Raw genomic sequence first — 144,179 nt, 5'->3', positions numbered from 1 at the left:
ACTGCGCAGCGGCTGCCGAAGCAGTGAAGGACTAGGTGGAGGCCCTATTGAAGAAGTTCCTTTCCGCTGACCCCGCACCTCCAGCTGATGGCGCCGCCGATCCTAAGACCAAGGCCAATGACACGGGTGATGGCAGCGCTGCCGACGAGCGGGCAATTCCTGGTTACGGCGCCCGAGACTGAAAAGGAGGCCAGCTGGCGGGCGATAGTTCTCCTTCCTGCTTTTGCTTTACTGCGAGCAGCCCTGGAACATGCGACGTGCCTCGTGGAGGCGTTAAAAATTTCATTTGGTGTTAAGGAACACTATGTTGTGTAATGATTTCTTTAGGTTCCATGATTTCCTTCCCATTTGCTTGATGTTCTACTTCGGCAGGGCCCGACCCCGCGAATACATCAGCCGCTGTTGGGCCGTCTGGATCACCAAGACAGGACCAAGGGTTGAGGGGCTACGTGGCCAATTAGGCTCCTGAGTCACGATGCTCAGGAGTCCCCAATGACGCGCAAACGGCTTGCGGGAAGGAGATGCAGAAATAGGCCTTAGGGTTGTACGTCGATAGGGCCCGACCCCGAGCATACCTCAGTCGCCGTTGGGTTGTGCAGATCACTAGGACGGGACCAAGGCGTGAGGGGCTACGTGGCCAGTTAGGCTCCTGAGTCGCGATGCTCAGGAGTCCCCCTTGACGCTCAAACAGACCTTCATACCTTCCCTCGCCGAGCTCCTCGCTCGGGATGGGTGCGCGATGACCAGGTCCGAGGGACCTGGCAGGGCGCCGTACGCTAGGCGAGGCCTGAGCGTAGCCCTGTTCCCAGCCCCCTCACGCGACTCTCCCGAGGGGGACACATTGCGGTGAGGCTAGACACCGAGCCAGGTAGCTTCCTAAGGTTGGTACGGCCATGGGGCCACCCTAAGTTGTTTATCACCAGCGCAGAGAGTAGCGCTTCCGCACTTGCATGGGCATAGTCGCTCCTCCACCGTGTTGACTTCCAGCGCGGAGCATGGTGCTTCCACTAGTGCGTGGGTGAGGGCTCCATATAAGTGGAGCCCCCGGGGCGTGTACAGCCCCACCCTGACACATGGCTTGCACGACAGGGCTAGACGAGGTGTGTCTGGGCACCTGTGAGCCAGCGTGGGACTCATGAGGCCCTACCTCAAGGCAGGTTCCTATATGTTAGCACAGTATATTTACACAATATAATGTTCTCAATTTATAGGACAAACGAACAAACGAAACAACGCAAAAAATAGTACTACAAAACGGACGAACTGGACCTTTCTAGCATCCAGATCCGAGCGTGGGCGACGATCTCGAGGCAGCAAATGGTGGTCTTCCGATGGAGTTGACAATGGCGCCATGGAGCCCCTAGATCGGGAGGTGGTGTGGGGTCACGGACGTGGAGGAGGATCCCTCCGCGGCCTCCGACTTTGGGAGCAGCGAGGAGGGGTCGACCAGGCGGGAGGTTGTGCTGCAGAGGAGCTCTAGCGAGCTCTTGACAAAGCAACGGTGTCGCCGTGTTGAAGGGCGGCGGCGGTTGACGAGCAGGGGAGGAGGCTCGGCGTCGCGGGCGGGAAGGAGGAGTATCCCGCGCCCGCGAGGCAGGGTCGACCAACGGTGGTTGACGAGCAAGGGGGGAGGAGGAGGCGCCGGGTTGCGGGCGGGGAGGATGAGGAGGATCCCGCGGTGGCCTCTGGCTTAGGCGACGGCGAAGCGGGGTTGAGCGGCGACGGTTGACGACCAGTGGAGGAAGAGAAGGATCCCACGCCGGTGAGGAGGGATCGACCGGCTGCGGTTGACGAGGAGGAGGCCTGGACCGGGGGGTGTGCGGAAGAAAAGGGATCAAGGGAGAGATGGGGTTGGCGTGGGAGAGAGGGCGTGGTGGGGCCTTGGGGATATGAAAGAGAGAATGTGTGTGGTGGGATGGGTGGGTGGGGCGTACGTGGTGAGAGACGGAGACGGGTGTGGGCGGCCCAGATCTTGCCACCTCATTGATCCGTGGGATTAATCCGTGTAGTGTGCTTTCTATTTGTCATCTGTGATTTTCTTTTACAGATGACAAAGAGCTATCTTTGCCGTCTATAAAAGAAATCGCAGACGGCAAAGACTTTGCCGTCTGCGATTACTTCTATAGACGGCGAAAAGAGCTCTTTGCCATTTGTAAAAAAATATCTCAGAGGGCAAAGAACAGTACCAGGCCGCAAAGTATGTATTTGTCGTCAGTTGTTCTTTGCTGTCAGCCGCTATCGACGAAATTTGTCTTTGTCGTCTGGCCTGACGAGATGCTGACGGCAAAGAATAGTACTGATGGAAAATCTCCTGTTTCCCATAGTGACATGAAAAGGTCAGACACCAATGACCCAAGGAAGTGACATGAACGGGGCCGGCCTGCCAGACAAAGCTCAGTTGTTGGGTTTGTCAACGCTAAAGGGACAGACCCGAGCAAAGACGTCGTGCCTAGCCTACTCATGCGAGGAATCCTGAAGAAAGACAACCGGCACGTGGCTCCCGTGGTAACGATGGCGGTCGCAGGTGGGGAATCGAAGTACCAGATATGCAGGTGATAATCATAGAACGACTCAAGCAAAGAGGCAGGTTATCATAGATAGATGTAAGAACGATACATGCCATAGGGACGGACCCATGCGGCCTAGGGATGATGCAGCCTGAGAGGCACCCCCGTCAAGGTAAGTTAGAGATGCAAAAGGATACATGTCACAGGGACAGGCCCGTGCGACTTGAGGATGATGCTGCCCGAGGGGCGCCCCCAACTGAATGAACTGGAAAGATTCACCTGATACCGTAGCTGGAGCGGTGTTGGAGTAGCTGAAGATGCACGCTGAAGGGTTGTCCCTCATGAGCCGCCAGGGTACTGGGCCTTAGGAGGACCCACAGGCCTAGGTGGCTCCTGAAGAACCATCGCGATTTCTTCCTGGACAGCGCGATGCCTGGCCTCCTGAGCCGCCAGGATGCTCCGCAGATGGTGCTGGAAGGTGACAGTCGTGCTCGGCAAGCCGAACGGCATGCGAACGTAGCTGTGAGGTGGACCCTCACACCGTAAAACGCACGCAGGCCAGAAACATCCCTGAGATGCGACCCTGTTGAGCCCTGGAATGTCGATGCAGACGCGCAGCCGGCCATCCTCGCCAGGATGGGGAGCTGCGTCGGGTGGTGGGTGGCGGTCGCCGCGTATGGCCCTTGCCTCTTGAAGCTCCTGGATGGCTTTGGTGATGAACCACTGAGCACTAGGCACTCCGTGCCTTGTGTCATCTTGAGGGAAACGTGCAGCGAAGCACACCTCCATGTGGTGCCCGAGCGCCTCCCTCATGACGTTGGCTAGGTCTAAGGCCGTCCAAAAGAGAGCCCGCGAGCCCAGCCTGAGGAGGGCGCCGGGCGCGCCTTCCTATGGGAGGGAGGGAGGCACCCCATCTACTGGCACAGGTCCTGAGGTGGTACCACTGGAAACGCCGCTCTCTTGAGGCCCTGGGTGGAGTAGCTTCTTCTTCTTCTTGGGGAAGGCTTCAAGAGGGTATAGGGTGCCTTCGTTGTCTGGGTTTTCTACTGCTGCAGCCTGGTAGGCGCGCTCAAGGGAGCACATCGCATCTCTTTCTTCACACGGAACCGTGATGACGCCGTCGTGCCCTGGCATCTTGAGGACATTGTAGCCATGGTGGGTCATTGCCATAAATTTAGCCAAGGCTGGATACCCAAGGATGGCATTGTACGGCAGGCGGATGTGGGCGACATCGAAGTCAATGAGCTCGATGCGGTAGTTGTCATGCTGGCTGAAGGTGACATGGACGCGAACTTGCCCTATCGGGGTGGTGGTGCCGTCGGTCACTCTTGAGAAAGGCTTGGTAGGATGTAGCTGATCGTATGGCATCTGAAGGTTTTTGAACGTCTCGACGGACAAGATGTTGAGCCCTGTGCCACCATCGATGACGGTCTTGGTGACTTAAAGTTGCAGATGACGGGTGAGCAGAGCATCGTAAGGATGCCGGCGGTCGCCGCGCACTTGAACCGGTCCACCGAGCTGAAGGTGATGGCGCACTTGGACCACCTGAGTGGGCATGTGGCCTCGAGCCTGGGAAGGGCTGCGTTCACCTCATGAGCAAACTGCTTGAAGATACGCTGAGAGGCTGGGGCTTGAGCGCCACCCAAGATGCAGGCGATGGCACGAGGCTCTTGGAAGCCCCCAGCCCTCGTCTTGATGATGGTCGTCGTTCCTCCTTGGCGGTGGTGGCAGTGGAGGGAGGCCAGCGTTAACCTGAGGGTGGTCCTCACGAGGCTGCTCCCTCCAGGCACCCTCGCAAGGCGGGTCCTGCCAGAGGTCCTCACAAGGACGGTCGCGCCACTCCTAGTAGGGGCCATAGTCGTCCCAGCATCCTCCAGTTCGTCATCCTCCTCGGCCGTAGCCTCGGTCGTTGCACTCGAGGCGTCGACCGAAGTGCCCATCGGGGATGGCCCTGAGCTCCTGACAGTCACTCGTGTTGTGGCTATGAACGTTGTGGAAGGTGCGGCACGGGCGGCTGGCCATGGATGACTCGGGATGGTCATGGCCGCGTTTATTGTCCGTCTCTGCTGCAAGCACAGCAGCCCGCCTTGTGCTTCACGTCCTTGCTCTTGGCCTTCTTGTCCTCCTGATCGGTAGCTGGGAGCTCGAGGAGGGAAAGGCGCCCTTCCTCGGCTCTCATGCACTTGGTTGCCATGTCGAACATTTCTAGGGCCATGCAAAACTCCTCATGGATGGCGAGCTCCTCCTTCACCTTAATGTCGCGGAGGCCATCGGAGAACACGGAGATGATCGCTTTGTCCATCACCGTGGGGATGTTGAGGCGAACGCTATTGAAGCGATGGATGTACTTCTGCAGAGTTTCCCCCGGCTACTACTTGATGCGCCGCACGTCGCCAGCGGCCGGCGGGTGGTCGCGAGTGCCCTGGAAGTTGGCGATGAAATGCTCGTGCATCTTGCCCCAGGAGGAGATCGAGCCCGTGGGCAGGTTCAGGAGCCATGAGCGCGCGTCGTCTTTGAGGACCATAGGGAAGCAATTCTCCATATCTTTCTCATCGTCGTTGGCTGCCTCGATTCTTAGATCATGGAGCTGCAGGAATTTCGCGGGGTCGGGGGTGCCGTTGTAGCGCAGAGGCAGGTCTGGCTTGAACTTGCTGGTCTAGACAACGCTACGCAACTCGGGAATGAAGGCGCAGCAGCCTGCTGTGGTCACCGGAGCTCGCCGTGGTGTCGGGGCCTGACCTTGATATCCACGCGCCGCCGATGCAAGCGGCGTGCGGTCTTGACGCAGCGGTGCCGGGAGCGTAGGAGCGTTTTCTTGTGGCCCCGTGTCGGATTTCGGGTTCCGGCAGACCCTTGAGGTTCGAACACTGGGGTGCGCGCAGAGATTTCGCCTCCTACCTACCTGCACCCCTCCGCCTTGCTAGGATCTAAACTATGGCCAGAACAACACAAGAGACACAGGGTTTAGACTAGTTCGGGCCACCGTTGTGGTGTAATACCCTACTCAAGTGTGTGGTGTGGTGGATTGCCTCCTGGGCTGATGATGATGAACAATACAAGGAAGAACAGCCTCGCGAGGGTCTGTTCTTGGCTGGGGCGATGAACTGCTGGGAGGAGCTTAGTCACCTTTCTCTCTCTCTCTTTCTAATCAGAACCCCTCTCTCAAGAGCCTCCTTCTCCGAACTCCTCCGCTCTCTCTGTCCCTCTCTTTGTCTGTCTCTTCCTTTTCTTTCCTCTTCTTCCCTCTAGCGGGTGGCTGATCCTATTTATAGAGGCCCTGGTCCTCTTCCCAAATATCGAGCGGGAAGGGAGCCAACAATGGCGGGCTAATTTGAAGGGGGACAGCTAGTACTAGCTACCCTGACAAAAGTAGTCTTCGCCTGCGCAAAGCTCTGGTGATGACGCCGTCTTGGGCTCCGCGGTGACCTCCGTCTCGTAGTCCTCCAGGTCTTGGTCTCGTTGCACCGAAATGGCAACCTTTGCCTGATGCCTCGGTACTCCGCAGCTGCGCTTGCCCCCTTTGCACCAAAGTGGAAAGGAGGACACTGCACGGGCTGGCACCCGCCTGGCGCCCTCGGTCGTCATGGCTCGCGTCACGGGCACCTCGTGAGGTACCCCGCCTTGATCTCTCCGACTCGGTTGAGCCCTGGTATGTCGATGCGGACGCGCAGCCCACCATGCTCGCCTGGATGGGGAGCCACTACTGGTAGGGGGCGGCTGCCTTTCATGACTCTTGACTCCTGTAGCTCCTGAATGGCCTTGCTGACGAACTCCTGGGGGTCTGGATCTCCTTGCCTTGCTCCTTCTTGAGGGAAACGTGCTTCGAAACACGCCTCCATGTGGTGCCCAAGCGCCTCCCTCGTGACCCTAGTTAGGTCAGTGACCCTCCAGGGGAGAGCCCCCGAGCCCTGCCTGAGGAGGGCATCGGGCGCGCTTTCCTATGTGATGGAAGGAGGTTCCCCCTGGGCTGGCGCGGGCCTAGAGGGGCCTGTCTCCTGAGTGGTTGGGCCGGACGATGTCTTCTTCTTCTTAGGGGCAGTCTCGGGAGGCCTCCTGCTTCTACGATCCGGGTCTTCCAGTGATGCGGCCTGAAAGGCTCGTCCATGGAACACACCGCGTCCCTCTCTTCACAGGGCACCGTGATGACTCCGCCGCTTCCTGGCATCTTGAGGGCATTGTAGCCGTGGTGAGTTACGGCCATGAACTTGCCCTGCGCTGGGTACCCAAGGATGGCGTTGTACGGCAGGCGAATGTGAGCGACGTCGAAGTCGATGAGCTCGGTGCGGTAGTTGTCACGTGCCCCGAAGGTGACAGGGAGGCGGACCTGCCCAATCGGGACCGTGGAGCCGTCGGTGATACCAGAGAAAGGCTTGGTTGGCTGAAGCTGGTTGTAGGGCACTTGGAGGTTGTTGAATGTTTCCACGGACAGGACGTTGATCCCTGCCCTGCCATCGATGAGGGTCTTGGTGACCACCACGTTGCTGATGATTGGGGAACAAAGCATCGGGAGGACTCCGGCTGTAGCCGCACACTTGAGCTGATCTGCTGAGCTGAACGTGATGGCGCATGCCGACCACCTGAGACGGCGCGTGGCTTCGAGCCTGGGGAGAACTGCGTTCACTTCGCGGGCGAGCTGCTTGAAGATGCGCTGAGAGGCTGGGGCTTGTGCCCCGCCCAGGATGCAGGCGATCACGCGCGGCTCCTGGAAGCCCCCAGCCCCCTCGTCCTGGTGGCGGTCCTCGTTTCTCCTTGGCTGTGGCGGCAGCAGTGAAAGGCCTGCGTTGCCTTGCGGGCGATCCTCGCGAGGCTGATCCCTCCAGTCTCCCTCGCGAGGTTGATCCCTCCAGCCTCCCTCGCAAGGCGGGTCTTGCCAGCGATCCTCGCGAGGTTGATCGCGGCACCCTTGGCGCGGGCCACAGTCTTCCCAGCGTCATGCGTTCCTTCCTCCTCCTCGGCCGTAGCCCCGGTCACTGCGGTCAGGGCGACGGCCGATCCTTCCTTCTCGCACGGCTCGGAACTCTTGGCATTCATTGGTGTTGTGGGTGTGGAGGTCGTGGTACACACAGTACCGCCTGCCCTTGGAAGGTTCGGGCTGATCGCTGCCTCGCTTGGTGTTTGGTTCTGCTGCGAGCACGGCGGCCCCCTTACGCTTCACATCCTTGGCCTTGGGCTTCTTCTCTTCTGGGTCTGCGGCAGGCAGCTCGAGGAGGGAGAGTCGCCCTTGCTCGTCCCGGCGCACTTGGTTGCCAGGTTGAATAGCTCCAAGGAAGTGCACAGGTCTTCATGCATCGCCAGGTCCTCCTTCATCTTGACGTTGCGCACGTCGTCGGAGAAGGCCGAGATGATGGCCTCCTCGGTCACCTTGGGAATCTTGAGGCGCACTTTGTTGAAGCGCTGGATGTACTTCTGCAGGGTCTCCCCGGGCTGTTGCTTGATGCGGCGCATGTCGCTCACGGCGGGTGGTCGGTCGCGAGTGCCTTGGAAGTTGGCGATGAAGCGGGTGCGCATCTCGTCCTAGGAGGAGATTGTGCCTGGAGCCAGGTTCAGGAGCCAGGTGCGGGCCGTCCTTGAGCGCCATGGGGAACCAGTTTGCCATGACCTTCTCGTCTCCGTTGGCAGCTTCGATGCCCAGCTCGTAGAGCTGGAGGAACGCCGCAGGGTTAGCCGTGCCGTCGTAGTGAGGAGGCAAGTCTGGCTTGAACTTGCTGGGCCACGCGACGCTGCGTAGCTCGGCGGTGAAGGCACGGCACCCTGCTGTGGCCACGGGATGCCTTGGATGACGGGGAGCTTGGTCTTGCATGTCCCCACGTGCTACAGCTGGGAGCAGCGCGGGGTCTTGATGCGCGGGAGCAGGAGCATGGTCGTGACGTGCTGGAGAAGGGAGCGCCCGGGCAACTTCTTGCGGGCGAGGGACTTCTTGACAGCTTTGCTCTTGCCGCGCTGGCACCTGACAGAGCGGGTTCCGTGCAGGGGCCACACACCTTGGAGCCATGGCGCCTTCCTGAGGAGGAGGCGGCCGGGGCGCCGCCGGAGCTTCATCGCCCGCGCGGGGCGGGGTGCGGTGCAGCGGAACGGACGGCGCAGGAGAGCCCCCTGCGGTGTGGACGAGCTCGGCGACGCGGTCGAGCCATTCTTCGTAGACGTCGTCAATGGGACGGTAGCGCAGGAGCTCGTTTGCCGCGATGAGTGCAGCCCGAGCCTCCATGGGCGCGCGGAGTGCGCGGGACGAAGAACCAGCTGGGGTGAGCGAGGGAGTTGCGGTGCGGCCGTCTTGCCGCACGGACGGATGCTGGGACGATGCTTGCTGCTCGTCCCCCGCCGGGCCGGTGGCGGCGTTGACGGCGGGTGATGGGGAACAGCAAGGACGCCCGCCGACAGGGGCCGTCTGGGCGACGCGGGAAGCGAGTGTGGCCCGGCGCTCGGCGCGGGCCCGACGAGCGTCAGACATGGGCGTGATGGTCGGAGGAGAACGGGGCGGTGGAAGACGAATCCCGGCGCACCCCTACCTGGCGCGCCAAATGTCGGATTTCGGGTTCCGGCAGACCCTTGAGGTTCGAACACTGGGGTGCGCACGGAGATTTTGCCTCCTACCTACCAGCACCCCTCCGCCTTGCTAGGATCTAAACTATGGCCAGAACAACACAAGAGACACAGGGTTTATACTGGTTCGGGCCACCGTTGTGGTGTAATACCCTACTCCGGTGTGTGGTGTGGTGGATTGCCTGCTAGGCTGATGATGATGAACAATACAAGGAAGAATAGCCTCGCGAGGGTCTGTTGTTAGCTGGGGCAATGAACTGCTGGGAGGAGCTTAGTCACCTTTCTCTCTCTCTCTCTTTTTGATCGGAAACCCTCTCTCAAGAGCCTCCTTCTCCGAACTCCTCCGCTCTCTCTGTCTCTCTCTGTCTGTCTCTGCCTTTTCTTTCCTCTTCTTCCCTCTAGCGGGTGGCTGATCCTATTTATAGAGGCCCTGGTCCTCTTCCCAAATATCGAGCGGGAAGGGAGCCAACAATGGCGGGCTAACTTGAAGGGGAACAGCTAGTACTAGCTACCCTGACAAAAGTAGTCTTCGCCTGCACAAAGCTCTGGTGATGACGCCGTCTTGGGCGCCACGGTGACCTCCTTCTCGTAGTCCTCCTGTTCTTGGTCTCGTTGCATCGAAATGGCAACCTTTGCCTGATGCGTCGGTACTCCGCGGCTGCACTTGCCCCCTTTGCACCTAAGAGGAAAGGAGGGCACTGCGCGGGCTGGCACCCGCCTGGCGCCCTCGGTCGTCATGGCTTGCATCACGGGCACCTCGTGAGGTACGCCACCTTGATCTCTCCGCCTCCTCGTGAGCCAGCCTGACGAGGCCGTGCCTGAGGAAGCTCCGCATCGTCCGCCCCGCGAGGCTTGGCCCCTCGCGAGGGTCTCGGGTTTGTGTTGGCGAAGATGGGCCGCGCTGGGCCCCCCTTTGAGCCACGCCGCAGGCCACAGGCAAGCAAGTCTGGGGACCCCCATTCCCAGAACGCCGACACACCGGGACTTCTTGGCAGCTTCCTTTTTCATGCGCGGGCACCGGGCGTCTTGGTGCGAGGGTGTTGTCTTGGTGTGGAGGTGGCGGAGGCGCTCCGTGGGCGACGTCGCCCGCTGCTGGAGCTGGTCGAGGTAATGAAAGGGGCAGTGCAAGAGAGGCCCCAGCGGCACTGACGAGCTCGGCGATGCGGTCGAGCCAGTCGTCGAGTGGAGGGTAGTGTTGGAGCTCGCGCGCCATGAGCAGCGCAGCCTGTGCATCCGTGGGCGTGCGACGAGCGTGGAACAACGAGCCGGCCGGAGTCAGTGACGGGGTGGTGGTGCGTCTGTCCCGCTGCATGAAGGGGTGCAGTGATGAGGCCTGCTGCTCGTTCGCTGTTGGGCCAATGGCGGCATTGGCAGCCGGGTGATGGAAAATGGCGGGGAGGTCCACCAACGGGCGCCGTTTGAGCGACACGGGCGGCGAGGGTGGCGCGGCGCTCAGTACGGGCTCGGCGAGCGTCAGACATGGATGCGATGGAGCAGTGGAACACGGATCGATGGAAGAAAAGGATTCAGCGCACCCCTACCTGGTTGGCTAATGTGGGATTATGGGTTTCGGCAAACCATTGAGGATCGAACACTGGGATGCGCACGAAGATCTCTCTCCCCCGCGAGCCCACTCTCGCAACAATCTCTAAGCCTAGCTCACCGAACCCGAAGAACAAGGGACACGAGGGTTTATATTGGTTTGAGCCACCGTCGTGGTGTAATACCCTACTCCAGTGTGGTGTGGTGGATTGCCTTGTAGGCTGAGGTTGAACAAGTAAAAGGGATGAACAGCCTCCTGAGGCAAGGTGTTCTTGAGCTTGATGAGCTTGTGTGTGTGTGGATAGATTGGTGATCCTCCCCCCCCCCTCTATGGTGGTAGCTAGTCCTATTTATAGAGAGCCTTGGTCCTCTTCCTATATATTAGGCGGGAAGGGATCCCACAACGGCCAATTTGAAGGGGGACAACTAGTACAGGCTATCCTAACAAAAGGTGGTCTTCCCCTAGCAAAGGCACTGGTGGTGACGCTATCGTGGGATCCGCGGTGACCTTCGTCCTACCGTCCTGCTGCCCTTAGTCTCGTTGCACCAATATGGAAACATTTTCCTGATGCCTCGGGCCTCCTCGCCTGCACTTGTCCCTTTAGCACCAAAGATGCAACGAGTACTCTGCACCCACTGGCACCCTCCTTCCTAGGTCGTCATGGCTCATGTCACGCGCTCCTCGAGAGGTGCCCCTTGCATAGACATCTCCGCCCCTCGGGAGCCAGCCTAGGGAGGCTGCCCTTGAGGAGCTCTTAGCGTCGTTCACCTATCGAGGCTTGGCCAATTGTGAGGGTCTTGAATGGTTGCTGATGAAGAAGGGTCGTACCAGGCCGCTGGTGGAGCCATGCCCTGGGCCATAGGTAGGCAAATCCGGGTACCCCCGTTCCCAGGAGACCAACAGTTGTGCCTTGATGTTTGCCTCCTTTGTGGCCAGGCCAACTCCGGTGGCGAAGAAGAAGAAGTAGGGGGCCAGAACCACCGAGGCCAAGCAGCTTGCCGCGGCCGCGCCTCCTCCGGCGCAGAAGGATGGGACCTGCCCATGTGCCCCTATGATTGGCTCGTCCTCCCATGACTCGGAGCTTCGTCAGGAGGAGGCGGCCTCTGCGGCCAAGCCGGCTCCGGAGGCACTCGTCTTCAGCTCGCCTACTCAGATCACAAAGGCTTCGGAGCCCCCGACTCTCTCTACCGCTACTTCTTCGCCGGTCCTGGCGCTAGCGCCATCTCCTCCCCTGTCTATCTCGCTACTGAACCTTGGTCCTTCTGCCACGCCCGGTGCTCTGGAGGAGGCTCGTTCCACATTGGACCAGCTTCGGGATGATCTTCAAGGCCCTGACCGGCGCATGGCGTCGAGACGCCTGGAGCTGATCTCAGGGTGGCTCCGAGCCGAGGCATCCCTTATGGCGGCCTGGGCCAGGCCATGGCGGCCTCAGAGTATGGCGAGCATGTGGCTGGCCTGGCCTCGGCCACTCAGGACGCGGCGTTGAAAGACGCCAAGGCTGCCGTGGAGCGCTACCTAGCAGTGGAGGCTGAGCTGAAGACCCTCCGTTGCAGGCAGGCCACCAAGGCCCGTTGCGAGGAGGAGTTGTATGTCCGAGAAACTGCAGTCGCCGACCACGACACCTAGCTGGAGTAGGCGGACGAAAGGTAGGCCGCGAAGCGCGGCCGCCTGGAGAAGCTGAAGAAAGAGGTGGAGGCGGAGAAGGCACAGCTGGAGGCCAAAGCAAAACTTCTTGCCGAGGGGCGTGCCACCTTTGACTCCCTTGAACAAAGGTCCCACAAGGCACTGCAAGATCTGTACGGGAGGGGGTTGAAGGAGCCGTTGGTGACTGCGGAGGAAGGTCCCGCCGAGCTGCTTCCCCAGCTTGTCACGACGCTAGAGGGCATTGTCATTGGGGTTGGCCCCATGGTGGAAGGAGAAGCCCGTGCGCTTTCCACCTCGGCCGTGACGCGTGTCTTCAGCCACCTCCATCTTCGCTCGCCATCTTCAAATTCGGCGCCTTGTTTGAGCCCATGGACCTGGAGCGCTGCACCACCGCAGCCGCAGCCGTGGAGGACCATGTGGAGGCCCTGCCGCGGAAGTTCCCTGCCGTCGACCCGCGACCATGGCTGATGGCGCCACCGACCCCATGACCACGGCTATCGGCGGGGGCGATGGCGACGTTGTCGATGACAAGGCTTCCAATGCCCGCGATGGCTAGCTGATGGCGATTCCCCTGTTTGACTCCTGCAATATGTATCGTGCCTTGTGGCGTCAAAACTTATGCTTGGTACTTTTAAGAGACAGTATGCTTTGTAATAATCCCCTGATTTCCTTCCGATTTGCTTTGATGTTCTACATCAGCAGGGCCCGGCCCCGCACATACCTCAATCGCCATTGGGTCGTTTGGATCACCAAGACGGTGTCGGCATTCTGGGAACGGGGTCCCCAGACTTGCCTGCCTGCACCCCGCGGCGTGGCTAAGCGAGCAGGCCATACGGTCCATCTTCGTCAACAAGGCATCCAAGACCCTCGTGAGGGGCCAAGCGTCGCGAGGCGGACGACACAAGACCTCCTCTGTAGTGGCCTAGTCAGTCAGGAGGCTGGTCTTCCCCTTGTATTGTTCGTCATCAGCCCAAGAGGCAATCCACCACCACCACACTGGAGTAGGGTATTACACCACAATGGTGGCCCGAACTAGTATAAATCTTGTGTATTTCTGTGTTTCGAGTTCGTCGACTTCGTCCGCGAGATCTTAGCGAGCTAGGGCATAGATCGGTGATGTCTACTACACAACCTTCTTCTTGTAGATGTTGTTGGGCGTCCAAGTGCAGAGGTTTGTAGGATAGTAGCAAATTTCCCACAAGTGGATGACATAAGCTTTATCAATACGTAGGAGGCGTAGGATGAAGATGGTCTCTCTCAAGCAACCCTCCAAGCAAATAACAAAGAGTCTCTTATGTCCCCAACACACCCAATACAATGGTAAATTGTATAGGTGCACTAGTTCGGCGAAGAGCTGGTGATACAAGTGGTATATGGATAGTAGATAAAGGTTTTCATAATCTGAAATATAAAAACATCAAGGTAACTAATGGTAAAAGTGAGCATAAATGGTATTGCAATGCGTTGAAACAAGGCCTAGGGTTCATACTTTCGCTAGTGCATGTTCCCTCAGCAATAATAACATAATTGGATCATATAACTATCCCTCAACATGCAGCAAAGAGTCACTCCAAAGTCACTAATAGCGGAGAACGAACGAAGAGATTATGGTAGGGTACGAAACCACCTCAAAGTTATTCTTTCCAATCAATCCGTTGGGCTATTCCTATATAAGCGTCACAAACAGCCCTAGAGTTCGTACTAGAATAACACCTTAAGACACAAATCAACCAAAACCCTAATGTCACCTAGATACTCCAATGTCACCTCAAGTATCCGTGGGTATGATTATACGATATGCATCACACAATCTCAGATTCATCTATTCAGCCAACACATAGAACCTCAAACAGTGCCCAAAAGTTTCTACTGGAGAATCACGACGAAAATGTGTGCCAACTCCTATGCATAGGTTCATGGGCGAAACCCGCAAGTTGATCACCAAAACAAACATCAAGTGAATCACGTGATATCCCATTGTCACCATAGATACGCATGGCAAGACATACATCAAGTGTTCTCAAATCTTTAAAGACTCAATCTGATAAGATAACTTCAAAGGGGAAACTCAATCCATTACAAGAGAGTAGAGGGGGAGGAGAAACATAAGATCCAACTATAATAGCAAAGCTCGCGATACATCAAGATCGTACCACCTCAAGAACATGAGAGAGAGAGAGAGATCAAACACATAGCTACTGGTACATACCCTCAGCCCCAAGAGAGAACTACTCCCTCCTCGTCATGGAGAGCACCAGGATGATGAAGATGGCCACCGGAGAGGGATTGCCCCCTCCGGCAGGGTGCCGGAACGGGTCTAGATTGGTTTTCGGTGGCTACGGAGGCTTCTGGCGGCGGAACTCCCGATCTATTATGCTCCCCGGTCGTTTTAGGGTATATGGAGATATATAGGTAGAAGATATACGTCAGGGGGCCACGAGGGGCCCATGAGGGTGGAGGGCGCGCCCAGGGGGTGGGCGCGCCCCCTGCCTCGTGGCCTCCTCGTAGATCCCCTGACGTGCACTCCAAGTCTTCTGGGCTTCTTCTGATCCAAAAATAAGTTTTGCGAAGTTTCAGGTCAATTGGACTCCGTTTGGTTTTCCTTTTCTGCGATATTCTAAAACAAGGTAAAAACAGAAACTGGCACTGGGCTCTGGGTTAATAGGTTAGTCCCAAAAATAATATAAAAGTGTCTAATAAAGCCCATAAACATCCAAAACAGATAATATAATAGCAAGGAACAATCAAAAATTATAGATACGTTGGAGACGTATCAGCATCCCCAACCTGAATTCCTGCTCGTCCTCGAGTAGGTAAATGGTAAAAACAGAATTTTTGATGTGGAATTCTACCTAACATATTTCTCTAAGTAATTCTCTTTATTGTGGCATGAATGTTCAGATCCATAAGATTCAAGACAAAGTTTAATATTGACATAAAAATAATAATACCTCTAGCATACTAACCAAGTAATCATGTCTTCTCAAATTATGATGGCCAAAGAAAGTTATCCCTACAAAATCATACGAAATATTTAAATCATGCACAACCCCGATGACAAGCCAAGCAATTGTTTCATACTTTTGATGTTCTCAAACTTTTTCAATCTTCACACAATACATGAGCATGAGCCATGGACATAGCACTACAGGTGGAGTAGAATGGTGGTTGTGGAGAAGACAAAAAGGAGAAGATAGTCTCACAACAACTAGGCGTATCAACGGGCTATGGAGATGCCCATCAATAGATATCAATGTAAGTGAGTAGGGATTGCCATGCAACGGATGCACTAGAGCTATAAGTGTATGAAAGCTCAACAAAAGAAACTAGTGGGTGTGCATCCAACTTGCTTGCTGACGAAGACCTAGGGCATTTTGAGGAAGCCCATCATTGGAATATACAAGCCAAGTTCTATAATGAAAGATTCCCACTAGTATATGAAAGTGACAACATAGGAGACTCTCTATCATGAAGATCATGGTGGCACTTTGAAGCACAAGTGTGGTAAAAGGATAGTAGCATTGCCCCTTCTCTCTTTTTCTCTCAGTTTTTTTATTTTTTATTTTTTTATTTGGGCCTTTCTCTTCTTTTTTATGGCCTCTTTTTTTGGGCTTCTTTGGCCTCTTTTATTTATTTATTTTCGCCCGGAGTCTCATCCCGATTTATGGGGGAATCGTAGTCTCCATCATCATTTCCTCGCTGGGACAATGCTCAAATAATGATGATCCTCACACTTTTACTTACTTACAACTCAAGAATTACAACTCGATACTTAGAACAAGATATGACTCTATATGAATGACTCCGGCGGTGTACCGGGATGTGCAATTATGCATGAGTGACATGTATGAAAGAATTATGAACGGTGGCTTTGCCACAAATACGATGTCAACTACATGATCATGCAAAGCAATATGACAATGATGAAGCGTGTCATAATAACGGAACGGTGGAAAGTTGCATGGCAATATATCTCGGAGTGGCTATGGAAATGCCATGATAGGTAGGTATGGTGGCTGTTTTGAGGAAGGTATATGGTGGGTTTGAGGTACCGGCGAAAGTTGCGCTGTACTACAGAGGCTAGCAATGGTGGAAGGGTGAGAGTGCGTATAATCCATGGACTCAACATTAGTCATAAAGAACTCACATAATTATTGCAAAAATTTATTAGTTATCGAAACAAAGTACTACACGCATGCTCCTAGGGGGATAGATTGGTAGGAAAAGACCATCGCTCGTCCCCGATCGCCACTCATAAGGAAGACGTTCAATAAATAAATCATGCTCCGACTTCATCACATAACGGTTCACCATACGTGTAGGCTACGGGAATCACAAACTTGAACACAAGTATTTCTCAAATTCACAACTACTCAACTAGCATGACTCTAATATCACCATCTCCATATCTCAAAACAATTATCAAGTATCAAACTTCTCTTAATATTCAATGCACTCTATATGAAAGTTTTTATTATACCCCTCTTGGATGCCCATCATAATAGGACTAGATTCATAACTAAAGAAAATTACCATGCTGTTCTAAAGACTCTCAAAATAATATGAATGAAGCATGACAGTTCATCCATTTCTATAAAATAAAATCACCACCGTGCTCTAAAAGATATAAGTGAAGCACTAGAGCAACAACAAACTACTCCGAAGGATATAAGTGAAGACCAATGAGTAGTCGAATAATTATGCAACTATGTGAAGACTCTCTAACATTTAATAATTTCAGATCTTGATACTTTATTCAAACAGCAAGCAAAACAAAATAAAATGATATCTAAGAATAGCAAACATCATGTGAAGAAGCAAAAACTTAGAATCAACCGAACTAACCGATAGTTGATGAAGAAGAAAGGTGGGATGCCAACCGGGGCATCCCCAAGCTTAGACGCTTGAGACCTATTGAAATATTATCTTGGGATGCCTTGGGAATCCCCAAGCTTGAGCTTTTGTGTCTCCTTAATTCCTCTCATATCACGGTCTCCCTAAATCTCAAAAGCTTCATCCACACAAATCTCAACAAGGACTCGTGAGATAAGTTAGTATAAACCATTCCAAAAACCTTATCATACTGTACTGTAGCAAATAACTAAGATTATTATTCAACATTGCATACTAAATGCCTCTGCATATTTAATAGTCCTATCCTCAAATAGAATCATTAAAGAAGCAAACATATGCAAACAATGCAAACATAACAGCAATCTGCCTAAACAGGATAGTCTGTAAAGAGTGCAGCAAGATCCATACTTCCCTAACTTCAAAAATTATGAAAGAAAATTCCCACTGTAGTAAAGTTATCATATCTTAATATTCAAAAGGTTTCAACATTTTATCACATTCTGACTTTTCTAAGGAATTATTGCAACAGTGGTAAACTTTCTGTTTTCAAATAGCAACATGAAGACTTGTAACATAGGCATAGTAAAGACTATCAATGCCACTTTTATTGAAATAAAAGATGCAAAACATTTTTCTAAATAACAGAAATCAAATCCTAACAATATAAATTGATGCTCCAAGAAAAACACATATCATATGGCGAATAAAAATATAGCTCCAAGTAAAGTTACCGATGAACGAAGAGGAAAGAGGGGATGCCTTCCGGGGCATCCCCAAGCTTAGGCTCTTGGATATCCTTGAATATTACCTTGGGGTGCCTTGGAAACCCCAAGCTTAGGATCTTGCCACTCCTTATTCCATAGTCCATCGTATCCTTACCCAAAACATGAAAACTTCACAACACAAAACTTAACAGAAAACTCGTAAGCTCCGTTAGTATAAGAAAATAAATCACCACTTCAAGGTACTGTAATGAACTCATTCTTTAATTATATTGTAGTTAAACCTACTGTATTCCAACTTCTCTATAGTTTATAAACCCTTTTACTAGCCATAGATTCATCAAAATAAGTAAACAACACATGAAAAACATAATCTGTCAAAAACAGAACAGTCTCTAGTAATCTGGATCAAACGTATACTTATGGAACTCATAAAATTCTCAAATAAATTGCTGGACCTGAGGAATTTCTCTATTAATCATCTTAAAAAAGAATTAACTAAATAGCACTTTCCCAATAAAAATGGCAGCAATTCTCGTGAGCGCTAAAGTTTCTGTTTTTTACAGCAAGATCAACAAGACTTTCCCCAAGTCTTCCCAATGGTTCTACTTGGCACAAACACTAATTAAAAGCATAAAACTACATCTAAACAGAGGCTATATGAATTATTTATGACTAAACAGGAGAAAAAATCAAGGAACAAAAATAAAATTGGGTTGCCTCCCAATAAGCGCTATCGTTTAACGCCTCTAGCTAGGCATGATGATTTCAATGATGCTCACATAAAGGATAAGAATTGGAACATAAAGAGAGCATCATGAACAATATGACTAACACATTTAACTCTAACCCACTTACTATGCATAGGGATTTTGTGAGCAAACAACTTATGGTAACAATAATCAACTTGCATAGGAAGGTAAAACAAGGGTAACTTAAAAACTTTAAGCACATAGAGAGGAAACTTGATATTATTTCAATTCCTACAAGCATATATTCCTCCCTCATAATAATTTTCAGTAGCATTATGAATGAATTCAACAATATAATGAGCACCTAAAGCATTCTTTTCATGATCTACAAGCATAGAAATTTTATTACTCTCCACATAAGCAAAATTCTTCTCATTCGGAATAGTGGGAGCAAACACAACAAAATAATTATCATGTGAGGCATAATCCAATTGAAAATTAAAATCATGATGACGAGTTTCATGGATATAATTATTCTTTATAGCATACAAGTCATCACAATAATCATCATAGATAGCAATTTTTTTCTCATAATCAATTGGAACCTCTTCCGTAATAGTGGTTTCATCACAAAATAAAGTCATGACCTCTCCAAATATACTTTCATCAATATAATTATCATAAATAGGAGCCATGCTTTCATCATAATAAATTTGCTCATCAAAACATGGGGTACAAAAAATATCCTCTTCACCAAACATAGCATCCCCAAGCTTGTGGCTTTGCATATCATTAGCAAGATAGATATTCAAGGAATTCATACTAACAACATTGCAATCATGCTCATCATTCAAAGATTTAGTGCCAAACATTTTAATGCATTCTTCTTCTATCATTTGAGCACAATTTTCCTTTCCATCATACTCACGAAAGATATTAAAAAGATGAAGCGTATGAGGCAAACTTAATTCCATATTTTTTGTAGTTTTCTTTTATAAACTAAACTAGTGGAAAAACAAGAAACTAAAAGACTCGATTGCAAGATCTAAAGATATACCTTCAAGCACTAACATCCCCAGCAACGGCGCCAGAAAAGAGCTTGATGTCTACTACACAACCTTCTTCTTGTAGACGTTGTTGGGCCTCCAAGTGCAGAGGTTTGTAGGACAGTAGCAAATTTCCCTCAAGTGGATGACCTAAGGTTTATCAATCCGTAGGAGGCGTAGGATGAAGATGGTTTCTGTCGAGCAAACCTGCAACCAAATAACAAAGAGTCTCTTGTGTCCCCAACACACCCAATACAATGTTAAATTGTATAGGTGCACTAGGTGATACAAGTGGTATATGGATAGTAGATAAAGGTTTTTGTAATCTGAAATTATAAAAACAGCAAGGTAACTAATGGTAAAAGTGAGCGTAAATGGTATTGCAATGCGTTGAAACAAGGCCTAGGGTTCATACTTTCGCTAGTGCAAGTTCCCTCAACAATAATAACATAATTGGATCATATGACTATCCCTCAACATGCAACAAAGAGTCACTCCAAAGTCACTAATAGTGGAGAACGAACGAAGAGATTATGGTAGGGTACGAAACCACCTCAAAGTTATTCTTTCTAATCAATCCATTGGGCTATTCCTATATAAGCGTCACAAACAGCCCTAGAGTTCATACTAGAATAACACCTTAAGACACAAATCAACCAAAACCCTAATGTCACCTAGATACTCCAATGTCACCTCAAGTATCCGTGGGTATGATTATACGATATGCATCACACAATCTCAGATTCATCTATTCAACCAACACATAGAACCTCAAACAGTGCCCAAAAGTTTCTACCGGAGAATCACGACAAAAACGTGTGCTAACTCCTATGCATAGGTTCATGGGCGAAACCCGCAAGTTGATCACCGAAACAAACATCAAGTGAATCACGTGATATCCCATTGTCACCATAGATACGCATGGCAAGACATACATCAAGTGTTCTCAAATATTTAAAGACTCAATCTGATAAGATAACTTCAAAGGGGAAACTCAATCCATTACCAGAGAGTAGAGGGGGAGGAGAAACATAAGATCCAACTATAATAGCAAAGCTCGCGATACATCAAGATCGTATCACCTCAAGAACACGAGAGAGAGAGAGATCAAACACATAGCTACTGGTACATACCCTCAGCCCCGAGGGAGAACTAGTCCCTCTTCTTCATGGAGAGCACCGGGATGATGAAGATGGCCACCGGAGAGGGATTGCCCCCTCCGGCAGGGTGCCGGAACGGGTTTAGATTGGTTTTCGGTGGCTACGGAGGCTTTTGGTGGCTGAACTCCCGATCTATTATGCTCCCCGATCGTTTTAGGGTATATGGAAATATATAGGCGGAAGAAATACGTCAGGGGGGCCACAAGGGGCCCACGGGGGTGGAGGGCGCGCCCCCCTGCCTCGTGGCCTCCTCGTAGTTCCCCTAACATGCACTCTAAGTCTTCTCGGCTTCATATGATCCAAAAATAAGTTCCGTGAAGTTTCACGTCAATTGGACTCCGTTTGGTTTTCCTTTTCCGCGATATTCTAAAACAAGGTAAAAACAAAAACTGGCACTGGGCTCTGGGTTAATAGGTTAGTCCCAAAAATAATATAAAAGTGTCTAATAAAGCCCATAAACATCCAAAACAGATAATATAATAGCATGGAACAATAAAGAATTGTAGATACGTTGGAGACGTATCAATCGGTTGGAGGAAAGGACTTCGCGTGCACCCAAGTGTTTGAACCTTAAGGGTTTGCCGGAACCCGACATCCGACAGACGGGACCAAGGGGTGAGGGGCTACGCAACCAGTTAGGCTCCTAAGTCACGATGCTCAGGAGTCCCCCTTGACGTGCAAACAGTCCTTCGAAGGAGATGCGAGAGTAGGCATTAGCTTTATGCGTCGGCTGGGCCCGGCCCCGCGCATACCTCAACCGCTGTTGGGTCGTCCGAATCACCTAGAGGAAACCAAGGGGTGAGGGGCTACGCGACCAGTTAGGCTCCTGAGTCACGATGCTCAAGGGTCCCCCTTGATGTACGAACAGACCTCCATACCTTTCCTCGCTGACGTCCCACTCAGGAGGGGCGCGTGAAGACAAGGTCCGAGGGACCTGGCAGGGTGGCGTACGCTAGGCGTGACCTGAGCGTAGCCCCCCATGCTCAGCGCCCTCGCGCGACTCTCTAGGAGGAAAAGCGTTGCGGTGAGGCTGAGCCTCGGGCTCCTTGCAGTTATTGCAGCCATTGGGCCGCCCTTAGTTGTTGCAGAGCATGGCGCTTCCGCACTTGCACGGGCATATCCGCTCCTCGACCGTGTCGACTGCCAGTGCAGAGCATGGTGCTTCCACTGGTGCATGGGTGGGGGCTCCCTCTAAGTGGAGCCACCGGGGCGTGTATAGCCCCGCCCTGACACGTGGCTCGCACGGCAGGGCTGGAGGAGGTGTGTCTGGGCACTCGTGACCCATCGGGGGACTCACGAGGCCCTACCTCTAGGCGGGTTGCGCCTAAATTTGATTTGGAACACTTGTGTCGGTCCTGCGAGATGGTTAGGCTGCCTACGCCGAGTGAATCTCCTGAAGTTATCACATGAGAAGGCTAAACACCAACAACCCCAAGAGGTGATGTGAATGGGGCCGGCGTACCAGACAGAGCTCAGTCGTTGGGTTTATCGACGCTCCAGGGACGGACCCAAGCACACACGTCGTGCCCACTCTTCTCATGCGGAGGTCCTGAAGAAAGAAACCGGCGGGCGGCTCCCTTGGTGACGAAGTAGTGGATCACGCGCCCTGGCTCGCCTGCCCGCGATTAGCTCATGTAAGAGCTGTCAGATTTCGGGTTCCAGCAAAACCCTTGAGGTTCGAACACTGGGGTCCGCACGAATATCTCTCCCCCTCTAGCTCTCGCCCTCACCACAATCTCAAGGCTTAGCGTGTCGAACCCGCAGAACAAAGGGACATAAGATTTATACTTGTTCGGGCCACCGATGTGGTGTAATACCCTACTCCACTATGGTGTGGTGGATTGCCTCTGGGGCTGAGGATGAACAGTTACAAGGGAAGAACAACCTCCTGAGGAGAGGTGTTCTTGTGCTTGGTGAGCTTGTCTGGTGGCCTTGGTGGAATGGATCCAATCCAAGATGAGATGCCTCCCTACGGTGGTGGCTAGTCCTATTTATATGGGACCGGGTCCTGTTCCCAAATATTAGGCGGGAAGGGATCCCACAACGGCCATTTTGAATGGGGATAGCTAGTACAAGCTATCTTGACAAAAGATGGTCTTCGGCTGCCAAAGGCTCTAGTGGTGACGCCCATCCTGGGCTCCACGGTGACCTCTGTCCTGCCGTCCTGCTGACCTTGGTCTCATTGCACCGATATGGAAACCTTTGCTTGACACTCAAGACTCCGGTCCTATGATTTCTTCTTTAGCACCAAAGGGAAAAAGAGGACACTGCACACTGGCGCCCGCCTGGCCTCGGTCGTCATGGCTTGCGTCACAGGAACCTCGTGAGGTGCTCCTTGCCTTGATCTCTCTGCTCCGTGCGAGCCATCCTGGTGAGGCCGCCCTCGAGGAGGTCTTGCATCGTCCGCCTCGCGAGTCTTGGCCCCTCGCGAGGGTCTTGAGTGTTTGCTAGTGAAGATGGGCCATACAAGGCCGCTGGTGGAGCCACACCGTGGGCCGCAGTAAGGCAAGTCTGGGGACCCCATTCCCAGGACACTGACAGTAGCCCCCGGGCCTAAGGTGCGCTTGGGCTTGGCTTCGAGGCGAAGCCATGGGGCAAGTGCGGAGCGCCGCGGGCCCTAACAGCCTGCGACCTCGGTTGACACGTGGCGGTTGATTGGTCGTTGGCGTCTCCACTTCCCCATGCAGCCTTGATATTCGCCTGGCTAGGCGGCCACCAGGGCTCACACAATTATCCCCCCATTGCTGGTGACGTGCCCCTCCAACACTCTTGCCTTTCCAAAACAATAACTTCCTCTTCCAATCTGTCCATAGCTCGGCCTTCCTCGCTGCCATGGCGCCCGGACGAATGGAGATGGAAAAGAAGAAGCCACAGTCTTCAGCAGGGCCACCCCCGGCCGTTGAACCCGCCGTTGGCCGGTCACTGGTGCTCAACCAGGAAGCCGTGGACAAGGTCCGCCCTGCTCTCGCTGCTGACTTCAAAGAATGGGGAGGACGGCGGCCTAGCCCGCATCGCACGCCTCCATGGACAGGACAACCACCGATGATCCATTCCTCATCGACGCCCTGTGGGCTGGCCTGGTTCGTCCTTTCTCTGTGTTCCTCAACGTCGTGCTCTCCCACTATCAGATCCATATGTTGCACCTAGATCCCCAATCAGTCTCCCTTCTTGCCGTCTTCGCTTTCATCTGCGAGGCCATGGTGGGCATTCCCCCTTCCGTGGCCCTACTACGCCATTTCTTCTCGCTGCAGCTCACTAGCCCTCGGCAGTGCTCGGGATGCTTGAGTTTCCAGGCCGTGGCTGCGATGGCTGGCTCGGGGATTTATTTTGACCTTCCATCATCCTCAAGCGAGTTTCAGGGACGGTGGGTGTATGTGGACGTCAGTGTGCTGAGCCCCTTGCTCTCGCCCCCCTCGGCGCTCACCGTTCCCAGCTTCGGCTGGGGCAATGAGAAGCTCAATGACCCCCACCTTACCTTCGTCTGGCTCCGGTTGAAGAGGTTGAAAGATCTTGGCATGACCGTGGCCATGGTGATGAAGGAGTTCCTCCGACGCCGCATCGCGCCACTCCAGCACCATTCGAGGTGCGAAGAACAATGCTCGAGATCTTTATGGGCGACCCCTCGCTAGCTGACATGCCGCAGGAGGGCTGTCTCTTGTACTGCTGCTCAAACAGGGTGCAGTTCGTGGGGCAGATGCCCCCTTCGATGAATGGGGGCTGCGTCCAGTTGGGCTTGGAGGGCCCCGCCAGAACACTGTCTCCGTGGTTCCCCTCCCTGCCGCCAGCGCCGACCTTGCCCAAGAGTGGATGCACGGGGGCGAGCACCACTGGAGGCTAGAGGCGCGGGTGCTGAGGCGTTGACGCCACTGGAGGCTCCCGAGGTGCCACCCCGGGAGCCCGTGACTCTTGCCTGGGGGTGACAGCTGAGGAGGCGATGCAATCCGCTGCTCCTGAGGTTGAAGCTTTCGAGGTCACGGTGGGCCATCATGAGGCGGTGCACGAGGGATCTCCTCAACCTAGCACTCCCGAGGCCATCTCCTCAGGAGGCTCACCAACTGTGCCCCGCGCTGGTTGCCATATCCAACGCTTCGGCTGGCTCTGTCTGGACTTCGATGCGCTCCGCTAGAGGACAGGGTCCCCAAGCTGCAGCAGTGATGCCTTCCGGCCGCTGAAGCAGAGGAAGTATATCGCCATAGACGAGTAAGTACCTTATCTTTGTAATTTCTTGAGTGCTGCTTCTTCTCCTGACTGTGGCTCCTCAGGGTCACTTCTGCTAAGGCGGCGAAGTCTCCCAGGAAGCAACCATCTCCTGCCTCGAATTCCCTGCTAGCCTTGAGCGCCCAGCATGCCGCACCCGGTGCGAGGTTGACTGGAGAGGCAAACAAGTTAGCTTGGCACCTTGAGCCCGCGCCTTTGCCGTCTCTCCTTCGTGGCCTCTCTTGGAGCGCGGCAAGTGTGCCAAGGGCTCCTCCTCTGGTCATGGACGGTGGCTTGATGACTTCGATCCTAGCTTCTTATTCAAACAGCGGGCCTCAAGCCATCCGGACCCGTGCTGAAGCCCGGATGGAGACCCAGGAGGCGCCAGCCCCCAGCCCCCTGCTGGAGGGGGGCGAGCCGCTTCGGATCCCGTCGGCCACCCCCGCTGCAGGGGACAGACCTGGTTGCGCACTTACGCTTGCGGACGGGCGGAGTGTCGTCCGCCACGAGATCTTTTAGAAGGCAATAGGCGCGATGAGAGGACTCGGTGGAGAACTCGCGGATGTCGAATTTCCCCTTGGAGCCGAAGGCCTCCGGCTGGTGGAGGAGTGGCATCGCCTGAAGGTGGCTATCGACCTCGGGCGCCTCCAGCAAGAGTATGCCGATGCGTAGGCCAAGGCATCCCTGGCCACCTCGTGAGAGGCCAGCGCCCGGGCCTTGGAGGAGTCCAGGGAGGCGGACAATCACCGCGCGGCCGCCGAGGAGCGCAGGTGGGAGATCCAGGCCTTGAACGCCTCCCTGGAGCAGTAGGTGGAGGTGCGCAGAGTTGCCCTGGCGTCGATGAAGGGCGCCCCATCCGACTAGGAGGATATCTTGAGGCGCGAAGAAGCACTGTTGCTGGAGGCCACGGAGCGCAGCCTCGAGGTCGAGTGGTTGGACACGAGGGAGCGCCAAGTTGCCCAAGCAGAGGATGTTGTCAACGCGCGCGAGGCCAGGGCCCAGGAGGAGGTTGACCGCATGGTGGCCGAGGCCCGCGCGGATCTCGTCGGCCGGTACGACCTGAAGTTGAAGCTCGTGGAGGCCGAAGGTGTGGGTAGGACCGCTGCCCTCAGGTCAGGGTTGGTTGAGGCGGCACAGCGCGAGAACGCTGCCACAGCTGCCCTTGTCTCGGTGCAGGCCGAGCTGGCTTCCGCCGTGCCGGGCTGCTCTCTCTTCAGCAGCGAGTTGTCAGCATCGAGTCCTTCGTGCAGCAGAGCAGGGAGGAGGCACTCTGCTGGCAGACGCTGCTGCGCAAGCACGCTCCCATGCTTCGGGACCTCCGGATGAAGGCCAACCGGGCGCTTGGTGCCATCTGCGATGAGCACGCCCCTGATCCCCATGAGGAGGATTACGCCAGCCATCTTCACTGATGTGGTGACACGCCTGGAGAGCCGTCCTGAGAGGGCTCGCGACCTCATGGACGAAAAGAGCTGAGGCCTTCTGAGGCGCGCATTCTCCCGCGTCTTCAGCCATCTCCTAAACACCAATCCTGACTTTGAATTTGCGGCCGCCATTGCCCCAGTGCCCACGGTCGTCTGAGGCCACCTCACACACAGGGTGGACGACAATGTGGACGCTCTGGTTAGGGCCTTTGCTTCTGATGACGACACGGTGGTGGTCGCGGTGGTCGAGGGCGACGTAGTCAATGGCGGCGTGGTTGATGGCGATGTAGACAGCAACAGCGACATCGCCAGCAGCCTATCCGGAAGCGATTCGGGGGGTGAGGCGAGCGATATATCCGGCTGAGCCCTCGCTCGTTTACTTTGAACCTGCACGTGAAAGCTTGGGTACGACCCCTCACGATGTAATAGCATTTTGGAGAATGGAAGCCCCTCATGTAAATAGACTACTACTTCATTCCTTATGATAAGCTTAAAGCATGCTCTTGCATGCTCACAACTCCCCTTGCGGACTTGATGCCGTAACTTACATTAGTTTGGCCGAGCTTCAAACTGGTTTGGCTGTTGCGGACGTACATTCCTTCCAAGAGGAACCCCTCACGAGCTTGCGAGGTTTTGGTTTCCTGAGGGATCCGCCGGTCCACCCGAGGAGGCCTCGCGAGAAGCGAGCACCAGTAATGGCGAGATGCGCGCGCAGTGCGCATGCGCCGCTGCCAGCCCCCGCTCACGATGTTTCCGAAAAGGGGGGAAGATAGCGGATGTAAATCTCAAACAAAACACGAATCCAGAAACTCACAAAATCAATGCCAACAAGAAAGGACACACCCCCCCTCGCGATTGCCAACGGAAATGCAACTTCAAATTCAAGATCAAAAGCTGCGAGTCTGAGCTACAGAAAAGAGGTCAAAACAAATGGCCGTGTCCGACACCTAGCTAGTCTTCTTGTCTTCGAGTCTTCGAGTATTCTCACCAGCGCAGAGCTAAGTGCTTTCATAGGCCGTGAGCATAGTCATTGGGGGATAGTGTCGACAGCCAGCGCGGAGCATGGTGCTTCCACTAGGACGTGGGCGGGAGCCCCTAAGGCCCGAGGGCGGCACTCCGGAGACTCCTGGGCATGTACACCCCGACTCATTATTACGTGAGAGTGTCACGAGCGAAGACCTTCACAGGCGTGAGCCTTACTTCATATTGCTAGGCGAGGGGCCCGCCTTGCGCCGCCCTCAACAACTGTTGGGGCGTCTGGAAACTAGGACGACACCAAGGGGCAAAGGGGATGCCAGCGGCGCCCTCAGCGACCACGGGCCCTCTGCCGGTGGGAAGGCTCGCCGGTGCCTCCCCGACACAGGACCTACCTCCGGGTGATGCCTTGCTCCAGACGTTGCGGGGAGGGGCCTTGCTCCCGGCTCCTCCCCTGCAGCCCCCAATGCGCTTCCCCTAGCGAGATATGGGATGCCGTGCGGGGGGGGGGGGGGGGGGGGGCGTCGTCCACCGTTATGACCTGATTCTCTTGCGACCCATGGTTAGCGTAAGCCTGCTCCTGAACGATTAGTGGTACCCTGTAGCTGCTGTCGCCGGCATGGTCGGCGAGGCTCCTAGGCGGCTCCTGGAGGGCCTCAGCTTCCGGCGTCTCCCCTTCCCAACTTGGCTCGAGGAACGAACCGGGGTTGTCTTCCGGTGTGTACTCCTGGTCCATCATGTGGGGCACATAGGCCTCCGGAGCCGTCACCCCGCAAACCTCATTGAGGTGCCCCACGCTCCATGCCGCCTGGTTGCGCTGGTGTTGACGAAACCTCCTGGTGCGGCTGGGAGTGCGCGGGCGTGACGAGGCCCACCGTGCGATCCAGCCGCAGCCTGAGGCGGAAGCAAGGAGCAGAAAGGTGGCGCACACCTGGCTACAGCATCCAACAACTCGGCAACACGCTCCAGCAATACATCCCGGCCGCTCTCCATCAGTCGGCATCACAGCAGCTCCCGCGCCACTGTGAGCGCGACCCTCATGTTCGCTTGTTCCAGTCGGGAGTGCGGCATCGTTGCCGCAGCGTACTTTGAGGCCCTTGCGGTGGCCCGCGCACGCCGCGGGGTAATGGTGGAAGACGCCGAACCACGCCGCTCGCACCCCTCGGTGCTTGGCGGTGCGCGCACTACCTGGAGCATAGAGTTGAGGACTTCTTGGGCCGACAGCGCCGCCTGAGCTGGCCAGGTTGCCCAGCGATCGGCGTCAGACCTCGGGTCACCGGACAACGGCGCTGTAGAGTGTTGGCGGGGCTACCGATGGAAGAGAGGCTTGGGTGCACCCCTACCTGGCGTGCCAAATGTCGGGTTCCGGCAAAACCCTTGAGGTTCGAACACTAGGGTGCGCAAAAAGATCTCTCCCCCTCTAGCTCTCGCCCTCACCGCAATCTCAAGGCTTAGCGTGTCGAACTCGCATAACAAAGGGATAAAAGATTTATACTGGTTCGGGCCACCGATGTGGTGTAATACCCTACTCCAGTGTGGTATGGTGGATTGCCTCTGGGGCTGGGGATGAACAATTACAAGGGAAGAACAGCCTCCTGAGGAGAGGTGTTCTTGTGCTTGGTGAGCTTGTCTGGTGGCATTGGTGGAATGGATCCAGTCCAAGATGAGATGCCTCCCTACGATGGTGGCTAGTCCTATTTATAGAGTCCCGGGTCCTCTTCCCAAATATTAGGCGGGAAGGGATCCCACAACGGCCAGTTTGAAGGGGTACAGCTAGTACAATCTATCCAGAGAAAAGATGGTCTTCGCCTACCAAAGGCTCTGGTGGTGACGCCGTCCTGGGCTCCACAGTGACCTTCGTCCTGCCGTCCTGCTGGCCTTGGTTTCGTTGCACCGATATGGAAACCTTTGCTTGACACCTCGGGACTCTGCGCCTGCACTTGCTTCTTTAGCACCAAAGGCGAAACGAGGACACTTCATGCGCTGGCGCCTGCCTGGTGCCCGCCTGGCCTTCGTCGTCATGGGTTGCGTCACAGGAACCTCATGAGGTGCTCCTTTCCTTGATCTCTCCGCCCCTCGCGAGCTAGCCTGGTGAGGCCGCCCATGAGGAGGTCTTGCATCGTCCGCCTCATGAGGCTTGGTCCCTCGCGAGGGTCTTCAGTGTTTGCTGGTGAAGATGGGCCGCACAGGGCCACTGGTGGAGCCACGTCGTGGGCCGCAGGCAGGCAAGTCTTGGGACCCCGTTCCCAGGACGCCGACAAGAGCAAGGCACCAAGGACCATGGGAGGTGACATGCACGAGAGCTGGCCTGCGAGCCAAAGCTTAGCCACTTGGGTTTAGCGACGCTGCAGGGATGGACCCGAGCACAGACGCCGTGCCCGCCCTTAATCATGGGGCAGGAGTGGGTGGGTTCGCAAGGGTGTATGGCATTCATGGCAATAAAGTGCTGGACAAGCAAATGATAATCATAAGGTAACTCATGGGGAGAGGTAAGCCAACTCTAATAGATGCGGAAAATGATACATGCCACAGGGACAGACCCATGCAGCCTGGGGATGATGTAGCTCATGGGGCACCCAACTGAATGACTAGAAGATGCAAGAAAGATACATGACGCAGGGACAGACCCATGGGACGTGGGGATAAAGTAGCCCGAGGGGCACCCCCAACTGAATAAACCGGAAAATGTCACCTGGCATCGTTGCTGAAGAGATGTTGAAGCAGCTGAAGACGTGTGCTGAAGAAGTCGCTCCTCATGAGCCACCTAGGCCCTGAACCTCAGGAGGCTCTGGAGACCCGGTAGGCTCGTGAAGGATCGTCACCCTCTCGGTCAAGACCGCCTGGTTCCTGGCCTCCTGAGCCGCTAGGGCGCTCCACATGTGTTGCTGGGATGTAACAACCGCATTCGGCAGGCCAAAAGGCATGTGAATGTAGCTGTGAGGGGGACCCTCGCACCGGCTAGCGTGCGATCGCCAGAAGCATTCCTGAGATGTGACTCTGTTGATCCCAGTATTGTTGAGGCAGGCGCGCAGCTCACTGTCCTCTCCAGGAAAAGGATCCATGCCATGTGGTGGATAGCGGTCGCCGCGCATGGCTCTCGCTTCTTGAAGCTCCTCGGTTGCATTGGTGATGAACTCCTAACCACCTGGCTCCCTGTGCCTTGTACCCTCCTGGCAGAGACGCGCGCTGAAGCATGCCTCCACGTGGTGCCCGAGCTCCTCCCTCGTGACGTTGGCCAGGTTAGAGGTCCTCTAGAGGAGAGCCCCCAAGCCCAACCTGAGAGAGGCGTCGGCGTGCCTTGGGCGGCGCCCCATCCGTGGGCGCAGCTCCTGAGGTGGTGCCGCTGGACACACCGCTCCCCTGAGGCCCTTGGTGGAGTAGCTGCTTCTTCTTCTTGGGGGCACCCTCAGGAGGGTAGACGACGCCTTCATCGTCTAGATTCTCGACTAACGCAACCTGGTATGCACGCTCCAAAGAGCACACCGCGTCCTTTTCCTCAGGAGGGTAGATGACGTCGCGACTTCCTGGCATCTTGAGGATGTTGTAATCGGGATGAGTCACTGCCATGAACTAGGCCAGGGTCAGATACCCAAGGATGGAGTTGTAAGGAAAACGGATGTGGGTAGCGTCGAAGTCAATGAGCTCTGTGCGGTAGTTGTCGTGGGTCCCGAAAGTGATAGGGAGGCAGATCTGCCCCATCGGGGTGGTGGAGCTGTCGGTGACTCCTGACAAGGGCCTGGTGGGTTGCAGCTGCTCGTAGGGCAGCTGGAGTCGGTCAAAATTCTCGATGGACAGAACATTGAGCCCTGCACCACCATCGATGAGGGTCTTGGTGACAAGGACATTGCCGATGACAGGCAAGCAAAGCATCGGGAGGGCGCCGGCAGTCGCCACGCACTTGAGCTGGTCTGACGAGCTGAAGGTGATAGTGCACTTGGACCATCTGAGCGGGCGGGTGGTCTCGATCTTGGGAAGGGCCGCGTTCACCTCACGGGCAAACTGCTTGAAGATGCGATGAGAGGCAGGGTCTTGTGCGCCGCCCAAGATGCAGGTGATGGCACGAGACTCCTGGAAGCCCCTAGCCCCCTCACCCTGGTGGTGGTCGTCGTTCCTCCTTGGTGGTGGTGGTAGTGGAGGGAGGCTAGTGTTGCCCTGAGGACGGTCCTCACAAGGCTGGTCCCTCTAGGGCCCTCGTGAGGCTGGCCCTGCCAGCATTCCTCACGTGGATGATCGCGCCACTCCTGGCAGGGGCCATTATCATCCCAAGGTCCTCCACTTCGGCCCCCTCCGCGGCCATTGCCTCGACCATTGCACATAGGGCGACGGCCGAGGCACCCGTCGTGGATGGCCCTGAGCTCCTGACAGTCGTTGGTGTTGTGGCCGTGCATGTTGTGGAAGACGCATAAGGGGTGACTGCCCTTGGATGACTCCGGGTGGTCGCAATCGCGCTTCATTTCTGCCTCGGCCGTGAGCACGGCTGCCCCTTGTGCTTCACGTCCTTGGCCTTGGCTTTCTTGTCCTCTGGATCAGCTTCATGGAGCTCAAGGAGGGAGAGGCGTCCTTCCTCATCTCTTGCACCCTTGGTCGCCATGTTGAACATCTCCAGTGCCGTGCACAGGTCCTCGTGTATGGAGAGCCCCTCCTTCATCTTGACGTCACAGACACCATCAGTGAACGCAGAGATGATGGCCTTGCCCGACACCTTGGGGATCTTGAGGCGAACGCTGTTGAAGCATTGGATGTACTTCTGCATCATAGGTCACCAGCAGCCGGCGGGCGGTCGTGCGTGCCCTGGAAGTTGGCGACAAAACTCTCGTGCATCTCACCCCAGGAGGAGATCGATCCTACAAGCAGATTCAGGAGCCACGACCGCGCGCCGTCCTTGAGGGCCATGGGGAACCAGTTCATGGTAACCTTCTCGTCGCTGTTGGCCGCCTCGATGCTCAGCTCATAGAGTTGGAGGAACTCAGCAGGGTCGGGGATGTCGTCATAGCGTGGCGACAGGTCGGGCTTGAACTTCCCCTACCAGACGACGCTGCACAGCTCTGGAGTGAAGGCGCGGAAGCCAGCTATGGTCACGCGGGGCCGTCCTGGAGGTGGAGCTTCATCTTGGCGCTCATGCGCCGCAGCAGCAGGCAGCGCACGGTCTTGACGCGGTGGTGCTGGTAGTGCATGTGCCTCCCCTTGTGGCTCCTGAGTAGTTTACGGAGGGCTTCTACATCAACACCATAGCCCCTCTGATGATTTGTGAGTAGTTTACCTCAGACCTCCGGGTCCATAGTTATTAGCTAGATGGCTTCTTCTCTCTCTTTGGATATCAATACAAAGTTCTCCTCGATCTTCTAGGATAACTATTCGATGTAATCTTCTTCTGCGGTGTGTTTGTCGAGATCCGATGAATTGTGGGTTTATGATCAAGACTATCTATGAACAATATTTGAAACTTGTCTGAATTATTTTATGCATGATTGGTTATATTTGCAAGTCTCTTCGAATTATCAGTTTGGTTTGGCCTACTAGATTGATCTTTCTTGCAATGGGAGAAGTGCTTAGCTTTGGGTTCAATCTTGCGGTGCTCGATCCCAGTGACAGTAGGGGAAACGACACGTATTGTATTGTTGCCATCGAGGATAAAAAGATGGGGTTTATATCATATTGCATGAGTTTATCCCTCTAGATCATGTCATCTTGCTTAAAGCGTTACTCCGTTCGTATGAACTTAATACTCTAGATGCATGCTGGATAGCGGTCGATGTGTGGAGTAATATTAGTAGATGCAGGCACGAGTCAGTCTACTTGTCACGGATGTGATGCTATATACATGATCATACCTAGATATTCTCATAATTATTCGCTTTTCTATCAATTGCTCGACAGTAATTTGTTCACCCACCATAATACTTATGCTATCTTGAGAGAATCCACTTGTGAAACCTATGCCCCCCGGGTCTATTCTCCATCATACAAGTTTCCAATCTATTTTATTTTGCAATCTTTACTTTCAATCTGTATCATAAAAATACCAAAAATATTTATCTTATTATTATTATCATCTCTATCAGATCTCACTCTTGCAAGTGGTCGTGAAGGGATTGACAACCCCTTTATCGCGTTGGTTGCGAGGTTCTTATTTGTTTGTGTAGGTACGAGGTGACTCGCGCATGGTCTCCTACTGGATTGATACCTTGGTTCTCAAAAACTGAGCGGAATACTTACGCTGCTTTGCTGCATCACCCTTTCCTCTTCAAGGGAAAACCAACGCATGCTCAAGAGGTAGGAAGAAGGATTTTTGGCGCCGTTTCCGGGGAGACCTATGCCAAGTCAAGACATACCAAGTACCCATCACAACTCTTACCCTTGGCATTACATTCTTTGCCATTTTCCTCTCGTTTTCCTCTCCACCACTTCACCCTTGCTGTTTCATTCGCCCTCCTTTCTTTCGCCCTCTATTTATGTTTCCTTTTCCTCGCTTGTTTTCTTGTGTGTTGGATTGCTTGGTTGTCACGATGGCTCAAGATAATACTCAATTGTGTGACTTTGCCAATACCAACAATAATGATTTTATTAGCACTCTGATTGCTCCTCTTACCAATGCTGAATCTTGTGAGATTAATACTGCTTTGCTGAATCTTGTCATGAAAGATCTGTTTTCTGGCCTTCCTAGTGAAGATGCCGCTACCCATCTAAACAACTTTGTTGATTTGTGTGATATGCAAAAGGAGAAAGATGTGGATAATGAAACTTAAGCTATTTTCGTTTTTGCTTAGAGATCGTGCTAAAGCTGGGTTTTCGTCTTTGCCTAAAAATAGTATTGATTCATGGAATAAGTGCAAAGACGCTTTTATCTCTAAGTATTTTCCTCCCTCTAAGATTATCTCTCTTAGAAACGATATTATGAATTTTAAGCAACTTGATCATGAGAATGTTGCACAATCTTGGGAGAGGATGAAATTGATGATATGTAATTGCCCTACACCTGGATTAAATTTATGGATGATTATACAAAAACAATTATGCCGGATTGAATTTTGCTTCTAGAAATCTTTTAGATTCGGCCGCGGGAGGCACTTTTATGGAATCACTTTAGGAGAAGCTACTAAACTCGTAGATAATATTGTGGTTAATTATTCTCAATGGCACACTGAAAGATCTACTAGTAAAAAGGTCCATGCAATTGAAGAGATTAATGTTTTGAGTGGAAAGATGGATGAACTTGTGAAATTGTTTGCTAATAATAGTGCTCCTACTGATCTCAATGATATGCCTTTGTCTACATTGATTGAGAATAATAATGAATCTATGGATGTGAATGTTGTTGGTAGGAACAATTTTGGTAACAACGTGTATAGAGGTAATTTTAATCCTAGGCCGTTTCTTAGTAATTTCTCTAATAATTATGGTAATTTCTCTAATAATGAATCTAGTTTTCATGATAACAAAGATGAAGATCTAAAAGTGATTGATGTGTCCCCTATTAAATCTAGGGGTAGAAATGGATCGGATGCGGATCGGATAGTGCTCTTACCACTTCCATTTTCATATTTTCAAAACCAATACGAATCCGAATACGGATATTATCGGATACTGATGCGGCTCGGATATTATTCGAATACGGATATGTATCGGATATTTTCTTGATTCAGAACGGATACGAATAATATCAACATATTGCTCAAGTAAATTAGTCGATAGCTAGGTGACCTAAAATAATCAACCTGTGACATACTTATTTGGCTTTATGTTGGATAATTGGAATGTTGGGCCTAGAATTTTAAAATTACCTCGCATAATCTTATTCGGATACGGATATATCCACTTCCATATCCATATTTGTGTCAAAATCTCCTACCATATTTTATTTTTTATTTGTTTAATAAATTCGGATACGGATAATTTCCATTTCCATTTTGGTTCGGATGCCGATGTTTCGGATACGAATAGGCATTTTCTCGAATACGAATATCAGATATTTCGGATTATCCGCTACCACTTTCCACCCCTAATTAAATACTTGTTTTTCAATATGAATCTTGATAATTATGGGACTGGATATGAGTCAACTTTAGTTAGAAGGAGTCCCAAAAATTCAGAGTTTTTAGATCTTGATGCAAAAATTGGTAAAAGTGGGATTGAAGAGGTTAAAACTTTAAATAGCAATGAACCCACTATCTTGGATTTCAAGGAATTTAATTATGATAATTGCTCTTTGATAGATTGTATTTCCTTGTTGCAATCCGTGCTAAATTGTCCTCATGCTTATAGTCAAAATAAAGCTTTTACTAAACATATTGTTCATACTTTAATGCAATCTTATGAAGAAAAACTTGAGTTGGAAGTTTCTATCCCTACAAAACTTTATGATGAGTGGGAACCTATAATTAAAATTAAAATTAAAGATCATGAATGCTATGCTTTGTGTGATTTGGGTGCTAGTGTTTCCATGATCCCAAAAACTTTGTGTGATTTGCTAGGTTTTTGTGAATTTGATGATTGTTCTTTAAACTTGCACCTTGCGGATTCCAATATTAAGAAACCTATGGGAAAAATTAATGATGTTCTTATTGTTGCAAGTAGGAATTATGTGCCCGTAGATTTCATTGTTCTTGATATAGATTGCAATCCTTCATGTCCTATTATTCTTGGTAGACCTTTCCTTGGAACGATTGGTGCAATTATTGATATGAAGGAAGGGAATATTAGATTCCAATTTCCGTTAAGGAAAGGCATGGAACACTTCCCTAGAAAGAAAATTAAATTACCATATGAATCTATTATGAGAGCCACTTATGGATTGCCTACCGAAGATGGCAATACCTAGATCTACCTCGCTTTTATTCCTAGCTAGGGGCCTTAGACGATAGCGCTTGTTGTGAGACAATCCAATTTTATTTTTATTACTTGATTTTTGTTCCTGTTTAGTAATAAATAATTTATCTAGACTCTGTTTTGGTTGTATTTTTTGTGTTTAATTAGTGTTTGTGCCAAGTAGAACCGTTGGAAAGACTTGGGGAAAGTCTTTTCGATCTTGCTGTAAAAAAACAGAAACTTTAGCGCTCACGAGAATTGTTTCCATTTTTTATTGGTGAGTGATATTTTGTTAATTATTTTTGCATATGATTAATATATAAATTCCTCCGGTCCAGAAATTTATTTTAGAATTTTTGGGGTTCCAGAAGTTTGCGTTAGTTACAGATTACTACAGACTGTTCTGTTTTTGACAGATTTTGTTTTTCGTGTGTTGTTTGCTTATTTTGATGAATCTATGGCTAGTAATGGAGTTTATAAACGATATAAAAGATGGAACACAGTAGGTTTAACACCAATATAAATAAATAATGAGTTCATTACAGTACCTTGAAGTGGTGTTTTGTTTTCTTTCGCTTACGGAGCTCACGAGATTTTCTTGTTAAGTTTTGCGTTGTGAAGTTTTCAAGTTTTGGGTAAAGATTTGATGGATTATGGAACAAGGAGTTGCAAGAGCCTATTCTTGGGGATTCCCAAGGCACCCCAAGGTAAATCCAAGGACACCAAAAATCCTAAGCTTGCGTATGCCCTGGAAGGCATGCCCTCTTTTGTCTTCGTTCATCGGTAACTTTACTTGGAGCTATATTTTTATTCACCACATGATATGTGTTTTGCTTGGAGCGTCTTGTATGATTTGAGTCTTTGATTCTTAGTTTACCACAATCATCCTTGTTGTACACAGCTTTTGAGAGAGGCACACATGAATCGGAATTTATTAGAATAGTCTATGTGCTTCACTTATATCTTTTGAGCTATATAGTTTTTGCTCTAGTGCTTCACTTATTTCTTTTAGAGCACGGTGGTGGTTTTATTTTATAGAAATTATTGATCTGTCATGCTTCACTTATATTATTTCGAGAGTCCTTTAGAACAGCGTGGTAATTTGCTTTTAGGAATAATAAAAACTTTTATATAAGTGCATTGAATACTATGAGAAGTTTGATACTTGATAATTGTTTTGAGATATAGAGATGGTAATATTAGAGTCATGCTAGTTGAGTAGTTGTGAATTTGAGAAATACTTGTGTTAAAGTTTGTGACTCCCGTAGCATGCAAAGTATGGTGAACTGCTATGTGATGAAGTCGGAGCATGATTTATTTATTGATTGCCTTCCTTATGAGTGGCGGTCGCGGACGACCGATGGTCTTTCCCTACCAATCTATCCACCTAGGAGAATGCGTGTAGTACTTTGTTTCGATAACTAATAGATTTTTGCAATAAGTATGTGAGTTATTTATGACTAATGTTGAGTCCATGGATTATACGCACCCTCACCCTTCTACATTTGCCAGCCTCTTTATTACCGCGCACTTTTCGCCGGTATCATACACCCACCATATACCTTCCTCAAAACAGCCACCATACCTACCTACTATGGCATTTCCATATCCATTCCGAGATATATTGCCATGCAACTTTCCACCGTTTTCTTTGTTATGATACGCTTCATCATTGTCATATTGCCATGCATGATAATGTAGTTGACATCATATTTTTGGCAAAGCCACCTTTCATAATTTTTTCATACATGTCACTCTTGATTCATTGCATATCCTGGTACACCGCCAGAGGCATTCACATAGAGTCATATTTTGTTCGAAGTATTGAGTTGTAATTCTTGAGTTGTAAGTAAAAAGAAGTGTGATGATCATCATTATTAGAGCATTGTCCCAGTGAGGAAAGGATGATGGAGACTATGATTCCCTACAAGTCAGGATGAGACTCCATACGAAAAATAAAGAGAAAAGTGAAAAGAGGCCAAAAGAAAAAAAGGGAAAGAAGGCCCAAATAAAAAAATTAGAGAAAAATATAGAAGTGACAATGTTACTATCCTTTTTCCACACTTGTGCTTCAAAGTAGCACCATGATCTTCATGATAGAGAGTCTCCTATGTAGTCACTTTCATAAATGAGTGGGAATTTTACATTATAGAACCTGGCTTGTATACTCCCATGATGGGCTTCCTCAAATTGCCCTAGTTCTTCATGAGCAAGCAAGTTGGATGCACACCCACTTATTTTCTTTTCTTGAGCTTTCATACACTTATAGCTCTAGTGCATCCGTTGCATGGCAATCCCTACTCACTCACATTGATATCTATTGATGGGCATCTCCATAGCCCGTTGATAAGCCTAGTTGATGTGAGACTATCTTCTCCTTTTTGTCTTCTCCACAACCACCATTCTATTCCACCCATAGTGCTATGTCCATGGCTCACGCTCATGTATTGCGTGAAAGTTGAAAATGTTGGAGAACATCAAAAGCATGAAACAATTGCTTGGCTTGTCATCGGGGTTGTGCATGATTTAATATTTTGTGTGATGAAGATAGAGCATAGCCAGACTATATGATTTTGTAGGGATAACTTTCTTTGGCCATGTTATTTTGAGAAGACATGATTGCTTAGTTAGTATGCTTGAAGTATTATTATTTTTATGTCAATATTAAACTTTTATCTTGAATCTTTCGGATCTGAACATTCATGCCACAATAAAGAAAAATTATATTGAAAAATATGTCAGGAAGCAATCCACATCAAAAATTCTGTTTTTATCATTTACATACTCGAGGACGAGCAGGAATTAAGCTTGGGGATGCTTGATATGTCTCCAACGTATCTATAATTTTTGATTGTTCCATGCTATTATATATTCTGTTTTGGATGTTTAATGGGCTTATTTATAAACTTTTATATTATTTTTGGGACTAACCTATTAACCGGAGGCCCAGCCCAAATTGCTATTTTTTTGCCTATTTCAGTGTTTTGTAGAAAAAGAATATCAAACGGAGTCCAAACGGAATGAAACCTTCGGGGGCGTGATTTTTGGAACAAACGTGATCCAGAGGACCTGGAGTGGACGCCAAGCAATCAACGAGGAGGCCACGAGGCACGGGGCGCGCCTACCCCCCTGGGCGTGCCCTCCACCCTCGTAGGCCCCTCGTGGCTCCACCGACCTACTTCTTCCTCCTATATATACCTACGTACCCTGAAAACATTAGAGGGCACCACAAAAACCTAATTCCACCGCCGCAACCTTCTGTAACCGTGAGATCCCATCTTCGGGCCTTTTCCGGCGCTTCGTCGGAGGGGGCATTGATCACCGAGGGCTTCTACATCAACCCCATAGCCCCTCTGATGATGTGTGAGTAGTTTACCTCAGACCTTCGATTCCATAGTTATTAGCTAGATGTCTTCTCTCTCTTTGGATCTCAATACAAAGTTCTCCTCGATCTTCTTGGAGATCTATTCGGTGTAATCTTCTTTTGCGGTGTGTTTGTCGAGATCCGATGAATTTTGGGTTTATGATCAAGACTTTCTATGAACAATATTTCAATCTTCTCTGAATTCTTTTATGCATGATTGGTTATCTTTGCAAGTCTCTTCAAGTTATCAGTTCGGTTTGGCCTACTAGATTGATCTTTCTTGCAATGGGAGAAGTGCTTAGCTTTGGGTTCAATCTTGCGGTGCTCGATCCCAGTGACAGTAGGGGAAACGACACGTATTGTATTGTTGCCATCGAGGATAAAAATATGGGGTTTATATCATATTGCATGATTTTATCCCTCTACATCATGTCATCTTGCTTAAAGCGTTACTCCGTTCTTATGAACTTAATACTCTAGATGCATGCTGGATAGAGGTCGATGTGTGTAGTAATAGTAGTAGATGCAGGCAGGAGTCGGTCTACTTGTCACGGACGTGATGCCTATATACATGATCATACCTAGATATTCTCATAATTATTTGCTTTTCTATCATTTGCTCAACAGTAATTTGTTCACCCACTGTAATACTTATGCTATCTTGAGAGAAGCCACAAGTGAAACCTATGGCCCCCGGGTCTATTCTCCATCATACAAGTTTCCAATCTATTTTGTTTTGCAATCTTTACTTTCAATCTATATCATAAAAATACCAAAAATATTTATCTTATTATTATTATCTCTATCAGATCTCACTCTTGCATGTGGCCATGAATGGATTTACAACCCCTTTATCGCGTTGGTTGCGAGGTTCTTATTTGTTTGTGTAGGTACGAGGTGACTCGCACGTGGTCTCCTACTGGATTGATATCTTGGTGCTCAAAAACTGAGGGAAATACTTACGCTGCTTTGCTGCATCACCCTTTCCTCTTCAAGGGAAAACCAACACATGCTCAAGAGGTAGCACGCGTCCGCTGGGCCGCAACAAGCATGGGACGATTAACCGGCCGGAGTCAGCGACTGGATGGCGGTGCATCCATCACGCCACACGGAGGGGTGCAGTGACGAAGCTTGTTGCTCGTGCCCTGCCGGGCAGGTGGCGGCGTTGGCAGCGGGCGACAGAGAACGGCGAGGAGGCCCGCCTTCGGGCGTCGTTTAGGCAACATGAGTGGCCAGGGTAGCCCAACGCTCAGCGCGGGCTCGACGGGCGTCAGCCATGGAAGCAGTGGAGTGGTGGCTGATCGGCTGGAAGAGGAGAGGCTCCGACGCACCCCTACCTGGCGAGCCAAATGTCGGATTTATGGTTTCGCAAACCCTTGAGAGGTTTGAACTCTAGGGTGCGTGACAAGAACTCGTCGTCCCCATTCTGCCTGCTCGCTAATCTCACAGCTTAGCTCGACGAACCGAATGAATAAGAGACACAACAGTTTACCTAGGTTCGGGCCACCTTGCGCTGTAAAACCCTACTACTGCTTTGTGGTGGATTGGCCTCGGGGGGCTGAGGATGAACTAGTATAGTGGAGAACAAACTCTACAGGAGAGGTGTCCTTCAGCTCGATGAGATGGTGGGTGTGTGGATGATGCGAATTCGTCCCCCTCTATGGTGGTGGCTCGGTCCTATTTATAGTGGCCTTGGTCCTCTTCCCAAATGAAGGCGGCAAGGGATCCCACAATGGCCAAAATTGAAGGGAGACAACTAGTACATGCTATCTTGACAAAAGTAGTCTTCGCCTGCAAAAGCCTCTAGTTGTGACACCACGGTGGGCTCGGCGATGACCTCCATTCTGCCATCCTAGCAGCCTTGGTCTTGTTGCACTGGAATGGAAACCTTTGCTTGATTCCTTGGGACTTCATGCTTGCGCTTGCCTCCTTAGCACTAAAGAGGAAACTGGTACGCTGCGCCCGCTGGCGCCCGCGTGGCCTTGGTCGTCATGGCTGACGTCATCTGAACCTCGTGAGGTGCACCTTGCATAGATATCTCTCCTCCATTGGAGCCAGCTTGGGGAGGCCGCCCCACGAGGAGGTCTTGGTGTCATCCACCTCGCGAGGCTTGGCCCCTCGCGGGGGTCTTGAGCTATCGATGTTGAAGCCGGCTCATACCAGGCCGTTGATGGAGCCACGCCATGGGCCGTAGGCAGGAAAGTATGGGTACCCCCATTCCCTGAACGCTGACACGGGCCGCCGTGAGGCGTAAAACCCTAATCCTGCTTTGGTGGATTGATGGTGGAAAGGTGGTGGTGAAGCGTAGTACACTTGCCTGGCAGGGGTTGCCTTAGGGCAGCAGCGACTACACGCGTATGGGTGTGTGGGTTATCCAACCTTCTAACCCTTTCTACGGTTGCCATGCACCTCCTTTTGTAGATCAAGGGGTTACCACAGTGGCAAAGTAGTCATTATACGCTGATAAGATAGCAAACAGTGCTATCATACCTAACTTTGCGGGCTGACATAGCGCATTAAATGCAGCGCCCAACCTCACATCGTTGGTCGCCCGGCAAGGCTTGTCGGGCTATCTTGCCAGTTGCACACCTACTTGCTTGACACATCATAGGACGGGTGTCATTTGTGGGTTTCTCCTGTAGAAAAATGGCTGCCAATTAATCACTTCGTGGCTTCACACCGCACTGATCGACGACGTGGGTCGTGGTGGAGTGGCTAGTGAGGTGGTTTTGCCTTCGTGAGCCCTGGCAGGCCCTGCCAGGATGCCTTGGCTGTCCACTTCTAAGTGTGGTCTCGCCCCTTGCTGGGCTCCCCTACCCGTCAAGGGAGGACTTTCCTCAGATCATTTCTTGCTTCTCCGACTTGATCTTGGTCTCTCTGATCTGCATGTTGATCCTTCGATGCTCTTGGTTCCTCATACTCTGGCTTGGGCTGGTGCTTGAATCTTGTTCCTGTGCCTGTGCACAGTTAGGGCAAAATACCTAGGTTTTTTTTGCACCGACAAAAGACCCTAGGCCTGCCCTGAACGCGCTGCTGAGCATCGTCAGGGTCGGGCCTAATAAGTGCACATGCGGGGCTGCTGAAGAGGCTGGTATTTTAAAGTCTTCTTTGCTTCTTCATTACTCTTGATTTCAGGACAGTTTCCGGTATCTCTGCGTGTCGTGTAAATCCAATAGTGGTGGGGCCGCTCAAGTAATGGCTCGCGATTGACTTTAATGCACGGGGTAGAAACTGCCAATTCACTCTTCCCACCACGCCCTTATCCTTGGCCATGTATGCTGCATGCATCGTGCGGGGTAGGTAACTGGGGCGCGTGGGGCGGGAGAGCATCAAGGCGAGGGCCCGGTCGTCTTGAATTGGCGGAGGAGGATGAAGGACGCCTGTTGAGGGAGTGACTCCCCTCCCCAGCCCGCCTATAAAAAGGGGGCGGAGGAGGGCGGAGTCACTCATCCTCGCATTCTTCTTCTTCTTCTGTCTTCTGCTGGTCATGTTGAGAGAAAGAACTTGGGGCCGCGCCCTGGGCCCCATCTTGGAGCCGTCCCTTGATCTGAAAAGGGAACTCGGGCGGTGCGGCGACAATGCCGGGGGTGGCAACCCCGGCGTGCCTGCCTTCGGGCCGCCTGCGGCCATGGCTTTAGTGGGAGGGGATGCGAACGACACCATGTCGAGCTTGAGGAGGGCATGGCGTGCGACATTCGATCGCTCCCCATTCTTCTTCTCTTCGCGACGCTGGGGAGGAGTCACGGAGGAGATTCGCCATTAGTGGAGGCGAACCTAACTCCTCCTGGGCGCCATCCTCTCACCATGTAGGATGGTTCTTTGCTCCTATTCATGTCTTGTGGGCGCATGGTGGCTTCTGATATCACGGCCGCTGGGGGACAACCGTGCTCTTTGTGGGAAGTCCCTCGGAGAGCATGGTGTCCGGTATGGCTGCCGCGACGGGATTGTCGAACGGCAGTGGTGCAGGAGGTAGGAGCAACCCATGACACGCCAAGAGTGGGGGTAGCCACTCTGACAGCTTACGTTTGTCGGTGACTCCGCTACCCCTGCCTGGGCTCCCTTCAGCACCACCGTCCCTCCTGCTCTCTAGTTCCTCCATCCCAACCAGAGGACGGCGTCGTCCTGGTCCTTGAGAGGCGCCGAATCCAAGCCGAGTCCGCCTCTGACTTCTTTAGTCCCTCCCTGTAATACACTTATCTTTTTTTCAATCTTAAACATGTCGGCACATCCCAAATTTCCTTTGCATTCTCAAGACGGATGATTTTATTGAATTCTTCGGGGCACAATCCGTTGAAGAGGATATCACAAATCTTGAGCATTGTATTGCAGCATCTTCAATCCTTCTACGGTAGCTTCACGATTCGGTTCTCTCCCATCAAAGAATTCACCTTGCAAGCCAATACACACAATAGCCCAAATGGCGGGGTTATGTCCAAGAATATGCATTTTCATATTATGCTTCCAACTAGCAAAATTAGTACGATGAAAGTGAGGACCTCTACGGTGGTAGTTTCCCTCGCTAGACGCCATACTCCCCCAGGTTGTGAAACCAAGGCTATGATCACCAGAGCTATGGAAATCAAGGCAAATGGAGACCAAAGCTCTAATACCACTTGTAGGATTGAAAGTATGTCTAGAGGGGGGATTAGATCACTTGACCAAATAAAAATCTACCCTTTTCCCAATTTTAAGTCTTGGTATATTGTAGCAACTTATCACAAGTCAAGCAATCAACCTACACATGCAATTCCAAGAGTATAGCAGCAGAATGTAAATAATTTCAATTCAAGGTAAAGGGGAGGAGTTTAGATGGAGCAAATGCAATGTAGACATGGAGATTTTGGCTTGGTTCCGATAGGTGGTGCTATCGTACATCCACATTGATGGAGACATCAACCCATGAAGGGATTCCATGGAGGGATCCACCCATGAAGGGTCCACGAAGAAGCAACCTTGTCTATCCCACCATGGCCATCGCCCATGAAGGACTTGACTCACTAGGGTAGATCTTCTTGAAGTAGGCGATCTCCTTGCCTATACAAACTCCTTGGTTCAACTCCACAATCTTGACGGAGGCTCCCAAGTGACACCTAACCAATCTAGGTGACACCACTCTCCAAAAGGTATTAGATGGTGTGTTGATGATGAACTCCTTGCTCTTGTGATTCAAATGATAGTCTCCCCAACACTCAACTCTCTCTCACAGATTTGGATATGGTGGAAAGAGGATTTGAGTGGAAAACAACTTGCGGAAGGCTAGAGATCAAGATTCTTGTGGTTGGATTGGAATATCTTGGTCTCAACACATGAGTAGGTGGTTCTCTCTCAGAAAATGAGTAGTGGAAGTGTAGGCACGTTCTGATGGCTCTCCTCACGAATGGAGGATTGGTGGAGGGGTATATATAGCCTCCACACAAAATCTAACTCTTACACACAACTTACCAAACTCGGTGGGAGCGAATACTGAAACTCGGTCAGACCGATTTAGTTCAAAATGTGAATGTTAGGCTTTTCGGTGGGACCGACATGTCAACTTAGTGGGACCGATTTTGTTAGTGTTAGGGCATAACGTAATCTCGGTGAGACCGATCACATGAACTCGGTGAGACCGACTTCTATAATAGGCAAACAGAGAGTTGGTCAGGAAAACTTGGTTGGACCGATCGCTCATTTTGGTGAGAATGAAATGTTATGAAAAGGAAACAAAGAGTCTGCATTGCAAACTCGGTGGGACCAATCGCTCATCTCGGTTAGACCGAAACATTACGAAGGGAAACAAAGAGTTTGCAATGCCATCTCGGTGAGACCGAGGTCCCCACATCTGTGTCATCTTGGCTTGGCATACACATCTGTGTCATACTCATGCTCTTTGGGAGCATTGATTAGCTTGGCCCACTTTGCAACAGTTGACTGATATCTTGTTCCTTCAGACATCCAAACAGTTCTGCCATCTGGGTAGAAATGAGCTACTAAATAGAACTGCATAATGAGCTCATCATTCCACTTGGTCAATTTCTGACCCACAAAGGCATCAACTCCATTCATCCTGAAGCTCTCATGAACTCTAGGGAAGTGTTCTTCATTGTTGTTGATGTACTTCCAGTCAACCCACTTCATGTCACATACAATGGGCTTCTTGTCCACGAGCACGGTCTCATAGGAAGTCCTGCTGTTCCTTAGAGTGGAACCTGTAATCTACAATAGTTCTTCTTCTTGAGGCATAAGGATCTGACTGTCTCCACAGTCTTAGACCTGCATCTTTCCTTATCTTCATGTTTTCAGCCACTGGATGTGTATCATCGTGATCAGGGATCTTGGGCTTTAAATTTCTGAGTCCATCTTCCTCTTCTTCTTCTTCAATTTCAAGCACTAGGGCCTTGTTCTTCTCAGCAGCAGGAATATTTCTGGTGATCCTCTTTGGTGCAAACTTGGTGGCTAGACAAGTAGCTTTGGGGTTAGTCCTGGGCTTTGAAGGAACAACCCCAGACTTGATGGCATACCCCAGTAGCTTATGAGTCTTTGATGCTGGTGCAGCATCCTCTTCTTCCTCATCAGATTGAATCATCATTAAGGGTTTGCCAATAGCTCTGGCCATGGTTTTCTTGTCTCTTTCCTTCCTCATCTTGCCTTCACTAGCAGCCTCTTCAACAGTTGATTTGGAGGCTTCAAGAGTTGAGGCTCTGGCCTTTGACATGGGCACTCTCTTGGCAGGAGCCTTCTTGTTCAAACCAGGCTTTGTTGAAGCAGCTGTGCCAAATTCCTTCTTAACCACTTTCTTCTTGGAGCTGACCTCCTCCTTAGCAGCAACATAATCCTCATCTTCAGAGTCTTAGTTGCTCTTCTTCCTCTGCCTAGTAGCAGCCTTAGGTTGCTAGGAGTACTTATGCTACCCTCATCATAGCTGTCAGAGGGACTAGTGCCCTCACTCATGTTAACTTGCTCCTCGGACTTGTTCTGGTTGTCACTCTGATCAGACATTTCTGACACTACAAACTGAAAGCTGACCCTATGAATAGATGTAGATGAGGTAGAGTGGATGAGCATCACAAAGTGCAGAGATTTCGCAAAACAATTGATTCAAAAACTTAGTTTTAGTTTTCTACAGAAAGCATTTCAGAGACACGGATTTGTTAAAATCGGTGCCACCGAAGCAATATTGGAGTCTGAACTAGTCACATCGGTCAGATCGAGACACAGTTCAGTGAGTCCGAGATTTCTATGGTTTCACTGAGAATTGAACTTGGTCACACTGATTTGCAAGTCTTCGTCAGACCAAAAGTTACAAGTGCAATGGCCTAAGCCAAATTGGTGAGACCGATTTCTACAATTCGGTCAGTCCAAGATGAGTTTGGCAGAAACCTAACCCTAAATTTTCGAATCAAAACTAATCTAAAGGGAGTTTTTGCTGGATAGGATAATCTCATACGTGGTAAGAATCATGGCATTGACTTTGTGCTATGAATCGGAGGTAAAGATTGCACAAAGGATCGAACTCATACCCTAACTTGGCGATGAGCTCGCTACGGCGGCAACGGTGATGAAGATTCCCATTGACGGCGGCGGAGACCGGTGGCGGAGACCAGCGGCGGGAGGTCGCTGGCGATGAGGAGATGATCCGGAGAGACAAGTCGCAGAGCAGGACACGCACGGGAGAAAAGGTTTTGGAGGAATTTCCAAAATTTTACCTGTGGGTATGTATATCCTGGCGCTGTCGGTGAGACCGAGTGGAACAACTCAGTGGCAACGACATGCAGAATCACAATCGGTTGTTGCGCCTCGGTGTGACCGAATGATTCTAATCGGTTGCACCGAGATTGAAAACCTAGATCAACTCAATGAACTCGGTATGATATAAAGGGATGAATCGGTCTGACCAAAATACACAGAGAGGTTTTGGAAGTTTAAGTCTATGTCGAATCGGTGACTCCGATTACTCATCACCCAGAGGGTTCGAATCTGACTTGATCAAACATTGTGATGTGGGATGAATAGAGTTTGAGACGAGAAGAGCATAGACAGCTAAAGGAAGTTCTTAGGCATTATTGTCCATCCGTTTGTCAAAAAATACCAAACAATCCAAACAACAAATTGATGTCCTTGAATGAGAAAAACATGCAATCAACATGCTCACACAATAAGATGGCAAATGAAATATGTGGCAAAGCATGCACAAACACTCTAGCATCTATCAAGCAATTGGTGATGACAAGGCCATCTATATATGAGTATATTGACTAAGGAATCAAATGAGAACATTTGATTGTAGGTCATACTCATCATTTAAGCACAAGTGGGGTTACCACTTTTACATAAAGCATTGTTGTGTTCACACCATTAGAGTTGCTTTAGCTCAATTCTTAGAGTAAAGCTCCCCCTAGATGTGATAACCCCCTTAAGAGGGATGAACTAACCTTGGGTTTTGTTGATGATGACTTTACACTAGTGCGCGTCGGTGCTAAAGAAACGGTTTTTAACCCCTTTCCACGATGGCATTTGGAACCGTCGCCAAGTGAGTGTGGGCGATAAGGGGGTCCTTCCCACATGACCCAAATATCGTCGAGGATAGGCCCTCCTCGGACACAGGTTGGGGCCATGTGCGATCGGGCAAGGCATCGAAACCCAATCATTTCCGTAGGTATGTACATCCCACATGATAATCCGAGAAAATCATTTCCGTAGGTATGTACATCCCACACGGTGAATCCCAGAGAAACATTTCCATTCGTATGTATATCACACACAGTAAATCCAAGGATTACGTTTCCGTTCTTATGTACATGCCACAAAGTCAATCCAAGGAAAATGTTTCCATTCGTACGTACATCCCACACAGTTTTATGTGTTGGCTCATGTGTGAAAGGTGTAACTATCACACACGGTCTGCCTTGGTTAACTGTTTGCTTTTATCAACTATATCACCCACGATTTGATGAATAAAACTATGTGGCATTGGGCTATGTTGCTTTTATCAACTATATCACCATCGCAAGCGCTTTTACTACTAGACCCATTTGCAAAGGTCCATGACACATTTAGTAGGTTTATTAGTTTACAATTAATAATTCTAGTATTACGCAAATTCACATTTTATATCGAATAGCTGTTTTCCAATTTCATATCAGACACATAAATATATTATAACATCACAGTACGGTAGCTACATGAAAACAGCACGGTACAACATATAGCTAATTCAACTTCATTAGAACAATATATTCATTTCCCTAATCGAGATCATCCAGGCTCGTCTTATCCACCTCTGCTTTCAGTTCAGTAAGAACCTGTTTTGCACGGGTCAACTGGGAAAGTGCCTCCTCCTTCGCCAACACCATCTTAGCGAAGTTTGATTTAAAAATCTGACCTCATTCTCCACCTTCAACTTTTTATCCCGCATCTTCAAATATTCTTCAGTGTTGACGACAATTTCTCTAAGCCTACGTCTGTTCTCTTCCTCATACATGCTCCAAAGCTTCGCTAGGCACATCTTCAAAGACTGTGGCCACTCTTGATCAACCCACTCCATGTAAGAACACTTCCGTTCATCCTATAATATTTTAAACTAGATCAATAACAATTGTAGGGGAAATGGGTTTATAGCAACATAGAAAATCACCAATGCTTATTTTGAAAAACTAAAGAAACATTTAATTTTGACATATCTTCTCAAAAAGATCAATGTGCAAATGAAATAATTGGTAGTGAGACAACAACCAAATTCTGGAACATCAGAAGCTATAATTAACTACAACGACGCTAAAAGTTCTTACTCATGTACAATAAATAACAAATTGAACATTTTACGAGGAAGGTAAATACAACTGCAACAGCATAGTGATAGTGTTTAGATGACATCAAATTGATTCTAATAGGTGTGTACATGCACAAATTTAGTAACATAGAACTAATAGCACAAAGGTTGTCCACTATGTATGCCAAAACTGGGGTAAAGAAAACTGTTGCTACATCTCGCACCGGTGCCCTGCACTGGCGAGCCAATGCAGCGGAACAAAATCAGGGACCCGGACTCCGGAGCACGTAGTTGCTCTGATGCCCAGTTCCTTCGTGCCATAAAGATTTTGTATTTTACTTCATGGCTGCTCAGATGTGTGGACCAAAGTTGGCTGCACAAACTGCTGAAGCGGTGCCAAATAATTTTCTAATGGCACCGCTGATGACATGGCAACAATTTAAGATACTAGGTAGAAACTGTGACACTTCCTTAGGATGAGTTTGGTTGAAGGTGTGGTATGAATGGGTTGGGACCGTGACAGTGTCTGAATCACATCTAACAAATGATTTCTAACAACGAAAGAGGGTCTAACCTTCTCTGCACATGCCAGAAATTTCCTCCCACTGTCCACAGAATCAAATGCAACTAGCTTCATGCATGGACATTGATGGTGAAAATGAGCAGATAGATCTTCAGCCATCCCGCTCCATTCGTAGCCACTGATGGTCCTAGGGAGCTACAAGAGGAATAAATGACTCAAATTGATCGCGGGTAAAAATCCTTTATTCCAAGTCATAGCCCGAGAGAGAGAAGAGAGGCATACCCGGGTGGTGAAGGAGTCGTCGCCGGAGGAGTGTCAGGACCCTGATTCCAAGTCACATCGATCTAGCCGGTAACACCTCATATCACTTTGCGGCCTCACGCACGGTATTCCACGGGTGTCGCCTTACCATGGCCCGGGACCGTTTGCGCCTTTTGGCTCACGTATATGATAGTGTCGCTAGCATCCATATGACAGAGAACCCGGGCCGACATGGCTAGTCGTGAACCCAAAGCGGCACTAACCTATGGGGACAGGCATACATGAATCACATCGAGCATGTCGGTCAGCAGTGTGTGAATCCGGCTGTAGCACTGGGCTAACAGGACTCCGGGAACCCGGGCTGTAGCAGGCTAGGCAGGACGCCGGATGACACCGCATGACATTTCCCCGAAGGGACAGACACAGGAACGAAGTGAAACACATGCTGGCCAGTCAAGTGTCCTGAGCAGTAGTGCTGGGCTAGCAGGACTCCGGTGAACCGGGCTGTAGCGGACTACTATGGCTCGTGGAAGCACAAGACTACATTTCCCCATAAGAGAGGCTGCCAAGGATAAACAACTAGATTGTCGGATCCCACACATACCAAGCATTTCAATCATATACACAATATGCTCGATATGTGTAAATACAACATGGCATCACAACATAACTCTACAACTCAAGTATTTATACATTAGGCTCCGAGGAGCGAGATATTACAAACATGGTTCTCATGACCCAACAATCATAGCATACAAATCAAAGCACATGCAGAAGCTTAACATGTCTGAGTACAGACATCTACAAATGGGAAAGGCTAAGAAGCCGGCTATCTACCAGATCCTGCCGAGGATACAAGATCATAGCTGAGGTAACAAGCTAAACATCGAAGTCCCCGTGGAACTACTAGCGAGAGTGAAGTCTCTCTGCAAAAACATAAATTAAGCAAACGTGAGTACAAATGTACTCAGCAAGACTTACATCAGAACTAACTACATATGCATCGGTATCAACAAGGGGGGTGGTGGAGTTTAACTGCAGCAAGCCAGCTTTGACACGGTGGCTAACCTGAACTACGACTACAAGCAACTCTCTTGAGGTGGCGCACACGAGTCCACATATTCACCATATCAATACACCACTATGGATCCGCTCCCGTCTCCCTACGAGAACGCCATCCATAGCACTCACGCTTATCTTGCGCATTTTAGAGTATCCACTTTGACTTGTCTATGAACTATGCAAGGGGTCCAAGTTTCCATATCTGAGGAATCCGGCTATTCGAATAGATAATGATAACCTTGCAGGGGTGAACTTCCACTTGTCTATGAACTGTTATAGGTAACCCAAAAGTCCTTTACCGTGGACAGGCTATTCGAATAGATCATTTATAACCCTGCAGGGGTGTACTTCTTCACACACGCTCTCGCCACTTACCACCATGTACACGTCGTGTATCTCGGCAACCTTCAAGCAGAAGCCTGGCGAGGGAGTCGGCCATGACCTGACAAACCACACAAGCCTATAGTCCAGGTTTATCGCCTATTCGGGTTCCATCCGCGAGGAGATCCGGCCGGAGTTTCGCTCACAGCCCCAAACGATGTGTGCAGGGTTCCCGAGACACCAAACGGGCACCCGGTACACCGTGCCATGGTGTATCTACCACATCATAGCCCACCCCTAGGGTCAGCGCTACGCACGGCCGCCAACACATATCCTACAAACACCAGAAACTAGTTGCAACTCCTGGACAGAGGACAAGGGCAGTTAATAAGTCGAGAGGGTCCATTGCTTTCGGGCCTAATGCGTGGTAGTAGCTGTTCATGGATCACAAACATAGAACCCAGTTCCTAAGAACAGTTTCAATGAGACAACCCACCATGTACTCCTACATGGCCTCTCACCGCTACCTTTACCAAATCGTGTTCACACACTTAGCTCACACACAGTAGGGCATGTTCATCATTGTTACAATTCATCCCCGACGAATCAGACCTGACACAACTCTAAGCAATAGCAGGCATGACAAACAAGCATGAATGAGTAGGCACATCAGGGCTCAAACAACTCCTACTCATGCTAGTGGGTTTCATCTATTTACTGTGGCAATGACAGGTCATGCAGAGGATAAGGGGTTCAACTACCGCAGCAAGTAACAGATGAAATGTTGTTGTCCTAATGCAGTAAAAGAGAGCAGGAGCGAGAGAGTGGGATTGTATCAGAATGAACAAGGGGGTTTTGCTTGCCTGGCACTTCTAAAGATATTATAGCTCTTCATCGGTGTCATCAAACTCATCGTCGAAACCACATCTATCAAGAGGGGACAAATACCGGCAACAGAGAAAGAAACACAATCAATGCAATGCACAATATGATGCATGATCATGACATGGTAATATGAGTGTGTTGGGCTAATGCAACTACAACCAGATGGGTTTGAGCTATTTTGGACCGAAGATTCAAAGTTCAAACTCATTTGTGATCTTAAATAGTGCTTATCATGTTTTTGCACTAAACAGCAAGTTAACTTGTTTAAACATGCATGAAACCAGTACAGATGGATAGATTGGATTTTTCTGATCATTTTTCATATATAAATCTTTGCATTTGGAGTTACGGTTTAATTTTTATGAATTTTAGAAGTTTTGGGCATTTTCTAGAATTTCCTGAATTAAATTAAATCCAGAAAATAGATTATTGCGTTGGCATGACATCAGTGTGACATCAACAGGTCAACACGCCAGGTCCAGGTCAAACCTGACCAGTGGGTCCCACTGGTCAGTCTCACAGTGATGGCTAGGCTCACAGACATGTGGGCCCGGTCAAAGGCCACGTCAGCACGGTCAATGCTGACGCGTGGGTCCACTGATTTTATTAGTTAATATAATTATTTTTTTTATCCAGTAAACTAACAAGGCGGGTCCCACTGGTCAGTGTCTTGTGTTAAATTAACAGGGTTAGTTAGCCCCTAAACTAATGACGGCCACGTCTGCTAACCGGCGATTAGCCGCCGGCGCTAAGCAGGACACGGCGGAGGTCCTCGTTCGGCCGTTTCCGGCGATGAGAGGTCGTGCGGATGGGCTCGTTGGAGAGCCCTTGCCGGCGCGCGTCGGATGGTGGTTGTGGCCGGGCCTGTGGTGGCCGGAGTCATTGCCGGCGACGACTTTGGCGGCAGCCGGAGCTCGGGTGAGCTCAGGGCCGAGGCTACGGCGAGCGAGGCGGCGCGTGCGAGGCATCAACAGGCTCTACGCGGAGCGGGGATCAAGCGGGGCACGACGGCCGGGCCATTGAGTGGCCGAGGGCACGTCGGCGGCGAGCACAGGCAGCGGCGCATTCGGTCATAGGCGAGATGCCGGCTACGGCACGCAAACGAAGCAAATGAGAGGGGGGTTAGGGGGAGGAGCCCACGGTGGATGCGAGGAGAGGCTCAGCGGGCTCGGGGAGGTGTCGGAGAGGGCGCAAGGTCGTCGGCGATCTCGGCGGCCGAAGGAAGAAGACAAGGGCGATGCAGGCGCTGTGGTGCGTCCCCGGTTGCGTGGGGCATCGAGGAGGAAGACGGAGCCGAGGCGGTTCTCTTGGACACGCTGGATGGACTAGGGAGGGCCGGTGGCCGCTGTTTCACGGCGACACGGACGCGACAGGGTCGGCCATGGCGAGCAGGGGCGAGGGAGAGAGTGAGGGAGAGGAAAGAACATCCAGGCGGGTTCGGGTCGTCGTCGAGGGGGTTCAGCCACGCGTCCAACCACTCGGCGGCAAGCAGGAGGTGGCCAGCGCGTCGTCGGCGCGCTCCAGCGAGCTGCTTCGTGCGCTGGCGCGGGGAAGAAGACGCCCGTGCCCCTGGTGGGCTGGCTGGGCCAGCTGGGCCGCCAGGTGGGAGCCAGGTAAGGAAACTCTCTCTCTCTCTGTCCTTCTATTAGTTTTCTGTTTTCTATTTATTTGATATGTTTGGAATTAGTAATAATACTAACTCATTTCCATAAATCCTGGGATATATTTTGGGCTCTATTTGAAATATTTACGACTGCCCAAAATTGTTTCCAGGATTATTCGAGCATTTAAAATATTTATATTGATTAAATGCCCAAATTCAAATACCTAGGGATTTAATTCAAAGCCCAAATGTGTCCAGCAAAAATGCAAATGATCTTGGGTAGATGCTTCCACCTTAAACCAGAGATGATGAACATTTTTAAAAGGCATTTTGAGTTCATTGAAAGTATTTTTATTTGGAACTATTTGAATTGCATTTGTCCTAGGGCTTGATCATCCCCATTTCAGAGTTTCATAAAACTTAAACATGATGACATGATGATCATGCAAGGTCAAGCAAAGGCTAAGGCTAGGGCTGTGACAACTCACCCCCACTAAACAAGAATCTCGTCCCGAGATTCAAGACGTGAGGTAAGCGGAAAGGAGGTCACAAACTATCACAGTCTTCTCGATCCAAGCTGTACCTCATAAGGTTGTTGGTTCGTTGCATACATTGATCTTGATATCCTCGCTTTAGAGATCTTCATCCATGCGATGACGACGGAGCGAAACTTTACTAGGATTGATCTTCTCGAAGATCGAGCTATACAAGATCAACTCGCGGAATGAGATGTTGAAACATCTCGAGTTGAGACACAAAACACATCGAGAGGGATGGAAGAACAAACGACGAGGTTTGATTTGTGGGAAACAATTCCACGCTTAGAAATATGGTGGATGGTGTCAAGGTGGCGAGGAAATAATTGCCATGAGCCCGTAACAGGGCACCTTGGGAAAGGTGACTCATTGGATTGTTCCCTTAAGTGGAAAAATGAATTACTTTTGATCCATAGATCATTGAAACTCTTCATACCAACTTAAAGCAATTTTCAATTGATCGTTTGAAAGAGCTCAAAGAAATGGCATACTCGGACTAGGATGAATGATCTGGACTACCTTGTTGGAGACAACGCAATGGATGATTTGCTTATCATCAGAGACGGATGGGACCCATGGTAAGTCCACTTTTGAAGATGATCCTGGACAACTACTACTGAGGTGCAAGTTGGGAACAAAATGCAAATGCTGGGAATGATTCTGGTAACTGGGGAAAAACTCAACAATCGAGAGTGTTTCCAATGTTTCAATGGTTATAGAATCATCGAAGAAACTGAGAGCACAAGGATCTCTAAGGAACAATTTCTATAATAAGTCACACGAAATCCTCATGGAAAGATGGGCAAATATACTATAATGACAGATCTTCCGGCTAGGTGTGTCAGCCAGAACATCAACCCTGTCGGGACCTACATCATAGATCCTGGAAAAGTTCCAACCATCATATCTGCCTGAGATTCAGATCTGGTTGGTAATAGGATATTTCAGACAACATGTCTGGAAAAGAAAGTTTGCAACACAAACCGATGAGATGACGTTGCGAGATTCTCAGAAAATGAACTACGATAGTAAGCTCCAAAACATGAGCCGGTTTTGCTACAAACATGTGAACACGCTGTCCCAGACAAGCATGACCACATAGTAGTCTTATAATAAAACACTACCGAGTCCATATGGGAAACCATCATCGAGGATATTGAAGTCCTTGCGTAAGTCTAGCTCTTAAGAAGAAACTTCTTCTCCTTGAACAAATCAATCAGTGGCTTGGTGTGCTAGGGATTCATATAGAATGAAGGTTGCAAGTCTCCAGACCATAGAATACTTCGCATGTATGCATGACTGACTTGGGATGATTCTAGAGAAAGCGAGACAAACTTTCCCAAATTCATGGCGGCAACTTGCTTCAAATGCACATGAACTAGAGGAAGTCACTTCTTATACCAAACATATGCTTCATGAGCTAGCATGAAGAAATGCTTTCAAAGTTTCCAACACTAGCTTAATGTTCAACATGAATCATGGATAAGATGAAAATATTGTCGATGGGCTCAACTACAGGTCATCCAGATTTCTGTGAAGATGGAATTCCATAATTATGTGAACAAGGTGATAGCATTGGTCAGACCCAAAAGATATAACGGTGTATGCTCGAGGAAACAACCACGAGTAAGACAACATTATGAACATCGTTGGTTCTCATTTGACTTGACGTAGCCCACACTCAAATCAAGTTTGGACAAGACGATTGATTCAACAACCGATCCCGAGGAACAATCGATGAAAATATCATCTTTCTTCAACACACACACACAAGGATATACCTTTGCAATGAACTGAGCCGGACAAGATTTCATCTTCCGACTCTCCAAGTTGTTGTTCAGCTTAACCAACTAGCTCAGGGTATCCAACACAGATTCTTGGAGAAGGGGTGGTTTACAAGAAACCAACTTGATCACGAGCTCAACATAATAGTCAGGGGGCAACCTGGTGATACTTCTGAGGAAATATTTAGAAAATCACGAACCACCGATATGTTTCTAAGCTCGGGAAGAATCTTGCTTTTCAGAGCAAGACGATATGATCAAGAGAGCGAGGAACTGACACAATCCTAACTCATTGATCGAAGAGTGCACCAGGAAAAATGGACTAGGTAGCACGATCAATCTTAGGATGATGATTCAATAACCAACACGCTAAGAAAGAAATTATTATCCATTAGTTACCTAGCAACTAGTTGCTAGGAGTATTAATTTCACACATCATGGTTCACTTGCCGGCATTCCAGTTGCAACAACACGGGACCGAGGAATGAAAAATGATGGTAAGAAGTATCACTGCGTCAAGAATTCATGAGAGAGGGTGCAATTCTCATGACAATCCTGACATAAAAGGGATAAATACTCCAGGGTAGAACAGAGCAAATGCTGCATTGGCATTTGATCTGCAGAACACAACTACTTTGACCCAATCCTGGATATGGATGAGGTACTAGAGTTTGTTTCTCCTACTCATTCTGAAATAGAATGGCTTAACGGACCACGAGAATAATAAACATCGATAACACGGATGCACAATTACTCCTGACTATCAATTGATAGACGATGGTCGGAATATAAATGAAGAGGGACAACTCAATAGGACATATATCTTTCAGAGTTGTGGATGCATAGATTAATATGTCGAACCAAGTTCAACAAGTTTGTTCTAGATAACCCATGCAGAAAGGTAGAACTGGCAGAATCACAATTATGAATGGAGAACTCCTCAAGAGTACTCTGATTGTGATATTTTGGTTCAAAGAACTTCTGCCTTAATGGTTCATGGTATTTGGAAGAAGGAAATACCACGGACCTCGAGGACTGTCGCAAGGTTACTAATATCCTAAAGGAACGAGCAAACACTATCAACAGGAGGTGACTAGAGTGAATCTTGGTTTCAAACCTAGGAATAGAATACCTACTAACTAAATGGCATCACGGAATGCTTTCGAGAATGATGGCCAGAATCATCACACTGGGAACACAAGACATGCCTAGATTTACTAGGTGATCCTCTAAGACAACTAGGGTCATAATACTAGCTCCAACCTATATGTCGAGGCAACAGAGTGCCTCAACTCACCGATTAGTATGGTTCATCTGGCCCAAAAGGATATCAGGAACGGGAAGAAAGGATTTGTAAATGCATCAGACTATTTAGAGACCTAGGATGACTCGGACAGCATAACGGCTGTAAATGCTCAAAATTATTTGAGACATCCTGCAAAATGGTGGCATAACCACTTAACATCACAATATCAAGGTTCCAAGACCAACTATGAACACACAGAAGTAGTAGAGACTGAACTAGGCTTAAATCCAACAATCTTATAAGTCTATGGATTAGTAACATGTCATCCTAATAGATAGATGAGAAGACCTAGTTTCTTAACCCCATAGAAAAGAAGAGGTTGACTCAGATCAGAAGGGCATAAGGTATAAGGAGTAAAAAGAGCCTTACGTTCCCTTCCACAATCAATTCCCCTACATAACTAAAGCATTTCAAGACACAACTTCGACCGGTTTGGCTTGGCAATCCTATAGGCAGTCAGGCTCTGATACCAACGCTATCAGGACCCCGATTCCAAGTAACATCGATCTAGCCGGTAACACGTCATATCACTTTGCGGCCTCACGCACGGTATTCCATGGGTGTCGCCTTACCATGGCCCGGGACCGTTTGTGCCTTTTGGCTCATGTATATGATAGTGTCGCTAGCATCCATATGACAGAGAACCCGGGCCGACATGGCTAGTCGTGAACCCAAAGCGGCACTAACCTATGGGGACAGGGATACATGAATCACATCGAGCATGTTGGTCAGCAGCGTGTGAATCCGGGCTGTAGCACTGGGCTAACAGGACTCCGGGAACCCGGGCTGTAGCAGGCTAGGCAGGACTCCGGATGTCACCACGTGACATTTCCCTGAGGGGACAGACACATGAACGAAGTGAAACACATGCCGGCCAGTCAAGTGTCCTGAGCAGTAGTGCTGGGCTAGGAGGACTCCGGTGAACCGGGCTATAGCGGACTACTATGGCTCGTGGAAGCACCAGACTACATTTCCCCATAAGAGAGGCTTCCAAGGATAAACAACTAGATTGTCGGATCCCACACATACCAAGCATTTCAATCATATACACAATATGCTTGATATGTGTAAATACAACATGGCATCACAACATAATTCTACAACTCAAGTATTTATTCATTAGGCTCCGAGGAGCAAGATATTACAAACATGGTTCTCATGACCCAACAATCATAGCATACAAATCAAAGCACATGCGGAAGCTTAACATGTCTGAGTACAGACATCTACAAATGGGAAAGTCTAAGAAGCCTGACTATCTACTAGATCCTGCCGAGGGCACAATATCGTAGCTGAGGTAACAAGCTAAGCGTCGAAGTCCACGTGGCACTACTAGCGAGACTGAAGTCTCTCTGCAAAAACATAAATTAAGAAAACGTGAGTACAAATGTACTTAGCAAGACATACATCAGAACTAACTAAATATGCATCGGTACCAACAAGGGGGGTGGTGGAGTTTAACTGCATCAAGCCAGCTTTGACTCAGTGGCTAACCTGAACTACGACTACAAGCAACTCTCTTGAGGTGGCGCACACGAGTCCACATATTCACCATATCAATACACCACTATCGATCCGCTCCCGTCTCCCTACGAGAACGCCATCCATAGCACTCACGCTTATCTTGCGCATTTTAGAGTATCCACTTCCACTTGTCTATGAACTGTTATAGGCAACCCAGAAGTCCTTTACCGCAGACACGGCTGTTCGAATAGATCATTTATAACCCTGCAGGGGTGTACTTCTTCACACACGCTCTCGCCACTTACCACCATGTACTCATCGTGTATCTCGGCAACCTTCAAGCGGAAGCCTGGCGAGGGAGTCGGCCACGCCCTGACTAACCACACAAGCCTCTAGTCCAGGTTTATCGCCTATTCGGGTTCCATCCGCGAGGAGATCCGGCCGGAGTTTCGCTCACAGCCCCAAACGATGTGTGCAGGGTTCCCGAGACACCAAACGGGCGCCCGGTACACTGTGCCACGGTGTATCTACCGCATCATAGCCCACCCCTAGGGTCAACGCTACGCACGGCTGCCAACACTTATCCTACAAACACCGGAATCTAGTTGCATCTCCTGGACAGAGGACAAGGGCAGTTAATAAGTCGAGAGGGTCCATTGGTTTCGGGCCCAATGCATGGTAGTAGCTGTTCATGGATCACAAACATAGAACTCAGTTCCTAAGAACGGTTTCAATGAGACAACCCACCATGTACTCCTACATGGCCTCTCACCGCTACCTTTACCAAATTGTGTTCACACACTTAGCTCACACACAGTAGGGCATGTTCATCACTGTTCCAATTCATCCCCGATGAATCAGACCTGGCACAACTCTAAGCAATAGCAGGCATGACAAACAAGCATGAATGAGTAGGCACATCAGGGCTCAAACAACTCCTACTCATGCTAGTGGGTTTCATCTATTTACTGTGGCAATGACAGGTCATGCAGAGGATAAGGGGTTCAACTACCGCAGCAAGTAACAGATGAAACGTTGTTGTCCTAATGTAGTAAAAGAGAGCAGGAGCGAGAGAGTGGGATTGTATCAGAATGAACAAGGGGTTTTTGCTTGCCTCACACTTCTGAAGATATTATAGCTCTTCATCGGTGTCATCGAACCCATCGTCGAAACCACATCTATCGAGAGGGGACAAATACCGGCAACAGAGAAAGAAACACAATCAATGCAATGCACAATATGATGCATTATCATGACATGGTAAAATGAGTGTGTTGGGCTAATGCAAAGTTCCACCGCGACCCAGGGCTGTGTTGCCTGCGTTGGAGACTTCCACCGCGACCCATGAAGCCCTGCTGCAACACCCGTCCACCTGCAGCTAGAGACCGCCTTGTCCCGTGGCCGGCAGTTCACCGACGAAGAAGCGCGGGAGCTTAAGCCAGGTGCCAGCCGGGTTCTCCGACCACACGATGAACTCTGGCATCACCTCCGCCAAATGGAAGCGCGACCGAGGAGTCCATGCAACCATCGCGCGTCTTACTTCATCAACGAGACTTCCACGACCAGGGCGACTCCCGCTGCACGGGGAGGCCCCGCCCCTATAGTGGGGGGGTCCGGTGGGGGTCACAGCGTGCTTGCGCGGGCGACCATGCCCCCTCTTTGGTGGCGGCGAGCCGGGCCCCTCCTGGGGGACCTTGCCCTTTTCCGCGACTCAAAACCTCCTTGCCAGTTCCTCCTGGCAGGCCTTCCCCTTCTCTGCGACCGAGAACCTCTTCGCCGGTGCCATGAGTGTCGCTGCTAGCAAGGAAGCAAGGAAGAAGAAGTAGCAGGAGGAGCGGCGGAAAGAGATGGGTGACGGGGGCTCTGCTCGCCCTTCCCATTTATATCCAAGAGGAGGCCAACCGTCGGCCCCATGATCTAAGGTAATAATGATATTTCTCTGCATGCAGCAAGGACTCGTCAAGTCGGGCAGTTGCTGAGGCAGCGTGGGGAAGAGGAGACGCCCACGACCAATCAACCGCCACACGTTAACAGAGGCCGCAGGCTGTTGGGGCCCGCGACGCTCCGCACTTGCTCCTTGGCTTCGCCTAGAAACCAATCCCGAGCATGCCTTTGGCCTGGGGGCTACTGTCGGTGTCCTGGGAACATGGGTCACTAGACTTGCCTGCCCCGGCCCACGGCGTGGCTCTGCCAGCGGCCCTCTACGGCCCATCTTAACCAGCAAACACTCAAGACCCTCATGAGGGGCCAAGCTTCGCGAGGCGGATGATGCAAGACCTCCTCGGGGGCGGCCTCACCAGGCTGGCTCACTAGGGGCGGAGAGATCAGGGCAAGGAGCATCTCGCGAGGTTCCTGTGACACAAGCCATGACGACCAAGGCCAGGCGGGCACCAGCTGGGCGCCAGCGCGCAGTGTCCTCGTTTCTGCTTTGGTGCTAAAGAAGCAAGCGTAGGCGCGGAGCCCCAAGGTGATAAGAAAAGGTTTCCATATCGGTGCAGCGAGACCAAGGCCAGCAGGATGGCATGACGGAGGTCACCGTGGAGCCCAGGACGACATCACCACCAGAGCCTTTGGTAGGCGAAGACCATCTTTTGTCAGGATAGCGTGTACTAGCTGCCCCCCTTCAAACTGCTCATTGTGGGATCCCTTCCCGCCTAATATTTGGGAAGAGGACCTGGACCTCTATAAATAGGACTAGCCACCACCGTAGGGAGGCATCTCATCTTGGACTGGATCCATTCCACCAAGTCCACCAGATAAGTTCACCAAGCAAAAGAACACCTCTCCTTAGGAGGTTGTTCTTCCCTTGTTACTGTTCATCCTCAGCCCAGAGGCAATCCACCATACCACACTGGAGTAGGGTATTACACCACATCGGTGGCCCGAACCAGTATAAATCTTGTGTCCCTTTGTTCTGCAGGTTCGACGCACTAAGCCTTGAGATTGCGGTGAGGGCGAGAGCTAGAGGGGGAGAGATCTTCATGCACACCCTACTGTTCGAACCTCAAGGGTTTTGCCGGAACCCAAAATCGGATAAACACCTACCCAAAATGGTTTGAAAAATCATATTTGTGTACTTGTGTGCGAGTTAAATCCATGTGTAGTAAACTACAAGGAATTTTCAAACATATTTTTCTCATGACATGGACACGTGCATACGTATGCATGGAGTGACATGGCATTTTAATTCCAAAAAATTAGAAACACATGAAACCTTGGTTGATTTAATGTCATGCCACCAAGATGATGTGGTAAAGAAATTAGCATGTTTTACGAAATTTTGGACACACACCCCTCACAAACCGGAGCAACTCACTAGATGGTTCGTGGTTCCGAGAGGGAATAATGCATGTTTGATGACGAACGGGACATAACTTCCTCTTACGGCGTTCAATTTTTTTCTACATTTAACATGAACTAATATAACTATCATGTGAAAATTTGGGAAATTTCAGGGGTCATTTTTCCTTTTAAACACATTTAAGTGATTTTCTAACCATTTAATGACCGTAATTCAAATTTGAACTACAGCTACGTGCAACGCCTAACTAGAACGATTTGAAAAATCATATTTTTGTGTACTTGTGTGCGAGTTAATTCCATGTGCAGTTAATTATAAGGAATTTTCAAACATATTGGTCTTAAGGCATGGGCACATGCATGGCGTGCCATGGCATTTTAATTCCAAAAAATTAAAAAATGACCAGAAAAACATGAAACCTTGCTTGATTTAATGTCATGCCACCAAGATGATGTTGTAAAAAAATTGGCCTGTTTGACGAAAGTTTGGACACACACCCCTCACAAACCGGAGCAACTCACTAGAAGGTTCGTTGTTCCGAGAGGGAACAATGCATGTTTGATGACGAATGGGAGATAGCTTCCTCTTACGGCCTTCAATTTTTTTTCTATGTTTAACGTGCACTAATACAACTGTCATATGAAAATTTGGAAAATTTCAGGGGTCATTTGACCTTTTAAAGACATTTAAGTGATTTTCTAACCGTTTAATGATCATAATTCAAATTTGAATTACATCTACATGCAATGCCTAACCATAATGGTTTGAAAAATCATATTTTTGTGTACTTGTGTGCGAGTTAAAAAATCATCAGACGATGTAAATATCTGGTGTTCAAAAAAGAAAATGTAAAGATCTGGCAAGATAACCGCCCCCCACACGATTGGCACTCTATCTCGTGGCTCGAGGTTTGGTAGGTGAGTGGAGGGGATCATTAGTCAAACACGGTTCTGCATTGGAAACCGCCAGCTACTAGGTTCACTCATGGATTTTGGCTATTATGTTCACACACGGATTTTGCTGTGGGAATCGTGTGTAATTAAAACTACAGTACTCGTAAATTCCGGCGACCAGCGTGTGTACTGCCCCCGTCGATCTAGATTCTGGCCGCCAATAAATTCTACCTTGCTCACGTCGTCCCGCCTGCATTCTCATCTACATCCTCCCCTCGCTCGACCTCTCTCTCTCTCTCAAATCACTGCCATGGCGCCGCCGGTCTGCCCACGCGCCGACAAGGAGTCGCCCCCCCCCCCGAGGACACGCACTCGATTAGCAATGACGAGGACCCCTATGCACCGCCTAACGAGGTTATGCCGAACTCCCCAACTTTGGATTGGTTTTGGGGCCAGTACAATCTTTTTGTCTGTGGAAGTCGCTGCCGCCGGCTGAGAAAGCCAGGCAAGTGGCATTCAAGAAGGAGATGGCGGAGGAGGAAGCTAGGTACCAGGCGGCCTGTGAAGCCCGTGATGCCGCCTGGAAATAGGATGTGGCAGAGCTTTGGGGGCGGGCGCGTCGTCATGACAAGGAGGTGTACGAAGACGGGTACTTCGCGAGGAAGGTCATAAGCTCTGGGCGCCTCGTCGCTGCGTGGAGGTGGGCCAATAAGCTCCAGTGTGCCATCGACGAGGAGCTCCGGTGGGCTCCCAATGAAATGGTAAGAATGGACGCGCGCGTCCGCCAGCAAAAGGCAGATCGATACGTCAAGCACTGCGATGCTGAGGAGGCGGAGTACTTCCTCCGCACTGGGAAGACGCCGCGCACCAGGGAGCTGCTGGCGAGGGGCTGCCGAAATACTGGCCCAAGGAGGCATTATTAGTTTTAGTATTCTTCGTTTTCAATTTTATGCATTGTACCTAGTAGTTAAGTATAATCACATATATTCTGTGATGAACTAATGAACAATTAATATATATGTATATATTATGAATTCCATTTTCTATGGGCGCACACTTTACCCAGACCATGGAACCCATGGCCTCGCGCTCCCATTCGGGTCGACCAACGGTGTTCCGATAAAACCGTCCTACTGCCATGACACTCTCCCACCCAGTCCGACTCACTCCCCACTAGGCTAAGTTCTGGGTGGCCCTGTGCCTACCAAAGGCACCAATGGCCACCATCGTCGCAAAACAAAAACGGTCCCAAATGGGGACAAGCCGGCTACAACAACTACAGGCACAGAAGGCTTATGTCCGCCTACCAGATCAGGGTAGCGCGCACCCATAACCTTCCCTCGTGGGAGGCACCAGCGAGAGGCACAACAATAGACCAAGTTAGGACCCTCCGAAAAAGGTAAGTGTGGTTGCACTGGTCAGCTCGATATGGTGGCACCATGACTCAGCAAATAGCTGTTCAAGTTCAATTTAATCTAGTTAAACTTGAATGCAAATATGTTGAGTCATATTAAAATAACATGATGCAACAACAATGCATCAACATGAATCAACATAAGCATGGAGGTACAACATATTCGTCGAGCATAACCATAATGAAACATTAACCAAGTGAGCATGGTAAGCTGACGGGCATAACATAACACATGAGCATATCATGACCACTTGCATCATAAATAAATAACATGCAAGAAATCATCCAGACTACTACCAAGTAAGCATATAACCGGCAGAATACAAAGTAACATGCATAGCAACAACACTAGATAACAGCTCATAAACATGCATCCCAAAGAACAAACTGCTACTACTACCAAGCATGACATATAACAATAATATTAGTAATAAGTGCAAGATAACTAGATGCAGAAGAGCATAGCATGAAAGTGAACACAGATCTCTAACCATTACCGAAACAACAATAACTGTATCCAGACAAGCAAACATTTATTAAACATTCAAGTTGAAAACGATGGCTACTGCATGACTATCCTGCAAGTGGTTGTTGAGGTTTGCCTGGGGTGGAAGAAATCACTAGGAAGAAGTACAAGAAGCTCGTGGAAAAATTCACCGGAAAACGTTCTCTCTCGGAGGGGGCTGATTTACTACAAGGGCAAAATGGTCATTTTCAGACTGCTAAAACATGGTGAAAATGATACAAACAGAACGGGCTCGTTGAAATGAAGAAGTGGGCTTTGCAATCACCTTATTTGGAGTTCGAACCAAAAAGATATAGAGGTTTTCTACTAGGGACCTATCTGTAAAGAAATCATCACAAATAGGACCCCGGCTGGAAAAACACAAAGCACACTTTGCGGAAATACGCCTTCTCCTCTGGAAAATGTATTCCTCGCTGCAACAGAGAGAAAATACGCTTTCAGTAAAGGAAAAAGCGTACTTGGGCTGAAGGACAGGCAAAATACGCTTTTAGAAGAAGAAAGCAAAGTGGCTGGGAGTTTGTCTCCACTTATCTGACGTGGCGAGGCGGGTTAACGGCTGAGGGCCTGGCCAGTGGGGATAGGGTAATGTGGGGCCCACTGGCAGGTCCTTCCTCTTCCTCGCGTGCCTGCCCGCGCTGGTCGAGGGAAGGACCACCCCGACGAGGCTCGCCGGCGACTCCGGCCACCGTAAGCGCCGCCCCACCTACCAGAGTGCTCAAAGGATGGAGCCGCAGCACCTGGTGGGTGTCTTCTCCGCCGGGGAGCTCTTAAACGGGGACGAACACAGCCGTGACAGAGGAGAGCTTCGGCCGCCGGTGATCTTGGCGCTCCAGGCCATCCGAGGAGAAGGGGAAGGTGCGGGGAGGCTCTGGATGCTCCAGGCCGTCCACTGGAGGTGGAAAGAGGGAGAGGGAGGCTCGGACTCGAGCTAATTTAGGAGGGAGGCAGCAACGGCCATGGCGGCCAACCGAGGGGATGAGAGGCTCTAGAGTCAAACGGATGGGCTGGGGAGGAGTAGTGGAGTTAGGGGGAGCGGTAGGTGAGCTCGGGAGCGATCGGGGACGGCAATATATAACCAGACGAGGGAGGTCGTGGCCGAGTGCTGCCACTCGAGCTCGGCTAAAGCTCTGGCGAGGCTGAACAAGCACGGGCGAGCATGTGAACATGACAAGGGGGAGTGTGGACGAGCTACAGAGGTGCACAGGGCACGAGGGGCCGAGGGTGCACGGGAGAAAGAAACCAAACGCCTTGAATGCTCAGTTGGCCATAGTGCGCCTGTGGGCGCGCGGCGATGAGCGCTGACGAAGGGGGATATGGCTCTAGGAGGACGGCGACGATGCAAGCTAGCTACCGGACATGTTCACGCGTGCGAAGATGATGAGAGGGGGAGGGGCCTGAGCAAGAAGCCATCCAGCTTGCCTACATGGCATGACAAAGAGGTGGTCACCGCGTGAGCTAGAGAGGAGAAGGTGCCAAAAGCTGGCAAAGGTTGTCTAGGGTGTAGTCCATCCAAGGAAGGTTGCAACTGCAGTGGTATGTCAATGAAAAACTCTATGGTTAATTGGTAAGCAACCTCTGAAGTTTACTGTAGCAAACTTGAACGTGCACTGGAGATCAACAGGAACTTGATTGGGGCCAAAGAGTTTCTCTGGGTTGATTAGCTTAGGAAGGACTACAATCCTGGAGAGTTTGAGGATAATTGGACCATAAAACACATGGTTGCTTTGCAACTGACCAAAATGGTCCAGAATCAAGATCATGACAGTTCCTCCCATGGAGTATCAACTTGACCTAAAATTTCGCAAGACTTGATGATTTTGACATATAGAGGAGCTGTAAAAAATTCATACCAATTGGATTGACCAAAATGGTACTTCCTTCACAACTACTCTCTTTGTCCAGAAACTTGCAAAAATTCTAGAGGAATATTTGCTTGATGATTTGATCCCAAATTTGGTGGAGAGAAGTTATTTGGGTATGAGAATGCTTTGGGAAATTTTCAGGCAAAACGAAGCAATATAAAATGTACTTGCGTCACAATCTGAAAATATTAACAGAAGCAAAAAATTTGATCCTGCGCTCACATATGTCAAAGGATGGAGCTGAAATTTGGAGGGGTGTTCTAATAAGATCACTTGAAGGAGTGTGCAAAATTTCAACACATTTGGGTACTCCTAGCTAGCACTTCCTGCACACTGCCTTCTGTATGAAAAAAAAATTGAAAATTCACTGAGGAAAATTGGCTAGGCAAATAATGTTGAATTTGGCATGAGGCAATTATTTGTACATAAGAAAATTCCCAAAAGGTTTGGGAGCAAACAAGATAGGGTAGGTGGAACTTCCTTCACAGAAAGCCACACTGGAGAGAAATGAAGAATAATTATTGGAGAATTATTCATGGGCTAGGAAAGGAAAGTTTGGGCATATTTGAGCAATATATGACCCAAAGAAATTATGAGAATTATTTGGGGATTTTTGGATGGACAGAAATTATAGGTTGCTTCACAACCTAGGGCAGATAGGGTTATTCCTTTAATAGAAAAAGGAATATTCCCTAGAAAAAGATTTTAGGGTTTGGTCAAGGATTGAAGTGACATGATGTTGGCAAGGTTTTGAGAATGATGAGCCACTTGGGAGGGGGAATGAGGATGATTTCCCAGGTGGCAAGGCCACAGAACCACTCCAAAAAAAATAGAGCAAAAACCAAATAAATCAAAAGAAAAAGAAAAGGGCCAAAAGCCAGGCTGTTACAAATCTTACCCCCTTAAAGAAATCTCGTCCTCGAGATTTGGTTGCTAAGGGAAAAAGTATGACTTGAGGACACTGTTTCCAACTCGGGTATCCTTTTTCCTTTATTTATTGTTCCCCCCAAAATTTCAGATGATCAACTTACCTTGCTCTGGGGTGGCTTGCTTCACCTTTCCCCAAATTCTGACGGGTCTTTGCTCATATACCAACTCTTTTTTCTACTGACGCTGATTCTCCATACCTGTGGTGATATCCATTGGATCTGAGCAAAAAATTGCTTTTGGTAATGAAAACCATTTTACTCCTGTCAGGGGGTTGCTTCAAAGAAATACATGCCTTCTGGTTTCAATAAATGCTGAGAATTAATCATGGCCATCTTCTGACGGGATCTGACTGCTCATAAGTGGTACTGATTCATTTTGAATTATTCCTTTGGCTCAAGCATGATATATGTACCAAGGATTCGACTGCCTTTTGTCAATATAACGGTGTATCGAGTTATAGTTGTGCCATACCTCAAATATTTACACCTTGAGGCTGGCCTAACACGGGGTTGACGGACAAATGCTTTGCCTGACAGACTCGCCATGTACTTGATTCCGTCGGTGAGTATACCGGGTCCAGGCTGATTGTTCGGATTTTAATTCTGTCATTTTGTCGGTATACCCATTTGGATTTTTCCACACTAACCATTCCAAGCGGGCCAGCGGGATATGAAATCCTTCTAAAATAGAGTAGGCCTCTGAGAGTATGCCTTTGTGGATCCATATGGAATTACGGCCTCCAACTGATTTGGGTATCCGGATCCTGATGGTCGTGCAAAAATCATCATACCTTTGCTGTCAATCTCACCATTTAATGGTCATGATTTTCTTTGTTAGCATACCTTAGTGGAATAACATGGCCACACCTGTCCTTCATTCTTCGTATGACTAGGGACGTGATTAGTGCAATATTTTTTACATTATTCCTTGTGCCTGCTTTCTGTCCTAGGTTCGCACACACATGACATATACCGGGGTTTGTCGCTGTACGGAGCTCATTGTTGATGCCAATCATACAAGAAGGTGACAAGGTGTTAGGACATCTCCTTGTCAGTTGCGGGTATAATGACCTTGATGACCATTTTCAAGACTGCTGATCCGGTGATGTCATCCCCAAATCTTGTCGATTCTTTTAATCCATGAGATGTATCTCTGCTTATCTTCCTTTGCCTGACTCGTGAGGTTGTGGGATCCTTACTTTCCTTAGGTATATCTGCTGGATCCTTGCCACAATCTTGTATGAGTGACTAATATGACTGGGGATACCTGCTCACCATATATAACAATCATATGCAACCAAACACTGGCTCTCAGAAGACACATGCCCTGAAGGATTTGTGCTTTCGACAAAATGTTGCGAGTCTAATTCTTGAGCGGTACTGCCATTCATTGGCAACTTATCATATAACCTCTGTGGATGGTGTATTATTATGATACTGACGCAGACTGAATGGCTTACGGGACAAGCCATCTGAATAGCTTGCTGAGGAAGACTTATTAACTTCTGCTCAAATCTTTTGTTTGGGTATCGTGCAGAAGAAGGCTCTATAGCTTACACATGAAGCTTGGTCTTATTATTGTGCTGGAGAAGCCTGAGTTCCGTACTTGAGAGGCTTCTCCCAGGGTTTGCTTGTTGAGAAAAATTCATTTTTGTCTGTTAGAAGTTTTTACCGAGGTATCTTGCTGACGAAGACCGGGTATCTTGGACAGGAAATTGTTCACATATCATGGTGAGGAAAATTGAGGAGACTTGCATGATAAATTTCTTCCGATAACATGTGGAAGAAGGCTGAGTCTCTTACATCCAAAGCTTCATACCAATATGCAGACTGAAATCTACACACACACCCATAATATTCTGTGGCTGATTATTTGCATGAGAAAATTTGTTTGACTTTCCTTGAGGATATCACATTCTGACTTTATTTCGGCCGATAACATATTTCAAGCATCATGCATTGTTGAGCCAAAATTTTGTATATGATCCATACCTTTGACTGGAAATATACCGTTGATGTTGTACCTAACTTGTCTTGCTGCTGACTTGATCGTTACTGTGGTGAGGATTTTGTACTGATCTAGACTTGAGTTATCAGTACTGTTGTGAGGAGTGCACACTAATGCAAAATTTTATTATCATCCTCAAGATCAGATATTGCCCATTTCACTACAGTTGGATGAGAATTCCATTCTGTTTAGCTGAGTTTCCCAATATTTGAACTACTTGCTGATTCTTCGGGGCCGGTGGCGGTTGATGAGCAACTCTTTATAGGGGAAAAAATAATGTAACACCGGGGCCCAAAGGAAAGAAACAAAAGAAAACTCAACTAAACAAAAGTACACAACAACAATCAATTCACACACAATCAATGGCACATATTACTGCTAGTCACACAATTTGCATGCTTACTTAAGCACACAAATCTCGCGGGATCTCCGGTTCTACGATCTAGCATGTTGTGACAGTGTGCACGAGGACGACTAAATGTGTGGAAGGATTGGTGCAAACATCGCTACACCAAGTGCTAGCTTAGCCAGGTAGCAACCTGGACTAGCTCGGAGGCGAGGACGTAATTGGTAACCATGTAGCAAGACACGAATGTCGCAACCACATTATTGCCAAGCGGACGGAAAAGATCTGTACTCGTCCAAGAAATAGGATAGCAGGGAAAAATTGAGGCTACTGACATTGCCCTTTCTTGATATATAAGATCATCAAGGGTGGCCAACACAACAAAATGAAAGAGCGATTCGGAAGCATGTCCATCACCGAAACGATAGGCGGGGATGAAAGGAGGACATCTGCGTGATACCTGAGCACCATTTCTGCAAACAGTGTCAGGATCACATGGCATCACTCTGCTGGAACAGAAATGACACCAAACACCGAAAAACGAGCAAGAAAAGAAAAGTGGAGAAATGCAACGGTTGTGCTATAGTGGATCCAAACCGATGCCAGCTACACTCACGAGATAAACCATTAGCAACAAATACTAATGCTATATGCATGCTATGCAACAAACAAATGTAGCAACGAAATGCAATAAACAGGCTAGGCTTTAAACTACTGATTTCTATCGATTTCTATCGCTCGCGCTGACTAGGGCATCCTACAGCCAAACTTGGCTCTCATACCAAGCCTGTGGCACCCCGGATAAGATAAATCGGAACGCCCCGTATTCCAGCCTAGAGATCGAGGACAAATCTTCTGGAATACGACACTGCTTAGCATAGAATAATTCAGCTCTTTATTACAAGCTATAATGATACAAGGGAATTACATCGGCATGGCGACACTACGCCTGCCACGGTTTCTCTATACAAGCAGCAGAACAACTCAAAGCAGCGGAATAACTCTACCAGCGGAACAACGATGATGGTGACGAACTCCACTCTGCAGGACTCTAGCTGGAACACTTATCCTAGGTCACAAACAAGGAATCCACGGCAAAGAAGCAATCAAATCTGGCAGGACCTGCAAACTGGCATGACACGCCAGGTCAGTACACTGAATGTACTTGCAAGCTCACAATAACCAGAAGCATTCAAGACAAACAACAGCATGGCAATTACAGGTTAAACAGGAATTATCATGGGACCATCAGGATAACATGGCATGAACAACATGAACCTGATACAACTATAACAATATGAACATGGTATGAACATATAAATCTAACGATACTAGCATGCAACATGATGACACTATATGCACCACTTATTCTGCTCGGGTTACCTCGTAACCATCACATGCATTACTTACCAACCTCGAACATCACATGATCATCTCAGGATCAAATCAAGCTTGGTATAAATAATACCGTAATAATCACTAAATGACCACAAGGATCTTGATCTTTACCCACGATTCTCGCACAACATCACGAATATCCAACAATTCGGTATCCTCGATACCACGGGTGATCATTCACGAATCACAAATGGAACCACTCTGGGCCCAACGGGTTACCTCGTAACCAAACGGTGATCATTCACGGATCACATAACCAACTTATCTCATCATCGAACTGGGGTTGTTATTAAGCACATCATTATTATTACTATTGACCCATAGTGTGACCAACTACGAACTGGGCCCTTATTCGCGGGCACGGCTATCGATAGATTTAATACACACACTCTGTAGAGGTAGCAAACTTTACCCACACAACGGAACCCATGGCTTCGCGCTCCCATTTGGCTGGACCAACGGCGTTCCGACAAAAACCGTCCTACTGCCATGACACTCTCCCGGCCAGTCTGACTCACTCCCCACTGGGCTAAGTCCTAGGTGGCCCCATGCCTACCAAAAGCACCAAAGGCCAGCGTCGTGGCAAAACTAAAATGGTCCCAAACGGGGACAAGCCGGCTACAACAACTACGGGCACACAAGGCTTATGTCCGCTTACCTGATCAGGGTAGCGCGCGCCCATAACCTTCCCTCATGGGAGGCATCGGCGAGAGGCACAAAAATAGACCTAGTTAGGACCCTCCCATAAAGGTAAGTGTGGTTGCACTGGTCAGCTCGATATGGTGGCACCATGACTCATCCAACAGTTGTTCAAGTTCAATTTAATCCGGTTAAACTTGAATGCAAATATGCTGAGTCATTTTAAAATAACATGATGCAACAACAATGCATGAACATGAATCAACATAAGCATGGAGGTACAACATATTCATCGAGTATAACCATAATGAAACATTAACCAAGTGAGCATGGTAAGCTGACGGCATAACATTACACATGAGCATATCATGACCACTAGCATCATAAATAAATAACATGCAAGAACTCATCCAGACTACTAGAAAGTAAGCATATAACCAGCAGGATACAAAGTAACATGCATAGCAACGGCACTAGATAACAACTCATAAACATGCATCCGAAAGAACACACTGCTACTACTACCAAGGATGACATATAACAATAATTCTAGTAATAAGTGCAAGATAACCAGATGTAGAAGAGCATAGCATGAAAGTGAACACATATCTCTAAGCATTACCGAAACAATGATAACTCTATCCAGACCAGCAAACATTTATTAAACATTCAAGTTGAAAACGATAGCTACTGCATGACTATCCTGCAAGTAGTTGTTGTGGCTTGCCTGGGGTGGAAGAAATCACCGGGAAGAAGTACGATAAGCTCGCGGAAAGAACTGCCGGAAAACGTTCTCTCTAGGAGGGGGATGATTTAGTGCAAGGGCAAAATGGTCATTTTTAGAATGTTAAAACATGGTGAAAATGATACCAACAGAATGGGCTCTCGACTGGAAAGCAAGAAAGCAAACTTTGCGGAAATACGCCTTCTCCTCTGGAAAACGTATTCCTTGCTGCAATAGAGAGAAAATACACTTTCAGAAAAGGAAAGCGTACTTGGGCTAAAGGAGAGGCAAAATATGCTTCTAGAAGAAGAAAGCAAAATGGCTGGGAGTTCGTCTCCACTTATCTGACGTGGTGAGGCGGGTCAATAGCTGAGGGGCTGGCCAATGGGGACGGGGTGACATGGGGCCCGCTGGCAGGACCTTCCTCTTCCTCGTGTGCCTGCCCGATGAGGCTCGCCGGCGACTCCGGCCACCGTAGGCGGTGCCCGACCTACCAAAGCGCTCAGGGGACGGAGCCGCAGCGCCCGGTGGGGGTCTTCTTTGTCGGGGACCTCTTAAACAGGGACGAACACGGCCATGATGGAGGAGAGATTCGGCCGCCAGTGATCTTGGCGCTCCAGGCCATCCGAGCAGAAGCGGAAGGTGCGGGGAGGCTCTGGATGCTCCGGGCCGTCTACCGGAGGTGGAAAGAGGGAGAGGGAGGCTCGGACTCGAGCTAATTTAGGAGGGATGCCGCGATGGCCATGGCGGCCAACCGAGGCGACGAGAGGCTCTAGAGTCGAACGGATGGGCTGGGGAGGAGTAGTGGAGTGAGGGGGAGCAGTTGGTGAGCTCGAGAGCGATCGGGGATGGCTACATATAGCCGGACGAGGGAGGCCGTGGGCGAGTGCCGCTGCTCGATCTCGGCCAAAGCTCTAGCGAGGCTCAGCGAACACGACGAGGGGGAGAGCGGACAAGCTATAGAGGTGCACGGGGCAGGAGGGCCTGAGGGCGCACGGGAGAAAGAAACCAAACGCCTTGAATGCTGGGTCAGCAGGAATGCACCCGTGGATGCGCGGCGACGAGCGCTGACGGAGGGGCTTACGGAAGGGGCGATGGCTCCAGGAGGACGGCGATGATGCGAGCTAGCTGTCGGACATGCTCACGCATGTGAAGACGACGAGAGGGGGAGGGGCCCGAGCAACAAGACATCTAGTTCGCGTCCATGGCATGCCATAAAGGTGGTCACCACGTGAGCTGGAGAGGAGAAGGGGCCAAAGGGTGGCAAAGGTTGTCTAGGGTGTAGTCCATCCAGGGGAGGTTGCAACTGCGGTGGTAGATCGCTGAAAAACTTAGTGGTTAAATGGTAAGCGACCTCTGAAGTTTATTGCAGTAAACTTCAACGTGCACTGGTGATCAACAGGAACTTGATTGGGGCCGAAGAGTTTGTTTGGGTTGATTAGCTTAGGAAGGACTACAATCTTGGACAGTTGGAGGATAATTGGAGCACAAAACAACATGGTTGCTTTGCAACTGACCAAAATGGTCTAGACTCAAGATCATGATAGTTCACTCACATGGAGTATCAAATTGATCTGAAATTTGGCAAGTATTAATTATTTGGACATATAGAGGTGCTGTAAAAATTTGATACCAATTGGGTTCACCAAAATGGTACTTCTTTCACAACTATTCTCTCTGTCCAGAAATTTGCAAACATTCTAGAGGAATATTTGTTTAATGAATTGATCCCAAATTTGGTGGAGAGAAGTTACTTGGGTATGAGAATGATTTGATAAATTTTCAGGAAAAATGAAGCAACATAAAATGTACTTGTTTCACAATCTAAAAATATTAACAGAAGCAAAAATTTGATCCTGGGCTCACATAGGTCAAAGGATGGAGCTGACATTTGTAGGGGTGTTCTAATATGATCACATGAAGGAGTGTGCAAAATTTCAACTAATTTGGGTACTCCTAGCTAGCACTTCCTTCACAATGCCTTCTGTCTGACAGAAACTTCGAAAATTCACTGAGGGAGATTGGCTAGGCAAATAAAGTTGAATTTTGGCATGAGGCAATTATTTGGACATAAGAAAATGCCCAAATGGTTTGGGAGTAAACAAGATAGGGTACGTGGCACTTCCTTCATAGAAATCCACACTGGCCAGAAATTAAGAGTAATTATTGGAGAATTATTCTTGGGCAAGGAGAGGAAAGTTTGGGCATATTTGAGCAATATATGGCCCAAAGAAACTATGAGAATTATTTGTGGATTTTTGGATGGACAGAAATATAGGTTGCTTCAAAACCTAGGGCGGATAGGGTTATTCCTTTAATAGAAAAAGGAATATTCCCTAGAAAAAGATTTTAGGTTTTGGTCAAGGATTGAAGTGACATGATCTTGGCAAGGTTTTGAGAATGATGAGCCACTTGGGAGGGGGAATGAGGATAATTTCCCATGTGGCAAGGCCACAGAGCCACTCCAAAAAGAAAAATAGAGCAGAAACCAAATAAAATCAAAAGAAAAAGAAAAGGGCCAAAAGCCAGGGTGTTACAAAGCATCTTCCAATTGCTTCATTTGGTGAGTCAAAAATGGCATAGGAGTTGGTTGACACAAGTGCTAGACCGGCAACACCTTCATCTTGGGTATATTGAGAGTCAGAGTGATGGTCGGACTCGGATCCAAATACACATTCACCAACATGAGCTTGATGTCTTCGTTTTGTATAGCTCCTTGATGACTTGTCCTTCCTTCCCGATCCTTGCTTCTGCGAGAGGTTCTTCATTCATAACGATCATCTCTACTCCTTTCTCTTGGAGGTGATTCTTCTCTTCTACTTCTCCTATTAGGCGAGTCTTCTCTTCTTTTGTAGAGAGCCGTACACTCATTGGAGTAGTGTCCGGGTCTTCCACAATTGTAGTAATTACGCTCACGACTAGAAGATCTTTTGTCATTGTAGGACCTTGACTTGGAACTTCTTTCCTTGCTTCTACTCTTATAGAACTTGTTGAAGTTCTTCACCATTAGGCTCAATTCCTCATTGAAGACTTGTTTCTCACTTGATGATGTAGGAGCATCACATGAGGCTTTGTAAGCACCACTAGACTTGTTGTGAAGCCATTCTTTATCCTTGAGTAACATCTCATGAGCAACAATCCTTCCAATGACTTCGGTTGGCTTGAGATCTTTGTAATTGGGCATCATTTGGATCAATGTGCACACGGTATCATATTTTCCATCCAAGGCTCTTAGGATCTTCTTGATGATGTATCTGTCGGTCATATCTTCACTTCCTAAGCTGGCAATCTCATTGGTGATGAGAGCAAGCCTAGAGTACATTTCAGTGACACCTTCACCATCCTTCATTTTGAACTTGTCAAGCTGACATTGAAGCACATCCAATTTGGATTCCTTCACGGAGTCGGTACCTTCATGCATATCAATCAAAGTATCCCAAATTTCCTTTGCATTCTCAAGACGGCGGATTTTGTTGAATTCTTAGGGGCACAATCCGTTGAAGAGGATATCACAAAGCTCGAGCATTGTATTGCAGCATCTTAAATTATTCCGCAGTAGCTTCACGATTCGGTTCTCTCCCATCGAAGAATTCACCTTGCAAGCCAATACACACAATAGCCCAAATGGCGGGGTTATGTCCAAGAATATGCATTTTCATCTTATACTTCCAACTAGCAAAATTAGTACCATATAAGTAAGGACCTCTACGGTGGTAATTTCCCTCGCTAGACGCCATACTCCCCCAGGTTGTGAAACCAAGGCTATGATCACCAGAGCTATGGAAATCAAGGCAAATGGAGACCAAAGCTCTGATACCACTTGTAGGATTAGACTACTTGACCAAATAAAAATCTAGCCTTTCCCAATTTTAAGTCTTGGCAGATTTTAGCAACTTATCACAAGTCAAGCAATCAACCTACACACGCAATTCTAATAGTATAGCATCGAAATGTAAATCATTTCATATGATGGTAAAGGGGAGTAGTTTAGAGGGAGAAAACAAAATGTAGACATGGAGATTTTGGCGTGGTTCCGATAGGTGGTGCTATCGTACATCCTCGTTGATGGAGACTTGAACCCACGAAGGGTAACGGCTGCGCGAGTCCACGGAGGGCTCCACCCACGAAGGGTCCATGAAGAAGCAACCTTGTTTATCCCACCATGGTCATCGCCCACGAAGGACTTGCCTGACGAAGTAGGCGATCTCCTTGCCCATACAAACTCCTTGGTTCAACTCCACAATCTTGATGGAGGCTCCCAAGTGTCACCTAACCAATCTAGGAGACACCACTCTCCAAAAGGTAATAGATGGTGTGTTGATGATGAACTCCTTGCTCTTGTGCTTCAAATGATAGACTCCCCAACACTCAACTCTCTCTCATAGATTTGGATATGGTGGAAAGATGATTTGCGTGGAAAGCAACTCGGGGAAGGCTAGAGATCAAGATTGTTGTGGTTGGATTGGAATATCTTGGTCTCAACACATGAGTAGGTGGTTCTCTCTCCGAATGTGAGTAGTGGAAGTGTAGGCACGTTATGATGGCTCTCCTCACGAATGGAGGATGGGTGGAGGGGTATATATAGCCTCCACACAAAATCTAACCGTTACACACAATTTACCAAACTCGGTGGGACCGAATACTAAAACTCGATCAGACCGATTTAGTTCAAAATGTGAATATTAGGCTTTTCGGTGGGACCGAGATGTCCACTCGGTGGGACCGATTGTGTTAGGGTTAGGGCATAACGTAATCTCGATGAGACCGATCACATGAACTCGCTGAGACTAATTTTTGTAATAGGCAAACAAAGAGTTGGTCAGGCAAACTCGGTGGCACCGATCGCTCATTTCAATGAGACCAAAATGTTACAAAAATGAAATAGAGAGTTTGCAGTGTGAACTCGGTGGGACCGATTGCTCATCTCGGTTATACCGGAACGTTATGAAGGGAAACAGAAAGTTTACAATCCCATCTCGGTGAGACCGAGATCCCTATCGGTGAGACCAAACTGATTAGGGTTTCTGGCTATGGCTATGTCAAATGAACTCGGTGGCGCCAAATAGATCAAATCGGTGGGACCGAGTTTTGCTTTTGGTTTGGGACATATGTGGATATGAGAAAGTGGTTGAGGGCTTTTGGAGCATATCACTAGGCATTTTGAGCAAGCAAGCCATTGAGCAACATCTCATCCCCTTTTAATAGTATCGACTATTCCTATGGACTCAATGTGATCTTGGATCACTAAAATGAAAATGTAGAGTCTGGAGCTTAAACCAATATGTGTCCATAGCATTTTGAGGGGTCCACATCTCTAGTCCATGGCATGCCAATCATTGAACTTTCTGAGAAGATTATCTTGAATGGATATTAGTTCAATGAGCTATATGTTGTTAATAATTACCAAAACCACCCAGGGATTAGTTGCACTTTCACTTGTCGGGAATCGATGTGCCGGGCAATCTCCTCATCTCCTTGTCGAAGCAAAGTTCATGGCAGGAACATGTAGCTTCATGCAGATGAGAATGAAAGCAGGATGCGATCCTATCTAGATGTATATGTAGATGCTCATGAAATGCTTATGTAGTGGTCTTGGAATGCTCATGCATGCATGAAAATCTTGGTCGGGGGCCCCCACAGCGCTTCTTTATTTTCTCTTGAAAAGGGTCATCGCATTGGCTTTGTACAAGGGGTTACATGCAGTTGAGGCAAGGCATGTACAAAAGGGTGTCTCCCAGGCAGGGCCTGACAGCCGCGCCTTACATGTAGAACTTGCGGAGATGCTGAATATTCCATTTGTTTTGCAACTGAGTGACATCTCCAGTCTCCAGACGGACTGCACCATGTCTGGTGACTCGTACTACACGGTAAGGGCCTTCCCACTTTGGTGACAACTTGTTTGTACCCTTGGCGGAGTGAACGCACCTAAGGACAAGGTCACCTTCCTCAAAACACCGGGCATGAACCCTGTGACTGATAGCGACGCGGGGCTTGCTGATAGTGTGCAGCACACGTACCAGCCCGGAGACGGTTCTCCTCGAGTAGCACAACGTCGTCACGCCGGTGCTAATATTGCGCTACTTCATCGTAGGCAAGCACTCGAGGCGACCCATAAATGAGTTCTGTGGGGATAACTGCTTCTGCCCCGTAGACCAGGGAGAAGGGAGTCTGCCTGGTAGCTCGGTTTGGTGTCATTCTGAGGGACCACAGAACTACCGGCAGCTCCTCGATCCATTGTCTGCCGTGCTTCTGCAGCATATAAAAGGTTTTTGTCTTGAGAACGTGCAAGACTTCAGCTTTCGCCCTCTCTTCTTGTCCATAGCTCTGTGGGTGTGCCATAGAGGCAAACAAGATCTTGCATCTGAGGGCATGAACAAATTGCATGAAGGCACGACTCGTGAACTGGGTGCCATTGTCGGTAATGAAACTTGCCGGAACCCCAAAATGACACACCAGATCTTTCAAGAACTTGATAGCTGACTGAGAAGTCACCTTTCTCACGGCAGTCACTTCCGACCACTTTGTAAACTTGTCGATAGCAACGAACAAGAATTTAAATCCCCCGATCGCTCGAGCGATGGGGCCGAGGATATCGAGCCATCAGACTGAAAATGGACATGATAGAGGGATTGTTTGAAGATCTTGGGCAGGAAGGTGTGTTTTCTTGGAATGGAACTAGCAGGCTTCACATTTCGTGACTATCTTGACCACATCTTGGAGGGCTGTGGGCCAATAGAATCCTTGCGGGAATGCTTTCCCAACTAATGCCCTTGATCCAATGTGGGAGCCGCGCATTCCTTTGTGAATATCAGCCAGCAGTTCCTTTCCTTCTTCCCAGCAGACACACTTCAATTTCACACCGTTGGGCCTCCTTCTGTACAGTGTGTCGTCGACAAACTGGTACATACTAGCCCTCCAGGCTACTTTTTCAGCTATATCTTGGTCGCCGGGAAGCTCTCCGGTCTGGAGGAAGTGGATAATGTGCCTTGCCCAAGTTGGAGCCTGGGGCTTGGCAATGAGGACTAGAGGCACCTCCTCTACTGCGAGAGCACAGGCCTCGTTCGCGGGGTTCGTGGACCCGGCTAGAGGGGTGGTCTGGCAGGCTGTGAGGAGTCGTTTCTGGTAGGTTCTCTACCAGGAGAGGACAGCTCTACCGGGAGAGGCTTACTGGTGTCCAACTTTCTCCTTTTCCAGGCCATTGTTGGCGGGGATATGGAGGGTGAGTGAGATGGAGAACAAAAGTTCCTGGTTCCACAGGAAGCTTCTGCGCAGCACACTTTGACAAATGATCAGCAATGTTGTTTTCCGCACGGTGTATGTGCTATGTTAGCAATCCGTCAAAGTGCTCCTCCAGTGTCCTCGCTTCCTCTACGTATGCCTCCATCAATGGACTTTGATAATATTTGTTGACTTGTCTCACCACAAGCTGTGAATCTCCTCGAATGATCAACTTCTTAATTCCCAATTCAGCTGCAATTCCGAGCCCGGCAAGGAGCCCTTCATACTCTGTTGTATTGTTGGTTGCTTCTTTCTGGGCAAAATGCATTTGGACGACGTACTTCAAGTGCTCCCCGGAGCGGGCAACAAGAAGCATGCCAGCTCCGACACCTTGTAGGGAAAAAGCACCATCAAAATACATAATCCATTCTTGGGGTGATTCCTTGCCAGGAATAACTGTCTCTGTCACTTCCTCATCAGGGGTTGGCATCCATTCAGCAATAAAATCTGCTAATGCGCTGCTCTGAATAGTTGATGTGCTCTCAAACTTCAAACCAAAACTAGATAACTCCAAAGCCCACTCCACTATCCTACCAGTAGCCCCAGCATTTCGGAGTATACTCTACAACAGGAAATGAGCGACAACCGTGATCTCATGGGCTTGGAAGTAGTGCCGCAGTTTCCTTGAGGCCATGATTAGACCAAAGATCAATTTTTGCACGCCAGAGTACCTCGATCAAGTACACTAGGCGCTACACCACTTTCTTCCCTACCGCGTCCTTGGGGTTGCTCTTATTGCTGTGCTCATTGTTGTCCTGATCCATCTTTGACTCTGCCGGTCTCTGCTAACTCTCTGTCTCATCCACTTCTCGCTGTGCTACAAAGGCTGCACTAGCCACTTGGTTAGTTGCCGCTAAGTACAGCAGCAATGGCTCCTAGAGCTTGGGAGCAACCAAAGTAGGCACAGAGGACAAGTAGGCCTTCCACTCTCGCAAAGCTCCACCTGCTTCCGGGGTCCACTTCATAGGCCCTGCCTTTTTCAAAATTTTGAAGAATGGCAGGGTCCGCTCGGTGGACTTGGAGATGAATCTGCTTAGCGCAACAATGCATCCTGTCAGACGCCTCACATCCTTAACTATCCTTGGCGCTTGGATCTGCTTGATAGCCTTGATCTTGTCGAGGTTGGCTTCGATGCCGCAATGGTATACGAAGTACCCAAGCAACTTGCCGGAGGGAACAACAAATACACAGTTCTCTGGGTTGAGGTTCAAATTGATCTTCCGCAGATTATCAAATGTCTCCTCCAAATCCTGGATAAGGGTGGCTCTATCTTTTGTCCTGACCACAATCACATCCATATAAGCTTCTATGTTTTTGTGCAGCTGTGGCTCAAAAGCAATCTAGACTACCCTTGCAAAAGTGGACTCAGCACTCTTTAATCCGATTGGCATGCGGACAAAGCAGTACATACCACATGGAGTAATGAACGATGTCTTCTCCTCATCTTCCTTGGACATGAACATTTGGTGATACCTAGAATATGCATCCAGAAAGGAGAGTAGATCACAACCTGAAGTGGAATCCCCAATCTTGTCAATACGCGGCAAGGGAAATGGGTCCTTCAGGCAAGCTTTGTTCAGATCCGTAAAATCTATGCAAAGCCTCCACTTCCCGTTAGCCTTCCGGACTACCACTGGATTTGCCAACCATGTCGGATGCAACACTCCTTTGACCAAACCAGCTGCTTCAAGCTTCTTGATCTCTTCTGCAATGAACTGCTGCCTCTCCAAGGCCTGCTTCCAGACTTTCTACTTGATAGGTCGGGCATGTGGGCAGACAGCAAGGTGGTGCTCGATTACTTCCCTGGGAACTCTAGGGATATCAGATGGTTGCCAGGCAAACACATCGATATTCACCCGTTGGAAGGCAAAGGGCACGCTTTCCTATTTGTCATCGAGGGTGGAGCTGATAGTAAAGTTACCATGAATGCCAGCAAGCCCTGCTAGTACCTTCTTCACTTGGGATGCAGCAACCTTGGATCTCTTGCTGTTGGAATACTCCGGCATGTCATCAACTGGTGCCGTGCACTCAGTGGGGGCACGCTTCCCAGAATCTTTGTAGGAGGTCCTACAATCCCTCTTTCTTCCTTTGTTTTCCTTGGTGGGAACTACTGCTGCCGCTGCATCTGCCGCAATTGTGTCCCGGACTCCCGGTACATCTTGTCCACACAAATGATTGCATCCTTCTCATCTGATGGGATGATGAGGACTCCTAGTGGCCTGATGTCTCCAATGTATCTATAATTTATGAAGTATTCATGCTACTATTTTATTATTCTTGGGTGTTCAACAATCATTTTATAGCAACTTTATATCATTTTTTGGACTAACCTATTGATCCAGTGCCCAGTGCCAGTTGCTATTTTTCGCTTGTTTTTTACATCGCAGGAAATCAATATCAAACGGAGTCCAAACACCGTGAAATTTACGGAGGTTTTTTTGGACCAGAAGGAACCCAATGGGCCAGAGCTGCTCCTAGGGGGTGCCCCGAGGGGGGCACAACCCACCAGGGTGCGCCAGGGCCCGCTGGCGCACCCAGGTGGGTTGTGCCCACCTCAGTGGCCTCCCTTACCCCTTCTTTGCACTATAAATTCCGAAATATTCCGAAACCATTCGGGGTTAACCTAGATCAGAAGTTCATCTTCCGCAAGGGCTCTGTAGTCACCGAAAACTAATCTAGACTGGTTCCGGCACCCTGCCGAAGGGGGGAATCATCTCTGGTGGCCATCTTCATCATCCCGGCGGCCACCACGATGAGTAGGGAGTAGTCCACCCTCTGGGCTGAGGGTTTGTACTAGTAGCTATGTGTTTAATCTATTTGTCTCTCGTGATCTATATCATGGGCTTTGTTAATATAGTTGGATCATATGATGTTTCTCCCCTCTATACTCTTGTTGTGATGAATTAAATCTTTACCCTTTGAAGTTTTGTCTTGTCGGATTGAATATTCAGAGATGAGAACACATGCTATATGTCTTGCGGTATGAATACTTGAGGTGACAATTAGGGTATCTTATTGATACACTTGATATATGTTAGGGCATTCAACTAGCGGATTCCCATGGTGATATTGGGCTAATCTATGCATAGAGGTTGATGCACGTTTTTTCTTCGATGAAAATTTTGCGGTCTCTTTATAGTTCTTTGTGTGGATTGAGTATTATGAATATGAACTTGCTTTGGTGTTATCTTAATATGGACTCTAGGATAGATCGAACGGAAAAAATAGCTTTCCGTTATTTTAGTACGGACTATTGAATAGATTGAGCGGAAAGAATAGCTTTGAGGTGGTGTAGTACCCTACAAACAATCCTATCTTTTGTTCCCCGCTAATATCGTGAGTGATTCTTCGTTACAATTTGAGGGATAATCATATGATCCAACTATGCTAGCGCTGTTGAGAGATTGCACTAGTGAAAGTACGGACCCTAGGCCTTGTTTTTAAGCATTGAATGAAGGAAATGTGCCCTAGAGGCAATAATAAAGTTATCATTCATGCTAGAATTGTATTAACCGGAAACTTAGTACATGTGTGAATACATAGACAAATAGAGTGTCACTAGTATGCCTCTGCTTGACTAGGTCGTTGAATCAAAGATGGTTAAGATTCCAAACCATAGACATGAGTTGTCATTTGATTAACGGGATCACATAATTAGAGAATGACATGATTGACTTGACCCATTCTGTTAGTTTACCACTTGATCGTTTTAGTTTACTGCTATTGCTTTCTTCATGACTTATACATTTTCCTATGACTATGAGATTATGCAACTCCCGATTACCGGAGGAACACTTTGTGTGCTACCAAACGTCACAACGTAACTGGGTGATTATAAAGGTGCTCTACAGGTGTCTCCAATGGTACTTGTTGAGTTGGCATAGATCAAGATTTTGATTTGTCACTCCGATTTGTCACTCAGATTGTATTACTATATCTTTGGGCCCTCTCGGTAATGCACATCACTATAAGCCTTGCAAGCAATGCAACTAATGATTTGGTTGCGGGATGATGTATTACGGAACGAGTAAAGAGACTTGCCGGTCACGAGATTGAGCTAGGTATTGAGATACCGACGATTGAATCTCGGGCAAGTAACATACCGATGACAAAGGGAATAGCGTATGTTGTTATGTGGTTTGACCGATAAAGATCTTCATAGAATATGTAGGAGCCAATATGAGCATCCAGGTTCCGCTATTGGTTATTGACCAGAGACGTGTCTCAGTCATGTCTACATAGTTCTCGACCCGTAGGGTCCGCACGCTTAACGTTCGGTGACGATTGGTAATATGAGTTTATGTGTTTTGATGTACCAAAATTAGTTCGGAGTCCCAGATGAGATCAGGGACATGACGAGGAGTCTCGAAATGGTCGAGACGTAAAGATCGATATATTGGACGACTATATTCGGACATCGGAAAGGTTCCGAGTGATTCGGGTATTTTTCGGAGTACCGGAGAGTTACGGGAATTCGCCGGGGAGTATATGGGCCTTATTGGGCTTTAGGGGAAAGAGAGAGGGGAGGCTGCACCCCCCCAAGGCTTAGTCCGAATTGGACTATGGGGAGGGGCTGCGCCCCCTCCTTCCTTCTCTTCTCTTTTCCATTTCCTTCTCTCCTACTCCTACTACATGGAAGGGGGTAATCCTACTCCCGGTGGGAGTAGAACTCCCCAGGGGGTGCCATAGTAGAGGGCCGGCCCTCCCCCTCCTCCACTCCTTTTTATACAGGGAAGGGGGGCACCCTAGGACACACAAGTCGATTGTTCCAAGCCGTGTGCGGTGCCCCCCTCCACCTTAATCCACCTCGATCATATCGTAGCGGTGCTTAGGTGAAGCCCTGCGTCGGTAGCAACATCATCACTATCATCATGCCATCGTGCTGACGGAACTCTCCCGTGAAGCTCTGCTGGATCTGAGTTCGTGGGATGTCATCGAGCTGAACGTGTGCTAAACTCGGAGGTGCCGTACGTTCGGTACTTCGATCGGTCGAATCGTGAAGACATACGACTACATCAACCGCATTCTCATAACTCTTCCGCTTATGGTCTACGAGGGTACGTGGACGATACTCTTCCCTGTCATTGCGATGCATCGCCATGATATTGTGTGTGCGTAGGAAATTTTTGAAATTACTACGTTCCCCAACAGTGGCATCCGAGCCAGGTTTATGCATAGATGCCATATGCACGAATAGAACACAAAGGAGTTGTGGGCGTGGGTATATACATATTGCTTGCCATCACTAGTTGATTCTTGATTCAGCGGCATTGTTGGATGAAGCGGCCCAGAGCGATATTACACGTACGCTTACGCGAGACTGGTTCTACCGACGTGCTTCGCACACAGGTGGCTAGTGGGTGTCTGTTTCTCTAGCTTTAGTTGAATCGGATTCGATGAATAGGGTTCTTTCTGAAGATCAAAAATCAATCACTATACTGCGTTGTGGTTTTTGATGCGTAGGTAAGAACGGTTCTTGCTTAGCCATAGCATCCACATAAAACTTGCAACAACAAAGTAGAGGATGTCTAACTTGTTTTTGCAGGGCATGTTGTGATGTGATATGGTCAAGACGTGATGAGATATAAATTGTTGTATGAGATGATCATGTTTTGTTAAAGTTATCGGCAACTGGCACAAGCCTTATGGTTGTCTCTTTATTGCATAAGATGCAAGTGCCATGTAATTGCTTTACTTTATCGCTATTCGATAGCAATAGTTGCAAAAGCAATAGTTGGCGAGACGACCATGTGACGACACATTGATAGAGATCAATATGATGGAGATCATGGTATCATGCTGGTGACGATAGAGATCATGAAGGTACTTTGGAGATGGAGATCAAAGGCGCAAGATGATCATGGCCATATCATGTCACATATTTTGATTGCATGTGATGTTTATCTTTTATGCATCTTATTTTGCTTAGATCGACGGTAGCATTATAAGATGATCTCTCACTAAATTTCTAGGTACAAGTGTTCTCCCTGAGTATGCACCGTTGCCAAAGTTCGTCGTGTCGAGACACCACGTGATGATCGGGCATGATAAGATCTACGTTCACATACAATGGGTGCAAGCCAGTTTTGCAGACGCAGAAATACTTAGGTTAAACTTGACGAGCCTGGCATATGCAGATATGGTCTCAAAACACTAGAGACCGAAAGGACGAGTGTGATGATCGGACATGATCAACATAGTGATATTCACCACTGAAAACTACTCCATCTCACGTGATGATCGGACATGGTTTAGTTGATTTGGATTACGTGATCATTTAGATGACTAGAGGGATGTCTATCTAAGTGGGAGTTCGTAGGTAATATGATTAATTGAACTTTAATTTATCATGAACTTAGTCCTGGTAGTATTTGCATAACTATATTGTACATCAATAGCTCGCGATGTAGCTCCCCGTTTATTTTGATATGTTCCTGAGAAAAACTAAGTTGAAAGATGTTAGTAGCAATGATGCAAATTGGATCTGTGATCTGAGGATTATCCTCATTGTTGCACAGAAGAATTATGTCCTTGATGCACCGCTAGGTGACAGACAGATTGCAGGAGCAGATGTAGATGTTATGAACGTTTGGCGAGCGAGCTCGCTAAGATGACTAATTGACAGTTTAGTGCACCATGCTTTATGGCTCAGAACCGGGACTTCAAAAATGTTTTGAACGCCATGGAGCATATAAGATGTTCCAAGAGTTGAAATTAGTATTTTAGACTCATGCCCATGTCGAAAGGTATAAGGCCTTTGAGAATTACTTTGCCTACAAAATCGAGGAGAATAGCTCAGCTAGTGAGCATGTGCTCAAAATGTCTGAGTTCTACAATCACTTGAATCAAGTGGGAGTTAATCTTTCATATAACATAGTGATTGACAGAATTCTCTAGTCACTATCACCAAGTTACTAGAACTTCGTGATGTACTATAATATGCAAGGGATAACGGAAACGATTCCCAAGCTCTTCATGATACGGAAATTGAAGAAGGTAGAAATCAAGAAAAGCATCAAGTGTTGATGGTTGACAAGACCACTAGTTTCAAGAAAACGGCAAAGAGAAGAAGGGGAACTTCAAGAAGAACGGCAAGCAAGTTGCTGCTCAAGTGAAGAAGCCCAAGTCTAGACCTAAGCCTGAGACTAAGTGCTTCTACTTCAAAGGGACTGGTCACTGGAAGCAGAACTACCCCAAGTATTTGGCGGATAAGAAGGATGGCAAAGTGAACAAAGGTATATTTGATATACATGTTATTGATGTGTACTTTACTAGTGTTTATAGCAACCCCTCAGTATTTGATACTAGTTCAGTTGCTAAGATTAGTAACTCGAAACGGCAGTTGTAGAATGAACAGAGACTAGTTAAGGGTGAAGTGACGATGTGTGTTGAAGTGGTTCCAAAATTGATATGATCATCATCGCACACTCCCTTTACCTTCGGGATTAGTGTTGAACCTAAAATAAATGTTATTTGGTGTTTGCGTAAAGCATAATATGATTGGATCATGTTTATTGCAATACGGTTATTCATTTAATTGTTATTCTATTTACATGAATAAAACCTTCTGTGGTCATACATCCAAGGCGAATGGTTTATTGAATCTCGATCATAGTGATACACATATTCATAATATTGAAGCCAAAAGATGCAAAGTTAATAATGATAGTGCAACCTATTCGTGGCACTGCCGTTTAGGTCATATTGGTGTAAAGCGCATGAAGAAACTACATGCTGATGGGATGTTGGAATCACTTGATGCTTGCGAACCATGCCTCATGGGCAAGATGACTAAGACTCCGTTCTCCAGCACAATGGAGCGAGCAACTGACTTGTTGGAAATAATACATACTGATGTATGCGGTCCGATGAGTGTTGAGGCTCCCGGCGGGTATCGTTATTTTCTGACCTTCAAAGATGATTTGAGCAGATATGGGTATATATACTTGATGAAACATAAGTCTGAAACATTTGAAAAGTTCAAAGAATTTCAGAGTGAAGTGGAAAAACATCATAACAAGAAAATAAAGTTTCTGTGATCTGATCGTGGAGGAGAATATTTGAGTTACGAGTTTGGTCTTCATTTGAAACAATGCAGAATAGTTTCGCAACTCACGCCACCTGGAACACCAGCATAATGGTGTGTCCGAACGTCATAACCGTACTTTATTAGATATGGTGCGATCTATGATGTCTCTTACCGATTTTCACTATCATGTTGGGGTTATGCATTAGAGACAGCTGCCTTCATGTTAAATAGGGCACCATCTAAATCCGTTGAGACGACACCATATGAACTGTGGTTTGGCTAGAAACCTAAGTTGTCGTTTCTTAAAGTTTGGGGCTGCGATGCTTATGTGAAAAAGTTTCAACCTGATAAGCTCGAACCCAAATCAGAGAAATGTGTCTTCATAGAATACCCAAAGGAAACTGTTGGGTACACCTTCTATCACAGATCCAAAGGCAAGATCTTTGTTGCTAAAAGTGGATCCTTTCTAGAGAAGGAGTTTCACTCGAAAGAAGTGAGTGGGAGGATTGTAGAACTTGATGAGGTAACTGTACCTGCTCCCGAATTGGAAAGTTGTTCATCACAGATATCAGTTCTAGTGATCTCTACACCAATTAGTGAGGAAGCTAATGATGATGATCATTAAACTTCAGATCAAGTTACTACCGAACCTCGTAGGACAACCAGAGTATGGTCCGCACCAGAGTGGTACGGTAATCCTTTCTAGAAGTCATGTTACTAGACCATGATGAACCTACAAACTATGAGGAAGCGATGATGATCCCAGATTCCGCGAAATGGCTTGAGGCCATGAAATCTGAGATGGGATCCATGTATGAGAACAAAGTATGGACTTTGATTGACTTGCCCGATGATCGACGAGTCATTGAGAATAAATGGATCTTCAAGAGGAAGATGGACGCTGATAGTAATGTTACTATCTATAAAGCTAGACTTGTCGAAAAAGGTTTTTGACAAAGTTCAAGGTGTTGAGTACGATGAGATTTTCTCACTTGTAGCGATGCATAAGTCTGTCCAAATCATGTTAGCAAATTGCCACATTTTATGAAATCTGGCAAATGGATGTCAAAACTACATTCCTTAATGAATTTCTTAAAGAAGAGTTGTATATGGTGCAACCATAAGGTTTTGTCGATCCTAAAGGTGCTAACAAAATGTGCAAGCTCCAGTGATCCATCTATGGACTAGTGCAAGCATCTCGGAGTTGGAATATACACTTTGATGAGTTGATCAAAGCATATGGTTTTATACAGACTTGTGGTGAAGCCTGTATTTAAAAGAAAGTGAGTGGGGGCACTACAACATTTCTGATAAGTATATGTGAATGACATATTGTTGATCGGAAATAATGTAGAATTTTCAAGAAAGCATAAAGGAGTGTTTGAAAAGAGTTTTTCAAAGAAAGTCCTTGATGAAGCTGCTTACACATTGAGCATCAAGATCTACAGAGATAGATCAAGACGCTTGATAAGTTTTTTCAGTGAGTACATACCTTGACAAGATTTTGAAGTAGATCAAAATGGAACAGTCAAAGAAGGAGTTCTTGCCTGTGTTGCAAGGTGTGAAGTTGAGTAAAGACTCAAAACCCGACTACAACAGAAAATAGAAAGAGAATGAAAAGTCATTCCCTATGCCTCAGTCATAGGTTCTATAAAGTATGCTATGCTATTTACCAGTCCTATTGTATACCTTAGCATGATTCTCGCAAGGGAGTACAATAGTGATCTAGGAGTAGATCACTGGACAGCGGTCAAAATTATCCTTAGAGGACTAAGGAAATATTTCTCGGTTATGGAGGTGATAAAAAGAGTTCGTTGTAAAGAGTTACGTCGATGCAAGATTTGTACATCGATCTAGATGACTCTAAGTCTCGATCTGGATACATATTGAAAGTGGGAGCAATTAGCTAGAATAGCTAGGTGCAGAGCATTGTAGACATTGAAATTTATGAAATACATATGAATCTGAATGTTGCAGACCCATATACTAAACTTCTCTCACAAACAAAACATGATCACTCTTTGGGTGTTAACCACATAGCGATGTGAACTTGATTATTGACTCTAGTAAACCTTTTGGGTATTAGTCACATGGAGATGTGAACTAATCACATAAAGATGTGAACTAGATTATTGACTCTAGTGCAAGTGGGAGACTGAAGGAAATATGCCCTAGAGGCAATAATAAAGTTATTATTTATTTCCTTATATCATGATAAATGTTTATTATTCATGCTAGAATTGTATTAACCGGAAACTTAGTACATGTGTGAATACATAGACAAACAGAGTGTCACTAGTATGCCTCTACTTGACTAGCTCGTTGAATCAAAGATTTTTAAGTTTCCTAACCATAGACATGAGTTGTCATTTTATTAATGGGATCACATCATTAGAGAATGATATGATTGACTTGATGCATTCCGCTAGCTAAGCACTTGATCATTTTAGTTTACTGTTATTGCTTTCTTCATGACTTATACATGTTCCTATAACTATGAGATTATGCAACTCCCGATTACAGGAGGAACACTTTATGTGCTACCAAACGTCACAACGTAACTGGGTGATTATAAAGGTGCTCTACAGGTGTCTCCAGTGGTACTTGTTGAGTTGGCATAGATCGAGATTAGGATTTGCACTCCGATTGTCGGAGAGGTATCTCTGGGCCCTCTCGGTAATGCACATCACTATAAGACTTGCAAGCAATGCAACTAATGAGTTGGTTGCAGGATGATGTATTACGGAATGAGTAAAGAGACTTGCCGGTAACGAGATTGAGCTAGGTATTGAGATACCGACGATCGAATCTCGGGCAAGTAACATACCGATGACAAAGGGAACAACATATGTTGTTATGCGATTTGACCGATAAAGATCTTCGTAGAATACATAGGAGCCAATATGAGCATCTAGGTTCCGCCATTGGTTATTGACCAAAGACGTGTCTCAGTCATCTCTACATAGTTCTGGAACCTGTAGGGTCCGCACGCTTAACGTTCGGTGACGATCGGTAATATGAGTTTATGTATTTTGATGTACCAAAGGTAGTTCAGAGTCCTGGATTAGATCAGGGACATGACGAGGAGTCTCGAAATGGTCGAGACATCAAGATTAATATATTGGACGACTATATTCGGACATCGGAAAGGTTCTGAGTGATTCGGGTATTTTTCGGAGTACCGGAGGATTACGGGAATTCGCCAGGGAGTACATGGGCCTTTTTGGGATTTAGGGGAAAGAGAGAGGGGAGGCTGCACGCCCCCCATGGCTTAGTCCGAATTGGACTAGGGGAAGGGCTGCGCCCCCTCCTTCCTTCTCTTCTCTTTTCCCTTTCCTTCTCTCCTACTCCTACTACATGGAAGCGGGGAATCCTACTCCCAGTGGGAGTAGGACTCCACAGGGCGCGCCATAGGAGAGGGCCGGCCCTTCCCCTCCTCCCCTCCTTTATATACCGGGAAGGGGGGCACCCTAGGACACACAAGTTGATTGTTCCAAGCCATGTGCGGTGCCCCCCTCTACCATAGTCCACCTCGATCATATCGTAGTGGTGCTTAGGTGAAGCCCGGTGTCGGTAGCAACATCATGACCGTCATCGCGCCATTGTGCTGACGGAACTCTCCCGTGAAGCTCTGCTGGATCGGAGTTCGTGGGACGTCATCGAGCTGAACGTGTGCTGAACTCGGAGTTGCCATACGTTCGGTACTTGGATCGGTCGGATCGTGAAGACGTACGACTACATCAACCGCGTTCTCATAACGTTCCCATACTCTTCCCTCTCGTTGATATGCATCACCATGATCTTGCGTGTGCGCAGGAAATTTTTGAAATTACTATGTTCCCCAACATTGAAACACCGTTTTTGTGCCCGTTTACTATTTGCTACCTTACTGTTTTTTATTCAGATTACAAAAATATATTTCTACCATCCTTATTACACTTTTATCACCATCTCTTCGCCGAACTAGTGCACCGATACAATTTGCCATTGTATTGGGTATGTTGGGGACACAAGAGATTTCTTGTATTTGGTTGCAGGGTCGTTTGAGAGAGACCATCTTCATCCTACACCTCTCACAGATTGATAAACATTACGTCATCCACTTGAGGGAAAATTTCTACTATCCTACAAAACTCTGCGCTTGGAGGCCCAACACGTGTCTACAAGAATAAAGTTGCGTAGTAGACATCAATCTCTTTTCTGGCGCCGTTGCCGGGGAGGTGAGTGCTTGAAGGTATATATTTAGATCTTGCAACTGAATCTTTTAGTTTCTTGTTTTATCACTAGTTCTGTTGTAAAAATAAAACAATAAAAAATGCAATTTAGGTTGCATCCTATTATTGATCATCTTTATAATATCATTCTTGAAAATGATTGTTCGGAAAATTGTGCTCAATTGTTAGAAGAAGTCAATAAAATGCATGGCACAAAATATTTGAATGATGAGCATGAGTGCAATGTTGTTAATATGAATTCTTTGAATATCCAAAATGCTAATGATGATTGCACAAGTCATGACAAAAATGTTTCTTACAAGCATGTCAGTTTTTGCGGAGTGAATTGGGAGTGCAATTGCGCACCAAAAATGGAAGATAGATTTTGTAAGAAGCATAAATATTTACAAATGGGAAATTTGCTAGAGAGGCTAGATGATTGTGCTGAAAGATTTAATTTTTCTCGCCATCCTTGTGAACTCTGCAATGAACATGGTCGTTTAAATCTCCAATGCAAATTCTTTCATGATCAAATCGTGTCCAAAAATTGTGTAACTTGATTACCCTTGAGCATCATAAAGAGCTTACTCTTCTTTTGGGGTATGAAGAAATGAAACGTATAACTAAGGGTATTCCAAAATTTAACCTCGGGAGATTTCTTGATTTTGATCTAGAAGCCAACTATCTAAAGACAAGAAAACAATTAGAATATGAAGACAGTACTAATTAAAGGGAAAATATTTCCCAATACCCTCCTAGTGTTTATTATGATGAATCAGGTAACGAGGAGGAGCTTCCTATCCAATCAATCTATTCAACAAGAAGCTTGAAAGAATTAATTAAACCCACACATGGTGTTGTGAAGAAGAAGAACAAAAGAAGAAAGAATATAGGTAAAAATGTATCTCTCCCAAATAATGTTGCTCCCATCATCATCGTGCCTCATGAAAGTGAATCAAACATGTTGATGGAGGATGAAGATATTGATGATGATTTTGTTATGCCTATTGCTTGTTGTGATGATTATGATTGGGAAGAATATGATAATAATGTTTGCTGTACAATTGGTGTCATTCATGCTATTGATAAGAATGATTGTGATGATATGCAAAACCACAAGCTTGGGATGCTATGTTTGATTAGTGTGATCTGTTTGAAGATTTATTTGCTGGAAATAATACTTGTCCTAAGCATGGGGATGCTTTGCTTAATGAATATAATCCTTTGATTCCTTCTACTTTTGATAAGAAATTTTTTTATGAGGATAGCATGCCTCCTATTTATGATGATTACATTGATGAAAGTGGGTTTGGAAGAGCGTCAACTCTAGGGCTGTCAGGACCCCGATTCCAGGTCACACTAATCTAGCCTCTAACACCTCATATCACTTTGCGGCCTCACGCACGGTATCCCCACGGGTGTCTCCTTACCATGGTCGGGGACCGTTTGCGCCTTTTGGCTCACGTATATGATAGTGTCGCTAGCATCCATATGACAGAGAACCCGGGTGGACATGGATAGTCATGAACCCAAAGCGGCACAAACTTACGGGGACATGCATTCATGAATCAACATCGAGCATGTCAATCAACAGCAAGTGAATCCTTGCTGTAGCACTGGGCTAACAGGACTCCGGTGAACCAGGCTGTAGCAGGCTAGGCAGGACTCCGGTGAACCGGGCTGTAGCGGACTAGTATGGCTCATGGAAGCACTAGACTACATTTCCCCATAAGAGAGGCTGCCAAGGATAAACAACTAGATTGTCGGACCCCACACATACCAAGCATTTCAATCATATACACAATATGCTCAATATGTGTAAATACAACATGGCATCACAAAAAAACTCTACAACTCAAGTACTTTATTTAAAGGCTCCGGAGAGCCATACATAACAAGTTAATACAGGTAGGGGTCACATGACCCGACACTCAAGTCATACAAGCATACAAGCACATGCGGAAGCAAACTAGTCCGAGTACAGACACTAGAAAGGAAGAAGGCTTGACGAAGCCTGTCTATCTACATAGGGCCCTCCATGGCCAGAATCACCACCTGGGTGGCAACACTAGTAGAAAACGGAGCTTTAAAACCTGTTCGTAAGGGCCTTTAGTGCCGGTTCCATAACCGGCACTAATTGGTGGGCACTAAAGCCCCCCCTTTAGTACCGGTTCGGCACGAACCGGTGCTAAAGTGCCACCACGTGGCGTGAGCTCGCGCCCTGGTATGGGGGACCTTTAGTACCGGTTGGTGTTTTTGAATTTTTTTTTGAATTTTTTTTGAAAATTTTGGAATTTTTTTTTGAATTTTTTTCGATTTTTAATTTTTCTGAATTATTTGGTGATTTAGTCTCTAATCACCTCTCTTAACTGCTTAAGTGTGGATCACTCATTCCAAATCATCTAACTTCCCGACCGGTCACCCATCCCTCTCACTACTCCAGCCCGAGCACGCTTAACTTTCGGGTCTATTCTCCTTTGTTTCCAAGTCTGCACTTGTTGTTTTCCTGACAATAGTAAGATGCCAATCCTATTAACCCTCGGGAGTTTAGCTTGAGCATGAAGTCACACATTTCACTGTTTGAGTTTGAAACTATTATTCTAAAAAAAACAATAATTATTTAGTAACACTAATATTTCATGAATAAGTTTGACCACAGTTTGACCATAGTTTGACCAGATTTGACCAAAATTCAAAAAATTGAAATAAAATTATTTAGTAACACTAATATTCTTGAATAATTATGTAGTAACATTAATACTTCTTGAATAAGTAGTTTGACCAGATTTAACCAATTTTTTAAAAAAACTGAAATTTGACCATATCTTTTTTTCCTTTTGGAATTTGAGGATTCTAAAAAATTGCAAACAGGCCGTAGGCGGTCTCCATCGGATGCGGATTTTCGTGCTGAATTTTTTGATATATTATACGTTTTTTCCGACATCGTATGCAAAAGTTATAGCCGTTTTACATTTTCCCTACACTTTTTGCAAAACATGTCCAAATTTAAGTTTTCAAATTTTCCTAACTAGTAGATGTAGTAATATAACTACCTCTCGAAGGATTTTATTTTTTGAAGTTTTTATCATTTTCTTTTGATTTTTTCAGAACTGAAATGGCGACACACGGGGGGGTAGAGTTTGAAAATTGCCCTATAGTGCCGGTTTGTGTCACAAACCGGTACTATAGGTCAGACCCCTTTAGTACCGGTTCGTGGCAACAAACCGGTACTAAAGGTTAGCCCTTTAGTACCGGTTTGTGCCACGAACCGGTACTAAAGGTGATCGTGGGGCCCCAGCCTGACGCCAGCCTACCATCACCCCTTTAGTACCGGTTCGTGGCACGAACCGGTACTAAAGGTTCAACACGAACCGGCATTAATGCATAGTCGTTTGAACTGGCACTAATGGTACCATTAGTGCCGGCTCAAATTCAAACTGGCACTAATGTGCTTCACGTTTGACCCTTTTTCTACTAGTGCAAGTCACTCATCGACGCCGAGGTCTACGTAAAACCCATCGGAGGGGGCAGTGTTGTCATCCAAAAACAGTAATTAAAGCAACATGAGTACAAAGGTACTCAGCAAGACTTACAACAGATCCTACTATACATGCTCATTCTCAAGAAGGTGGTGGAGTTATTGCAGCAAGCCAACTTTGACTCTTGGCTAAGCTATCCTACGATACACCACTTGTAAAATAGTTTTCGCACACGAGTCCACTAATCACCAACACAATACTCCATCATGGATCCTCCCTCGCCATCCTACGAGAGGGCCATCCTCGGTACTAATACATATCTTGAGTCTTTTAGTAGTAACCATTAACTTGTCTAGGAACTGTATAAGCGACCAAGTAGCTCTTTATCGCGGACGCAGCTATTCGAATAGTTTTATACCCTGCAGGGACCACGACCTGAGTAACCACACAAGTCTCTAGTCTAGGTCTATCGCCTATTCAGGTTCCATCTGCAAGGAAATCTGGCCAGGGTGTCCTCAATGGTCCCAAACGATGTGTGCAGGGTTCCCGAGACACCAAACGGGTGACTCGGTACACCGGGCCACGAGCCTACCGCATCACAGCCCACCCCTAAGGTCAATGCTGCGCACGGCCTCCAGCAACTACAAACACCAGAAACTACTTGCAACTCCTGGACAGAGGACGAGAGGGGCCAGTAAGTCGAGCGGGGTCATATTTCAGGGCCCAATGTGTGGTAGTAGTTGAATCTTAAATCATGCATACATATCTCAGATCTTAAGGACGGCCTCAATGAAGCAACCCACCATGTACTCCTACATGGCCTCTCATCGATACCTTTACCAAAACATGTTCAACACTTCACTCTTATTACCGACACAACCTTTCACTCTAGTTCATCACCCCGATGAGCCAGACCTGACACGACTCTAAGCATAGAAAGCATAGCAAGGTAGGAAACACATACATAGCTCAATCAACTCCTACACATGCTAGTGGATTTCATCTAGTTACTGTGGCAATGACAAGTCATGCAGAGGATAAGGGTTCAACTACCGCAGCACACAACAGTTTGAAGCGTTGTTGTCGTAATGCAGTAAAATAGAGCAGGAGCGAGAACATGGGATTGCATCGATATGATCAATGGGGCTACTTGCCTGATGGAGTAGTAGTAGGGTACTGCCCTTCAGTCGGATAATCGAAGGTATCCTCGGAGGCAGAACCTACCACGAAAGACACCATAGAACACAATCATCACATGGCAATATGCAACAATATGATGCATGCTATGACATGGCAATATGATGTGTCCTGGCTAATGCATTGTAAAACATGTTGGTTTGAGTCTATTTGAATCAAAGGTTCAAATGGAAGCTCATGTTATTAAGTCATATGAGTGCATTAGCTTGTTTCACCTAAACAGCAAGGTTAAAGTGTTCTGTCATGCATGAAACAATCACAGATGGAAAGATTGAATTTTTCTGAACAAATTTCATATATAAATCTTTGCATTTGGAGTTATCGATTAAAAGTTATGAATTTTTGAAGTTTGAAGTATTTTTTGGAATTTCCTGTATAAAAGTAAATCCAGAAAATAGTTATTGCGTCAGCAGTGAATCATGGTGACGTCAGCGGTCAACGGAGCCGGTCCAGGTCAAACCTGACCAGTGGGACCCCCGTGTCAGTGTAATTAGCCTAACTAATTTTTAGTTAGGACTAAACCTAGCCTAATTAGCAGACGGGCCCCACCTATCATGGACTCAGGGGGATTCAAGCTGGGCCCACACGGAGTCAACCAAGGTCAAACGGGGTCAAACTCGCCGGTATTTAGCCGCCGGCAAGGCCAGACGCGGCGGGGCAGTGCGGGTTTTGCACTCCGACGACCAAATGGATGGCGGAGACCTCCTACGCGTAGCTGGGAGCAAGTCGCGTCGAGTGGTGGCAGTGGTGGACCTCGGGGTGGTCGGAAACGACGCCGGCGACGACCTTGGCTGTCGCCGGAGTTCGGGCGAGGTCGAACCCGAGGCTACGGGGCACGGTGAGGCGCGTGGGGTGGTGCGTTAGGCTCCTACGAGTGCGGTGAAGACGGTGACATGCCCGGAATCAAGCCCAAGTGGCTGTGGCCACGATGACGACGTGCGGTGGCGGAGGCGGGTGCGGCCGATCTCGGTGTGGTTGCTACGAAGCGCGAGAGCAAGGACGGGAGGGATGGAGAGGTGCAGCAGCTCACGGCGAACACGAGGGTGTAGACGACGCAGTCGGGGACGAGCTGGTGCGGCGGAGACGGCGAGGGGGATCTGCGGCGGCGTTCGGTTAAGACGAGCTCGATGGAGACGAGGGGGAGCGTGCGAGCGCTCGGGACTCGGCTTGCTCGAAGGAGAGGAGGGCGGTGGAGCTTCTAGACATGGTGGCGCAGCGCGAGGACGACGGAGAACGCGGCTACGTCGACGGTGCGGCGTCAGGGGCGTCGGCCATGGCGGGAGAGGGCGAGGGAGAGAGACAGGGGGTGAACGGGTGTGTCTGTGAGGTCGAGGCGGCGGCGTGGAGCTCGCCCAGGTGTCCAGGGGCGCGGGGGGCAAGCAGTTGGCGCCGTGGCGTGCTCGTGCTCACCGGCGTCACCTCCTGCCTGCCTGCCTGGCGGGAGGAAGCAGCTGGCTGGCATGGGCCAACACAGTGCTGGGCCGCCAGGTGGGCCGGGAGGTGGGCTACGGCCAGGTAAGTGTTTCTTTTATTTCTGTTTTTGTTTTTCTATTTTCTGTAACTGTGTGGCTTTATTTAAAATAGTTAGGCACTTCCAAAAATCCTGAAAATAATCAGGGGCTCTGTTTCAATTATTTCCAACAGCCCACACTTATTTCCAGAATTATTTGGGCATTTAAATTATTTTATAGCATTTAAATGCCCAAATGCAAATAGATAAAGATTTAATCCAATGAACTTATGTGTCCTAGAAGAATGTGAGCCCATTTTGTCAGAGGTTCTAACCCAAGACAAAAAGGGTGGACTTTCTAGAAGGGCATTTCAGATTCATTGAAAAAGATTTTAGTAAACCCTAGTTGTTTCCAGGGGGTGCTGGGGGTTCTGTCATCCCCATTTCAATTTTCTGGAAAAATAGACATGATGCAACACTCTAATGCATGAACTAGCTAGGGTGTGATAAGGTAGTAGTGACCCCACTATTTTGGAGGGTGTTGAATCTTATTACAATATTGATGAAAGTGGATTTGGAGAGGTCATGACTTTATTTAGATATACATTCACCATTTTGGAAGAGGTTTCAATTGACTATGACAATGAAATTGCTATCGATGATGATTATTGTGATGACATCTATGCCATAAAGAGTGATAAATCTTCTATGCTTATGCATCATGAAATGAGTGCTATATGTGATAGTTACATTGTTCAATCCATTCATGATGCATCTGAAAATTATTATGAGGAAGGCACTTATGCTCTTACATATCTCAATAATATCAAGTTTCTTCTCTATTTGTTGATTGTTTTGAAGTTACAATTGTTTTTCCTTCCTATGCTAGTTGATTCTTGTTACCATAAATTGTTTGCTCACAAAATACCTATGCATAGCAAGTGGGTTATACCTAAATGTTCTGGTCATATGTTTCATGATGCTCTCTTCATGTTTCAATTCTTATCTTTTATGCGAGCATCATTGAAATCATCATGCCTAGCTTAAAAGGCATAAAAAAGCGCTTGTTGTGAGACAACCCAACAATTTTACCTACTGTTTTTGTGTGATCACATGATTATGCTACTACGGTATTCATGTTTTATTTCTCTTGTTTCAATAAAGTGCCAAGTAAAGCCTTTAGGATCTTGTTGGTTGATAGTTGCTTTGATCTTGCTGAAAAACAGAAACTTCTGCGGTCACGAAAATAATTCTAGTTTTTATCAGAAGAGAGCTATTGAGTTGATTCTTTTTGAATAAGATTAATATACAAATTGCACACGTGGTCCTAATTTCTATGAATTTTTGGAGTGGTAGAAATATGGTTTGATACAGATTACTACAGACTGTTCTGTTTTTGACACATTCTGTTTTCAATGCATAGCTTGCTTGTTTTCTAGTTTCCATGGCTTATATGGCTCAATATAAATTGTGTAAATAATATGCTACAGTATACATTGTGTGAGAACAATTATGAATCTTGTCTTTGACAGTACTAAAGTGAAATGGTTTGCTCTTTATCATACTAACTTATCTCACAAAGTTCCGTTATGTTTTGTGTGATTGAAGTTTTCATGTTTTGGGTGAGATGTCAATATGAGGAGAATAAGGAGTGACAGGACCCTAATCTTGGAGATTCCCAAGCCACCCCAAGGTAATATTCAAGGAAGATCGAAGCAACTAAGCTTGGGGATTCCCTGGAAGGCATCCCCTCTTTCGTCTCCAACATTATCAATAACCTCACTTGGACCTATATTTTCATTCGTCACATGATATGTGTTTTTCTTGGAGCATCATTTTATTTTGTTAGGATTTGTTTGATGTTATTTACAATAATATTTTGCAACTTTCTTTTCAATAAAAATATCAAGTATAGCCTTTGCCATGCTTATTTTCCAAGTATACCTGTTGCTGTTCGAAAACACAAAGTTTACCGCTGTTGCAAAAATTCCCTAGAAAACTCAGAATGTGATAAAATGTTGAAACTTGTTGAAAAATGAGCCCTGATAAATTGTCTAAAGTATGGTAAATTTTCATAACTTTTGGAGTTAGGGAAGTATTGGTACTCTTGCATTCTTTACAGACTATACTGTTTTGGCAGATTGCTGTTGTGTGTGCATCGTTTGCATATGTTTGCTTTTTAATGATTATATTTGAGGATAGGAGTATTAAATATGAAGAGGCATTTATTATTCAATGTTGAATAATAATTTTAGTGATTTTCTACAGTACAGAATGATAAGGTTTTTGCATTGGTTTATACTAACTTATCTCACGAGTTCTTGTTGAGTTTTGTGTGGATGAAGCTTTTCAGATTTAGGAAAATCGTGATATGAGAAGAATTAAGGAGACACAAAAGCTCAAGCTTTCGGATGCCCAAGGCACCCCAAGATAATATTTCAATAAGTCTCAAGCATCTAAGCTTGGATATGCCCCGGTAGGCATCCCACCTTTTCTCTTCAACAATTATCGTTTAGTATCGGTTGAGCCTAAGTTTTTGCTTCTTCACATGAGTTGTGCTATTCTTAAGATGTCATTTTGTTTTTATTTGCTTTCTATTTTAATAAAATGCTTAGATATGAAATTTTTAAATAAAATAGAGTCCTCAAATAGTTGCCAAGGAGGCTAAGTAAGCGGCATTCACATCCCGTCAACAAAGCTCTTTTCTATGTCATTTACTCTTGTGCTTCACTTATATCCTATGAGTAAATTGTTGAATAAACTGAATGTCATGAAGTTGAAATCATATCACGCCTAGTGGTAGCTTAACATTGGGTTTATAAAGTGAAATCTTTTGAGGCTTAACAATCACAATATTGGTCATGCAAGCAATTCACAAATAATTAGTATAAGGAAGAGAACCTTCACATATAAATACACTATCATGGAAATCTTTTGTGATTGTGAGCCCCCATCAAAATATTATATGCCAAAATTGTTGACGTTGGACAAGGAAGACAACATAATGATTTATGTTTGTTCATATTCACATAGAAGTTATATTGTCATAGATCCTTCAACATGTGGTGCTTGCCCCCCATCTTTGCTAGCCAAAAATTCCGCACCAAGTAGAGATACTACTTGTGCATCCAAAAACCCTTAAACCCAAATCTTATTTTCAATAGTCCACCATGCCTACCTAAGGATTGTACAAGATCCTTCAAGTAAGTTGTCATCGGTGCAATAAGGCAATAAAATTGTTCCTAAAAATGTAAGAGAAAATTGAGAGTTGTACGAACTTGTGATGGTAAAGCAATAAAAGCGACAGACTGCATAATAAAGGTTGCTATCACAAGGGGCAATATAACATGATGTTCTTTTGCACTAAGGGATTGAGCATACAAACAAATAAGCACATGCCAACCTTTGCTTCCCTCTACGAAGGGCCTATCTTTTACTTTTCAGTATTTACTTTTATGCAAGGAGTCAAAGTATTCCTCTCTATTCCATTTTATTTTCTCTTTTGGCGGGCATCATATTGTGAGGAAAGATCTAGGCACATATGGCCAGTTGAATATGGCTGGCATGAGTTATTATTGTTGACATAACCCTTGAGGTGAATACGTTGGGAGGCAAAACAATAAGCCCCTATCTTTCTATGTGTCCGATTGAAATGTTTTGCTCATGTGTACAAGGTGAGTGTTAGCAATCATAGAAGACTATATGATGGTTGAGTATGTGGAGCTCTTACTTAAACTTTGTTGTATAAGTTGAATTGCAATTGCTTGGCGACTAAGAACATAGGTTGTTGGGTTTCAACAGAATTCATTGTTTGAACCTTAACATGTGAAATGGTTGCACTATAACATGAGAAGTTTCATAAGAAAGAATTGTTGTTATGATGCTAGGAAAAGTGATTGAAATTATCATTGATCAAACTTATGCACTTTGCTACCATTCACACCTCATAAATTATTTCTTTTCTCATTTACCTACTCGAGGACGAGTAGGATATGCTTGGGGATGTTGATACGTCTTCAACGTATCTATAATTTATGAAGTATTCATGCTGTTATTTTATCATTCTTGGGTGTTTTACAATCATTTTATAGCAACTTCATATCATTTTGTGGGACCTATTGACCCAGTGCCCAGTGCTAGTTGATGTTTTTGCTTGTTTTTACATCCCAGGAAATCAATATCAAACGGAGTCCAAACACCGCGAAACTTTACGGAAATTTTTTTGGACAAAAAGGAATCCAATGGGCCAGAGCTGCACCTGGGGGGTGCCCCGAGGGGGGCACAACCCACCAGGGCATGCCAGGGCCCCCTGGCGCGCCCAGGTGGGTTTTGCCCACCTCGGTGGCCTCCCGTACCCCTTCTTTGCACTATAAATTCCCAAATATTCCGAAATACTTCGGGGTTAACCTAGATCAGAAGTTTCAACGCCGCAAGGCTCCGTACCCTTTGAAAACCAATCTAGACCCGTTCCGGCACCCTGCCGGAGGGGGGAATCATCTCTGGTGGCCATCTTCATCGTCCTGGCGTCCACCACGATGAGGAGGGAGTAGGCCACCCTATGGGCTCAGGGTTTTTACCAGTAGCTATGTGTTTAATCTCTCTCTTTCTCGTGATCTATATCATGGGCTTTGTTAATATAGTCTGATCATATGATGTTTCTCCCCTCTATACTCTTGTTGTGATGAATTGGATCTTTACCCTTTGATGTTTTGGCTTGTCGGATTTAATATTCATAGATGAGAACACATGATATATGTCTTGCGGTATGAATACTTGAGGTGACAATTGGGATATATATCTTATTGATTCACTTGATTTATGTTATGGCATTCAACTCATGGATTCATGTGGTGATATTGGGCTAATCTGTGCATAGGGGTTGATGCACATTTTTTCTCCGACGGAAATTTTGGGGTCCCTTTATAGTTCTTTGTGTGGATTGAGTATTATGAATATGAACTTGCTTTGGTGTTATCTTAGTATGGACTCTAGGATAGATCGAACGGAAAAATAGCTTTGCGTTATTTTAGTACGGACTCTTGAATAGATCGAATGGAAATAATAGCTTTGAGGTGGTTTAGTACCCTACAAACAATTCCTATCTTTTGTTCTCCACTAATAGGAACCCAGTAGTGATTCTTCATTACCCTTTGAGGGATAATCATATGATCCAACTATGTTAGCACTGTTGAGAGATTGCACTAGTGAAGGTATGGACCCTAGGCCTTGTTTTTAAGCATTGAAACACCGTTTTTGTGCCTGTTTATTATTTGCTACCTTGCATTTTTTATTTATTCAGATTATAAAAATATATTTCTACCATGCATATTACACTTTGAAAGGAAGGCACCCGCCAATATCGAGCGCGGGCTCGTTGACGCTGGGGGCATCGCACCCATTGGTCAGGTGGAGGTCGTCGCGACGTTGCTCGACGACGCGTGTGTCTCCTCTCCGCCTATCCTCCGGGGCTCGTCGTTGGCCTGGACGTGCTCGAGGGTCAGAACAAGCCATCGAGAAGTTGTCAGGGTGTTGATTCTGTCGTGCTCACACTGGTTGTCATGGCGGGGACTGCACCATGGGGATGGCCCCCTCCGTATGGTCAGTAGCATGAGCCGTGGCTGTCACTTGGGGAGGCCGTGGCGGGCCAGCTCGCCGTGAGCCCCCAGCTTCGGCGAAACTGACCAGACTCTGGATGGTAGCACGCCATTCGTCTATCTTCTCGGCTGTTGGTGGGAACCTCAGTAGCAGCTGAGCCCGTGCCATAGCCTCTAAAGCCGTACTGGGCAAGGGTGATGAAGAAGTCGATCGTACAGTCACTCGACTCCTAATGGTGCCAGCGGCGGCGGTACTACACCCCCACCGTTGTTGTGGGGCGACCACCTAGATGTGGTGCGGCGAAGGCGCTCGAGGGTCAGCGGCTCCGTCGGGCGCAGCGGCCTGGTAGACCCGTTCCGTGGGAGGTGCATGCGTTGCGCCGCACTCGTGGGGGGAGCGGCCGGAGGGCAGCGATTTTCCCGGTCCACGCGCCATTTCAGCGGTTGTGCCCGTCGTCGGGGGAAAGGTACACAGATGGAGTAACCCATTCGCACGTACCTTGTGGAGCATGGCCGTTGGGGTGTAGATGATGCTGCTCTCCTCCGATGCCTCCGGCTCATGCATCGGCCGCTGGGCAAGTGGTGACGATGCTGCCCGCTCCGACCACATCCGTAGCAGCCTCCGCGTCCTCGCTTGTCTCCACACCTCCGGCAGTGTTGGAGGCTGCGGGCGGCGGAGCCTTCGAGGTTGATGGGTGAGCCGAAGGAGCGGGTTTGTTCTTGGGTGCCATGGTTGATGGTGCCATCAAAGATGAAGATGGTGATCAATATGATGTGCTGCGCATGCCTTCAGGTTTGCGCGAGCGAGCCCCCTACCTGGTGCGCCAAATATGTCACGGGAAACCATGGCTATGGGACCAAGAGGCCCCTTGCTGGTTTGGTAGGGGGCGACGCGTTGCACAAAGAGTAGATGAGCGTGGTGCAGCACGGCAGAGATCACATATTCAGTTTATCTAGGTTTGGGCCGCCGTGAGGCATAAAACCCTACTCCTGCTTTGGTGGATTGATGGTGGAAAGTTGGTGGTGAAGCATAGTACACTTGCCCGGTAGGAGTTGCCTTACGGCAGAAGCGACTATAGGCATATGGGGGTGTGGGTTATCCAACCTTCTAACCCTTTCTACGGTTGCCATGGGCCTCCTTTTATAGATCAAGGGGTTACCACAGTGGCAAAGTAGTCATCATACACTGATAAGATAGCAAATAGTGCTATCATACCTAACTCTGCGGGCTGAAAGAGCGCATTAAATGCACCGCCCAACGTCACATCGTTGGTCGCCCGGCAAGGCTTGCCAGGCTATCTTGCAAGATTCGCACCTGCTTTCTTGACACGTCGTAGGACGGGTGTCATCTGTGGGTTTCTCCTGTAGAAAATGGGTGCCATGTGGCGAATGGCTTCCACATAATCACTTTGCAGCTTGACACCGCACTGATCAACAACGTGGGTCATGGTGGAGTGATTGGTGAGGTGGTTTCGCCTTCATGAGCCCCTGCAGGCCCTGTCGGGATGCCTTGGCTGTCCGCTTCTAAGTGTGGCCTCGCCCCTTGCCGGGCTCGCCTTCCCGGCAAGAGAGGCCTTTCCTCCGATGGTGTCTTGCTTCTCCGACTTGATCTTGGCCTCTTTGATCTGCATGTTGATCCTTCGATGCTCTTGGTTCCTCGTACTCTGGCTTGGGCTGGTGCTTGAATCTTGTTCCCGTGCCTATGCATAGTCAGGGCAATAGACCTAGGGTTTGTTGCACCGACAACATGGAATATGTGGTAGACCATGCATAAGTTATGCACGCAAACTTGGATCACGGTCGGCTTCATATTCTCTTCCTCCTTTAGATTCTTCCCTTTGTCCAGGGTTGTGGTGTGCTCAACATCTAGCCCAGCGACTCACTCATCATTTGACTTTTCAAACATGCGTCTAAAGCGAGCAAGTACAATAGTGGGTTATAAGCCCTCTTACATGGCATTTTTGCATATGTCGAGGAGAGAGGCAAGGAAAAAGTGGAGGAGTGGGCTCTCATTCAAGAGCCAGCCTCTAAACGTGCTCCTAGACAAAAGCATTTAATACAAGGAGAGAGATAGAGAGAAAGTGAGAAAAACCTTATAGCCAACCATATAGCCAACCCTATTGTATGACTAATAAATAATACTACTAACTTTTGATGACATGGCATGTTTATATACTCATGCAGCACCGGCAGTTCGCTATACTATTAACCATGCTCTACATGGTGGAGCATTGGGAGATGCACCTATATACCATGGAGGTGGTCAGGAATCAGGAGACTCACGCCGGTTGTAGCGCCGCAGTTAAAATGATAATGGCAAGTCAAACCATGGGGCCCCACCTGTCCAGCAGTAACTCGCTGTCAAATCAGACAGCCCTACGTTTGCAGCAATCTACTCCCTCATCTTCTCGCGTCTCTAGCGAACCGACTAGCCAGAATTGCCCTGCCTACTGCGCGGGAAAATCCCCGCCCTCGACTTTTAAATAGTATAATTTTGTATCCATGGATTGTGCCATGGGGCAAAGCCTCAAGAAAACCGTGGTACACATGTATAGAGTATACAGCATGCCCATTGCATTCGCGTCGCACCCCAGACGGTCGGTCAGTCTGGCACGCCACTCTCCGAATGGAACGCGTGTCATATTGTGTTTGCACACATATGTGGGACTGCAATTGAGAACCGACCATAGGCACACTCCCCGGCCCCGCAAGTCGGTGAGTTAATAGAAGAGAGAGACGAGTGATAGTACCGAAGTAGTGTTGTATAAGCGTCGGTGCCTGGGCGATCCCTGCATGACATGGAAAATTAGTTCGTCCATGCATGTGACTAGACTCCAACAGAGACGGCTGGATTGGCTATCGTCTACATATCGTGCCGGCTGTGTTGTACAGGGCTGTAGTTTTGATGAGAAATCTAAAAAATGTTTCTTGTCATCTCGCAATATTAGGTGTCATGTGCTTCGGCTCACTGCGAGGGTTAAACAATGACAACTGAGTTTCTCCAAGGCACTGGTCATTAGGGACACATGCATGAAGACTACTCGGCTGCCATCTAGGTCACGCCGGCTATGTTAATTAGGACATCTATCGATGGACCCATTTTCTACGAGTTTATTTTTAATTTGGGCTTTGATCCTCGTCTAGTTTGTCCGTCGAGATTCATGTTGTCTCCTGTTGGGGCAGTGAGGTTATGGTTTCTTGTCATGTGCCACTTTTTCATGTTATATGTTAATCTATTGCTTCAAATCAAAATGACAGCAACTTCGCCTTCGGGTGTAGCGACCCGATCCCAATGGATCGAAGTCTATGTGCTTAAGTGTCATCCCTGGATCGGTATGCTAACACACACAGTACTCGAGGAATTATAACAGAGTTCAATCACACACTTTATTATATCGAGGTCCTCAGAAGAGTATTTATTACAATAATATGGTTGAAGGCCATCTAAATAGAATAACTATGGAAGCTTCGAAGGTAAATGAATCCATCCAACTCCGTGGCAAATAGAGTGCCGAACAATGATCTATCACACCTTACTCTGCGTCTAGAAAAAATCTTCAACATGAAACGTTGCAGCCACAAAGGGTCAATATGTTGAATGTGTTGGCAAGTCACACCCAACGTATGGAAACAGACCTATCATCTACATGCAAGGATATAACAAGTGGATAGCTGTAAGGTTTATTTTGCATAAAGCCAATGTTGTCCTACTTCTACTCACTAGCCAAATTTTATTACATTACATTTTTATTAACCTATTGTTAATTTGGACCGCCTCCAACTTAAACCACCTATGAGAGCCTCCGAGAATCATAGGTTCCCAAATTGTTATTTCCATGAGAGCCCCCGGGGATCATGCTTTAATTAAACCAACATCAGAATAATTATTTGGGATGAGAAGATCTTCCAGAGGTTTCAAGTCCAGTTGCTCAAAGTTGTCCGTAAACAGGGACACGGCTAATCATGATTAGTTTGTACACTCTGTAGAGGTTTGCGCACTTTCCCCCAAAAGACTCAACCACCTTCATGATCGGAAGATCGAGACATAGCCTTTCTGAAGCATTTACTCTTTACTCTGGGTAGACCAGTACACCTACTTTCCTCTACATCAGCTAGTCTACCACTGAAAGAGGTCACACAACTTACTTAACTATGCCAGAGCCCATAATGGCTTGTGGCTGCACGCGGAAACTACTTGATATGAAACATGTCCAACCTTTTTGAACCTGGGCGGCATTCCCCACATTTTACTGATTAATGCAGAGCCTCCGAGGAAATACAATACTTGTCGACTGGTCCCGACAACCTTTCCTCCTAAATGATTTATTAATTGGTATTGCAGAACCTCCGAGGAAATATAATACATATAAGTTATTAATGTAGTCATTACTTAAGTTCTCTCTCAAATTTCATGAATCACGCGATACCCAATCCTTGTGTACCATAGCATGGCTAAGCAATAACTACACTATAACGATTCCCAAAGTGGCGACAAAGACTATCAGGATCAGGCTAAGCATAGGGCTATCCTATCTGGGTTTAGCACAGCATAGTATTCCTACACATGCATACTACTGTGTGGATGGAGGGCACCACATGCATAATAAAAACATAGGATTTGGTATGATCAAAAGTGCAAACTTGCTTGTTTAAGTTGACGAAGTACTCCACACTCAATGTCCTAACAATTTTACTCTTGGCACTCTGGACAATCTAGCATAAGCAAGCAATAACATACATAAACAGTCATGCACAAGATGCAAAGAAAACCGAAGAAAAAGATTCGGAAAACTCAAAAATAAGCGAATAACACTTTCTAACAGAAAACAATTTCTAACAGTACCTAAATTATGTTGATTAAATCTTAATATAAAGTTTAGGTCAAGAGCTTCGATTTGAAAAAAGAATCAACTAAATCGGAGTTACGAAACTCAAGATATAATCAGAAGAAGTTCAAAATCAAATCTGTTTGAAATCAAATTTTAAACTTTCAAAAATACTGTTAAGTTGGTCATCTGGATAAAGGGGATCTTAACGAAGAAGTGGGCGTTGGTTTCGTCGAATTTGGATAAACGGTTTAAAAGTAGCGAAGAAAATAAAATCAGCGGCTAATCTGTGAATAAAATATTAACAAACGAGTCCCTGGCGGAAAATAATAGAATAGGAATAAATCTAACGAACCAACATTCGCTACCAAACCTAATCGGACGAAAACCGATTGCTGCAGAAACTTAATGAATGAACGTTCACTAAATAACTAAGAAAACAAATCATTTTTTAAAGAAAACCCGGAAACAAAAACCGAAAGAAAACCAGGAAGTTCGGCGGTTTTTACCAGTCGACAGGCGGCGGCAGTTCGTACACGACGATGGCTTCGGACGGTGACGACGGCTCCGGTGAACTTGGGGACGGTGGCTCCGGAGTCGGCGGCGACGGGCGGAGACGGTGGCGGCTGGCATCGGGAAGCGAGCGGCGGTGTCGGCCGCGGCAGCGGCGTCGACGGTGGATGCGGCTACTGCTGCTGTGTTGGGAGAGAGAGGGGCCCGGGGCTTTGGCTTATAATGGGGAGGGGACGGGCGGCGCGAAGCGTGGAGGAGGGGGCAAGGCAGGGCGAGGCGGCGGCAAGTTTGCCTCAGACACGACGGCGGCGGCGTGCTCGGGCGGGACTCTTGCACGGGGTCAGTGACGAGCGGCGCGCTGGGCTGGGCCGTGATCTGGCCCATGTGGCTGGGCCGGCCCAGTTCGGCGGAGAGGTTTCTTTTTTTAAAACATTTCCAGAAATACGAAAAAAACATAATAAATAAGATTTGAAAAATTCCAGAAAAATTCACATATAACCTTGTGAACATTTTTCTGGCCTAAAATGCAAGTTTTGAAAAATTCAATTTTAGTACTAATAAACTCCGAAATAAAATAAATAAACTTGCAAATAAAATCAAATAAAATATCCCAAAATTCAAAAGTCAGTTTCCAATATTTTCCTTGCTATCTTTGAAGAAGTCCTTTTATGTTCTCTCTTTATTTTATTTATTTGAAATAATTGGAAAATAATTTTGAATAAATCAATTTGATCCAATTTGCCAAATTTTGAAAATTCAAAAATGGATTTTTGGGAAAACCTCCAACTCTCTCAATTGGTCCTTGAGTTGCTTAAGGCCCCTTGGATCAATTTCCAACAAAATAAAATTCCAAAAATGCACAAATTATGAATGCATATGAATGATCTAAATAATAACATCCAAATAGAAAATTGGGATGTTACACCGGGGCACGTGCATGAAGACTTCTCGACAGTCATTGACGAGGTCAAGCCGGCTCTGGTAGATAAAAGAAAATTACTCCACTATATAGGCAGGAGCCTCCGTGCTAGCTTGCTAGCGTTGCTATCTTCACGCTGTCTCGTCCCCTCCAGATCTAAACGTGACAGTTGTAGCCACACTCTCTCTCTGCTCACCGCTGGTCACAGATCCAGCCGGATCCTCTCTGTCGAGGAAGGTGACAAGGTGCAACGTTCACGCGGTGATCCTCATCGACGGCTCTTACCCACTGCTGACGCGTCCCGATCAACGTGCCTTACCGTTCTCTCCCATGCACCGCCGGCTAGGGAGGGCCTCCAACCCCTTCTTCCTTGTTGTCGTAGTGTGGGCAGATCTGACATCCCGCCGCCCACCTAGCGACATCCCAGCGACCCTCGGGTATAACTTCCTTCAAAACCATCATTGCTCTACTTCCCCAGCTCCTGACGTCGCTACATTTGTATCTTTTACTGTTTCTCAGGCCCTCTTGTAGATAGGATCAATCGGTTGTTCGAAAGCCACCTAATTTTTACTTTTAAGAGTTAAAACTAATTCATGTACTCGAATCTAGTACTACTTGGTTCAAACAAGGAAGAAAGGAGGTGGGGTGGGAGAAGATTTGTTACCTGAATCTAGGACTTGGTCGAAAGAGGAAATAATGGGGGCGAAAAGTAGCAGAGACTGGCTATCCAACTGGTCTCTTGGTCTAATAGGGAAATAAAGGGAGACGCAGTACAAACTAAATATAAACCCGATCTATTGGTTGAAAAAGGAAAGAAATTGGGACTGGGGGACAAGTCAACAGAGTATGTCCAGCACTAGATTTGCTAGCCTCACACAGTATATGGTGGCTATACCGAACAAAAATGGGACCAACCCAGATATCCTGTTCTAATGTTTCTTGCCGCAAGACCCTCTTATGTAATGCAACTGGTGAAATGTAGTAGTCGCACTTTTAAAAGTAAGGACACGTTAAACCAATGTTATTTTCAATGTAATGCCTCTAGTAATATGAATTAATGGCACTGTTTTTCATGTCCGGCTAAATTTCGCATTAAGATAATTTGCTTATTTTTGTTAGAAATGCAACTGTCCTGGTCTGCCTACTCTCCCGTGCCCAAATACCAACTCTGTAGCAGTTGTTAATGTAATGTTGCTGGTAAAATGAAGCAATGGAACCATTAAAGTAATGTCGTATTTAACAGTTGTCATAGTTAATCCTAATGCCCACACTAATATCTAGCAATGCTGCTGCTTTAGAAATTTCTACTGTCCTTGTAGGATTGCCATTCAGATAAGGAACATGCTTCTTTTCATTTGATGTATGTTTCATCACTTGTTAGTCACCCTCCTTTCCACCTTTTTGTTCAAACAGAGATATACATTTCACGCTTGATCTTAGTTGAACTGCACAAATGATATCCAAATTATAGTTGAACATTCCACGAGCTTCACAACAAACCATGATGTTGCTCAATTTTATTGCAATTAATGAAGAAGAAACTGCTAGCTCATGGGAAATTGCTTCATTTTAGGTGAACTGCACAAAAAGGTCCCATGAATTGAATCATCCATGTTCGTGACTGGTGTGATCCCTTCTACGATGGCTGGCGTTGACTGCAGATATGGTTTCCATCACGAGGTACGTTCCTTTTTGGTCTGACTGTTTGCCAAAGATCATGCATGTTGAGTCTGCTCTTGTCCTACTGTTTTTGCACTGCCATGATAAACCATAGAGGACCATTATCCAACAACTTCTCAGTGTAAACTGGCAGTTATGCAACTACTACTAGAACGAACTGAGTACTAGCAGGAGACAACTTCACCACATAAGCTAGATAGGTAGGGGGACGCAGCACTAGCTCGACCAAGTTTGGATTACAACCCAAATGCTACCACAAAAACATCATCCGGGGAGATAGGGACTGAAAGAGCCAGCTTCAGCATCCCCGTCTAAGCACCCCCGGCCTCCATCTTTGCGACACACGGTACACCTCACTTGCCACCTGCTCGATCCTAGTGCTATTGATAAAATGAAGTAATAATACAGTTAAAATAGAGCGAGTGTCCTCTCTATCATTTCATTTCCAATGTAGATAAAGAAAGTGCTTCTCTTTGTTAGTATATGTTTCATCAACTAGGCCCATTGTTAATGTTTAAGCATTTCTACAAACTGGGGTGCTTAATATGAGTTGATCAGCACAAAAATAGAGATTGGAATGTCCCAAGGCCCCTCCTTGTACTACCGCTGTACACTGATGTTCATCACTGGTAGAAGGTGTATCGGGGAGAATTGGGTCGATTTCCAGTATGAGGCCTATCGTATGAGGCATCGCAGGGCCCATTCTCGCCGTCGCGGCATGGCATACTATGATACTATTGAAGTATTTTCTTCTATTTATTAGTGTATGTTTCATCAACTAGTGCCACTATAATGTAATCATGCTTTTTCATTATTTGTGCAAACAGGGTTATTCAGCTACATTTTGGTGCAACTTCACAAATGTATGGATGGAACCGACATATATGCAGAGTGCGAGATGTGCTAAGTAAAAATTACCGACACCAACCATGCTCCATGCACGCATTGGCATCGACCACCACTAGTGGGATGTGTGGCGCTCTCTGTGGACGGATCCTTCTCAGCAGCAAATCCTCTAACCAAATACTAGTAACTTATATTGGCAGTTATCTAGGGAGTACTCTTTTCTGAAAGAAGCGCCAATCTATTTTTCTTTATTTGTACACAGTGTCACGACTTTGACTCAAAGGTCCAGAGCTATTTTAGGGTGATTGGCATAGTACTCGAAGACTAATTGTAAGCATGCTTTTCATTAGCCGTCACATTGATTGTAAGCATGAGCAGATGGAAGATTAGGTTAGTGTGAAGCTTACCTTAAGTCCTACCGCCATTGTTGAAATGAGGCGAGCGTCGAGGGAACCATGGAGAACGGCGGGGAAGCGACGTCTCGCCATCCGACCTCCTCTTGTGGTGGGAGAACGAATAGTCCTGTGGCTCTGGCTGGGTCTGCACCCTCACGAACGGCACACCATACTCGATCGATTCATTATCCTATGGATGCTCGACCTTCGACCTATATGCCCACCACCTCCGCCTGACTTTCGCCTCGGGCGAATCTGTCTGCTCCATCGCCTAGAGCAGATACTCGATGAACTCGAAGGACTACGGCGTGACTGCCGCCGAGGAGTACATCACCGCCGTGTCGCTCTTTCGCATAGATTGCCACTCAACCTGGCTAACTTTGCATGGTCGCCGCCGGCGATCTGCCTGATTCACTGTTGCATCCTTTCCATAGATATCCTTCTGAGAGGTCCGGTGCTAGCTTTGGAAGATGGGAGGAGAGACGATGGCATTTCAGTAGAGAAGAGGGAGAGGCGAGATAGTGGTTTTGCAATGGATAATATGGAGAGGAGAGGGGGTGGTTTTGCAATGGAGAAGAGGGAGAGGTGAGACGGTGGTTTTGGAATGGAGATGATGGAGAGGAGAGGAAGTGGTTTTGCAATGGAGAAGAGGGAGAGGAGCGTGCCGCAGCGATTTAGGATTGGACTAGAGGGTCGGCGCGCTGTGACTGGATCAAAATCAAAATCAATTTACCCTTCAATTAAGAAAGCGACCCCACATTAACTAGTCTCCCATTTATTCTGGGTCATAATTGACCATGATTTTCAAAAATAATATAATTTGAAAGTACATTCAGATATGAACCAAACGATACAATTTTTGGTGACGTGCATTCAAATTTTGCTTGTCAAATACAGTACATGGTCAAACTTTGACCCAAAATACGCAAAACAAAAAAATTACTTCCAAGACCAGCGCCGCTCCTCTCTTCTTAAACCACTGCTGCTCCTCTCCTATTCCAATCTAAATCCAGTGCTGCTCGTCTCCTCTTCCATTTCAAAACCACCGCCCCTCCTCTCCTATTACAATCCAAAACCAACGCCGCTCATCTCTCGCTCTAATCCAAAACCAGCACCTCTCCTCTCCTCTTCCATTCAAAAACCACCGTCGGCGAGTGAAGGTGCTGTGGAGAAGTAGATCGATGGAGGAGTAAATCCGATATGTGAGGATCGCAGACGACGACCCTGTGAAGCTAGCTAGGATGTTGGAGATACAGTCTTGGTGTGACAACAAGGACTAAAACTAGCAGCGACGGTGACATCCATGGCCAAATATCTGCAACAGAGCGAAAAAGGCGGCGATACTCCCAAAGGGAGTCGCACCGGAGTACATAGAGCTGCTCCTTTGGGCCATGGAGTAAACAGATTCACCGAATCCGATCGTGAGCCAGCGGTGGTGGGAGTATCGATCTTAGATGGAGCATCCACCAAAGATTGAAGGATTGAGCCTCTATAGGGTGCCGTTTGTGAGGGTCCCATGCCAGAGCGAGCCGGTGGAGTTTTCGTCGACCAAACCCAACTGCAAGAGGAGCAAATCAGTTGGCCCTATGATGCTTCCCCGCCATCCTCTCCCTCACTATTCACATCATCTCACGGGGCGACTATCTGCTGCCGAGGATTAGGAGGGGACGCCCCCCAGCCCAATAGTCGGGCAGGTTGTGAACTGTCAGGTGGAGCTTAGGGTTGTCAGTATTTGCAGGTTGTGAATTGTGTTTTGTGTTGTCTATTTTGAGAGTACTTTCAGATATGAATGTCTTTTGAATTTCAAATTTGCAGTAGTGAGCATATGAAGTATTTTATGAATTCTATAGATCTATTTTTAGCACTTAAAAAATGTAGTTTCATAAGAGTATAAAAGTGCAGACAATGTGATTCTTAGAGAGGAAACTGCAAGTTTCATTTTCAGATAAGAAACTGCAAGTTTCAGTTTCAGATAAGAAATTGCAAGTTTCAGAGGCAGAGCATTTATATTAACACGCCCTTTTCAAACAGGGATAACATCATGTTGGATGTTTTACTCATGGTCAACATTGGACTACCAGTCAGTTAACATCATGCTGATCAACATTCATGCATAGCACATCTTTTTTATGATATAGAGTCAAAAAGATATGTTATTTTCAAAATGCCCACACAATTTCGAGTGTGCGAAAAACAGAGAAAACGAGGGACGAAGTTTTGGCAAGTGTTGGACGTGGTGTGCATAGATGACAATGGGGACCCACATGTCAATAATGTCAGAGGCAAAAAAATTGGAGATATTTTCCCTGCATCAGGAATCGAACCTAGGCGGAACAGCGGTCGGCTAGTGTCAATTGGCCACTGGGCCAGTTCAGTAGTTTCGGTAGAAATAAGGCACTGCCTCCGGTGGCTCGTTCTCATCCTGGCCTTTGTGCGCTCGCCGCAGCACCGCTGTCTGCCACTGTGAACATGTTGAACAAACGAGAGGAATCTAGAGAGGACTGTACATGGAGAGGCGGACAGTCGGGACCCATCAGGTCTATGGCCGTACGCAAGCAAGTGCCTCATTAAAAAAAATACATCCTCCTAATGCTATACTGACATTGGGGCCCACAGGTTTGTCAACATATTTATATTTTTTAGGTGCTTCAACGTAGTTACTAAAGGAGATAAATTTACAACGAAGCCGAGGAGCTGGCAGGTATCATTTATTATCAGTGGGCCACCAAGTATGAGCTGGGTCGTGGGCTGCCCCGTCTAGGCTTTCTTTTTTAACATGCGCAGCCCACGACATGCCGATTTATATTTTCTTGGGGGCCGTCATGTATGGAACGGCCTATGGACCTCCCATCCAAGGTTTTACTTTTCCTAAAACATCGGCAGCCCAACTTATGTAATTTTTTGAAGAAAACACACACGTCTGTTCTGTTTTTCTATATAAGAATAGGATTGCCGGGTCCAACTTATGTTTCCCTTCTAACTATATTTTTATACTTCAATTATTTTATATGTCATTATATATTATAGTTATTGCCATCATATATTTAACAGATACTTACATATATATAAGAAAACAATATCCCACATCTTATTAACTTATAAAAACAATTTTTTAACTATAAAATCCTGGATTTTTTACATTAAGGCAATGAAAATCCTGGTGATTATGTACAAAAGATTGGTAAGATTTAAGGACCAATATAATAATAAATCACTTATTATTTAAATATATTTATAACAAAATGCTCAGCACCTGTTTATTTTTTGATAACATTGCTGCGCCCAACCCAACATTATAATTAGAACCAGCCTAGCAAAATCATGTATTTCGAGAAAGTGCAAATGGCCTATAATTTTTTAGGCAAAAAATAAATGGGCCGCATGGACGCTACATTATTTTTTCACCAAACCCAGCAAATTCGTGTATTTCAAGAAAGTGAAAATGGGCTGTAGTTTTTTAAAAATACGGGCCGCATGGACGCTACATTATTTGTTCACCCAGCCCAGCAAATGGAATGTAATTCTCAAAAAAAGATGAAATGGACTGTAAATTCTGGAAAAATGGGTTGAATATGTGCCACATTTTTGGAGGCTGAAATGTGGGCCAATAGGTCAAAGCCAACGCAAGTCGTTGTCAGCTTAGTCAACAAATGATTCTGACATCGTTAGCCATTGGATTTACATCCAACGACTGACATCCATCTTCAATCTCTCATCTTTTTCCTCCAGCACCGCAGGGACCACCTGCTCCCGCCTCGTGTTGCTAGCAGTTCTGCTTAGCACGCTTCGCTGTGAAGCGCTATCCCACCACCGGCCAGGCCATCCCTCCACCCCTCCACACCTCCTGTTCTTCTACACCGACTGTCGAACCACGCCGCACCAGAACCAATTAACCCTCGGACACCTCTCTGTCTGTGACTCCACTCCTGCGTCTTCCCATCTCCGGCTCGTTGATGTCCGGGGCCTCGCCCTCATCCACCACCTTGGATGCGCTCGGCGTGGCATGGTCAACAAAAAAAATAATACTCCCCTGCTAGCTGGGGCCCACCATAGTGGGAGGCTAACTTGTGGGCCTACTAAGTTCATGGGACAGAAGGCTTTGTCAACTTAGTCAATATGAACGATTCTAGCTCCGGTGACCATACGATGTCCATCCAACAGCCATAGTGCTTCCTCAACCTCTGGTCTTCCTGCTCTAGCCACCCAAACAAGTGCCGGTCGTGCCGCCTGCTCCTGCCTCCCATGGCTGGCTGTGTTGCCGCGGAGGCCTCACCGCCCCCTATTACTCCCATCGCTGGCGAGGACATCCCTCTACTCACCCACACCCCCTGTTATTCTGCAGCGACCGCAGCCTCACACCGCAGGCAAACCAGTGAACCATCATACTCCTCTCCTCGTGGGCATCCACTGCCGCGTCTTCCCCAGCTCCGCGTCATCCCCTTCCTAGGCCACGCCGTCGTCCACCGCCTTGGTGCTCTTGGCGCGGTGTGGTCAATGTGGTAAAGGAACGACTTCCATTGGACGAGCACTGTACATGGAGAGGCTGACAGCTGGGTCCATGGCCGCACCAAGAAAGTGCCTCCTTATTACACGCAAAATAACGATTCCTCCACCTGACAGCATGGACCCACCGGACGAGCCACCGTATTTCGTGAAAAAAAAGTTCCCCCCTGACTACTAGGACCCACCAGCTACATTTTCACATGCAAGGAAATGCCTCCTTATCCTCCCTGATAGTCGGGACCCACCTAGTTGAAGCGTAAGTAGAGTTGTCATTCTGGTCGCGAACGTGTGCGTACACACTAGTAGGGAAAAAGCCTAGCAGTAGAGCGGGTTTTTGGCCTACTAGTAGCATGGGTGGCAGTGCTACTAGTACGGCGCTATAGCTAAAGGTTAGAAGTAGCGTGGGTTTACCCACGCTACTGCTATATCCACTTAGTAGTAGCGCTTCCTAGAAAGGGCACTACTGGTAATTACTAGTAGCGCTTCTCGCAGCCTGCGCTACTACTATTATTTCGTATTATATTTCTTTTTTTATTTCATGTTATATTCGTACACCTTTATACAAGCTTTCATACAACAACAATTAAGAGATTGTTTTTACATCATAATGAGTTATTACATCACTAGGTGAAAGATCCGTGGACTAGTTTCAAGTGGATGGACATCCACTTGAAACTAATCCGTGGTTATTTCACCCAATGATATAATAAATATCATCATCATATCATTAACAACTTATCATCATAATACATCATTGTCATATAACACCTCCTCATGATCATCATTTTCATCAATGAGACATCATATAGCAAGTTGGTCACTAGTCATAATCACAACTCCTCCTCTCATCATCATCAAATCTAACACATTTTACCACATAATAACACATTGTACCTAGGACCTACTTCTCTCTCATCGGATCTACTACCTTCTCTTAGGTAAAATATCATAAAACAAGATAGGCCCTGACTCTCCATTATGTAGAATGGAGATTATCATGTCTCCAATTCTTTCCCTTCGCACAATGTTGCTTCAAAGTAGCTCCCTGTGATTGACCATATAGTTTTTCCAATCTTTGATTGTCATGTCTTCATCGGTTTTAGAAATCCGATATGGACAGGAGTGATTCGTAGGATGACCTGGCCGTACGTTCAAAACATCAAGGCGGCCTTTCTGAAACATCAGATGAGGCACACAATCCTTCGGGATTTTCTGTTGAAAAACATAGTAATAACTTCATAGTTAGCAATGTAGTTCAGTTTTAAAAGAATTTATGCAAAAGATGCACGGATGTCGTAAGAGTAAAAATCTTACCATGGCACCTCCATGGATGTTACCGTAGTTCAACACGTGCACTAGTGGCACATATTGACCATAATGTGGAGGAGTTTGATAATAGATATTGTAATTCTCAAGATCAGTAATAAATGAGATAAGATGATTTTTCTCCTGATAACTTAATTCTGAGCCATCGGTGTAGTAGGTTTTGTCTACCATCTTACACACATTCTTTGAACAATGAAAATAAGTTGTCAATGGAAATAAGTTGTCAACTATTTTGAAATAAACAATATAAATTACTTAATAACTATGTTTGAGAAACTAACATAGCGGTAGAATTGGAAGCGTATCAACAAGGACCCAAATGTCCATATTGTCTTAGGCTATGTCGGGATCACCAAGATCCATGGTGACAAGCATACCCTCATGAAAATCATACATCTTGCAAAGTGCTTCCCAATTCGGGCAACCAAAATGGGTTACGCTCTCAGAATTGTACAGATTTACTTCAAAATCCATACCATGATGGGTCCTTAGGTGAATTTTCTTTGTTTCCATACTTTCATGATCTTCAAAATCCATCCTCTCCAAGACATAGCGTCTTGCATGGCATGGGATAAGCTAGTCGAAGTGTAAAAGATGAAAATTACATGTTGAAGTAGCTGAAGTCGTGCTTAATTATGAAAAACACTTGTCGTCGTCGCATATCGTTTCAACATCGAAGGTCTCCTGGAGCTTAATGTTGAAGCACCAACCTTTGTCTAGGTGAGGCCTGTCGCACAGACCTCGGTCATCGTTGGACCAGTCGCACTCCCTCGGGAGACTTTCATCGTATGATGATGACAGTTCCTATGTTCATAATTCAAAGATTAAACTTGTACAGTTAAATATATGTACTACAAAAACTAAATTAGATCATTATTATTCATCACAAGTTGACTATCGGCCTGCCAAGTCTTTTCTTGAAAACTATCATCTCACGTGGTGTATATATTCGACCGTCGGTGATGGTTGCTCCTCCCTTCGTCCCCGAGTGCATTACACCAAAATTTCTAGCACACGGGAACGAAGGAGAAGCGACCCCCACAACAACAGTCGGGATTCTTTGTCCTCTCATATATGGTGGAGACTCTCCCTCACTGATTCCTCTCTGACATTTGCGACCGTCGGTGATGGTCGTTACTCCTCCTTCCCCTAGTGCATAACAAAGGTATAGCACAAGGAGAAGAAGGAGAAAGGACCCCCATGACAAAAGTCGGGATTCTTCATCCTCTCTTATATATGGTGGACACACTCCCTCATGATTTTTCGGCCGTCGGTGATGGTCGTTATTGCTCCTTCCCCTAGTGCATAACAACGGTCTAGCACAAGGAGAAGTAGGAAACACGACCACCACAACAACAGTCGGGATTCTTCTTCTCTCATATATGGTGCAGACTTTCTCCCTCACTCATTTGTTGACTATCATGTATGGAGCCTCGACAGACTTAAAGTCAACCCAAAATGCCGTTTAATTATCTTTCTAGAAAATCCAGGCCACTCAATATTTCCTACATATTCTAGCACAAGTCATGCCAAAATTCACGAAAAAATCCAGCATGACCTTTGCTAAAAAAGGACATATCAAGCGCCTAAAATTTGCTGGAACGGAAATTAATAAACACTCCAGCAAAACATAGGCCACTCGGAGGTGTAACCTGCAAACATGGTCAGCCACTTGGGCAAGCACATATCCTATTTGAGCAACACAAGATATACATGTTTATATCTACATCATATGAGCATTCAAACTTGATGGTCATTATATTTCAATGGTTGAAAATATGAACAAAAACATTTCAAAATATCTTATAGGACTCATATTGACATGGAGATTTGGCTGGTCTCACCTCGAGGTCGGAGGGGGTCAGTGACGGGGACGACGGCGGGGATGATGGAGGGGCTCCTTGATTTCTGCAAAAACAAAAACCCTATAAGCTATCAACTAATCAAATGCATACGCCTTGCATAGTGGGGTCCAATTTGAGCATTCAAAATAGGAGTAGTTCTCCAATTTGAGCATTCAATAAGCAAAACCAAATCATAAAATAAATAAGTATTCAAAGTAGCATGCACTCAATAAGCAAAACTAAATCATCTCTTGCATGCATACATCTTCGAATATTATCACTAATACATCTCGAATATTATTATACATATAACATCACTAATACAGGCTAAAAAGCTAGCGAACGACGGGTATCGCCGCGGGCGGTGGACACCCAAAGAGAAGGAACCATCACAGAATCATGGCTCCAGTGAGATACCTGAAGAACCTACCAGGTATTGGAGAACCTCCCCTCCAACGCAACCATGTAGCGATGGACCTGCTCGTCCTCCTTGCTTACACGATGATGTACCTCCTCCACAGGGTCCTCAAGCCTCTTCCCCGTCACTTGCCCACGCGACCGCCACCAAAGAAGGTTCAGGTCAATGATGGGCTGGCTCCTCACCAAGCTGCGCCCCCCCGAAAGGTAGCACCTCCATGTACCAGCCCGGCGGAGCCTAGTCCCGGACATGGCCCCTTTGATCAAGCAGGTGCCCTCTGCTGAGTCGACGACGAGGATGCGGGATAGGCATCATCGACGTCGATGCGGGAATAATTGCTTTAACTAAAAAATAACAACAAATGTGACATGTTCGAAATATGACATGTCCAGTTCAAAACGAATCAACCCAGAATACTATTAAATACACTTAAGAATAAACTAGTTCTATTAATTTTCTTACTAAAAATAAACTCATTCTATAGTAAAATTTTAATTACACTAGTTCTATTAATTCAACTAGTTCAACTAAGCAGTTACTATAAATAAAAATAATTTAGTTCTTACTAAAAATAAACTAGTTCTATTGATTTTCTTACTAATTCTATTAAACACTTACGAAAACAGTAAAAAAAACTACATTATACAATAGTAAAAAACTGCAGTAAAAACAAAAAAATAGCGATGGAGATAGGAGGGGTGGGAGGAGGGAGGAGGAGGGAGGAGATAGGAGGAGGGGGAGGAGGCCGGTGGGATCGGAGGAGGGAGGAGGAGGGAGGGAGGAGGGTGGGAGGAGAGAGGAGGGGAGGGGCTGGCGGAGGAGGAGGAGGGAGGGGCGGGGGGAGGTGGGCTGCCGGCAGAGGAGGGAGGAGGGGGCGGCCGGAGGAAGAGGGAGGAGGGGGCGGCCAGAGGAGGAGGAAGGAGGGCGCGGTGGGAGGAGGAGGGAGGGGAGGAGGGATGGAGGGAGTACCTCGATGGAGGAGCGGCGCGGCAGCAGCGACGGACGACGGCAGTAGCGGACGACGGGGCGTGCAGGGGAGAGTGACTGAGAGGGAGAGTGAGAGGGTCGGCCGCGTGGGGAGGATAAGGTAGGGTTAGTAGTAGCACGGGTTCGATAAAATCGCTACTGCTACGGAGCATAGCAGTAGCGCAGGGTACGGATATGCGCTACTACTAAGTAGGGCTAGACATGTGCGCCTAGTTGAAACTTAGCAGCAGTCCGTTTTGGTCATACATGCTACTGCTAAAATGATAGAAGTAGCGCGGTTTATTTACACGCGCTACTACTAAGTAGCAGTAGCGCATGATTTTGTCTAGCGCTACTGCTAAGATGTTGTGTATAAGGTTTTCCCTAGTTGTGACATACTGGTCGATCGGTCTGTCTGCAGGCTGAAGTGATGAACCATGGACGAGTAAGAAAGGGCACGTGCTGTAGTAGAGGTGCGCATGTAGCATGTACACGTACGTATAGCTAGGGTGCAAGAAAGTAAATACGGGGCCACGTATGTACATACGGGCGGGGTCTCAAATGTCTACTCGCACATACGTATGGCCGAGGCTGGTGTACATGGTTGCATCGGAATGGAGAAACTGCATCGTCGTGTTCATCTGGAGGCAACGGAATGCGTCGTGTTCAGCGGGAGCAAATCGTCTGGGACGGAATAGGAGAAACAAGGCCTGGTGTACCGCAGAATGGAGGAAACATCCTTGTGTTCGACCGTCGAAACAGGATCCTGTTCACTAGGAGGGGTGTGGTGTACCACAAAACGCAGGAAACGGGCTTCTGTTCAACATCCCACGGTCGAAATGGGGTCCTGTTGTTCGGGAGGGGTGTGGCATACCGCAAAACGTAGGAAATGGACTTGTGTTGGAGCGCTACGATCGAAACGGGGGTCATGTTCATCGGGAGGGGTGTGGCATACCGCAAAACGGGACTCCACAGGCTACTGTTCATCTCCACAGTCGACCTCCTCGAGCCTCCATGGGCTACTATTCATCCGCCGTCGACCTCCTCCAGCCTCCACCTGCGACTGCTCATCCACAGGTTCCTATTCATCCAGCCTCCACCGCTTCTCCACTGGCTACTATTCAACCAACCCTCTCGACGGGGTCCTGTTCAACCACCCCTCCACGGGCTACTGTTTATCCAGCCCTCCACCGGCTATTATTCAACCAGCCCTCCACGGGGTTGTCCTATTCATCCAGCGCTCCACGGGGTCCTGTTCATCCACATCCAACCAGCTCAATCGATTGGGGTCCTGTTGATCCAGCGGCAACGGCCTCTACTACCACGGGGTCCTGTTCATCCAACCCCCACCGGGAAATGTTCATCCAACCCCCCCCCCCAACAATGCTCATTGTTCACCAAGATGCAACGGGTTCGATCGGCTCAAGTTAGCAGCAGTACCGAAGGAATCGATCGATCTGGTTCAGTTAACATCCAGGGCTCAATCGATCACTTGGGTTCAGTAACGCATAGCCTGTAGTGCAATTGCTCTGGTTCAGTAGGCGAAAGCCTCGCTCGGGTTTAGTTAGAGCCCAACGCCTCGCACCCACGCGCGTACGTGTACGAGAGAAACGCGCATCGCTCAGCCCCCGACCATCCACCGTAATCGGGTACTCCCCAATATTTTCCTCGCCCTCGCTTCTACCATGGATTTTTCCGTCATGGACGGCCCAAAGAATGTCATGCAGGTGCGTCTCCGGCCTGCCCATGATGAAAAGCCCAATTTCTGTCATGATTTTTTGTTATAGAAGTAGGAGCCCACCACATCTATGATGATACCAGGTTTTGTCACAATTATCATCATAGAAGTGTCATAAGCATGACAAAAAAAAATTCGTTCGGCCCAAAATGTCACGGATGTGCCTTTTTTTGTAGTGAGAGATAGAACCATCATCATTGTCTTCAGGAGGTTTTTCCATTTCAGGTTCACTAGAGGTATGAAAAGTCCTATCATTTTTCTTTTCTTTTTCTTTTTCTTTTTCTGTTTAGAAGGACTAGGTATATCAGTGTTAATTCTTTGAGAGTCTTGTTCAATTCTTTTAGGATGACCCTGAGGGTAAAGTGGTTCTTGAGTCATTCTACCTCCTCTAGTCATTACTCTGATAGCATGATCATTGATATTATTATTCATTTCATCAAGTAATTCTCTTTGAGATTTAGAAACTTGTTCTAACTGAGTATGAACCATAGAGGCATGTTTTCCTACACCTCTGACATCATTAGAGATTCTAAATAACAAGTCACTCAAGTGAGCAATCATATCAGAGTTGTATTTCAATTGTTTCATAACATTTTCATTGAAGTGATCTTGTTTCCTGATGTAGTTATCAAACTCATAAAGGCATTGACTAGGATGCATATTATAAGGATTGTCCTTTTTGTAAAATTTCATTAAAGAGTTTAAATCTACCACCTTCGGTGGTGGTGTACCAAATCCATGTATTCCTTCAATAGGAGGTAAATTTTCACATCTTTAGCTTTAATACCTTTTTCCTTCATACATTTCTTTGCCTCTTGTATATCTTCAGGACTGAGATATAAGATACCCCTCTTCTTTGGAGTGGGTTTTGGTTGTGGTTCAGGAAGAGGCCAATCATCATAATTTGTCAATATGTTGTTTAAAAATTCCTTAGCTTGTTCAACAGTTCGTTCCCTGAAAACACAACCAGCACAACTATCCAGGAAGTCCCTAGAAGCATCGCTTAGTCCATTATAGAAGATATCAAGTATTTCATTTTTCTTAAGTGGATGATGAGGCAAATCATTAAACAATTGAAGAATCCCCCCCAAAGCTTGTGGGAGACTCTCTTCTTAAATTTGCACAAAGTTAAAAATTTCCTGTAAGGCAGCTTGTTTCTTATGAGCATGAAAATATTTTTTAGAAAAGTAGTAAATCATATCCTGGGGACTATGCACACAACCAGGAGCAAGAGTATTGTACCATATCTTAGCATCACCCTTTAATGAGAACGAAAATAACTTGAGGATATAATAGTAGCGAATTTTATCCTCATGAGCAGAAAGGGTGGCTATATCACTTAGCTTAGTAAGGTGTGCCACAACAGTTTCATTTCATAACCATGGAAAGGATCAGATTCAACCAAAGTAATTAACTCTGGGTCGACAGAGAATTAGTAATCCTTATCATCAACAAAGATAGGTGAAGTAGCAAACTTAGGATCACATTTCATTCTAGCATTCAAACATTTCTCCTTCAGTTTGCAAAATAATTTATTGAGATCATCTCTATCATTGCAAGCAAGAAAATCTCTAGATGTCTCCTCATCCATAACATAACCTTTCGTTATCTTAGGCATTTCATATCTAGGAGGGCTACGTCCAATAGGTGTTTCAGGATTTTTAGTTTTAAGTACTTCATCAGTTCCAATAATTTCATCAGTTTCCGCATGCTCCATATCTTTAGCTCTAGCAATTTTTTCATCAAGAAATTCACCTAGTGGCACATTATCATCAAGCAAGGTACTAGCATCATCATGAGTAGCATTCATAGAAGTAGCATTATCAATAACTTGCGACATATCAGGATTAATAGCATGTGGTGGTGTTGCCAGTCTACTCAAAATAGAAGGTGAATCAAGTGCAGAGCTAGATGGCAATTCCTTACCTTCCCTCGTCTTAAAGGGGAAATATTAGTCTTGGTATCCTTCAGATTCTTCATAATGATAGATAAATAATAATCCCAAGTGACTCAACAAATATAGATATGCTCCCCGACAATGGCACCAGGAAAACTTCTTGATGAGACACAAGTATAGGGGATCGCAACAGTTTTCGAGGGTGGAGTATTCAACCCAAATTTATAGATTCAACACAAGGGGAGCCAAAGAATATTTGCAAGTATTAGCAGTTGAGTTGTCAATTCAACCACACCTGGAGAATAATTGTCTACAGCTAAGTGATCAGTAGCACAATAATATAATCATTTTGATAGTAGTAGTAACAACAATAGTAATGGTAACAGTAGTAGTAGTAGTGATTTTGTAGCAGGTGTAACAGTAACAGTAGCAGTAGTAACTTAGCAAGATCAATATGTAGGAAATTCATAGGTATTGGATCGGTAGGTTCATTGGATGATATTCATATAACAGTTATAACCTATGGCGATACAAAACTAGCTCCAGTTCATAAATATAATGTAGGCATGTATTCCGTAAATAGACATACATGCTTATGGAAAGAACTTGCATGCCATCTTTTGTCCTATCCTCCCGTGGCAGCGGGGTCCATATGGAAACTAAGGGATATTAAGGCATCCATTTAATAGAGAACCTGAACAAAGCATTAACACATGGTGAATACATGAACTCCTCAAACGACAGTCATCACCGGAAAGTATCCCAAATACTGTCACTCCAGGGTTTATAGATCATAATGTGTAATAGGTGAATATGGCTTGCAAGATCGGATCTAGAACATAGATATAAAGGTGATAACATAAACGGTTCCGATCTGACATAATGGAACTCGGGCCCAAAGTGACAAGCATTAATCATGGCAAAGTCATATCAACATCAATCTCAGAACATAATGGATACTTGGGATCAAGCCCTAACAAAACTAATTCGATTACATGATGAATCTCATCCAACTCCTCACCGACCAGCGAGCCTACGAAGGAATTACTCTCATCCAACATGGGGAGCATCAAGGAATTGGCGACGAAGTAGGGTTGGTGATGACGAAGATCGAAGATCCCCCTCTCGGGATCCACAAACGGACTCCAAATCCGGCCTCCCGATGAAGAATAGGCGGTGGCGGCGGCTCCGTATTATAAAACTTTTATTTTTGCAAAAAAACAACACCATGGTAGTTCTCCTGAAAATAGCATCACTCCGAGTTAGTTTCATTCAAATCATGAAAATTAGAGTACAAAACAAGAGGAAAAACGTTAGGACAAGTAGATACAATGGAGACATATCACTAGGCAATTTTTCCCAAGTGTCAAAAGTACCTGTTGTTGGGAATCGTTGCATGGAATACAAAAAAATTTCTATGCACACGCAATGATATATCCATGGAGATGCATAGAAACGAGGGGGAGAGTGTGTCTACGTACCCTCATAGACCGTAAGCGGAAGCGTTTCACAATGCAGTTGATGTAGTCGAACTTCTTCTCACGTCAACCGATCAAGTACCGAACGCACGTCACCTCCGCGTTCTGCACACGTTTAGCTCGCCTTCATGATCCAACAAGACATTGAGGTAGTAGATGAGTTCAGTCAGCATGATGGCGTGGTGATGATGATGGTGAAGTGATCTCCGCAGGGCTTCGCCTAAGCACTAGGAAAATATGACCAGTGGTGTAAATGGTCGAGGGGGGCACCGCACACGGCTAACAATTGATCTGGTGTGGTCTAGGGATCCCCCCCCCACACACACACACATATATATATATATATATATGTGGGAGGGAGAGGGGAGGGGAGGCTGCTAGGAGGCGCCCCAAGTAGGCCGAATCCTACTTGGGGTCCTCCCCAAGTGGCGCCCCCTGCCATATTTAATCCAAGGAGAAGGAAAGAGGGGGGAGAGGGAGGAAGTGGGAATCCTAATGCACACTTTACTTTCCCTTCCCCCTTTCCTTCTCCGCCTAGGTCGGCCCATATGGGGGGTGCACCAGCCCCTTGTATCTAGTGTGTTTCCCCTCTTGGCCCATAAGGCCCATATCATTTGTCGGGGGTGTCCGGAACCCCTTCCGGTGACCCGATAAGTACCCGATACCCCGCGAAACACTTCCGGTGTCCGAATAATATCGTCCTATATATCAATCTTTACCTCTCGGTCATTTCGAGACTCCTCGTCATGTCTGTGATCTCGTCCAGGACTCCGAACAACATTCTGTCACCAAACCACATAACTCATCTAATACTATATCGTCGTCGAATGTTAAGCGTGCGGACCCTATGGGTTCGAGAACTATGTAGACATGACCGGGACACCTCTCCAGTTGAAAGTGCAACTAATCGCTAGGTGGTTTTGGTAATTCATAACAACATAGCTCACTAAACTATTATCCTTTCAAGGTGATTATTTCAGAAAGTTCAATGATTGGCATGGCATGGACTAGAGATGTGCACCCCTCAAAATGCTAAGATAAAATATTGGCAAAAGCTCAAGACTCTTCATTTCTATTTTAGTGATCCAAGATCACATTGAGTCCATAGGATAGCCAATACTATTAAAAGGGGATGAGGTGTTGCTTAAGGGTCTACTTGTGCAAAATGCTTAGTGATATGCTCCAAATCCCTCAACCACTTTCTCAAATCCAAATATGTCCTAAACCTAAAGTCAAACTCGGCCCCACCGATTTGATTCATCCGGCGCCAGCGAGTTCACTTGACATAGCGATAGCCAAAAACCCTAATCAGTTTGGTCTCAACGATAGGGATGTCGGTTGATACGTCTCCAACGTATCTACTTTTCCAAGAACTTTTGCCCTTGTTTTGGAGTCTAACTTGCATGATTTGAATGGAACTAACCCGAACTGATGATGTTTTCAGTAGAATTGCCATGGTGTTATTTTTGTGCAGAAATAAAAGTTCTCGGAACGACCTGAAAATCCACGGAGACACATTTTGGAATTAATAAAAAATACTGGTGAAAGAATCAGCATCAGGGGGCCCACACCCTGTCCATGAGGGTGCAGGGCGTGCCCCTATACCTTGTGGTCCCCCTGGGACTCCACCGACCTCAACTCGAACTCTATATATTCACGATCGTGAAGAAAAATTCAGAGAGAAGGATTCATCATGTTTTACTATACGGAGCCACCGCCAAGCCCGAATCTTCCTCGGGAGGGCTGATCTGGAGTCCGTTCGGGGCTCCGTAGAGGGGAATCCATCGCCATCGTCATCATCAACCATCCTCCATCACCAATTTCATGATGCTCACCGTCGTGCGTGAGTAATCTCATCGTAGGCTTGCTAGACGGTGATGGGTTGGATGAGATTTACCATGTAATCAAGTTAGTTTTCTTAGGGTTTGATCCTTAGTATCCATTATGTTCTAAGATTGATGTTGCTATGACTTTGCTATGCTTAATGCTTGTCACTAGCGCCCGAGTGCCATGATTTCAGATCTGAACCTATTATGTTTTCATGAATATATGTCAGGTCTTCATCCTATCTTACAAGTCAATAGTCACCTACTATGTGTTATGATCCGGCAACCCTGAAGTGACAATAATCGGGACCACTCCTGATGATGACCGTAGTTTGAGGAGTTCATGTATTCACTAAGTGTTAATGCTTTGGTCCGGTACTCTATTAAAAGGAGGCCTTAATATCCCTTAGTTTCCAATAGGACCCCGCTGCCACGGGAGGGCAGGACAAAAGATGTCATGCAAGTTCTTTTCCATAAGCACGTATGACTATATTCGGAATACATGCCTACATTACATTGATGAAATGGAGCTAGTTCTGTGTCACCCTATGTTATAAATGTCACATGAGGAATTGCATCCGATATAATTATCCATTCATTGAACCATTGCCTACGAGCTTTTCACATATTGATCTTTGCTTAGTTAATTTTCCATTGCCACTGTTACGATTGCTACAAAAACTACTACTGTTACTTTTGCCATTGTTACCATTACTTCCATACTACTTTGCTACTAAATACTTTGCCGCATATATTAGGTCTTTCAGGTGTGGTTGAATTGACAACTCAACTGCTAATACTTGAGAATATTCTTTGGCTCCCCTTGTTTCGAATCAATAAATTTGGGTTGAATACTCTACCCTCAAATAATGTTGTGATCCCGTATACTTGTGGGTTATCAAGAACATTTTCTGGCGCCGTTGCCGGGGCGCATAGCTCTATTCTTTGACTCACTTGGGATTTATATCTATTGACCACTATGAGGAACTTGAAAGATGAAAGAACCAAGATTTTTCCCTCAACTATGAGGGGAGGTAAGGAACTGCCATCTAGCTCTGCACTTGATTCTCCTTCTATTTTGAGTAAACTTGCAACACCTACAACCTGTTATTGATTCTTATATGTCGCATGTTATTGATGATGCCACTTCTTCTATGCATGATGCTTACGATGAAACTACTTCTATGCTTGATAATACTGTGCCATTAGGTGAATTTCTTCATGAACAACTTGCTAGGGTTAGAGAGAATGAAATTATTGAAACAGATAATATTGATGAAAGTGATGATGAAGATTCTCCCCCTAGATATGAATTGCGTGATGTGCCTGAGGGTTATGTTATGGATGAAGAAACTGCTAGAGACCTTTTTGCTTGCAAAGATAGATATGATCTTAAGAAACTGGTAGCTAAGCTAAAATAAAAGTCTTTGAATGCTAGAATGAAATATGACCCTGCTTTTGCTACTTCACCTATCTGTATTTCTGATAAGGATTATGATTTCTCTATCGATCCTGAGTTAATTAATTTGGTTGAATCTGATCCTTTTGTGGCTATGACTCTGAAATTGTTGTGGCACATTTTACTAAATTGAATGATATAGCCACCCTATTCACTCATCAGGAAAAAAAATGTTACTACTATATCCTTAAGTTAAATGCTTATGTTGGTAGCCAATGCTTGGATGAGTTTGATAATTTTATTAGTAAACATGCTAGCCAATGCTTGGATGAGTTTGATAATTTTATTGTTAAACAAGAAAACTTCAATGCTTATGTTGGTAGACAATTGAAACGTAATTTTTATATGATTGAACACTTGAGTGATTATATGTCTAGAGTTAAAGGTGACCTTAAAATTATTAGTAAACATGCTTCTATGGTTACCACTCAGGTAGAACAAGTGCTTAAGGCTCAAGATGATTTGCTAAATGAATTAAATAATAAGAAAAATGATAATGTTGTTAGAGTTGTGACGAGAGGGGGTAAAATGACTTAGGAACCTTTGTATCCTGAGGGCCACCCTAAGAGAGTTGAGCATGATTATCAGAGAATTAATGTTTATGCACCTAGTCCTTCTAAGAAGAAGAAAAAGAAAAATCATAGGACTTTGCATGCTTCTAGTGAACATGTTGTTGATACACCTGAGAATCCCAATAATATTTATATTTCGGATGCTGAAACACAATCTGGTAATGAACATGAACCTAGTGATAGTGTTAATGATGATGTTCATATTGATGCTCAAGCTAGGAATAACAATGAAGTAGAGATTGAATCTGCCGTTGATCTCAATAACCCACAATCAAAGAATCAACATTATGATAAGAGAGACTTTGTTGCTAGGAAAAGAAAGAGAACCATGGGTTCAGAAACCCATGCCTTTTCCTCCTAAACCATCCAAGAAAAAGGATGATGAGGATTTTGAGCGCTTTGCTGAAATGATTAGACCTATCTTTTGCGTATGCGTTTGACTGATATGCTTAAAATGAATCCTTATGCTAAGTATATGAAAGATATTGTTACAAATAAAAGAAAGATACTGGAAGCTGAAATTTCCACCATGCTTGCCAATTATACTTTTAAAGGTGGAATACCAAAGAAACTAGGAGATACAAGAGTACCAACTATACCATGCTCCATTAAAAGAAACTATGTTAAAACTACTTTATGTGATCTTGGAGCCGGTGTTAGTGTTATTCCTCTCTCTTTGTATCATATACTTGATTTGAATAAGTTGACGCCTACTGAAATATCTTTCCAAATGACCGATACATCAACTGCTATACCTGTCTGTATTTGTGAGGATGTGCCTATTGTGGTTGCAAATGTTACTATTTTAACGGACTTTGTTATTCTTGATATTCTCGAGCACAATAGTATGTCTATTATCCTTTGTAGACCCTTTTTGAATACTGCAGGGGCTGTTATTGATTGCAACAAAGGCAATGCCACCTTTCATGTTAATGGTAAAACTACAAAAAAGACACTTCCGTCATGATATGTGTTTGTCACAACTCACAGTAGGCCACGTTTTCTATCATGCATGTACATCCATGACAATTTTATGACAAAATCAAGATAGTCATACCTGTGCTGTCGTAGAAGTGTTCCATGACATTACCAAAATTATCATCATGGAAGTGTCCACTTCCATGATGATAAATCGTGCGTCATGGAAGTGCTTTCGTCAAGGGTGACCGACACATGGCATCCACCATAACGGGTCGCCATTAAGCTATCGGGTCTGGTTTTGGATCCGATAACCCGCTAACAGCCCGAACCAATGAGGATTTTCCACATGTAAAATTCTCATTGGCCGGAGGAAACACGTGTTGGCTCACCGTTGGGACAGATGTCACCATTCATTGGACAGGAGGCACCTATGATACGCCGGCACGTGGCATGGCCCAACAGAGGCCCATTCCGGTGAAAAGGCCAGCCCATTTGACTTGGTTAAAAGGTAATGGGCCAACCCACGGAAAGCCTGTTAACGGCCTATTCGTATATAGCTCATTTATGGCCTGCTAACTCACGGCCCGTTACGGCCTATCGGAATTAAGCCCAGTAGCTTCATCTTGGCTGATATGATTCCAGCCCGTTGTAACTTCCGGCCCATGTATGGCCCATGATGTCTTTCGGCCCATATGAGGCCCTTCATAACACTGGGCCCAATAAATGCCCGAGATGAAATTGGCCCATAATGAACAGTGTATCACTTTATACCCATTAACGGCCCATTATTCTGTCGGCCGTTTCCAGCCTGTGTTAACTTTCGACCTTCTAAGGGCCCATTTATTCTTGGGCTCATTTCTAGAATTCGGTTAGTTATGGTCCGTTACTGGCCTATTCCGTTTGTGGACCAAATTCAGCCCGTGTTTACATTGGGCCCATTTGTGGCCCGTTAACCCGTTGGGCTGCTTTCATAGCGTTATCAAATACTGCCTATTAACGGCCCGTTATGGTCTAGGAATAGCACGGTCCATGTTTGGCGAAATGATTATACGCCCCATAGAAGGCCCATGGATCCTAAGGCCCGTAGACGACCAATGGACCCTACTTCCCGTAGAAGGCCCATGGATCATAAGGCCTATAGAAATTCCATGGATCTTATGGCCCGTAGAAGGCCCATGGCTACAACATTCTGTGTGTTGCCATGATTATTGTGGCCTAGTTACCAAAATTAGTTTATTGTGGCCACTAGAAAAACACATAAAATTAACTGCAGTGACTACAAGCAAACAACTAAACAAGACAATGCTATCCTATTATACCTATTACTCATATTACATCCACTGGGCATCAAAGTTCGCCACCAGTGCAAATATAGGGAACAAAGCAGCATATTGCATACGCTGGCCGTCAAAATTGGCCACCAGTGCAAATAAACGCATCAGCAAAACAAGAGCATAACTCAAACAACTTCAGAAGAGCTCAAGAAACGTTATCCTGGGTATCCACCATGCTGGCAATAAGTTTAGCAAGCTTATTAGCTTTGTCCTGTTTGGCGCTAATCCTCCAACACTTGCTGTTGCACCAGAAAGTATGCGTCTGAATGCTCCAGGGACTTCCGTTGTCCTTCCGCTTCTTGTCGCAGCACAGCTGATCGATGTCTTTCAGCTTGTAGTTGAGACTCAAGAAACTGAACTGATTCAGACAGTGAGTTTGAATAGCTTGTGCAAGCGGTATTGGCCAGTAACTCGAACACTAAACCAAGACAGGACTTTGGGGTTGTCTCACTGTCTTCAAGATAGTCTTCCTTAGCTATTTTATCAGCTTTGTTGCAGACCAACAAGGATATCTCACTATCCTGAACCTTATCTGCGTTACTTCCTTTACCGTTCCTTAACAAGGCACTATTCCCCAATATTCTGTCAGCATTCTAAAAGAAGAAACAAGCAGACACATAATAGGTTTAGCATGTACTAGTATATGAAACTCATTTTGGTGAACCAGTTCATTAGTAAGGTGGACAGGATTAAACTACTAAGTCTTCTATTGCCAAGTATTAGTACATAATAAAAACATCAAACAAACATATATCTATGTCCTATGGTCACTGCATTGTCTTGCCAAATCAAAATAGAGGCATGGTTCAGATCATATCAGTTCAAGACAAAGCATCAGCGAAAGAATACAAAGCGTGGGAAACTACATGGCATAATAGGATTTCAGATGGGTATGGCAGGTCTACATGTACAACAATACTATTGGCTCTGTTGTGATGCTAGTAATGTGGATGATATGAGAAGTCCACTGTATGCAGAATTGAAATTGAAATCAGCAGAGCTATTGATAAGAGCAAACATGTTAAATAAACATGTGTGAACATACCTGCTGTGCCACTGGAGTTTCGCTTGGATCCTATAATTTAAAAATAAGTTTGCATGAGTAAATATAGTGATACAAGAGCAAAGCAGTATGCACGAGGGCAATGGAATCCTAAATTAGAATAGTTATTCTTCAGGTTTAAGCACTTGTTCTACATGAACAGTGTACAGTAAGACACAACAATACAATACTTAAAAAATGAGCTCATAGACCTTACCACATTGTTGGTTCGGGACCAGTACAGAACAAGGCGTTCCCAGACATCGTCCAGTAAATGTGTCTCAGGAGAACGTAAGGGAATTTGATGAGTTTCTTTACCAGTGAAGTATGTTTTCTTCAGGTAATTCCGATACTGCCACCAAGCATTCTTGAAGATAGCAGAGGTATTAGCATAGGTTACCTCATCCTGAGTATCCAAATTGGTTCTTCTCTATAGAGAAAAATGGGAAAGTTTGTGGTATTATAACCATCATGGAGGTAGAATATATGGGACAAAGCAAAGTAATTGCCACAAATAACATTACTTACACATAACTCCTAGACAAACACCAAAAACTGACATTTTCCTTCATCTTCAGTATAATATTTCCAAGATGGGAATATACACACATAGGATTTAACAACATCAAATGCGATAGATGCTAAACTACGACTGGCTGGTTGTGCTTCCCCCACAGGAATAGGCGTACTAATTGGTGGGGTTGGGGTTCGCCGTGGTAGTACTGGCCCTTTGGGCACTGGAGTTTCCTTACTAACTGCTCTTGTTTGGGAGCTCTATGGTGGAGATGGTGCTGTGTCAATAGGAACTGGGTTACTATCTGCTAGGGTTGGGGTTAGATTGGGTGAAGCTGGTTCTCTGACCATCGCAGTAGGGGTACAATCTGCAAGAGTCTGGGTTATGTGTGGTAGGGCTAGTCTCGTGCATGTACAACCGGAGTGCTATCTCCACCAAGAGGTAGCACTGTTTTATTTGAAGACCATATTTTTACTCAGCTAAATACTGCCATCACCCTCTCCAATTCAAATGGCAGATAAATAGGAAATATAGTTGAATGTACAGACGTTGTATGAGAGACAGATGCAATAGATAGTGTGGAAAAAAGTGGGCATGAAATAGTTGACATGTATATTGTTTAACTAAAACGGATAGCATGACATAATTTCACATAGATGATGTCAATCTAAACTAGATAGCATAGCATAACATAATTCAAAGATATGATGAATAAATTAACAGGATGGCGTGACATAATTCACATACATGTTATCTAAGTAATCAGGATCGCATGATTTAATTCACATATGTGATTTATGTGCTAAACACAGGGCATTCGATATGATGTCTAAATTAAGAACATGGTGTTGAATATTGTGTATATGATGTCTAAATTAAGCAATGTAAGATACCATATGCATGATATGAGCAGTATGCCCGTGCCAAGTTAGAGCATACACATCGGTGGGGGAATAGGACTGGTCATCTTTCTCTGAATCCATCTCTGAGGAGCTATAGGGACCCAACAACAGATCTGCTTTGAGAGGTAGCACTGTCTACTCTGAAGGCCTTGTTTTCACTCCAAAATTTTCCATCTCCCGTCGAAATGGCTGATTCATGGGAAGAGTAGTTTAATATACAAACATTGTCGACAAATGGAAATGTAATGAAGAAAAGGATGGGCAAGATATCATTCAAATATATGATGCCTAGTTAAACAGGATGGCATTGCACATTTCACATATATTATGGCTGGCAAAAAGACATGAGACTGCATAATTCCCATATATGATATAGAAACTAAACAGGTGGCATTACAGAACATGTCTAAACTAAGCAGATTACATATATGATGTCAAAAGTAGGCACTTCAAGGAAATGTATGCATGATATGACTAACATCATCATGCCAACGTAGAGCAAACACCTTGGGTGGTAAATAGGAGTGGTCAGCTACGTCTGAATCCACCTTAGAACATATATCTTCCTCTAGATTACAATCTGGAAAGGGGGAGGGTTTGCCATTGAACCCACCATGGAGCGATGTCTTCATGACATTGTATTGCCACGCAAAACTCTTCTATTTTTCTCTACATGTTCAGCATGACTATGTATAATATCTGACATGCATATGAAAAAATATGGTGAGATTATGTAAGGAGAGCATGCAAAAATCTAGAGTGATGGTAACAACTAGTGGATGGATCCAAAAATAATGATAGAAGGCTAATGATTGCTTTAATTTAATAAAAAGACAGATGATGATTGCTTTACTATTTGTTTCCCACCTAAGATGAACAACATAGGCATACCATAGGTGAACCAGATATTAGACAGAGATACTATTCATTCCTACCTTGATATGTGCCCCACAACTAATTTACAACTCAAGTTTGAACATCAATAAAGTGAAACCATATGAAAGCGTCTACAGTTAGAATGTTATTATGCCACTAATGCACATGGTCTTGTTTTCATGCATAGGATTTTGAAAAGTAGGTCTAGGTGGATGTTTTGCTCCATTCCTTTCAACAAAATGCATGAATAATTGAATAGTAGAGTGCCATAGGAAAATTTCCAGTTGCTATGTTTTTCCTTTGAACCACAATAGCCCTAATGGATCGACATGAATGTAGAGTAATAAGTGATGCGACAAGTGTACAACCTCTTACCGTAGCCGTGTCGACCTCAGCATCATTGGGTTGGTCGCTGAAGAAGTTGAGACAAAGGTGGCTGTGGGAGGTGTGGAGGAAGATCTGAGGAATCTGTAGATGGCGTCCAGGGCACTGCTCTATTGTGATGGATCATTCTGTCATTGGAGCAGCTTCGGTGAGCCGTAAGACGTCAAGGCTGAAGCAGCACAAGACATACATCGTCAATCTCAAGTGGGATTCTAATAGCATCTCCAATACATGATCTAAAATCGATGTAAAATTTACATCCCCAAAAACCACCTGACTAGAATAGATGAGGTAAAACTTGTTTACTCTAAACTTAACTGTCAAAACTGAAATTTACTATGGAATCTGAATGTTACTGTCGAAAATGAACGCAATGGTAGCAGAGAGGCACTTGACATGTAGTATAGTGAGGGCCTGTAGTTCATCTTCATCCTGCACTCCTGAGCCGCCAGCCACCACCGGCAGAACCACCGGGCCCCGCGCCGCCTCGCCGCCCCGAAACAACTCCCCACCGCCGCCTCGCCACCCGAAACAACTCCCCACCACCGATCTGCCGCCGCCCCAGCCAGTCCTCTACCCCCCACCCCGCGCCAAGCTTTTTCTCCAGCAATCCCCACACCACCTCCCCACCACCATGCCCCCACCGCCGGCGAGCAGCACCCCACCCAGAACCCTAAGATAGATAGTGGGGTACCTCTCCAGCAAGCTCGCCGCCCCGCTGCTTGTGGTTCTTCCTTAACTCCGGCGAGCCCCCCCACCCCTTGAAAATTGACTAACCCAAAAGTTGATTCAGTCGACTGAAGTGTAGCTAAATCGGAGCAGAGCAACAGCATGAGCGAGGGGGAGAGCAGTAGCAGCGCGAGCGAGTGAGAGCCAGAGCAGCAGTAGCTGGGCGAGCGAGCAAGAGCCGGAGCAGCAGCATGAGTGAGCAAGCGAGCGAGAGCCAGAGCAGCAATAGCAGATCCAGCTGGTATGGATGCCACTGCCGAAGGGGCATCGCACTAGGGGAGAGCCGCCATGGAGATGTCGCCCGCGGCACCGGCTTCGAGGCAGCCGCTCCATGGGGGTGCGGGATGGAGCACCATAGGCGCCGGGTGGTCAAGTTAAGGAGAATGTGAGATGTGATGAGTGTACAACCTCTTTGGTGGCGCCGAGTAGGCCTCGGCTTCGTCCAAGGAGTCGGCGAGGATGCTGCGGTTCCGGTGGAGTAGGTTAAGGCGGCGCTGTGGGGATGGAGCAGTCGCAATAGACGAGGCGATCGTCGGAGCAGCTCCTTGGAGGTGGAGGACAGGGCGGGTGAACCGGCGGGACGACGGGATGGACGACGGATCCTCATCCGGGGAGGTGGATGAGGGACATCGAGCTGTTGCGATGGACGACGTCGTAGGGGAAGAGGCTCCGGCTGGGCAACGGTGAGGTGGCAGATGGAGGAGGATGGGGTTTTGTGGATGGAGCGGAGAGGTTATGGCGGCCTGGGATTTTGAATGGCAAAAAGGAGGCTATGGAAGGGGGAACAATGACTTAGGGACGCGCTTGTCCAAAATGTAGAGTGTGTTACAAAAGTACCCCCACCGATTTGAACTAGCGGCCCTTTCGGCTCAGGGTTAGAAGGGGATTTCGCGTGTTGGGATTTGGCAGCTGCAGGGAATTTTTGCGCGCGTTGTAATTTCGGGATAGCAAGGCGCGAGTTGTGAAGGCACCAGTTTTGGGAGCACGATATCTGAATTTTCGGGATATAACAAGGCGTGGGTTGAATTATAGGGACAAGCCTAACGTGTAATATTGTACTTGGACGTACCAAATCAATTCGCACTTCCCTCAACGAAAAAAATGAAAAAATAAAAGCTATTCACACCACACAAAGAGAGATTCTTATCCCGTTTTACTATACAAATGCTATTCAAAGCTACTCCCTCCTTCCATCTATATAGGGCCTAATGCGTTTTTCGAGGCTAACTTTGACCAAATATTAGAGCAATAATATATAACATGCAACTTACACAAAGAATACTATTAAATTCGTGTCTGAAAGGATCTTTCAATGATATAATTTTCACATTGTGCATGTCATGTACTATTAATCTGGTCAATAGTCAAAGGCGGTCTTAAAAAACACATTAGGCCCTATATATATGGAAGGAGGGAGTATGAATCCATGTTATGCCCAATTAAAATTTTCCGCTGGCTGTATAATGCACGTAACCTACTCATACCAACATTTTAGTGCATTACAAATGTTTATACTACCTCTGCAATTTGAACTGAATTTGAATTCGTTTCTCTATTTCAATAAGAATCTACAATCATGATTGTTGCCAACTTCAACCATCATTCGTGTATTACATTAACAACACACCACATCATTAGTATAGAGATAGATATGAAATATGTGTACTATATGAACTCGAATTCAATTTTTTGAATACACTTGATGTTGATTCCAAATAATAGTACATTTGATGTACTAACTATACATTCATAATCTAAACCATGTTCCATACGTACACCGTGTTTATCACACAAGGTATAGTGCCCCGCCCCCTACATTATGACATGTATTTAGCCGTGAGATGCAAAAGCCACACATTAGCCCAAATTATAATCAATGTTCCATATATTATATGTAGTACTAGCAAGATGCCCATGCGTTCCACGGAACATCAACATGATCAAGGGGATGCCTTATTTGCAAATATGGAGAGGGGTGTGGGTATCTTTTTTCAAAATTGCCATAGTTTCCTTCCTGTCCGTCAGATATAAATTGGACGGCCTATATTGCAGGATGGCAAGAACACCATCGTCAACAACTCTGTTTTTATAAGAGTAGAGATAAAATATATTATATGTAGTATAACATGTTCATAACCACACCATGTGTATCACCATTATATATATTAACGCATGCGTCGGTTTAAAACACTATGATAAATTCTTCAAATATCCGAATTCGCTTTTTATAATGAATCATGATCTCTATTTCTCTTTTACACCCACACAATCTTCTTATCTTTGTAGCCAGCACTAACTTTCTCTCGTGCATGCACGCGCCCGCATCCCTCTCACCCTCCCTCGGCATTCTCTAGCTCCATCGCACAAAATTTTTCTTTTTACTTTAGGTCGTTCACCCATGGTGTGTGTTGGCCCCCCAGCTCCTTCTTTACGGCACACATCAATCGATATGCCTCTCTCCCCAGATGTGCCTACCACAAACACAAGTGTCGGAGTAATGGGCCACGGGTAGCCTAACCCGAGTCCCAGAACCTATAAAGACATCAGGCCGGCTGCGCCCCTCGAAGCATCAAGATGAAGCGCCGCCTTCTGGTGGCCGCCTGGCTGAACAGTCGACTGCTAGAAGGCGGCCATGCTCAGGAAGGTGGCACCAAGGCAGGCCGAGTCCTGGCGGGCGGCCTCCAGAGAGGCCGGCTCCCAGCAGTCGGCCCACGGTGCCCTCAAAGTTTGCACCCCCATTAAAGAAGACAGGACGGGGAGAGGCAACAGTGCAGCCCATCCCCCCCGAATCCAGGGTTGGGTGTGGCCACAGTGCCTCATACCCGCAGAGATCTCCGCCCGGCACGGCACTGTTGCCACTTCGCCCTTGACGTCACTCCTGACAGGCAAGCCCTGCCCCCATGATCGCTTGTCGTTATGGCCCAAGGACAGCGGGCCCTACCGGTCAGCGAAAGCCAGGAAGACGGCGAGAGCCACACCAATCGGACCCGAGGGAGGCCGGCTCCCAGCAGCTGGCCCGATCCTTCCTCTGGGGCCCACGCACCATTAACCAGATGAGATACGGAGTGGCTACAGTGATCTCCCACCAGGCGGCGGGACTGTATCCAGGCCTCCCCGACCGAGCAGGCGTCATTAGGAGCATGACTACAGTATTCCATAGCCGGCAGGACCCACAAGCGGCGGAGGCGGCCTGTCGGCTCCGTACCAGACCAACTGGCGGGGCCCACCAGGCGGCGGGCCCCAGCTGTCGGCGGAGAAACCAGCGACCAGAGAGACTGACAGCCGGGCCCTACGCCCGGCTGGATTACCATTGTACCCCTGGGGGTAGTCCTATATAAACCCCCCAGGGCACCCATGCAAAGGGTTCCCATCCTGTTACAATTAGACTCATACATAGAGGAGGGAGAGAGCAAGCCTGGCCTCCTCCCACCTCGGTCATACAACTCGAGGAGCACCATTGTACTCACTTGTGCCTTAGTGATCATGCTGAGACCCCGCAGAGCAGGACTAGGGGTCTTATCTCCTAGGAGAGCCCCGAACCTGGGTAAAGTTCGTCGGCGTACGTGTCTACGCCTCATCCCGCTTCCAGGCACCGGCGACGTTCTACTCACTCCCACCATGATAAGCCATGCATTGGCATATGTCGCACCCAACCCCCGACATTTGGCGCCCACCGTAGGGCAAGGTGCACCATCATCCGGAGACCTGTTCTGGACGGGAACCCTTTTCCTCCCTGGCGAGCATAGCTAGCCCAGCACGCCAGTCGGAGTCTGTGCCGACGCGCTGCGTGGTGCGGAGCTCGCCTGCGCGGCGAGCTGCCGTGCCGACCTTGTTGGCGAGGTTCGCCTCTCCGACGAGCCGGTGTCCAATGTGGGCAATGAAGGCCCCGAGAGCCACCTCGTTAGCCTCCTCGATCAGCTCCACATAGCCAGCGAGCCCGTTGCGGATTTGGAATCCGTTGGCTCCACCGACTCGATGCTTGTCGACTCCGACACTGCGTCGCTTGATGCGTTCTCCACCAACGTGGTAGTCTACGACGTGCCGCCTCCTCGCGAGGAGAGCGGCGAAAGCGCCATCACATAGGTGCTTGTCATCGGCCACAGTGAACACTCTGGCGGAGATGCTCACGACTCGCTTAACGCGGCACTACAAGACCTGACGGCGCCCATCCCAGAAGACGCCGACGCCGAGATGCTGGAAGCACGCCGCCTCCAGCTTGTCGAGGGCGCCAAGAAGTTGGCTAGCATGAGACGCCTGTCGGAAGCCTACCAGCATGAGATGGACCGCATTGTGGGCGGCACGCCGGCTCCCGCTGGTCCCAGCCGCCTTGGCACGGTCCAGCAGCGCGGCGTGGCCATCGCTAACCTGCTCGGGGCAGATCGCCCCGTCTACGCCACGCCCGCGGAGAACATCCGAGCTGCCTAGGCGGCAACAGAAGAACTAGACAAGTTCAAGGGCGAAGAGCATCGCCAGATGGCGGAGCGCGTCCAGCGGCTCCTCGATGCGGCTGCTGAGCAACACGAGGCCGGTTGCCGCACTGAGGCACCACACCGGAAAAATGACGATCCGCCTCCCCGCCTAGACCAAGGCACGACATCTCGGATGCTGACTGGTGACGTCCGCGGGAGAAGAGACAAGGAGCCGGCTGCCAGCCGCAGCCGGACTCACATCACCATTGAGCGCGACCAAGACGGCCGCCCAAGAGGAGTGGAATGACGGGATGACTGTCCGCCTCCTCCCCCTCGAAGGGAACGGCGCGTCACCCCGCCGCCTGTTGACCACGCGACACTCGGTGACCACCTTGGCCGCCGAGAGGGAGTCGGAGAGAACGATGCCCGCCACCGGTCCCTAGCGCTAGAAGAGGAAGATGAATTAGGCCCGCCCTGTTTCGGCCCTCGCATTCGAGACGAGCCCTCCTCCAAAGGGTTCACGCTCCCAAGAGACACGCCCAAATACATCGGCTCCGTGAAGCCGGAGGACTGGCTGGTCGACTACTCCACAGCCATCAACATAGCAAACGGCAACAAGCGTGTTGCCGTGAAGTATGTTCCGCTCATGCTCCAGGGCACAGCCCGGGCATGGCTGAACAGTCTGAAGCCCCGTAGCATCAACAGCTGGGTCGACTTCACTGAAGCCTTCATCCGCAACTTCACCAGCACGTATAAGCGGCCGCCCAAACCTCGCTAGCTCTCCTTGTGCGTGCAAGGCCCCAACGATTCGACCCGTGACTACCTCACGCGATGGGCCGAGCTCCGCAACTCCTGCGAAGGCATGCATGAGGTGCAGGCTATCGAGTACTTCACCGCTGGGTATCAAGAGGGCACCCTCCTCAACCACTGACTCCTCTACGACGAGCCGATGACCCTCAACGAGCTGCTGATCATAATAGATAAATATGCCACGGCCGACTCCTCCATGAAGGCAAAAATTCAAGTTGATGCGTCAGCCAAACTAGCCCCTCCAACTCCTCGAACCCCGGCTGGCGACACCAGTCAGCGCTAGCAACCGAGCGACAACAAGCGCAAGGCCATGCAGCCGGCTCCCACATGCCGGCAGGTGGCGACAGTCGAAGACCAGCAGCCGGAGGGGCAGCCTCCGTCCAAGCGCCAGAAGGGCGGTAAGCCCAATTGGCTGCCGGCTTTCTCATATGAACAGACCCTGAACGCACCATGTAAATTCCATAGTGGTGCGAAGCCGTCCAATCATACCACTCAGAAATGCCACTGGCTCACCAGGATCACCAAGGGAGACGGCCTTCTGCCTCCTCCGCCTGCTGGGTAGCTGCCCCCTCCCCCTCAGCAGCCGGCCGTTCGACCAGACGGAGCCATACAAGATGAATACCCCGAAGAGCACGGAGCTTATGTCGTGTTCACCGAGGTGGCCGACGATAGGCACAACAGACGGCAACGACAGCAAGAAGTGAATGCAGTAGCATCAGAAACCCTCGAGTTTATGCATTGGTCCGAGAAGCCCATCAATTGGAGTAGAGCCGACCACTCAGAGGTGATGCCCAATCCCGGCTCCTAC

Source organism: Triticum urartu, chromosome 1 (assembly GCF_003073215.2).
Source record: "Triticum urartu cultivar G1812 chromosome 1, Tu2.1, whole genome shotgun sequence".
NCBI classification, from domain to species: domain Eukaryota; kingdom Viridiplantae; phylum Streptophyta; class Magnoliopsida; order Poales; family Poaceae; genus Triticum; species Triticum urartu.
Note: the sequence above shows the minus strand (reverse complement) of the source record.